The 143307-nt window shown below is 46.6% G+C and overlaps 5 protein-coding genes across 5 annotated transcripts; 2 read left to right on the forward strand and 3 right to left on the reverse strand.

Moving 5' to 3' along the window:
- Positions 1 to 6241: 6241 nt before the first annotated feature.
- LOC8041237 (ubiquitin carboxyl-terminal hydrolase isozyme L3) lies at positions 6242 to 27208 on the reverse strand. Its single transcript, XM_040214177.3, has 8 exons — positions 27041 to 27208; positions 26949 to 26960; positions 25109 to 25237; positions 23568 to 23724; positions 22888 to 22970; positions 7231 to 7278; positions 7071 to 7146; positions 6242 to 6327 (listed from the first exon to the last, which is right to left on the reverse strand). Exons 1-8 carry the CDS (start codon positions 27083 to 27085, stop codon positions 6242 to 6244), a joined length of 636 nt encoding a protein of 211 aa, XP_040070111.2. The 5' UTR covers positions 27086 to 27208.
- A 2104-nt stretch (positions 27209 to 29312) lies between these two features.
- LOC8041236 (SWI/SNF-related matrix-associated actin-dependent regulator of chromatin subfamily A member 5) lies at positions 29313 to 60237 on the forward strand. The gene is made up of 19 exons (XM_029986528.4): positions 29313 to 29563; positions 31463 to 31525; positions 31634 to 31806; positions 33322 to 33523; positions 35970 to 36149; positions 38844 to 38999; positions 39138 to 39269; positions 41267 to 41582; positions 46001 to 46212; positions 48889 to 49035; positions 49569 to 49707; positions 51821 to 52089; positions 53391 to 53501; positions 53590 to 53703; positions 54430 to 54555; positions 54652 to 54768; positions 55451 to 55798; positions 57246 to 57365; positions 59831 to 60237. Exons 1-19 carry the CDS (start codon positions 29486 to 29488, stop codon positions 59888 to 59890), a joined length of 3063 nt encoding a protein of 1020 aa, XP_029842388.1. The 5' UTR covers positions 29313 to 29485; the 3' UTR covers positions 59891 to 60237.
- LOC8041238 (juvenile hormone acid O-methyltransferase-like) lies at positions 60120 to 63431 on the reverse strand. Its single transcript, XM_002414511.5, has 3 exons — positions 62465 to 63431; positions 61588 to 61762; positions 60120 to 61087 (listed from the first exon to the last, which is right to left on the reverse strand). The coding sequence occupies exons 1-3, from the start codon at positions 63044 to 63046 to the stop codon at positions 60912 to 60914; spliced, it is 933 nt and encodes a 310-aa protein (XP_002414556.3). The 5' UTR covers positions 63047 to 63431; the 3' UTR covers positions 60120 to 60911.
- Positions 63432 to 63667: 236 nt separating this feature from the next.
- Positions 63668 to 78532, forward strand: LOC8041239 (RING finger protein 121). Its single transcript, XM_040214168.3, has 8 exons — positions 63668 to 63757; positions 64274 to 64314; positions 65857 to 65998; positions 68567 to 68760; positions 71048 to 71237; positions 71449 to 71582; positions 74645 to 74746; positions 78283 to 78532. The coding sequence occupies exons 1-8, from the start codon at positions 63710 to 63712 to the stop codon at positions 78401 to 78403; spliced, it is 972 nt and encodes a 323-aa protein (XP_040070102.1). The 5' UTR covers positions 63668 to 63709; the 3' UTR covers positions 78404 to 78532.
- A 23035-nt stretch (positions 78533 to 101567) lies between these two features.
- LOC120842947 (papilin-like) lies at positions 101568 to 117729 on the reverse strand. Its single transcript, XM_040214185.1, has 5 exons — positions 117654 to 117729; positions 108032 to 108208; positions 104124 to 104288; positions 102260 to 102485; positions 101568 to 101589 (listed from the first exon to the last, which is right to left on the reverse strand). The coding sequence occupies exons 1-5, from the start codon at positions 117727 to 117729 to the stop codon at positions 101568 to 101570; spliced, it is 666 nt and encodes a 221-aa protein (XP_040070119.1).
- Between the last annotated feature and the right edge of the window lie 25578 nt (positions 117730 to 143307).

Consider the following 143307-nt stretch of genomic DNA (forward strand, 5'->3'; position numbering starts at 1 on the left):
CAGTTTTTAAACCGATGTACTTTCGGTGGTCATAAAAGTTGGGACTTGTTGACCATATTGTTCTTCCGGATAAAGATAAGCCTCGGACGGTTTATTACTTTTGATAATCCGGGTTCAGCGTCGGCATCGCACCATGATGAGGAGGGAGAGTGGGGAATTTTCCGTGCCGCCGGTAAGTTCCATCGGCCATTTTCTTGAGGACAGGGGCCGGAATCTTGAGTCGCAAATATCTTCCCCCCATTGAAAAGACAAAACTTACACGCATGATTTGTCCGATAAACGTACCAAAACTTGCGGAAAAATTATACGTTCTTATACCACACGAACCTTTTTTTTTTTTTTTTTTTTTGCTCTAGGGTTTTTGAATTCTGGGTTCTTCTGGGTCGTCTTCTCGTTAAAACGTAGACAACGCAAACAAACCATTGAAATAAATTTCTTTTTTTTTTCTCTCCTCGAACTAAAAAAGTTTCGGCTGTATGCCATATCTGAAACACGATTTTTCAAATTCCAAAAAGAAAAAAAAGAAGTGATATTCGAAAGGTGACCAGTGTCGCCGAGCGACTCCAAAGGCAGCCAAGAGTGGGTAACATTCTAGAATAGCCCCTAAACTGCGACAAACAACCCGACGTGAAAGAACTAAACAGCGAACAGAAAATGCCGCATTAGCAGCTATTTGTCCGGTAGTAGGCGACAGCACCGGCGATCCCAAAGCCGATACACACCGCCGCCCACGTATTGAGTGGGCGTAATTTTCTCGCGCTGGCTCGAGAGCGCCCCATTACCAAGTTCGTGATGGAACGATCACCCGATCCTAGCGATGAGCAACCCGGAAAATCTAAGGTCCCACCCAGCGGTCGACATTTTCCGACGACTGACCAGTTCGTTTACGTGCTGCCTGAATGGCTACCAGCGTAGCGCTGGTAGCCATTGAGGCATACATTAATGCATTTACATTATCACGTAAATGCATTACCGTAGTTCACCTACGTAGAAAGAGATGGCACGGAGGTACCTTTAACTGGTGCGTGCGGCTATCCGCTTTCACCTCTAATAGGAATATGATTTTCTTCTTTTAATATTAATAATATATTTAAGGGGGGGGGGGGGAGGGGGACGCTACCTGGGCATGCCTACATTTGAAACGCGCACTCGATCGGTGTGAAATTTGCAGGTGGTGTTTGTAGCCATACGAAGTTTCAGCCCTGTGAACCAATTTTATGAGGTTCTATACCCCCCAAACGAAGTAAAGCATAGATTTGCATGTAATCTGCTCAATGAATCTATCGTTGAGAAATGGTGTTGATCACCAGATATTTTTCTGTTGGAATGCCATACTGGAATATTCGTTGCCAGTTACTATGGAAAGAAATTTCAGAAAATATGCATTTTTCAGGTAAAAAAAAGTTTATGCATTTTTTTTTCCATATGCCAAGTTTTGCAAATTACAAATCTTCATAATAAAGGAAAATGAAAATGCAAAATCTAAGCTCATAGTAATCGGCTCTATAAAACTTCGGCATACAATCCGCAAATATAAAGTCTCTCGGTAGTTTCATACTGAAAACTATGGTTTTATTAGGTGGGATTTGCGGCCAAAAAGTGAAGCTGGCATAAATGCACTTGAAGTTTCAAGATGACGTTTTAAAAATTTTATTTTTGCGTCTTAAATGCCAGAAATTCTTTCCAGCAGTGTAGGTGATGTCTTCCTCAAACGTCTTGTGATATACTGTCCTTGCTTTCAGCTATTTACACTCGTGGATGACGATTGCTACGCAGTGCAGCACTCCTCACCATCATATAAAGAATAATTATTTTTGACATTGTCAGTGCACATTGACAAGACTTTGTGAGAGTGTTCCTTGTTATCCATACATGCCAAAACTCTGCAGTTCTGAATATGCATGTTTTGGAAAAAAGGGGCCATTCAAGGTAGTGTCCCCCCCCCCCCCCCCCCCCCCCCCCCAAGGGTGTTTTTTTCTAAACTTTACAGAAAAAAGAAAAGCCATTCTACGATCAGGGCTTGTATGGTTCCGTATAGTATGTGGAACATACGGTTCCAATTATGCTCTCTTTCATCTCACGATGAACTGCAGAGGACGGCTCTCGGCGCGCCGCTGCGTTTTTCCTACAGGACACACGACACGAGTAGTCGCACGTCATTGGACTGGTCTCGAAGGCTTATAGCGTCTTCCGCGGTCCATCGTGAGGCCAAACAAAGCGTAGGAAGTTGCTGAGCGTCATCGAAAGTCATCAAATCATCAAATTCTAGAAAGATCCGGAGCGCGTGGGAAGCGCGGTGCTGCGCTAAAGTTATCACTCGTGCAACAGGTTCTCATCAAGGCTGGCGGTGAAAACGCTCGTATAAGAGCGCTCGTCCTGTGTACTCCTTTTCCTCCCGTCCTTGTCGTTTGCGCGCTGTTTCCATTATTTCTAAGGTGAAAACGCGCGTATAAGAGCACGATGGATGTTAACGCATGGCGCGGCGTTTGGAGACTACCCGGGACAAGTTATTCCTAATATCATCGAGTCGGATTGACAGCCTGTACTGAACAAAAAGGTTGAAAAATTATAAGGAAAAACACGTGCGTTGCAGGAGAGCCAGAGTGACATGTTCCCAAGTTAACCAATGCCATCTATGAACTGGAAGAAACGCAGGGGTGGAACTCATGAAATGTACTTGGGAGCAGCCACGGGAGCAGCTGAAACCGCTGTTTTGGAGCAGGTTGGGAGCAGCTAAAACTACATTCTGGAGCCGGCTAGGAGCAGCTCAGATCAGTTTTCATTGCACTTCAGCTTGTGTCTTAGACGAGCACGGGAGCAATTTCAATTGTGCTTAGCAGCACAGATGAACATGAGTGGTTAGGGACCTAGGTAATGGGATAACAGTGTAACAGATGTGAAAACTTGAAACTTTGTGAGCCTTAATGCTAACCAAAAAGCAAGTATCATATGTTTCTGAAGATAGTGTCCTTGATATTTTCTGAGTGGCTTCCAGCTGCTCAAAATGTAAATCAACACTGCTTATCGCACAACCCACACATGCTCGACATAGTAATTATATGTGCGAACCTCTTGATGTGTATAAGCAACGGACGTGCAGTTGCGTGGGGGAACAGGGCAACACATTTCGAGTTTATCCTATTGTGCAACTCAATATCGAAGCAGCAGACTACAATTAACGGAGTTATCGTATTCAAAGCGATTAGCGGGAGCAAGGTTAAACTACGCCGAGCAGATCTACCGCTCGCGTGACAGCAGCTGGCAGGCAAGGTTTCGGATCGGACCGAGTTTCAGTTCTATCAAATCGCAATTATCTTGCGGGAATGCGGTTTCAACTTCTAACGATGAAGTACTAAAAGGAGTATTTTGCTCATTTGTTTTCAATTGGCTGACGTCCGGATCCCGGGCTGCAGAGCCTCAGGCAATCTGACGCTTAACGACTCGACCTCACCTCGGCCGACTTGCTTAACAGCTTATGGTTGAAGAATAACAGACCAGTCGCAGGTGTAGCGATTCGAATCCGATCCCCGAGTTTTTTCGCGCGCTTCCGACTCGGGATACACAGGAAGAATAAACAGAACAAAGGATTGCAAGGCCGAACAAGCTAAACGGGCTAATTGTTGCCAATCGAGTCGATAGGAACCGAAACCAAGACAAAATACTTTTTCTTTTTTTTTTGGCGCACGTTGTGCGATTTGGTGCATAATGGCGCAAGGTATTGGCTGTGGCGCAGTTTCCGTGAAATGGCGCAGGATGGCGCAGACAAATGCGTCTGGCGCAAAATGGCGCAAATGGCGCAGCCGTTCCACCCCTGAAACGGAACGCGACTCCGAACAGTAGTGGTAGAATACGGTTTAGAGAAAAAAAATAAGAAAAAAAAGCAAGCCCAGACAGCTCGACGAGAGTCATTAGAGCCATCTAATCTGGCGGGGGATGAGGAAGAAATATTTGTATAGTATGTTTATTCCTATAAAATGCATGATGTATTTCTTTAGATTTCTTCAACTCAGTTAGCGCTCATTTCGCAACTATGCGCTCATTTCGCAACTATGCGCGCATGTTCCCACAAAAACAACACGTAAAGCTTCATTAGCCGCCTCGGTGGCTCCGAGGCGAGAGCGCTGGCCTACGGAACCCCATGTGGCGGGTTCGAATCCCGGCCGACGTGCCCGCAATCTGACGGAGGCCGTGTAACCGAGGTTTTGGTTGCACGTCAAAAGATCCCCAGGTGGTCCAAATTAATCCTCAGTCCCCAGCTGGGGCGTGCCAGATGCCCCTCGTTGGCTTGGCACGTAAAACCCCCAAATTTGACGTAAAGCTTCATTGAGAGAAAAAAAAAAAATGACGGGACCGCTAAAGCGGGACGTCTGATCACCCTAATAATTGAATAAGCTTTTATTCACGTGAAACCGAAAGGACCTCGGAGCTCTAGAGAGCCTGCATTAAAGAGAGTTTCCAACTGCTCGATCGCGTTGTCACGTGATTTATGGGTCGCGTTTGCAATACGACCTGCCAGGAGGTGTCGAAAGCGTCGACCGTCTGCAAGCCGTCTCCGCCTGCCTTCCTCCTCGCCACGCGAAAACGCAGTGCATGCGCATTTGTGACCGATATCCGCAGGAGGCGTCCGCCATTAAAATACAAACGCTCCCCACGGTCTAAAGACTCTTCAATCTAGGCTCCCTGAGAGCCCTCCAGACGACTAGCGACATCTGGTGGCCATTCTAGAAACTACGACGAGGCAGCTTTGAAAATCACACGGTAGATGGCGCCAGCAGACGTGGCAACAAGCAGAATTACAAGGTAGATGGCACCACTGTACACTGGCGCCATCACCGTCGTCTTGTAATCTATCGTTTCCTATCATTTCCGAACTGTGCGCTTTGCGCGTGCCCCAACATCGGGGAGAAGATTGAGGAGAGTCTACGGAATCTTCCCGTACCTTTGGCCTTCTTTCAATCTCTTTATCACTGACTATTCATTGAACAACTCATGTTTACAAACAAACCAGAGAGCCCCTAGCAGACGCCACTAGCGCCGCGCATGCGCGAGGGAGTGTGGGCAAGAAGCTCGCAGTCGCCCATAAACAAACCATTAGAATGCGATGTTGACGACGTCAGTGTATGTCCCCGTGGTCTTTTTCGCATTTTTGTTGATTCTACGTCTTCCTGGCAATAACCCACTACTTTAGTGGCCTCAGCAAAATTACTGAGGCTTGTTACACCACAAAACTTTGCGTGAATAATGTGACATGCGGCGATTCATTCTGCATGGTCGCCGCAGAATGGACGCTGAAGTGTGAATCGCATGTTGAGATTCTGTTAGCAATTTTCTGCCGCGACGTTGGTCAGGCTGCAGAAGCGTGAACCACAGCTGAGATGGTCGACGTCAATATTGAAAATTGCAAGCAGAATCGGACCAAGTGAATCAGGCATAACAAGTCGGTGATGGCCACTGGTAACAATGATCAACATCTCCTTGTATCTACTGTTTACACCGAGCTTGCTTACCCCAACCAACCTTCAAACTTAAAAGTCTTTTGAGGCCTGCACTTACTTCTTATAGCAATTACCGGGCCAACGTTTGGTCTATGGGCTGCTGTCGTCTGAAAGAGCCGACGACAAGCAGAAACATTTGAAAGAGCAGACGGCAGTTCGAATGATCAGCCAGCCGCTTGAACTTGAAGACGCACTGAACGCAGTCCGCAGGTCTTCCATATAACTTGATGGTCTCCCGTGTTCATGTTGTAACAAAAATAAATCTGACAACCACAAGTATCCGTGAATTCAACTCAAAGTGCTTCCCGCACAACCAATCGTGGTCTGACGGCGTCCGGTTGTTTTTTTTTCACCGCCCCTGTTCGCATTCTCAGACAAACCGAGCAGGCAAAAAACACACGAAAACTGACCTTCAAATCTTTCCGGACTCTTATGGTACAGCCCCAGCCATAGCGTTTTGACGAGAAGGTAAGTTTTTGTCTGGTTCCTTCCAAAACAACACAGGAAAGCATGTCCCACATGGTGATTTCCGCCCACAGCCCCATACCGAAGTGCGCCCGACGCGCCACCACCGGGCCGTGACGTAACAGAGCTGAGTTTGTGTATAATGCCCTCTTCTGTCATGTCTGCTTCGCAGCAACATACACTTGGCACAGAAAACATGCAAGACGGCGTCTTCTAGCTGGTGGAATGGAAGGGAACCAGACTGGCCACCACGAAGTCCTTAGAAGGCTGGAATGGTGCACTCAAGAAACAAGGCAGTCTCGACTCACCAGCAGGAAGGTCTCGTCGGACGTGGGGCCACAGTTGATGGGGAACGGTTTGCGTCCGTCTGCCAGACAAAGAAAATGGCTAAAACGACCAGTCAAAGACGAGCGTGCGTCATATTTATTTATGAAATGCTTTATCAATCATTCTTTCACTGTGGGCTTCAAATAATTATGACAATGTCATAAGTGACGAGTTAATACATAGTGCATAGATAGATTCCATCCCACAAGTACTTTGAAACCTTCCGTCTAGTTAATCTAGCAGATTGGACTTGTTCCAGGGCTATCTGGTAGATGGCGGCAGAGCACTGTCTCATCGCAAGCGGTTACAAGCCGCCAAATGCAGTCGGTCAAAGTCAAACACAAATGATCCGACCAGTCTTTAGGAGTCGTGCTTTACTCGCACAAGTTGCCACATTTAAAGGACGCCATCACAAAGGACGCAATCAACACAACTAAGAAACCATCAAGACTGAGAAGACGGCCAGAGGACAGCAACTGCAACTTTGGGCACTGTGCACGCGACGGTGCAGTGCAATGAAAGGAGGCCAAGAAGCCCGATTCACCTTCTAGGTATGGTGGAAAGGGTCTGTCGATACCAAGAGCCCCCGAAGACATAGAAAGCCTTTACCTGGCAAGAATGCTAAGCAGATTTTAATTGTTGCAAACATTTGGAGATTGCTATGGGTGTTTATCACTTTAAAGCGATCCCTGCTTTAACTGACAGCAACCAAGTTCTGAAGAAGTCATCCTTCAGCAGCCCCTAGAGCTGTTCTGACGCAGTGGGAAGGGCAAGGACACTCACCCAGGTCGTAAATGCAGCCGTCCACTTTGGCGAGGCAAATGAAGTGCAGGTTCACCTTTTGATCTGCGCTCGGTGCCTGGCAACAAAAAGAAGCAGGTTACAAGCGTGCGTGCACCTTTTAACCCTATAATGTTGAAAGAAAATCTGACGGAAATCGTACTTCAGTCTGGCCTTCCTGGGCAAATTCCTCGTGGACGGTTGCAATGGCCTGGAACGTATAACAAAGAAGCAGGTGGTAAAAACAACTACTTCGAAGCACAGTATATTTTCCATGCTCTCCTGGGAACACACTCTGCTTAGTATATCCGAGTGCTAACTTGACAAAATAAATATCTGATTTCCGCTTTTTAAAAAAAAATTAAAAAATGTCCACAGAAACACCGATTACACCCTGTTGGTACTAGTGATGGGCCGACCTTTTGCCGAATCGAAAGTTCGGTGCCGAATCCTGGGATTCGGCAAAGCCAAACTTTTGCCAACCTTTTCTAAAGATTCTGCAAAGATTCGGCAAAAATATGTTGTTACCAAACTCGTTGATATTATGTTTTTTCCTGGCGAAAAAAGGTTTTATGTTTCGTTTTTTCTTAACTTAAATGCAACATGTTTACTAAATAAGGTGATATTCTGCAAGATAATTTTATCAGTGTCGTGTGTTCACTGGCAATTTTAGTGACTCCTTGCAGAAGTGGCATGACAACGAGGTTGGGCAGAAGCGAGCGTGGCGCAGTTACGAATCACGCTACGAGAGTGTCGGTTTTGAGGCATCATCAGCGCAAGCCTTCATAAGCGTGTACATTGTTAAAATGAAGGCAATAACGCTGCGTTCTTGCTTTCTCTGGGAGTCACCGTTTTGTGCGCGAAAACTAATGCAACGGTTGCTGAGCCTCCACCAGAAAAGAGAATAATAATATTGTAAATATGCATGTTCTTCGATTTGAGTCACTTGACGTCAGCTTTGCATGAAAGTGTGCGTCCCATATTCGCAACGTCTCGTTTTTAACCTTTAAAATGCCTGTTTCTGGTGTTATACACACACAAACCTTTCGGAAGATAGGGAGAGTGAATGTCGGATGTGCAACGTCGAGCATTATAGTCCTGTGTTTAGTTTTCTGCAGATACATGAAAATCGCGAAATAACGCTAATTGAAAGAGCAATATTATTTTGTTTTGGAACACACTACTCCTGAGCCGAAAACAGAATTGTTATAATTGCCAGGAGTGCTTTAATGTAATTGTTGGCCAATGTCTCAATGTCTCAGAATGCACCGCATCATTTGTCACTTGCGCAGTGGACTGCGTAAGTTACTGGTCAATCTTCTAATCTTGAGGCAGAAAATAATGAAAAGAACCACACTCGCTCACAAATGCACAGTTACCGTGTTGCCTACCTTACACCACGCCGTAACCGCTGGTTGTACTACACTGCACGATGGTAACCGCACGACTGCACGGCGCCCTTCTGCAATCCAAGGCTCCGTCGCGTTCTCGCGCATGCGCAGACATTTGCCGAATTTTTGCCGAATTTTCCTGCAAAAGTTCGGAATTTGCCAAACTTTGCCGAATCTGAAGTTGGGCAGATTCGGTCCATCACTAGTTGGTACTCAAAATTTTCAAGTAAACGCAATCCTTCACTTAGAAAGCTCAACATGCATAGTTTATGTATTTGATACTGCTACATATTGATAAAAAGAAGAAAAAAAAAAGCCGTACAAGAGAGAATTTAGACTGCAATGTTTTCAGAAAGACCAGGGACTCAAACCGTAACCGTAACCGAAACCGAAAACCATTAAAGGAGGACCAGCAGAAATATTCTTCCGCCTGGCGGAAAGTCCTTCTCGCCCTCTTTCTTCTTTTATTGTAGCACGGCGAGGCGAGGGGAAAGGTCTCCTTTTGCGCCGGCTTCTTCTGAGAGGATAAGCCGAGAAAATCCCCATTCTGAGCGACGGGCGATCGGTGCGGCAGCAGCGACCTCGTGACTTAGAGGTAGCTTCAGCTCCTATCGCGTAATCTGCCCCATTTTTTGGCGCTCACCAAGCCTAGCCCCTCGGGTGTAGGTTTTACGGAGCTGCAAGGCTGCGCCCGCGCAGTCACCGAATTTCCGCTGTCGAAGGTCTTTAGTTTAGCCCGTGGCAAAGTAAACGCATACTTGAGAGCTGCGATGCATCCCCGCACCCATTGAAGGAACGTTTCATAGATATTTTCGGTTGATCAAGGAGCTCAAAACACATGCGCGAGAAGTGGTGACTTGAATATGTAAGGATGACTCACATCTTCACAAAACGTTCCATCTTGAAAAAAACGGCTTATCACGCTCAAACCTGCCTCAAATTGGGATCGATGGAGAAGAGAACGATGTACCAGGCGCGGGCATCTTCTAGAAGGTCTCTGTTTCCTAGCAGCGAGTACAAACATTGTGTGCGTAACTCACACTATATTGCCGCGCGCAGACTTGCAGAAGCTTCTCGTTTATTCTTGCTACAAACATAACTTCTATCGTTTATGCCTGCTTTTATTGTTCTAGAAAGTGCGTGCTCATTCTCGCCCCAAGCGCACTACGCTCGAACCTTCCCCGCCGAATCTTCGAGATAGTGACTCACTCTAGATAAGAGGCCGCCCGCGACCTTGTCGAGTCAGTTTTCGCCCAGCGTTCGACTCTGCTGCTACGCCGACCCCGACGCCCGCGACGCTCCGTTATTATCTTTTGTACCCTTTTATTTTTGGCACAAGTTCGCGACATTAAACGTTTATTTCTTTCTGTTTATTATTGTTTATTGGCCACCACCCGTGACATTTTGGTGGAGGTGCGGGGTACCGCATGCCCGTGCAGCGTTCCCCTCCCAGGACCCGCAGTGCAAGCCCGACTCCAAGCTCGCTGAGAAGACCACTCAGCGCGGAACCTGAAACTCGGACCAGCCGCCGCACCAAGGGAGAGGATCCGGAGTATGGTTTGCTGCTGGACAAACCCAAGCCGAAGAAGACGACAATGGACAACCAGTCGCAGGCCCGCACCGCTCCTGCCGTCGTCTACCTACCCGTCGCTCCTCGGACACCGGCTCCCTTCCACGGCGAAAGCCACGAAGACATCGACGACTGGGTCCAACAGTACGAACGAGTGGCCCGTCATAACGGATGGACACCGGAACAGTGTCTGCAAAACGCTTACTTCGCCTTGGAAGCCACCGCCCGGAACTGGTTCGAGAACCACGAAGCTTCGATCACTTCCTGGGAGCAACTCAAGGCTGAGTTGCGAAGAACGTTCATGAGCCAACACCGAAGAGAACGCGCGGAAGTCCTTCAAGCGAGGATTCAAGGCCCTAACGAGAGCATCGTTAGCTTCGTGGAAGATGTCCTGCGACTGAGCAACCGCGCCGATCCCGAAGCATCCGAAGCAAAGAAGCTCAGAGTCTTGATGCGTGGCGTCAAGGAAAGCATTTTCGGTGGTCTTGTGCGGAGCCCGCCTACCACCGTCGAAGGCTTCATGACGGAGGCCACCAACATCAAACGTGCCCTTCTAGCACGAGCCACCCACTATCACCGAGTTCCCGGCGTCGGTTCCTTTTCGCCTTCCGGCTGCAACACCACGGACATCCGCGAGATGATCCGAGACGTCGTCCGGGAAGAGATCAAGAAACTTCTACCTGCCGCCGCAAGCCCAGCTTCGCCCTCAATCGCCGAGATTGTCAGGGAAGAAGTCCAGCAAGCGCTGCAGCCTGAGGTTCTCGTCAGCACCGCTCCGGAACCACCGACGTTGAGTTACGCCGCAGTGGCCCGACGGCCACCGCCTCCTCGTCGCACCTATGTCACGCCGCCCCGACGTCAGTCTCCTGCGCCGCAGCACGACCGACGCCACAATGACCAGGTCCAGTACGCCTGCCCGGAGCCTCACGCACCCCGCAAGACCGACGTGTGGCGAACGCCCGACCGACGCCCTCTGTGCTTTCATTGCGGGGAAGCGGACCACACCTACCGCCGATGCCCATACCGACGACTCGGGCTACGAGGGTTCCACCCGAACGACCCGCGCCCCCGTCATTGTGAACGCCCTATCGAGATCGACGAGTACCTGCGACGACCTCAGTCCCCCGAGCCTGCGTCCCGCCGAGAGTTCCGGTCGCCGTCACCGCGACGTCCAGCTTCGCCGATGCACCGACCACGACGTGAAAGCCTGTCCCCCCTTGCTCCTCGCCGGGGAAACTAGGCGCGGCAACCCCTGGAGGTGGAGTTGCCGAAGACGACCGACGCCAAGATCCTCCACGAACGTCGGGGGACCCCCACTCGAACGCTACCAGAGACCAAAACGACGCCGCTGCAGTGGTGTCCAATAACCTAAACGTCGTCATCGACGGCCACGACGCATCTGCACTCGTGGACACCGGAGCAGACTACTCAGTCTTGAGTGGGAGGCTCTCCCGCCGCCTTCGAAAAGTCACGACGCCGTGGGACGGACCTCAAATACGAACCGCCGGAGGGCACCTCATCACACCCATCGGGAGATGCACTGCTCGCGTCGAAATCCGCGGTGAAACGTGCCCTGAGAAGTTCATTGTTCTACAAGACTGTTCCAGAGACGTTATTCTCGGCATGGACTTTCTGTGTGAATACGGCGCCGTCATCGACCTTGGTGAGAACAGATTGACGCTGCGCAAGCCTGTTCCGTCTTCAGAGAAACCTCAAACAGCGTCAGCCGCCGTCCGAGTCGCTGCCAACCACGTGAACCTGCCGCCGCGATCAAAAATTGTCGTACCCGTAGTGGCCGATGTAGCTACCTGCGGCGAAGTTGTTCTTGAAGGCAAGCTTCAATTACTCCTAGAAAGAGGAATAGGCGTCGCAAGAGGAGTGGCTGAACTTCAAAATGGGCGGACTGTGGCCCTCGTGACGAACTTCCGAAACGAAACACAACACCTCACGAAAGGTGCAGCCGTGGGCCACGTCAAGGAACTCCGAAACCCCGCCGAAATCACCGCGATTACTGACGAATCCTCGCCGCCTCAGCAACACATTACGGCGCCAGCGCAGCTCGACATTGACCCCAAGCTTCCAGGCCCGAAACGACGGCAGCTAAGTGACCTTCTCGCCGAATACAGTGACTGCTTCGCGACGTCGTCGAGGGTGCGCCAAACCACCATTGCGAAACACCGCATCGTTACCGAGGACGACGCGCGCCCTGTGCATCGATCGCCGTACAGAGTCTCCGTTAAAGAAAGGGAGGTGATCCAGGAGCAAGTGCAAGAGATGCTGAATGACGACATAATCCAACCCTCAAGCAGTCCGTGGGCCTCTCCAGTTGTACTGGTTAAGAAGAAGGACGGAACGCTTAGATTCTGCGTGGACTACCGGCAGCTGAACGCAGTGACGAAGAAAGACGTCTATCCACTCCCCCGCATCGACGACACGTTAGACCGGCTGCGCCACTCCCGATACTTTTCATCCATGGACCTGAAGAGCGGCTACTGGCAGATCGAAGTCGACGAACGGGACCGAGAGAAAACAGCTTTCGTCACGCCAGATGGGCTGTACGAGTTCAAGGTGATGCCCTTCGGACTGTGCACGGCTCCAGCAACTTTCCAGCGTGTCATGGACACCGTACTGGCAGGACTGAAGTGGCAGAGCTGTCTCGTCTACCTCGATGACGTCGTAGTGTTTCCAGCGACTTCGACGAGCACTTGCGACGACTCCGAGCAGTTCTCCAAGCCATACGGACCGCCGGACTCACCCTGAAGCCGTCAAAGTGTCGGTTCGCCTATGACGAAATGAAGTTCCTAGGTCACGTGGTTAGTAACAAAGGCGTTCGCCCCGACCCAGAGAAGACTCTCGCCGTCGCAGCATTTCCAGTACCGACAGACAAGAAGGCCGTGCAAAGGTTTCTTGGACTATGTGCCTACTATCGGCGCTTCATCCGGGATTTTGCAAGGATTTCCGCACCACTCACAAACCTCACAAAGGACGCCGAGAAGTTCGAATGGGCCGAGAAGCAGCAGCAGGCATTCGACGAGCTGAAGCGACGACTGCAAACTCCTCCTGTTCTAGGACATTTCGATCAAGATGCGGAAACCGAAATTCACACGGACGCAAGTAACGCTGGACTTGGCGCGGTACTGGTTCAAGTGCAAGACGGCACCGAGCGAGTTATCGCCTACGCAAGTCGGACATTGTCAAAGGCGGAGAAAAATTACTCCACGACTGAGAAAGAATGCCTTGCTGTCGTCTGGGCAATCACGAAGTTTCGTCCGTATTTGTACGGGAGCCCGTTCCGTGTAGTCACGGACCACCACTCGCTCTGCTGGCTTGCGAACCTCAAGGACCCGTCAGGACGCCTCGCTCGATGGAGTCTACGACTACAAGAGTTCAACATGACTGTGGTCTACAAGTCAGGCCGCAAGCACAGCGACGCCGACTGCCTGTCCAGAGCCCCCATCGAAACACCTTCCGGCAGTAGCAACGACGAAGACGACGAGTGCTTCCTGGGTGCAGTGAACACCGACGACATGTCACGACGTCAAAGAGACGATCCCGAGTTGCGCGCACTAATCGAGCACCTCGAAGGACGAGGGGGTACTGTCCCCCGTGTCTTCTCGAGAGCACTGCCGACTTTCGTCCTCCGACAAGGTGTACTTTACAAGGAGAACTTCGGAGACAACAGCACACCATGGCTGCTGGTAATCCCCACCGACCTTAGAGCGGAGATCTTTCAAGCCTGTCACGACGACCCGACGTCCGGACACCTTGGTTACAGCCGTACGCTGGCCCGAATTCGTGGAAGGTATTACTGGCCCAAGCTGCCGAAGACCGTTCACTTCTACACACGGTCCTGCCACGAGTGCCAGCGACGCAAGAAACCACCGACGAAGCCGGCAGGTCTCCTGCATCCGATCGCTCCCCCGACCGTACCGTTCCAGCAGATCGGAATGGATCTACTTGGTCCTTTCCCACCATCGACGCAAGGAAACAGATGGATTATTGTCGCCACAGATTATCTCACACGGTACGCCGAAACGAAAGCCCTTCCTGTAGGGACTGCTGTGGAAGTCGCCAAGTTCTTTATCGAATCCATCGTCCTCCGGCACAACGCTCCCGAAGTTTTGATCTCAGACCGTGGATCATCGTTCATGGCCCAGCTGACGCAAGAAATCCTTCGTCTCAGCCACACCAGCCATCGGCGCACAACGGCGTACCACCCGCAGACCAACGGGCTGACGGAGAGACTCAACAAGACCGTCGCCGACATGATCTCCATGTACGTCGACGTGGAGCACAAGACCTGGGACGAGGTGTTGCCATACGTCACATTTGCCTACAACACGGCCGTGCAAGAGACCACCGGGGTGACACCCTTCCAACTGGTTCATGGTCGTAAAGTAACGACAATGCTGGACGCGATGTTACCCCACGAACCGGCTGTCGACGGAAGCGACGACGCCCAGGTGGTTGCCCAACGGGCAGAAGAAGTCCGCCAGCTCGCCAGACACCGCATTCAAGCCCAACAACGTGTCGACACTGGCCGCTACAACCTTCGTCGTCGGGACGTCCACTTCCAGCCCGGAGACAGGGTGTGGGTGTGGACACCGATCCGCCGCCGTGGTCTCAGTGAGAAACTCCTGAAGCGCTACTTCGGACCCTGCAAAGTACTTCGTCGACTCGGGGATCTGAACTACGAGGTGATGCCCGACGGAATACGGACTTCATCACGCCGCGCTCCAAGACCAGAAGTCGTCCACGTCGTGCGCATGAAGCCGTACTACGCTCGATAGGACTGTGGACCTTATGTGTTCCAAATGACTCTTTAGTTTACCGTTATTTCTGTTCGCTTTGTTTTCGGTTTGTGCTGCATCGGGACGATGCGCTTTTAAAGGGGGGGATAATGCCGCGCGCAGACTTGCAGAAGCTTCTCGTTTATTCTTGCTACAAACATAACTTCTATCGTTTATGCCTGCTTTTGTTGTTCTAGAAAGTGCGTGCTCATTCTCGCCCCAAGCGCACTACGCTCGAACCTTCCCCGCCGAATCTTCGAGATAGTGACTCACTCTAGATAAGAGGCCGCCCGCGACCTTGTCGAGTCAGTTTTCGCCCAGCGTTCGACTCTGCTGCTACGCCGACCCCGACGCCCGCGACGCTCCGTTATTATCTTTTGTACCCTTTTATTTTCGGCACAAGTTCGCCACATTAAACGTTTATTTCTTTCTGTTTATTATTGTTTATTGGTCACCACCCGTGACAATATGATGGCCAACGAATGTATGTGACATTTATATTTACGCATCCCAGCAACCACATGAGGTGAGAAGGCAGCTATGGTGTGTGTCGATACTAAAAAGTTCTAGTGGATCGTCTTTAGCTCTTGGATAACCGCACCCTACAACAATTTATAAGCTATAACCTTTCTGTGAGCATTCTTGATCGAGTGCGGCTATCGAAGCGTCTGATGTTATAGTTCAACGTTGCTTAAATCGGCGCTATAGCACGTGCTGCCACTTTAAAGTATTTCTGAGGCATTAAAAATAAAAAATAAAAAAATCAACTGTAGCCTTTTTTTAACATAATACGCGTTTGTAATTTGTCTGTGCAAACACATTTTAGTTAGCACGGACAAACTATTGCCGGTCTTTCTGATTTTGTTTTTTTAGAAATAAATGATATTTAGAAAACTGCCAATGCAACTATCCAACCTAAGTGGCAGAGCTCAGTGCTAGACAATACATGTTGCTGGGCAGAAATAGTAAAAAGCGCCGATGTCGCGTTCGGGCTAAAACTGCCACGTAATGCACGCGTACCGCTACAAGTGCGTCCGGACATTTCACCGAACTCCGTTTCATCGAATGCCGTTTCATTGAATGCCGTTTCATCGAAGCCGTTTCATCGAACGCCGTTTCATAGAAGCCGTTTCATCGAACGCCTTTTCATCGAACAATGTTACAGTCTGTAATACTTTGGAATTTACTTTAATTTTTATACACAACTTCATCTCATTCTCTCTTTTTTTTTCTTCTTTTGTTTCTTTTTTTATATCACTGGGTGCAGTGGCGAGATAAGTTCCATCGTGGACATATCCTGCTTCGAGAAGAAAGCCTCCATGAAACAATGACCCCTCTCCATGTCACATGAAACAATTAAAAATGAGGCAAAAACAGAAAGCACAGACGCTTAAAAGTGTTTTAAGTGTCTGTCCTTTATTTGCAGCGTCGTGGTTTCAGCCATGTATGTACATGAGTAAGGCTTTTCAGTAAGTCGCATACCCAATTGTTTTTATTTCTTTTTATGCCAATTGCTTTTATTTTTAGTAATTTGACACCACCTTCAAAACAATTTCTCAAGTGACTACCTTAGTCTTAACAAATGCAAGGTGAAACATCTATAAAGCACTGTTATGCCCCAAAACTCGGTACAGAGCCATAACTGAGAAATTCGATGAAACGGCCCTTGGCGATTCGATAAAACGGCGTTCGATGAAACGGCGTTCGATGAAGTGTCCGTTCATTCGGTGAAACGGCTTTCAATGAAATGGCGAAAAAGTGAGGTTCAGGCTTGGTCGGAGATTGCTACGGTTACACACGTACGCTTTTTCAGTTCTATCTCGCATAATAAGCTTCTTGCTCAAATAAACAGGGGCATCTGACTTTTCGCTCATCTTGGCCTTTTGCGCGACTGTTAACAAGTTCTAAAACAGACAAAGCAAAAGTGATTTAATTAGCTCAGGATTATAGGTTGAGCGAAATATTTACAAAGTTCAAGGTTCCCTGAGTCGTCTCTTGTATTCAATTCCCCTCCCCTCACCACCACTTCCTTCCTCTAAATAAACAACGTAGATTATTTTATGAACCACCAGTAATAGAGCGTACTCACAAAACGTCTATTTGGTGTAAGAAAGCGTAAGAAAGGCCTTGTTTAAATGTTCGAGCAATGAACTTGTTTTCTTACCGTGCGTGACACAGCTAGCACGAAACACAATATTGACATTTTTAAGCAAGGGCCATGCAGAATTTAGTGTGTAAGAACAAATTGATGCCTCGTAGGTTGGTGCCCAACGGAAGCACTTTTTACCGAATTGCTTGTTTAAAAATAACAACTTTTCAAACATAAAAATAAAACAAAATAACACCACTTTTTTGGGGGCCACTAAATTTACTGATTTACTATGTTAGCGTTGATTGTGTAGCAGTATGCGTACATTACGCGACACTGTTAGCGCAAACACGACATCGCGCTTTTTGCCATTTTCCCCAGCAATGTATCGACTCGCACTAAAATCTACCGCTTAGGTTGGATACTCGCATTAACAGTTTCCTAAACATCGTTCTCTTCTAACAAAAAAAAAGTGGGAAACACCGGTGATAGTTTGTGCTAACTGCGTAGCGTAGGGTACCTAAAAGTTTTTTTACAATGTTAAATACAATTCTGTGTCACGTTAAAAAAATATTGTCTGCTTTTGCCTTAGTTTCTTTGAGACACCGCAAATACTTCGAAGTGGCGGTCCGTGCTATGGTACCGATACAAGCAACGTTGAACCATAACACGACACGCTAGACTCGTCAAAAAGGGTTTTAATATTGTCTTTTCGCTCCATAGGCGCACTCGATGAAGAATGTAAACAGCGAGTCTAGCTTACATTTCGTTGTGGGGTACGGACCGTATACGGTTATCTAAGTGGCTAAAAGCGACCCATTAAAACTTTCTAAAATTGACATCCACCCTTGATGCCCTCTCACCTCGGGTGCTTGTTAAGAATGTGTAAATATGAATTTCATACATTTTGCTGGCCATCATGTTCTGCGAGTTAGGCACACAACAGGGCATTTTAGTAAATCGCAGACTTGGACGTAGTTCAACTACTCTACTCAAACTACTGTAGTTTAACTACTCTTTCGAGTAACTTGGTAACTTTCAATTACAACTTGATTTGGGTAATTAGTAGTTTAATTTAACTACTTTTTTCAGCTAACTTCTACTCAAATTACTAACTACTTTCGAAATTATATAGTGCTAAATTTGCCCATCACAAAAGTTTGAGCGCAGAAATGAATAAGACGCCGGCAAATAAGGTGGCATTCCCGAACAAGGGGCCCCCTTGTTCTGGAAGGCGTCCTTGGGCCAAGGTGGCGACGAGCAGCCAAAGTATAACACCGGCACGCACGAACGCAGGAAGAGATGCTTAACAAGCCTTGGTTGGGTATTGACCTAATCGGTAATGCACGCAGGCGCCGCGTTTCCAGCTGCAACCGTGAAAGACGGGGACACTCCGAGAGTTGTTGTTTTCGTGTTGTCTCTCTGACTCAAGCAGTAGGTTCCACGGGAGGCGCCACTGGAATGACCTCGCAGCTGAACGCCTGTTCCTAAGGTCGCCTTGTCGTCAGCGCATACGCCTTTGCAAAGCCGGACTCCCCCGCGCACAAACCCTGGCACGGATAATCCGTTCATGGGATTACGTTCCCGCTTCCATGCTTGTTCACGTAATCCTTCGCGTCCTTCCGACCATCCATGCCTGGGAGACCTCTTTGTTAAAAACGATTTACTTGTCAGGTGTGTCAGGCGCATCAGAATATTGTAGTCGCCGGCGAGGATTGCGAGTTACCCTTGGGAGATCATTTTGTTGGACCCGGCGTCAGCGGCGAAGTATACTACTTTTCATCTTCTGTTAAACCAAAATATTTTTTTTTTTTTTCAGTAGCGTAGCACTAGCATTACAACAGGACGCGCAGTCGTCCGGATGATCTCGTCGTCGTGGCGCGAGACTTGAACCATTGACGGTCTGGTGCACTCGCTCGGCGTACTCTCAGAATGACGTCGGGATAAAGAGGGGCCAGTCATAACAATCTCGACTTGACGAAGAAAAAAGAAAAAAAAGGAGGAAAGTTTGTTATAAAAGACCCTCCGAGGCAAACCTCACGTGTTTAGTCATGGGCACCTAAGATGCCGACACTCGCTTACCCGACCCTGCACAGCCTGTTTCTCAAATTCAACGCTGGCGTTCCATCCAGCCCGTCGGTGGAACGTCTATTTAGCTTGGCTGGGGACGTCCTTAGAAGGAAAAGGGGAAAACTCTCCTATCAAGAACTTTGAAAGTCAATTGCTTCTGCGAGCGAATAAACTATTTTGGCGAAAACGCAAGCCATAAATCGACTGCATTCATCTTAGGCTCGCAGGGTTTTTCATTGATCAAAACTGCTGTTCATTTTGCTACCACAAAAATACAAAAAAGTAACTTCGAAAGTAACTTCAAAGTAACTCGCTACTTTTTTACAGTAGTTAGTAGTTTACTCAATTACTATTACAAATGCGTAATTTCTACTCTACTCCAATTACTTTTGGCGTCGATACTCAGTAACTTAACTTAACTACCTTTTTTGAGTAATTTGTACATGTCTGGTAAATCGTTTTCAAAGGCCCGCTGCCACTTCAGGCGCGCGCTTCAGAGAATGCATCGAAGTGGCAGCGCGAGCTCCCGCTAAATATAGCGTGGCCTGAAAACATAGTCTGCTAGAGTTCTTCAATAATTTGTGCTCGCTCCTAGAAAACAGAGACGTTCTAGAAGATGCCCGCGCCTGATACATCGTTTTCTTTTCCATCGATCCCAATTTTGAGGCAGGTTTGAGCGTGATAAGCCGTTTTTTCTTGAAGATGGAATGTTTTGTGAAGATGTGAGTCATCCTTACATATTCAAGTCACCACTTCTCGCGCATGTCTTTTGAGCTCCTTGATCAACCGAAAATATCTATGAAACGTTCCTTCAATGGGTGCGGGGATGCATCGCAGCTCTCAAGTATGCGTTTACTTTGCCACGGGCTAAACTAAAGACCTTCGAAAGCGGCAATTCGGTGACTGCGCGGGCGCAGCCTTGCAGCTCCGTAAAACCGACACCCGAGGAGCTAGGCTTGGTGAGCGCCAAAAAATGGGGCAGATTACGCGATAGAAGCTGAAGCTACCTCTAACTCACGAGGTCGCTGCTGCCCGTCGCTGCTGCCCATCGCCCGTCGCTCAGAATGGGGATTTTCTCGGCTTATCCTCTCAGAAGAATCCGCCGCAAAAGGGGACCTTTCCCCTCGCCTCGCCGTGCTACAATACAAGAAGAAAGAGGGCGAGGAGGACTTTCCGCCAGGCGGAAGAATATTTCTGCTGGTCCTCCTTTAAGGAACGAAATTCTTTCAGTAACCGGAACCGGAAAGAAACCGTTATTTGAAATTTGTTAAAACTTTAACTGTAACCGTAAATTATTTACCGGTAACCGATATTAACTGACATTAACCGAAAAATCTAAATATTACTTCTGAAAAATAACCTCGAGGAGAGATCATGAAATGTCGTGGCCATTTGAGAGAGTTACCGCCAGCGAACGGTACATATTGTATGTAATACATTTCCGTTCAATCTAAATTTAGGATTAAGAATACTTAGTTGGAATCAGTGGTCAACCTAATAACAAAAAGTTTATTTCTAAATCTGCCACTCCTAAACTCGTCACATGTATTAGCAAGTGTGCCCTTCAGGGTATTAACTAATATTTCTGAGATGTCCATCCAACTCGGTTCCTTCAAAACCACCGATATTCCAGACCTGCAGTAGCCAGTATGAAGAAACAAGGTAAATTGAATATCATGCAGAGCTGGCAGAAAACAAACCATGCTATTCATTTCGTCTGTGACATACTGTCGTTCGTTCTTTTAACATTTGTCGGTTTGTAGCTCTGAACTCCACCACCGACGTATGGCCTCGGTTCTCTACAGGAAAGATAATCATCTTGCGCGTACGCGAGTAGGGAAAGGTAGAGGGATTTCTCATTGCTGCCAGTCGCCTCCTGGAACTCTCGTGGCCAGCGTAACTTAAAAATTCGATAACTTTAAGGAAAAATTTGTCTTTATAAAATATTTTGGCTATCAGTTGAGAAAGGGTTACTGATGCGGTCTGCCGTTTTCCAGCCATATATTAGAATATAAAATAATCGGCAGAGTTCCCATTTAATGCCGTATGTGCGCTTCAACTAGGGATGTCGCGAACCAGTTGAGGTTGGAGTTCGACCAAGTTCGACTGTTTCAAACTTTTATTGGAAAGGTCGAGAAAGTTTGACTAGGGCTCGACTGTTATTCACATGCGTGAAGGGCTGTTCAGTTGACTTGATTGGACGGTGATGACTAAATGATCAAGTCAGACATCTATTTTTAGTAAGGGCAGAACCATTTAGCTGTTTCGGTAATATAGCAAGAATAAATTATATTATTAACTTTTAGGTTATTAGAAATATTTTCCATTGATTGTAACTATTTATAAAATAAAAGAAGCAATTCCGTGAAAACTTTTTCTCTCAACCTAGACATGCTTATATCAGAGTCTAACCACATTGTCCACAAAGTCAAACCTTGTAGAATCTAGTTTAAAGTTTGTCGAACCATTCGAACCTTGAGGTTCGACGTAAAAATTCGGTTCGACAAAAGTTTGTGAGATCCCTCGTTGCAACATATCTGTAGGAGAAGCCCCACCTCCAAACCCCGGAGAAAAATGGCGCTACTATATAAATGCACAGTTTTTCTAGCGTCGCAGAATCGGACAGCGAGAAACGTGCTCTCCTATAACCACATGCATCAGCCTGGAAATAGCAAACATGACGTAGGTGTGACAACGCACAACGGAGACTAGGGAAAGGAACGAACAATACAGGGTATATTTTTGCAGCTTTCTGTGTTGTTCGTTCCTCTCCAAGCCTTCCTCGTTTCGTGCTACAGCGTTTACATTATGCTTGACTTTTACTAACTAGCCCAGCTCACAATTTTATCACTTCATTTTGCTTAGCAGTATTTTACTAAGGGCGGGCTATAGTTCTGCGCCTTCCTTCAGTGTGGACGAAGCCTCTTCTGCATATCTTAGGTTGCAACAAGGTGCGAATGGTCCTTCCAGCAGTGGGAACTTTCTCAGGGTTGTTTGCAAACGTGGCCGAACAACAAAGTAGCAATGTTTATTTTTATTTTTATAATATAAAATGCGATGGATCCCCGAGTAGGGGGGGTAACATCTGCGGGTGGTTATCAAACTAAGATGTAGTGAGCAAGTGTTCAAGCTAGAAACGTGTGCAACTCTTGACCAATAAGAAGTACTAAGATGTTTTTGAGCTTTTGTTATTGTGAATGTCCCGTTGTTGGATATCTGGGACAACTCTAAACCATTTATTATAAAACGGCTATCTAGCGTTTCAATAAAACAAATTACTGGAGAAACTGAAAAAAAAAAGACGGTTTTTAGGAACGTGTAATTGGTAACCAAAACCGTAGAAATTAAAACTGTAAAAAAACGAAACAGATATCAACAAGAAATGGTAACCATAACCGAAATGTTATATTTTTCGGTTTGTGTCCTTCAGAAAGGCTGATCTGTTTAAGACAGATGTCATATAGTAATAATTTCTCTCGTTTGTTCTTGTGTTTGAGAATGTGTTCTGGAGGTACATGACTCAGCAATGCACTTGCATTTCCTGTTCTCAAGAGACCGGTTCCTAATTCTATAGTTACAATGAAGTAACAGATGACAAGTGACTGCACTGGTTCCGATTGCTAATTTCAGGCTTCATTTCATTTATTCAGTCGATTGGCAGGTCTGTTAAGAATTCTTTCCGGTCAAGGAGCCTAAGTGCTGGTAAATGGGAGTGATAGGGGCTAAACCTAATAACTTTTCTACCAAATAAACAGTTGGCAGTCCTCTTGTTACGATAAAAAAAACATGCCTGGAGGAATTGGACTGTCTGATTGTTGGTCCTGGAACTTGGAAATATCTAAGAGACAACGAGCTGTGGGCCTAGACTTGATATCTGCTTTAATTTCTAAACAAGAAAGCAAATACTCACAGCACATTCTTCCAGGTAGGTTCCCCTTTCTCCCGGGTTCATAGGCAGTGTGGTATCAAGAAAGTTCTTGAGGGGCGAATCCGCTGCACAAAGATGACGCACGTAGATTATCACAAGTGACCACCAACTTCACGCATCCAACCAACACCAATATTGAAAAGTGCAATAAAAAACGTCGGGCAGCACAGTGATGCATGTGCAGCTGTCGAAAGCATTAGTCAAGGAGCTGGTTGTTCCGTGAACATTTGGAGTTGCGCAGCATAAGCTTTCGTGACCCGTGCACAAGCACATAGAATATTTTAGCTGGGTGCTCCAACATGGAAACGCACCCTCACAAAGCATTAGAAACATGTCAGATCTGTTGGCTGCAACAGCATGCCCAGCCTTCCGAATCCACCGCGTGACACAGCCGAGATCAACAAGCAGCAAAAAGCGCGACAAAGAGAATCATCTTTTTCAAAGGGACAAGCCTTTCCTTGTTTGGTTTTCTAGGTGCGGAGCATCCTGAAATGCTTCTTTCCTTTTTGCAGAAACCATAACGTGCAAAAGAAATCCAATTCCTGTTCCATACGAACATAAAGAGTGCATTCTGAATGAGTGGTTAGCCAAACTGAAAGTATCACTTCGCGAACCCTCGTAGAGGAGCTGTGCCGTTCCTCCAACGCAGCAGACTCACTCACGCAGTTGGATGAGGTCGCGGCAGTTTGCGAGCGAGTGGATGAGGGCCACGGCACCGCAGGCGTTCATGATCGTCTGCTTCATGAAGTAGACACGGTCGCTCACCACCTGACCAGACTCCTCAATCTCCTTGCTCTTCTCCTCGACGTAGTCCACGTACTGGACGAACAGGTACAAAGCCTCGGGTCAGCGGAACACCCCTTCAAAGAGACTATGGTGCCCGGGACACGTCTCCAACGGGTCTGTTTAACGTCCCACCGCACCCACGCATCAAAAGCAGACTTGAAGCGTCTACAAATTATGGCGCGGGAGACGACGCGTCGTGTCATTGGATGCCGCGATCTTGGAGTTTGGCCATAGAAATCGGGAACCTCGGCTACCGATTCCAGGGTTTTGTCTCCGACGAGATTCGGCGAGAGGAGTCGACATACGCGTCGAACGGATGGCGTCGGCTTCTATCACTGGCTATTCCAAATTTGCGGCCTTTTTCGGTCACCGACGGAACAAGCGGAGAGCATATCTTTTGGGCGCCGACCTCCAGCACGCGTTCGTCGCCTTCCGGCGGGCCTCAACTGTGCATGCATGCTCGAAGCGCACAAGATGTCAAAGTGTCATCGAAGGTAGGACCACTCAAAGAGCTTTCTGCTATTCTCATCATCCTGTCGGTGGCCATGGCGTGCAAAGAAGTGAATGGAGGTAGGTAAAAGCTAGCTAGAGCGCTGAGGTATCTGAGACTTTAGTCCCATCCTTGCATGACCTCCTTTAGCAGCTTCATGTTTTTCACCACCGTACTCCATCTCACAAGTTGCGCGCAGTCCTGCCGAGGCCATGGGGGGGAGAGGGAGGGGAAGGCAGCTTTTGTGCGAATTTTGAGACTGGCTAATCTTCTAGAGGAGAACGGCGACGTAGCTGCACATAAAGAAAGGCTGACGGGTATAAAGGGAGTTCCTCCTTGCGTGCCTCTTCTCAGACTGCTAGCATTACACTCTTGCCCCTGTACCTTTGGCAATGCTGCGTGCAACTACACTTAGCTTTCGCCTCAACAAAAAAGGAAGTTATGTGCATTGTTGATACGCCGCGCAAAGTAGTTCTTACAAGATTTGTTTGTTGGAGGAAGAAGCAATGTTTTTGGTGTTTGAAACATTGCGTCTTGATGAGATGACATGTGTTTAACCTCAAATGCACCGACATATATTTTAATTCTCTACATAAAAAGGGGACATTAATAATGTTCCACGAGTAGCGGGACCTTTTTTTACTACGGTTTGTGAGGTGAAAACGAGTATAGTGAGATAGAGTATAGATGCTGCAGAACTTTTGTGTCTTCACAAATAAATAGCTGCAGCTATTTTTCTAGGTTTTCATGCTTTGGCATTCGGTGTATATGTGACTGAGAAAATACAGCCAAAGACAAGCAAATGTTTTCACATTTCTTTTTTTTTTCTCGCATTACTTATTGAATTTTTTATTATCTCATTGTTACAAGCGGTCCAATCTTGCCAGAAACAAAAAGAAACTTTGGAGAAAACAAACTGAATTTTACCGACTGGTTGTAGGGGAACAGCAGGAGCACGGCTGCGACCGGAGTCGGCACCATGCTCAGGAGTTCGGGTTCAAGGCCAAAGACATCCACGAAGGACCACTCCGGGGGCATACCTAGAGCTCGCACAAACTGAAGACAACAGTCAGCAAAGGTGGTAACTGCAACCGGCAATTAAATTCGCAAGGAGTGCCACAACAAAACTGTCGCAGGTTTGTTTGCCACTGGCTTAAAGGCGCACTAAAGACGTTTCTGAGATTGTCTGTTCTTGGTGATAAGTCCTTCTATGAGATCTTAGAAACGAGAATTTAAACAATTATGCTTGTGGGACGTATATTTCTCTACTAAAAAGGTGATAAAAGTTTGTGCCATGCCCCTTTCCGAGCGAAAAAATCTGGAGCACAGAAACCAGAGGAGGCGCCGGCGGCATGACGACGCAAGCCGCCAGCGCCTCTCTCGGAAAGGCGGCTTTCGACTGAATGATGCGCGCCCGTCGTCACGCCGCTGAATTCTGTGCTCCAGATATTTCCGTGCAGAAAAGGGCGTGGCACAAACTTCGATCACATTTTTAGTAGAGAAATATACGCCGCACGAGCATAATCTTTTGATTCCTGGGATGCTAGGATCCCATAGAAGGAGTTATCACCAAGAACAGACAATCTCAGAAACGTCTTTAGTGCACAGTTAACCAAGGAAAGCGAAGTTCGGAGGCTGCAAAAGAAAAGCTGGGCAGTCGGCACCCGACTCTGATGCTCACGTTTTCTAGCTGCCCCTGAGCAGAGGTACAATGAACACACTTTTTGAACAAAACTATAAGAGGTAGGTGCCTCCACTTATTTCTTTTCCCTTGCATTAAAAGAACACTCAATGTTTGTACATCAGTGTATCAGAGTTTTTGACGACTCATGGAACAGTTGCTAACCATGTGTGGCTCCTTGGGCCACAATGTCGTCACAGCTTCCATAAATCATGTTGCATACACGGAAAGAGCACAAACCCCAATTAAATATGCTTTCTCAACATGTTGAGACGTCGTCCTGTCTATTTTCTGTCCCTTTTACGTTTTGATGCTTCTTCTCAACCCCAGGCTCAGGTTAAGTCAACATGGATAATACCTCCGTCAATAAAAGGTTACCTTAAGTAGAACAATCTCGATTTAATGCGAACCAACGTTTTGCCTCAAATCTAGATCTGTTTTACTTTCCCAGCAACCCCTTCGAAGTAGCGGACATGTCCAGATGAACAAAATTAACCACATGATGCAAGAAATGAGTATAAATTATCAGGTGCATAGTCTGGTTTGTGTGCGTGCATTGCATGAATAACTCTACTCAGTTAAGGTTACCAGTGCAGCTTCCTCAATTTCAGAGCACATCTCAGCTGCCTGACGGTGTGTTCAAATAGGCAAGTAGCATGAGCACCTGCACTGTGCCACTGCTGTTGAAGTTGTTCGTTATCAGAATTTGTTTATCTTAATTCAATATTACCGACAGATGCATGGATGACAGTAGTGCACTACCCCCTACACTGTTACTATAAATAACGCAAGTCAACTACTAGCTGCATCTGTTTTTGCAAGCCCTCTCTCTCAGTTGCATCTGTAGCCCTTTTTCTTTTCTTCTTCTACCACTCCCCTTAACGGGGCTCTCACAAACGTTTGGGAGCTCACTTCGACGAATGTAATTATTTTGGTGCCTTTTCCCCGAGATCTCAACTCGACAGAGCACTGTCTTCTCGGGAACAGGCACTAGAGTGTGCTTCTAACCTACGAGATCAACCTAACATTCGTCGAAACGAGCTGACAACATCACCGAGGACCGATCAGCAAATTCAGGGTTCGTACCTTGGTCATAACCTGAAAAACAAATGGAAAACCAGTCAATCGCCGAATCGTTGATAGCTCGAACCACTCGACGTAGAAAAATTACGTCTTACCTCTGGGTTGCATTCTAGGGGCACCCATTTAGAATCGCCAGACATGTTTACAGAATATGAAAGGTCGTTCTTCCACAGAACAAAACGCAAACCTTAATCAAGAGCGACTGTCAACGACACGGTGAGTCAACGAACACCGGACTTTCGCAAGCACACGCAACCGGCGAAAAAACAGATGGATAGATGGATGGATAACCAGAGCCCAGGCCCAGCCAGAGCCGTGAGCCGTGATGTTAACGGCTCTGATTAACCCTTTGTAACTGGCGGTAGCTTGCGCCACCTAGCCTAAGTCTAAAAAGACATTGCTTGTGAATGTCTTTTTGATGAACCAACTTGCTCAGCTTAACCCAATAACTAAAAAGACAAAAACGTTATTCCTTCTGCCCTTTTAGGACCAATTTTTCTCCCCCTAACGATCACCAGGTAGTGTGGGATATCACCAGGGTGACCTACAGGGGATCGGGCAAAAAATACTAAAAGCATCACCCGCCTGCCTCTTCCATCTGGCGAAAGAGTCGCCAATTTTCCTCTGGTCAAACCTAGGGAGCCCTCATGTGCGCTTTGCTAGGGTGATGCCACCCTTTGTAATACCACTCGTAGACAAACCAGCAGCCATTTTGGCCCTCGGCGATAATCCGTGGGCTTATAAGCCTCCCGGAAACAAGCACCTTATCTCACAAGTTCGGAGCAGCGTTGTGGAACCCACGGAGGAAGGATTAGCATTTCCCCCCTCGGATAGGAGGACCGATGGACACAAAGGCCACTTTCCGGCGCACGGGGAAACAATGAGGAACAAAATGGCGGTGGACGAGGGTGTGGGAAAGGGAAACAGGCAGTTGGCATCACCCTATGCGAAGCGCACATGGAGGCACCGTAGTCAAACCATGTCTTTATGTATATAACTCTTTCTAAACTTATAGTCAAACCTTTTCCGCGCTACCCCAGCACTGGACCCACTGGGAGACGGTTGAGACTTTGGGACGGAGCCACGCGGGAGGGAGTTCCAACTTTCCTCTGTTCCGCTGTTCCCAGCTGTGCTAGTTAGTTGTCCACCATTTAATTTTTTCCAGATAATTTCCACCAATCTTCTAATCGTCTCTTCACTGTAACCCTTTTCTCTACCGTCCTTCCATCGTCGCCAGCGAAGGGCCCCGGCCAAATCCATTACCCCTTAGTTCAAAGAGGGCAGGGCGAAGCCCCGTGCACTTCAAAACCAAGTGCTCTATATATAGTGTCTCGCTATCATTATGGCAGGCGGCACATAATGTGTCTGTCTCCTGAAATTTAGCCGATACGTCCTCGTCCTCAAAACTCCTGTTCTTGCCTGGAACAGCAAAGCACTGCAGTGAATTGTTAAAAAATTTTCCTTTCTTATGTCCTGCTTTCGTGACCTGTACACTGTCAAAGCTGATTTCTCCTGCATTCTCCCCTCCCACATTTTCCTCTCTGTCTCTTTCACCCCCTTTTTCACTGAATTAGTCCGTTCAGCCCCATCACCAGCAGTGTGTAGATATTTAAATGTAATTGCTTTCGGGTTCGGTTTGTCCATTTTGTGTTTCAACTTTTCATGTATAAATACTTGAATAACTTCCGTGTCCACCGCATATCATCCATTTCGGTCAACCTTTGTTCGAATTTCAACTTACTAATTGCTTCCCTGCTCTCAAAAGACGACAATATCCCATATGTGCCCCTGTACTCCCTCATTTGGTGTTTTTCCATGTGCTCCCAGCGCCAATCTGCCTACGCTTCTTTGTCGAATTTCTAACCCTGATTGAACCTCAGATTTCATGCACAGTACTGCATTGCCAAAAGAAAGTCCTGGTACCATCACTCCCTTCCATATACCTCTGAACACTTCATATCTGTTGTAGTTCCATAGTAACTTGAGCTTCTTTTCCCTTTTCTAATTTTATTCTCCTCGTGTTCCTCTAGATATTTCCTTCCCTCATTGAGCCAGACTCCTAGATATTTGTACTTTTCTACCTGTCCTCCCCTGCTGCAAATTCTAATCAGTTCCTGCATTGTCTCACGACTTTCTGATACGAGTACAGTGTCGTTTGCACACATTAACCCTGGCAATACTTGATTTACTTTATGTCCTTCCTAGGTTGCACTGCTCAAATATTTTTTCCCTTTTTTCCATCTCACTGAGGTGCCCACAGGCGCCCAGTGTTACCAGTGTTACCAAAAAACCTTGTAAACCCGCAAAGTATGGTGCAAAAATACCCAAGCCAAGATACCCCAGTCGCTCAAGCTATGGTTCGAGAATACAAACGAAAATTAGCGCGCGCCACGCGCCGTCTACCGGAATAATCTGTAGAAAAAAAACCGAGATTAGCGGGCAGTTTTTGCCGGGAACCATTGCACATGCTTTGTGCTGCCCTGCAACCCTTTAATTTGCCATTAAAAGTCGCCTAGGAGCGACTAATAACACTTTTAATCATGTTGGAACAGAACCCGGAGTTAGGCGATCCCGTCGAAGAAGAGGACGAGGAAAGCCCGGAGAGCACCAAAGAGTCGGTAAGGGCAATCGGTGCGCGCTATGAACATCCTTGAGCTTGTCAGGAAGGCGGCCTTTGATTTCATATTGCCGGATCATCTTGCCGGCGTACGTCCCGATTTAGTTTCTCTTTACCTTATTTTTTTGTTTGTTTCACTTGATTCCCTTTTGCTTTGATTACCCAGAGCTTACTTTCGGTAGTAATTAGGCGCGATCCGTGTGAGCAGCGATAGGCGGTATCCCGCGAAAAACACGGGACAAGTAAAAATATGAACGATAGTAGACGTTCTAGCGTGCTCCAAGAACCAGAATGTTTCTTTCTGAAGCATTACTAAACGGTGCGAACCTAACCTGCCTAGTATCGTTAAAGGTTATCGAGGCTGTGTGGCAAGTATCTTTATTCACTTCCGAGTGGCATCCGTAGGACCGGCAAATCTTTTGTTTTACATGAAAGTGCTGCAACTACGTTTCGGTGTTGGGTGTATGGGGTCCGCGCACTTTCATGAAGCCGATTTTACGTGAATTCCGTAGCGATCGTTTTCTTGGTAGGAGTGAGGGTCGGGGTCCGCGCTCGCGAAAGCGACCGTCATACGTAAGACTAATGGCAAAGGGATTCATGCATTAGACGTAGGTCGGTCCTTCGTCACACACACACACATGAAATCGGAGGTTAAAATTCGGTCGCTTTGTTCCAAGTTGGTAATAGGGGAGAAATCCGACTGTTCAAGAAATGGTTTTGTAATTTGTCATTAAATAAGTACACAACTAAAAAAAGTGTGCAGGCGAGTTGTTCTACGTGGTAACCCACAAGGGGGGGAACACGGGGCAACACAGAACTTTCTGTTGTTTTTACCCCGTCTTTGGGTTACCATGTAAGCACACAAGACAGCATTCTTACCTGATATAAGAACTCACTTGGTCTTTTCGATTTTTTTTAAATAAAAACTTGTTGCTTACATAGACATTTGCATGCGTTGCATGTCTGTCTCCATCCTAGACCTGTCCGCTTTTTGGACATGCCTGAAATGAGAGACCATTCCTTCTACATTGCAGCTTTTACAATGCACAACAGTGTTGCTGGTGTCTGTTGCTCCTGTCAAATTAAAGTTGCTCATCTTTATTTTTATTTTTTTCGCTTTCAAAATGGAAAGGAAAATCTATAATTTGCAATGAGCGTAAAAACTACAATTAGGGGCTAAGCCTGTCACTGCTGTTCAATGGAGTCAACGGGATTTGGCATCTTTTCCGAGGTTGGCGCTGCCAGTGCCCCTATCAGCTTTAATATTTTCGGAGCAAAGTAATTTGGAAAATAGTGGAGTTCATTTCCTATATTCGGGTAAAGATCGGGTTTAACCCGATTTTTAAGAGACGAGTCATCGGCATATTTAATCGGTTCCGCATTGATTTCAACATTGTGAAACCTACCTCGAAGCAATTTTAAAGCTTCAGAGGGAAGCCCTCTCTTTCTAGTCTTCACGGAAGTACCATTGAAAAACCAGTAGCTTTGCGCCATAAAGCCAGTAATCAACATTGGAAACAGCCGCATTGCTTGTGTTACTGTCATTGCAATAGTCCAGTTATTACCATTTTACATTTGTCTTGTACGGTGCCTTACAAACGGTCTTTTCTCATTACATTTGAAGCATCCTGGTACCAACTCTACGACGCAACACAGAAAATCCCGCTCATGCGTTTTGGTTCCGAGCTGTGCAGACAATACTAGCATGTCTTTTTCTCATTATTTGTCTGCCCGAAATGCTCTTTTCGAACCAGAGTATGTTTAGATCAATGGTTCGACAGAGGTCACAGCTCGCTCCTTTGCATAGGGGATTTGTGAAGCTCGCTATGCCTAAAGTTTTTCAAGCATGAAACCTTAGAAGTTATCCTTCTCTCCTAATCTGTTTTTGGTACGGTTTCAGACACCAGATGAGGAGGACACGCTTACGGGAAAGAGGGACGAGGCGGACTATGATAGCAAACTGGTAAGTTCGCTACCGGCATTGCAGGTGCCTTGCTTGGCGCAGCCTGGATCACAGTGTGTCTTCGCCATTGTGGGCTTGAGGTCTCCAGAGTCTCCCCTCTCGTTTCAGGATTTGGACAGAGGCAACAGATTCGACTACCTCCTGCAACAGACCGAGATCTTCGCACATTTTATGACCACAAGCAGCGCCGCCAAGGGCGTCACGTCGCCACTCAAACTGAAGCCTGGGCGGCCCAAACTGAAGAAGAATGACGAAAAGGCGAAACTGGCCGCCATTGGAGAGTTAGTTTCGTTTGTTTGCTTGTTTTGTGTCTGTATCTAGAACGAGACAGTTGTGACATACTGTAAACTACTTTTGTTTTCGCGAGCTCAATTTGGCACGAATTTTCGAAGCGCGGGTTTTGGGAATGTTTTGTAAGCACAAATTTTTGCGGTTTAAAGGGATAATCAATTTATTCGGTACCTTGGGCGTATCTGATCGTGTGATAAGTTATGCAGTATCTTCAAATCCGCAAAAATTTAGTAATTTACGGTATGTCGATCATGTGTTGTACAGTGATACCTCTCGGGTCATGTTTTTATAATGCGGATGTGTGTAAATGTGAAAAGCCTATAAGTAAGGAAGGTTTTACATTACTTGGACCTTTACAAATGGGTGTTCTAAAATTCAAATCAACTTGTTTCACGCCGTGTTTCGAGAGTTGATTATGTTGGGGGTTTCTGAGGAACCTTTGCATGACAGGGATGCGCAGACAGGACCTGGAAGAAGCTCAAGTCCCACTGACCCTCTTTTGTGGAAACAAAGGGGCTACGAGTGGGACAGTACACTTTGCTTCTGGGGTGGTTAACTGCAGTGGAATTTCAACACCGTTTTTGGGGCTCAGTTTACGTACAACCATTTTTTCCTGAAAGTCTCAAGGAAAATTAATGGCCCCTGAGCTTCTGGTATAACAGTTGTCTTGGTAAAAACGAAAACGAAAATCATTTTTGATATTTTGACATAATGCGCAGTTAGCTGAAGATCTGTTGCTATTAATGCTACATTATTGTTCAGGCTGCCATACATTCTGGTTAAACCTTTATTGTTTAGGTGGAGAGTGCACAAATGCAGTTCCCAAATGTCGATTTCAACACTTCAATCCATTTTAGCGTAACTTGAAAAAGACTGAATATTTCGGCCCTTGTGCAACAGTCGGAGGAGCGAAGTAACGCACATGACAGCTCTCTCCGAGAGGGAGTGTTTGCCGGCTGCACATTGTCGCACGCCTTGCTCCGACTAGCTTGCTAGAGTTGTACATTTTGCTGTTTGCAAAGTTGTACCGAAATTGAGTAGAGACGGCTAATAGCAAAACGCAAACCCTCCCCGATCCTCAAATATTTTGTACTTTCTTTTGTTGTTCTGGGACATCTTGGGGCCTTAAGCGCCGTTCACACTCTTGCGATTGAGTAAGATCGAGAGAGACTAGACCGGTTTTTAAGCCTTTTGCGACTTATTAGGACCTGATCCGCTGCAGCGGAGCTGGTCCTAAGAGATCGCAAGAGGCTTAAAAACCGGTCTGGTCCCTCTCGGTCTTACTCGGTCGTAAGACTGTGAACGGGCCTTTGCTGCACGGGGGGACCAAGCGGAACCAAGGGACTGGGACAATGTCTTCTGCTGCGATTTGCTACCGCCGCGCTGCTGTTCAATCAGTGCAGACGGCATTGTCCCAGTCCCTTGGTCCCGCTGTGTAGCATAAGGCCCTTGGTCTTTGATAATGTGTTTCCAACTCTCATGTTTTATGAATGCTTGCTTTCCAGCCTGCGTCACCGCATGACAGAGCAAGAGGAAGACGAAGAGCTTCTGTCGGACAGCCGCCGCAAGGAGATTGTGGTTACCCGCTTTGAGGAGTCTCCCTCGTACATCAAGGGGGGAGAGCTGAGGGACTACCAGGTGCGCGGCCTCAACTGGATGATCTCGCTCTACGAGCACGGGATCAACGGCATCCTCGCCGACGAGATGGTGAGTTTGTGGGCGGCTTAAAAAAAAACACTACCCAGAAAAAAAAAAAGAAAAAAAAATGCAGAAAAGAGTTGAATTTAAAAGAATTCATGATTAGATCTACCAACATCTAGAGAGTATTCCTAGGAAGTTTAATTTGTTTACAGTGCATAGTCGTTTTACAAGATATTTTTGGTCCGCCGATGCTAAAGAAAAGGTATAGGTTCCAGCACTTTGAACGCGTCTTTCTTTGTTCCACTTTTTGGCATAAATTTCACTTTAGGAAAGCTATCATTTGGTAACGGGACAAAAGGAAAAGCTTGCTCATTCGTTTTCCTAACTGGAATTTCATGAGCAATGCAACTGTGGCATTTTTTTTTTTTCTTTGTGGATGTCTTTTATAAAAGATGTTAGGATTTGTCCGACGTAAGGGCAAAAAATTTATTTGATTGTTCCGCACTATGTTAGCATAAAATAAATTACTTTTTGGAAATTTTGTTTCCACAGTTGCTCTCTCCAGGCATTCTGCTACATATCTAATGAAAAAATGAAATGTTGGGTGTTACATTAGTTTTCTAATGATAGTTATCCTAAACAATGTCTATGTGTTCCTGATGAAAATGAATATAATTTTTTTTTTTTCACAATTCATGTACACAGATGAAACTTTGCAACTACCAGTTAAATTTCATTCATATTAAGCCACAAGTTCAAAAGTTAACCTTTTTGGGCAGTGTCCTCCCTTAAGGGACACCAACAGGGTATTCATGCTTGCCAGGTTTTTGTTTGTACATGACATATAAGAGCCCAACTACCTAGAACACAATTTGCGGCTCGAAATTCGTTTTCTGTCCGCCCGAGAACCGACGATCGAGCACTGGCCGGTTGGTGTCGCGCTCACTCTCTTTTTTATGGTTACGTGCCGTTTTCTATAGTTTAGGCACAACCACCAAAGGTAATCAGAGTCGTGGGTCGTCGAAGGCACGCACTCAATGTTAAGAATGGAAGAAAAATATGATACCCATTTTTTGTGGCTCCTAAAAAGTGCAATTATGTTGAATAAAAAAAAAAAGAAGAAAAAGGAAGTTGCACAGCCACGTGATTTCTGGCAACACACTCCTCCTCTATGTTTCTTCTTCCTCCCTAGTCGAGTTTCGGTTCCGAACAGTTGCGTCCTTTGACTTCATTAAAAGTATATGTGACGCTGTAGCAAAATATTGATTGGGTAGTCTTCTGACAACCATAATAAATTGCCTAACAAAAAATAAAAAAATAAATATTGGGGGGTGTCAGTGTCTAACATCAGGAAAAGCACCATTTAAGACGAGATGTGGTATTTGCTTTGAGCTGTTCCGTCTGCCTTTGAGTTACTTAATGGCAATTGGCAGATTTTTAAAGGGCCTAACCAGAAAGGGTGAGAAAAGCGGGAAAAAAAATATATGTGAAATTGCCCTCGCACGTATGTAATCTTTCTGTTTATTACTACTGTAGCCGTAGTTCTCTCTGTCTCAGCAGTTATCAAGGATGTGATTGGATTAAGTCTTGGCTACTCCCTTTGTATAGGGTGCAGTCTATGCTCTCCTCCAGCCAAAAGTAACTACGTAGCGATTACATCGCTACTTGTCGCTCTGACGCCACCAGTCCTCAAGTCTTCTCTTGGTGCGCTCTGTAATGCTCTCGGTTCTTTGCACTGCATCAGCCGAGTCCATGTTGGCTTCTGCCTCTCCCAACTGTCCTAAAGCCCAGAGGGCACCGTCAGTAGGTCAGAGGGACTGTTTGTAATAGACATTGTAATAAAACATTGACATTGTAGTAAACAAAAAAGGTTTATAGATATAAGGCTAGTTTTATTCTTTCCTAATTGTTATGTGCATGGACAGGTCAACAGGGGCTGCCATGCGACAACTTAAACACCTGGTAACCATTATTAAACAAGTAAATATTTGGAATGATTTTATAAGTTTCTATTTTTATGGGCATGCGCAGTCTTTGAGCTGCTGCTTGCGCTGTTAGCCTAAGAGTCCTGCTGACCAGTGTACCGTAAAATACCGGGCAAGCGCCCACTCGAAATATAGAGAGAATCACAGAAAAATGGGGATCGGCGCTTGTCCGGTCATCAGTTTTACATATAAATGTAGTGTGCATATTTTCTCAGATCCTAGAAATTTGGATATGGGCGCTTAATGTGGAATGGGCAGATGCGCGGTATTCTACAGTAGATGTGTCTGAGTCGAAGATAAAGTTGCCTTTGTTCTCAAAATATTATTACTAAACAAAATATTTATTTAGCTGTGGTTGGTTGTTTTTACGCTCCAACATGGGTATGCTTGGCTGACTAATGTGCAGAACTAAGGAGACCTGACGAGATGCGAATTATCTGCATTGATTTAAATTGAATTTGAGTTCGCCTTCTGCCAGGTCCCTTCTGTGCCTCGTGTGTGTTTCACGTGCCGCCATTTCTGCGCAGGGTCTGGGCAAGACCCTGCAGACCATCTCCCTGCTGGGCTACATGAAGCACCACCGCAACATCAACGGCCCCCACATGGTCATTGTGCCCAAGTCGACCCTGGCCAACTGGATGAGCGAGTTCGAGCGATGGTGCCCCTCCCTCCGCGCCGTCTGCCTCATTGGAGATCAAGAGACCAGGGTATGCGTCCCTTCACCACCACTCGCAGGTGTTCATGGCCGAAGCAAGCCATGCGAAATGGTCCACAAATGGCAGGAATTCATAGTTTCTTATTTTGCACTGAAGTAAAGGAATAAAGTAAAGCAACTGTTTTAGGGAAGGGGGGAAGGGAGGGAGGAAGGAAGGAGAGCCCCCCACCCCTCAAATAAAATTTATTACCCAGGCGAAAAATGCAAGGTCATTGGACATTGGATGTATGTGCAGTATCTAATATTTCGTGAAAGAGAGTCATTCACAAGGCGAGAAGGGTGGGGAGGAGCTTTGGTTGTCCTGTCTCCAACGCAAGCTTCCTACTGTCTAAAACACTCTGGCGTCTTGTGCACCTCGGGCGCATGTGTACAGCCGAAGCATGGCGGAAGGCGTGGGGCGGGTGCTGGAGGCCGGGCCTTCCAAAGAGCTTCCCTGCCATTCGCACTCACTCTGTTGGCATGCCCTGAACCCATTGCACGGCCCGGTACACAAGGATAACAGTGTGCAGAAGCCAATTACTATTGGAGTGGTCCATAACCCACATGTGCTTGAAAGAACTGCCAGGCGGAGGTTGGACAAGAAGACGAGAGCGAAGTTCTGCTCCGTTTATAGACCCTTTTTTGTTTACAAACACAAGCCGTCTCTTGGCTACCAGGAGACGGTTTCAGTCGCTCCGTTTCAGCGGGCCTTTCGAGCCACCTGATGTCAAAATTCCTGGGACGACGAAGTTTTACGGAAATCACCAAGTCTGAGGTTTAGCAAGGTTCTTACGTTGCACTATTCAATGTGTAGGAGGAGGTCGGTTGTCTTACGGGAGAAACGAAAAATCTCCGACAAATCTTTCGCTAACCACCTGGAAAACTGGTCACAAAATATTTCATGAACATTACAAGTAGCGGTGCTATGGTGGGGGGGATTATTTTTCAACTAGTTTGACTGGAAGTTCGCGGGGACATAAATTGCCAACAGCGCCTCCCATCGGCGCTTTTTGAAAAGGGGTCTATGCGTGGTAGACAAGAAGACATCGGAAAGAAATTGAAATGCGAGAGGTATGTGTATACCAGCTATAAATAACCATGCTAACCAAAGTCGCTCTGCTAGCACATGAAATAGGGAATCCCATTCCTGCACGAGAGATCAGTGGTCAGATTCCTGCGGGAGGACAGATTCTTTTTATGTTATATTTTCGTTAACAACTTTTCAGCATGCTCAAGGCTTGAACTTTAGCCCTTAAGCTCATTTTGCGTTAATAAGTCCTGGTCCGAAGCTCTAAGTAATCTTGCCAGGTGGCATTTTTGAGTGGACATCTTGGCTTCCTCCGTTCCTCAATAGACAGGTGGTCAAAGGATAGTTTGTCACAATGATTTTTTAAGGTAAAGCAAAGTTGTGGTAAGTTTGTTATCTTGGCATAGGCATCTGTCATACTAACATTGCAGGTATTGATGTACCGTAAAATTACGTAAGGCCATCCTCCCCCGAGAGATCGCCCACCCTATTTGTTTGGCTGAATATCCGCGGTGTAAAAATTCCGAAACATCACCCAACCCCCCAATTCCATTGGACATCACTCGACATCCGACGGGAACCACATCAACCGCACGATCTGCGGTACCGGTACGTGCAACAAGCGAGTTTTCAGTGGGTTTACACGTTCCTGTCCGCGATCTCTGCACGCGACGTCAGTTCCTGTGGCACACAAGTTTAGCCGGATTCCGCATGTTTATCGCATCGTGAAACCAGAATCCGCTGCATCTGCAGTTTGCAGCATCCCTTCCCATGACACAAGAGTTCCCGGTGAATTCCTGCGCATTCATTGCGTCGCGAAACGCAAATTTGCTTCGTCCGCAACCTGCCGCAATATCAGTTCCTGTGCCACGTGGTTTGTGGCGGGTGCCCCTGATGTTTACCGTTATTTTGTTATTTTGCTGTGTCATCCCCAAAGAAGCCCCTCATGTTTTTCGCACTTCATCTCTTCGTTTTGGGTTGGCGCCCTCACGGGATTTCACTGTAGTCGGGACCTTTTTACAGTGGAGCTGTTAAAGGCTAGTTTCCCCAGGATCGTGTCCCCCGGAAAGAAATGTCAACACAAAACTCTGGACAGCTACCGCCATCTATGAGTGACGGCAGCAACCAGATAATCGGCTTGCCGGCCTTGCTCAGAGATTGCGACAACCTTTCCAGCCTTTCCATTCTGGTTTTCGCCAGAGTGAAAAGGCTGAATTTTTCTAGGCGCCATCCTAGATGTCGTCCTCGAGGTCGTCCTAAGTGTCGTCCTTGAGGTTGTCCTAGATCGTCCTAGAGGTTGTCCTTGAAATTGTCATAGACGTCGTCCTTGAGGTCGTCCAAGAGGTTGTCCTTGAGGTCGTCCTAGTCTTTGTTTTTGAAATCATCCTAGAAGTTGTCCCTGAGGTCATCCTAGGCATCATCCTTGAGGTTGTCTTAGAAGTTGCCCTTGAGGTCGTCCTAGACATTGTCCTTGAGGTCGTCCTAGACGTCTTCCTTAGGCGTCGTCTTTGAGGTCGTCCAAGAAGTCGTCCTTGAGGTCGTCTGACCATAGCACGGCTTCGCTGGTCTTCCTTCTTCACCAGAGTGAAAAGGCTGAAAGTTTTTTTTTTTCTTTTTGTAGGCTGATTCTGCTTTACAGGCGTTCTGCCATATGAAATTTTTTTTTTTTTTGTTCCCCAGGCGGCGCTCATCCGCGACACCCTGATGCCTGGCGAGTGGGACGTCTGCGTCACCTCGTACGAGATGGTCATCCGGGAGAAGGCGGTGCTCAAGAAGTTCAACTGGCGCTACCTGGTCATTGACGAGGCCCACCGCATCAAGAACGAGAAGTCCAAGGTCGGTGGTGCCTGAATGGCTCGTCGTTGCTCTCCCTTTCAATGCACCGCGCTACTCATTTTTGGTGCGGTCTGTCGAGCATGCACTGCGGTATGCAGCTGCTCGTTTTACGCGTGTACATTGTGGTTTTTCTATCAGCTTTCAGAGATCGTGCGGGAGTTCAAGACCACGAACCGTCTGCTCCTGACGGGTACTCCGCTGCAGAACAACCTCCACGAGTTGTGGGCACTCCTCAACTTCCTGCTGCCCGACGTCTTCAACTCGTCCGAGGTAGGACGCTCATTTGTGCACCATACACTGCGATGCATTAGGCGGAGTTTTTGGACATCTCACGACACTGGAACAGTTGGAAGTTTGGAGCTTGGGGCGGGATTATTAATTGTTGTGTAAACTTTGTGATAACGCTCTTCTATTCTCAAATTGCACTGTTTTTTCAGTTCTATTTATTCTACTTACTGAGGAAATAAGCCTCGTAATGTAAGCCAAGATACAGTGAAGAAAATGCTACCAATATAAGAAAGAGCTACAGATACAAATATTCTCCTAGCGTTTTCTGGAAATGAAGTGGGATATTAAATATACCATAAAATACCGCGGAAGTGCCCACTTCTTTCACGCACTCACTATTAATGTGTTCCGAACTTGGGGATTCTGCAAATTATACATTAAGCGGCCGATTTGACCGGACAAGCGATCATGTCTAGGTTAACCCAGTTTTCAGTGAAAGTGCTTTGGGCTCTTCCCCAGTATTTTATGCTATACTATAAGTGTTGAGAATAGGAGGACTTTGTGCCAATTCTAAATGCACGAGGCCGGAAACTGTATGCTGGATAGAAGTCTCAGCTGAACGCCGACGCCACAGTAGTGTCCACTCTGCAAACTACAACAGCCTCTTTTAGTGACTCGGGAAAATTTTTGCACTTTGGCTTTCCTATTTAGGTGGTATTGGTGATGGCTATTGCTAGCCTTGGCAATAGACCCCTTGAAATTCATTGGTTACTGATGGCTCAAGACCCAGTTTCACTTTCAACAACCTAGTGGTGGTCATAAAACCGTTTTTCGTCGGGCACCTTCGCTTTCGCACGCGAATGGTAGATCAGAGTCAGTTCTTCGATCATCTCATAATTCTTTCTTGTTTTGCTTCTATTGCGATGTTGTGAGCCATAAGAACAGACCAGCACGAAGCGGCTACCCGTAAGCCCCTTGATGAAATTTCTGCTATCGAAGGACTTTTCAGCCGAGCTCGTGCCAAGAGGTTGATTAGACCACACTTCGAAATAAACGCTCACCAGCCGTTGCGTGTAATTCGTGTGTCGTGCTGTACTGACCTCTCGAACATGCAGGCCTCAGATATTCTCCTCTTGGTAGTATTTCCAACTTCTTCCCTCAGCAGCCACAAGAAGGCCGCCATTAGTTTGGCGCAGGTGCCATAGTACACTGGGATGATGACAGTGACATAGCCTCCTATATGGGGGGAAAGTCTGCGGCATCTGTGCCTCATCTGGCTGCCAAAAATGGGAGGCACGAATCCACAGAATGTAAGAACAAAATATGCCATTGGGACGAGCATGTCACATCACCCCTTTCAACCTAGGACTCGTCCTACTCCCTCAGTCCCTCTGCGGATCCTCTTTTTTCCCCCAAGGATGTTTCCTGTTGTGTCCTTTGCACCTTTCATCTCGGAGAGCACTAAACTTGGCATCGACTTTTTGGTGCTAAACTATCAAGGCTAGCGTAGCCTCTACAGTGCTGCAGCCGTGCACTGCTGACGAGTGGCTTCGTGTTTTGTCTCATTCGCATGCGCTCGTGCACTTTGACGGAGTTGGAGCACTGCAGAAGCTATGCTAGCCTTGACAATGTAGCACAAAATTGTTGACACCTAGTGTAGGAAGGGAGAATAAGTTGTAAACAAAAAAAAAAAATATAGAAAAGCCAGTCTTTTTTTTTATTTTGTGTGTTGCAGGATGCAAAAAGAAAGAAAAGAGGGGTAGTTTGGCTTACGACATCTGCATGGCACTTATAACAAACTGGTTCCTCCTTGCCTGGCCCTTCACGCTTTCCCTCCCTTTTACGGCAACCTGACGGCCTATGTTCGAGCGTGGAGAGCGCAGGCTTTCCGCCTATGTGTGAGGCTACAATAGTGATCAAAGCTGCCAAACTGAATTTCAAAAAAGGGTGTATGTAGCACAAAATGGTTCATGCAATGTAAGGTGGGTGACGTCGAAGATTGAGCCCCGGTCTGGGAACGTCCCTCTCTGCGCCTTTAGGACTTTGACTCGTGGTTCAACACCAGCAACTGCCTGGGTGACAACCACCTGGTGGAGCGGCTGCATGCGGTGCTGCGGCCCTTCCTGCTGCGTCGCCTCAAGTCTGAGGTGGAGAAGAAGCTGCTCCCCAAGAAGGAGGTGAAGGTGTACGTGGGGCTCTCCAAGATGCAGCGGGAGTGGTACACCAAGTGCCTCCTCAAGGACATTGACGTGGTCAACGGTGCGGGCAAGGTGGACAAGATGCGCCTGCTCAACATCCTCATGCAGCTGAGAAAGTGCTGCAACCACCCGTACCTCTTCGATGGAGCCGAGCCAGGTGGGGATGCGTTTCTTTTAAATAGATAACTTTACATCACAACCCTTCATGCACTTTGTAATGAGAAAAAGTTTAAAGAAAAAAGAAAATAAATTTATATCTACCTTAGGCAAGCAAAACCCCTGGCGTGGCGTCTTTCAGTCTTTTTTCGCAACCTGTCTTTGCGCTACCGATCGCTTTCTACATTGTTTTTTTAATCTACGTATCTTCACACACTCTGGTTTTTGTCTGCCGCCAAACGTCAATAGCGCTTTGTAAAAAAAAGTGCAACAAACCTTGCTTGCTCGTGTTGGTCGTATGGTAGGAAAGTCGTGGGGGAGGGTGTCAACAACAGAGCGAAGTTGTTGGTTTAATGTCGTAGGCCTTGCCACGAGAAGCAAAGTGTCACACGAAATCATGGTGTCAGCATGACCAAATGGTTGACATCACAATGTCACATTATAGTTCAGGTGACACATGGTGTCGCATCACGTAGTGTCACGTGGCGTGGTGTCGCAATTTAATAATAATAAATCATAATAATAATGTCTTTATATTTTCATCACATGATGAAGGGTAGGCCGGGGAAAAAAGCTGTGAAAACAGCTTGACGGGTCCCCGACCTCCTACAGTGGCAGAAACATAACAGCTCAAACAAACAAACAAAAGCAAAGACAAAAAAAAAAAAATAAAAATAAAATAGCTGTTACAAAAACAGCCCCGGCATGACAGATTGTCAGAAAAACCGTTACACTGTGCGGTTATTGTATATAGTAATTTCGGATCTCATTCATAGAGAGCGAGTCCAGTTGAAAGTCACGACTAATAAAACGAAAAGGGCATTCATAGCCATCCGGCGGCTGGTTTACTTCTTCCCGGAACACGGGCATAAAGCAGGGATCTCAGGGACCCGACCGCGGGGAACGCCTATCTTCCTCAATGATTGGCCGAGGAACAGCCTCGTCATTGGTGCTATAAACAATAAAGTGGCAAACAATCCTGCAGACCGTGCGAACAATAATGCGAGCATTACGCTCATAGCTGTACATGAATGTAGGGTTCAGATCTGCTAAAAAGCAGGGTGTCGAACCGGAACCGAACCGAACCGAAAACCGGAACCGAACCGGTATTTTTTCCGGAACTGAACCCGAACCCGAACCGTTATATTGTTATCGCGATAAACCCGAACCGGAACTGAACCGGAAAAAAAATAACGGTTACCGGCTCATGTCAAAACGGTTCGGCCACGCGCTGTTGACAATGAATGTGCTATCAATGCCATTTGTTTTTTAAGTGCCGTCAACTGACACACACCTCGCTTACATATTTTTCTTCTCCACTCAGTCTTAGGAATATAAACGCTGCATCCATGAATCTTGACATAGGAACCAGTATTGCGCTGGTCGCGGCTTGCACGGAAGAAAGAGAATTGAAAAACTGCAAAAAAAAAAAAAAAAATCGCGTCACGGGATTTCATTTTTCTACAGTCTCGTAAATCCTAAATGCTGCTGTGTGCTCATTTCATAACACGTTTCTAGAACGCACGAGTTCTTGAAGCTTGCTTCCATCGGAATGAGAAAAGAAAAGGCTGTGGAGTTTGATAATAATGCATCCGGTTTCGTATAGGCACTTAGAAGCTAACATATTTGTGAGACAGCGAACTCTTCTATTTTAATATTTATCCTATTACGTCCTTCTGGCATTGCGGTCGGTGAAGTGTTTTTCATATTCCGTATCTTGTTTAATGAAAACTTCTTTAAGGGTCTAATTTAAAGGGGCACTGACACCCCAAAGGTCGTATTTATTTTTATTGTCTAAAACGATGCAAGTTGCAGTCATAGACACGCAAAAAAAACCGCATCGCGAAAAAAAATTTTCCCGCGCGCGCGCGCGCCTTTTTATTTTTGGCGTTTGATTTTCCCGCCTCTCGCCTCCTCGCTTCTTTTGATCGGTGACGTCAAAAATCAGGAAATTTAGAAGCTTTGTAGGCGACATCTCTATAACATTTAATTACGGCAATCCTAAAACATGTTTTTTAACGCAATTGCGAACGCACTACGGCCCTTCTTTTTGAAATACCAAAAATCGGGAGTTCGTTGTGGTGCCGTCTCCTGGATTTGTATCCTTCAACGGAAAAGAGGCGACACCGCTCAAAACCGGTCCGCCGCAACGCCGGGCGCTCGCTCCTTTCCTCCTCGCTTTGGGTCGCCATGGCAACAGCAGGGAGTGGTGAAAGGAAGGGGACTGTCAGGTCTCCGCAATTTTTGACGTCAAGGCACCGGCGCCGATCGCGCGGGAACTTTGAATTCGGCATTTGGAAATTGTTTTTTTACTTCACGAATACTGAATTCCCAAATCTCAAATTTTGAGGGTAATGTCCCGGCATCGTTTTCAATCGTTTCGGATAATAAAAAAAAATATGATTTTGATGTGTCAGTGCCCCTTTAAATACCGAAGGCTAGTTCAAATAAAGAAAGCTGTATTTTCTCCCCACTGTTCCATCAATTGCTTACGCGCCGAGGTGGCGGTATAGTTAGCGAGTTCCACTTGTAAGTGGGTTTGTAAGGAGGTCGCACATTTTACAGCTACTGCGTCGGACCCAATCAGATGAAGTCCGAATACGTAAACGTCGGTAAGGTAACCTTTGAGTGCACATAAAGGAGCCATTCCTGGTAGAAATCCCTGAGCCTTACACTACGATGTATCCCGTTTCGTATGTGCTGATTTCAGGTGTTTTATTTGTAATTTATTTTGATGTTGCAATTTGTCATTTATAATTTCCGAACCGGTTCGCAAACCGGTTCAGCACCCCGAACCGGTTCGCGAACCGGTTCGCGGATCGAATTAATCGAACCGGAACTGAACCGGAACAAAATAAATTTACCTGAACCTGAACCGTAACCGAACCGGTATTTTTTTCGGTTCGACACACTGCTAAAAAGGTTCTCTGTAGAGACGCTTTACTTAAGGGTAGCGACTGCCAAGGAAATTTGGGGGCTCAGGGCTTCCCCAGCATACCCACGTATGTCCCCCAAGCTCCCAAATTTCCTTGACCGCCCCTGGCCCCAAGTGAATTGCTTTTGCATATCCAGCGCCATACTACTTCAGCAAAGCTGAGCCATGCACTGATGCATAACTACGAGTCAGAAACACCCTTGTGTGCTCTTTAAGAGGCCGTAAAATAAATTTCCGGCTGGGTAACTGATTTTAGATTGGGGTTTTACTAATTGCACATCATTTACTGGGCGATAGGAAAACTAGTACACGAAAATAGAAAGCCGAAAGCCTGTTTTTTGCTGCAAAGATTTCAGAAATATGACGGACTGTTTTGTACCGCCTTTTCTTCAAAAGCTCTCCGCCTTTTCACTGTGGTCATGTCAGTTAAACCCAGCACTGCGTCATTCGGAAGTATGCGCTCGTCAACAGTCAGTTTGTACACAAATATTTGAATTCTCCTTCGCGGCCAATGGTTTTCGTGACGGCACTTATCGTCACTCGCTAATGGTAACTTCCGTGGTGTGCTTAGAAAGCGCGGTGGAAGCTTGGAGTCATCGGTTCCGATGAAATACTGAGTCACGACCACGTGATTTCGCTTTTGAGTTTGAGGGGAAAGCTAAGGAGGAAGAAATAGAAAAATCATGTCATTGTCCCTCAAAGGGATCCTGGCAAGGTATTTATGCCCGCCAAGGTTTTTATTTGTACATGATATACGAGAGCCCAACTACCCAAAACACAACTTGTGGCTCAAAATTTTTTTTTTTTTTTTTCGTTTGAAAATTGTTGATTGGGAACTGGCCGGTTTGAGTCGCGCTCACTTTCTTCTCTGTGGTCATGTGCCGTTTTTTTATGATTTAGACACAACCACCAAGTATAATCAAAGTCGTGGATCATTGAAGACCCACATTCAATATTATAAATAGAAAAAAAATATGATGCCCATTTTTTGTGGCTTGTAAAAACATACAAATACGCTGATTGAAGAAAAAAAAAAGTTGTGCAGCCACATTACTTCTGCCAACTCTCTCTTCCTCTATATTTCTTCTTCCTCCCCAGTTCAGTTTCGATTGCAAGCAGTTGCATTTTTTTTACTTCATTAAAAACATATGCGACACTGTAGCTAAACATTGATAGCGTAGTCGTCTGACACCATAATAAATTGCCTGGCAAAAAATGAAAAAAAAAAAAAATATTTTGAGGGATGACAGTGTTTTTTTTAATAGTTGCAAGGCCGTTAGGCTTCTGCACTGTTTTGTTTTATCGGTGCAAAAACCAAGTGGGGCTCCTTGAGATGGAAAAGTATGGGAACGTCTTGTCTAAAGTATCAAGCAGCCCATTCATTGGCTCTCATTGGAGCATCGGGAAGTGGCTGCTTCGTGTGAAGCCAGCTGAAGGGTTGTGCCGGTAGGACCCCGTGTGAGCCGCGGCCGTTCACCTTGCAGGGCCGCCTTACACGACGGACGAGCACATTGTGTACAACTGCGGCAAGATGGTGATCCTGGACAAGCTGCTGCCCAAGCTCAAGGCCCAGGGTTCCCGGGTGCTCGTGTTCTCACAGATGACGCGCATGCTGGACATCCTCGAGGACTACTGCCTGTGGCGGCGCTACGGCTACTGCCGCCTCGACGGGCAGACGCCCCACGAAGAACGAACGGTGCGTGTAGCGACTCACGCGTTCAAACTTTGCACCGGGGTTCTTCCGAAAAAGGGGACAATAGCTGCAACTTTCTGCATTCTTAACACTCTCTCTGCCGCACGGCAGTTATATTAATGCTCTAGCCTTAAGGAGCTCGTGTCGCAAAATGTCCGGCGTCCGTGTCGGTGGGACGTGGAATTCCTGATTGGTCGATAGGGTCACGATGTCACAGCCATAATACCTCGCGTGAAACTTTCAAACAACCCGCAACGTTCACGTGCAACATGACGTTACGTGGGGAATGAAAATGATTAAAACATGACGTGTAATGTGAATTAAAGGCTGCCGCATGTCTCAAGTGATTTCCCTTTATAAAGTAATTTCTTCAAGAAAAAATTTGAAGAATTTTAGGCGGGATTTAAACCCACCACCCTTCGGTTGCTAGCCAGACACATTACCGACTAGGCCACGCAGACATGCTTGCATGGGTTGGGAACGAGCGGGGGTTTATATGTTTAGCTATTGCAGGCACGTAGTCGGGGGAGACCCATGGGGGCCCCCCCCCCCCCCCAAAATCCTTCATTTTGCTGGGAACTCCTCTTCCCCTCCCCCTCATACAGCATTTTGTCATTTGCGTTCCACTCTTAAAAGGGCCCTGCAATGACTTTTTTGCTAATTTTTAGTTTGCACTGAACCTGAGTGCACTGAACGTAGTAACTTAGTGAAACTAGAGAAGTAGTGAGCTCATCGAGTGCTCACGGCTGCCATACTCTGTGTCGACGGCGCGAGAGGGCGCCATTGAACCGTGTTCTGGGTAGGCTGTATGCAGCGGGCAGCCAGAGCGGCTCTCATTGCATTTGCTGCGCGATTAAATATTAATTCGGCTTGACACTTCATTGTCCACAAACGACAGCAGACACGGGGTAAAGATCAGTTCAGAATGGGAGCTACTTTGCGCTGCCATACCGCAAAACGTCCAAACCGCAAGACAAAGCTTCTTGCCTAAGGCCTTCGGAACGCTCGGAGCTGGTCGGATCCTCCTGCCCATACAACCGCAGTGCCGCCACGTACATCCGGGACCTTTCCGTGTCGGCGCCTGATCCCATTACTCCTTTCTAGTATGCGCCGCATTTTTCACCGTTTGGTGGCGGGTATGTCGACGGGTCATTTCTTGTTTCCATACTTTATGAACTGCATTTGTTTCTTTTTTTTATCTAAAATACTGAACAAAAACTACTTATATAAATAATTGAAACGGTTCGCGCCACTTATATTTTGTATTTCGACAAAAAAGAAGCTTTTAGCGGCTCTGACCAGTAGTAAGCCCAGGACCAAAGACGTCACATTTTGCGCGTTTTCGGTACCGCGGGTCGCCCTCGTTGGTGGAGGAGGTTTCCGCGTCGTCCGGTTAAAATATGACGCACTGATATTTAGTTACTCTCTCCGTGCCCGCTGGCTTGCCCGAACCCCAAGAGACGCGGAAGCTGCAAAAAAGGTAGACTCCTAAATATCATTGCAGGACCCCTTTAAAGGCGAAGCTTGAGCATTCTCCTGTAATTTTCTTTTCAGGAATCGTGCGGTTCAGTTGCATAGTGCCACACAAATCTGCCAACCTTGACAATCTGGGGTATCATGTATTTTCGAAATCTGCATCATATTTTCCAGTGAAGGCAAAATGTAGAGGTGGTTTGGATGCAGTAGAGATGGGCAGTCAGCCAGACTGGTTTGGCGGCTAAACCACTGCCACCCACCATGGAAAGAACCCGGCTTTGCACTGAAACTTCTCATGCCATCACTTGCGCGTCACATTCTCTTCTGGTGTAAAAAAAGACATGGGAGCTTGTCACCAGAAACTCGGCATTGTGTCGAGTTATAGGTGGTGACTTTGGTAATCTGGGGGGTCATGAGTGCACTTGTGTATTCCGAGTTTTTGAAACATCCTTTTCGGGGAAAGGATGTTTATGTTTGCCACAGCCTCAGACCAGGGAGAAAAAAAAACAGTACAGGTTTTAGGAACGAAAAAGAACATGTCATGGGGCTGTTTCTTTTTCACATTTCACATATTGAAGTACTTGTGGAGGCTAGATGACAGCTAAATGACAGGTAAAACTACTGGTGTTATGAACTGTCCTCTTCTGCTATTGGGGATATCTGTCACTATTAATCTGAGCTTTTATATTATGCCCTGATTTTTTTCGTTGCTCATCATGCAGCATTCTTTGGGCTTTTTAGGGAAAGTTTTCTTTTCTCTTTTTCTGTTTCTTTTTTCTAGTTATTGCATCTTTTTACACCACCAGCTTATGCAGCATTTTCAAGATAATAATAAATAAGTAGCCCGCCTTGTACAGTAGCCACTAAATGAGAGGCTTGAGAGAAGTATACTCTGCTCTACTCAAGCCCGAGTGTCAAGAACCAGTGCAATATCTGTAACCTGCATTGACAGGAAGTCACATGTTATTCTTTGGGGCAAATCTAGTTTTATGGGGAGAACAGGCAGTTGCATTTTATTACAGATGGTTACTTTGTTTCTAATTGTATCAATCTGCATCACTGTGCCTCATGTATAGGCACAGTGATGTGCCTATACATGAGGCTTATACATGAGGCATGTGCCTATACATTATCTATGTGCACAGAGCTAAGTGATGGTGATGACAATATTAATGACAATTTGGTGTTCTCTCCTGTGGACAGCTTTCCATCAATGAGTTCAACCGACCCGGAAGTGAGAAGTTCCTGTTCATGCTGTCGACGCGTGCGGGAGGTCTTGGCATCAACCTGGCCACCGCCGACGTTGTTATCCTCTTCGACTCTGACTGGAATCCCCAAGTGGACCTGCAGGTAACCCCCCTCGTTCTAGGGATATCTCTTGCCTTTCCAACTACCCCTTTGCTCTTTTCCACGAGGAAAAAGTGGTTTATGTTTGTTTTGTCGTCTTCAATTTCTTCTAATTTTATTTGATATAAGTTTACTCTTGCTGTATCATCCATGTGGTGCTACCTTTATTTTATAAACTTTGGCAGCCCCCAGAAAAGAAAAAAAACGTATCAACTTCAGAATTTGCATTTTGATAGGTTTCGAGATATGCAAAATGATGACATCGAGCTTCCTTTATATTTTTCCAGCTTTAAGGAGTAGTACCCGAATGCTCTGGCCCTGTTTGTCAAAGCAACCAAACACACCGTGTGTATGCTTTGAAGTAGTATGTACCATACCTTGAAATCGAAGGTGCATGCTCGTTTCTGTTGATTCGCTTATCTATATGTTAAACTATGTGAAACTTTAACATGCATTAACATTTTTTTTTTACTTGCTTGAGCTGACGTGCAATGTCTTGTGCTCGTTGTAACTGGGAAGCCCTGTGATTGGTGCAGGCAATGGACAGGGCTCATCGGATTGGACAGACCAAGGCAGTGCGGGTGTTCCGTCTCATAACGGAGAACACCGTCGAGGAACGCATTGTGGAGAGGGCAGAAGTCAAGCTACGGCTGGACACCGTTGTCATCCAGCAAGGTTTGTTTCGATTCCGCCTTCTGTTTGGTGTGCTACCCACATTCTAGGTTTTCTTGGATGGTCTTTGCTTGAGCGTTTGTGTGCATGAATGATTGTTTAATCAAACTTTTGCATTGGAGATTCTGTTTTATATTGATGTCGAGGGACGATGAAAGGTTTCCGTTTGATTGAAAGAAGCTACCCTGTTTTCCTGCATGTAAACTAGGGTAGTTGTAAGTGAGTGACCTACAGTAAATCTTATAGTGTCCATATTGCTAGAGACTTATAACTGCTTAAGGACCGCCTGTATAACTAATCACAGTTAAATTTGAATTGTGTTGGTTTTAGGCATGTCGAACTTGCAGTAGAAATTGTGACACAGTGCCATTCTAATTTGAATGTCCTCTCATTCTAATTGAGCTTGTAGTGACTTAGCTTTTAAAACTGAGCCAATAGGATAGTAAGCTAAGCGAGTTGGTAGACTGTAGACATAATGAAAAAATCTGAGCGCAAGGACGAAAACAGAAGAGAAACACGGAAGACACAGAAATGCTGAGTCGCAAGTAAAGTGTTAATGAAATGGAAGAGGAAAATCTTTCCATAGCAAGCACACTGATGACTCAAGGGCCCGACAGATAGTCAAGCGTATGTAATTGGTAGTTTGGGAGAGCAATGTGTCGGCCAGCTTTTTGCCGATTTTGTTGGATAAGGAGACGTCTGTTATGGTCAACACATTCAACAGGGTACACACAGGTCCTTGAAAACACTAAAATTAAAAAAAATTGGGTGTTCAAGGCCCTTGAAAGCCCTGAATTTTTTGCTAGACCTTGAAAACTCTTGAATTTGAAAATTTGGCTTGCAGGTCCTTTGAAAGCCCTGGCTTTTTTGGCTAGACCTTGAAAATTCGTGAATGGCTATTTTTAATAGCAAATGCGAGTATACATTGTACATTTTTTTACGTGCTTATCAATTTCTTTTTCTCGCTTCGGTCCAAATTTTTACTATTTGTTTAGGTTTAGCTGATGCTCATTGGATGGTTGGCCACATTGAAGCAGATCCGAATCCAATCTGATCCGGGAATGCTTTACGCACTGTTTCCGCCATTGGCCTCGTGTTTTGTCATCGGTCGTAGGAAAATGTCCGGCAAAAGCAGGTTTGAAGGTGCGTGGCTCTGCAGTGATGAATATAAGGACTGGGTGGCACCAGATACGACAAATCAGCATCGCGCAAGATGCAAGCCGTGTGAAAAAACCTTCGATGTCGCCGCCATGGGCCACTCTGTGTTGAAAAGTCATATGAAGAGCGCAAAACATTCCAGCATCATGAAGATCGCAGCCAAGAGTTTGGTGCAAAATTACCTGGCTAAACTTCAAAAAAGCAAGGCCGAGGAGCTGCTTAGCATCAGCTAGCAAATACAGGAAAAGCTGTAGGAGCTCCCCTGAAGTTACCGCAAGCAGTTTTAAAACCAATTTTTACTTCGACTTAGTTCAATGCAAACAAATTAAAAAATATATATATATTTTTTTTTGTAGTGCAATAAATTTGATATCTGCAATCTTTTGACAACAATGTTTTATGGAAATTTGCTACGTGTGGCATCAAGTTGGGTCGTTGAAAATTCTCCCACAAGGCCTTGAAATTCCTTGAATATCCTTGAATTTCTTTCTTTGAATCCTGTACGAACCCTGTTCAAGGGGCTGTTCTCTAATATCTCATGTACCCTGACCCCTGGTGCCACCTGAACCACTGATGCACTTGCTGTAGGGGAATTCACTCTTTTTCCATTTCATGTAATGTGTTAGTTGCGAGCCAGGGGACGAATACAGAGCCTTTTCTCTGTCCTCGCCCTTGTGTGCTGTGTTCTTTTTTTTCTTTTTTTTTAATTGAGCTGATAGGCGAGGAAGGACAACTGGTGAGCACAGTTGTGCTTAAAACCCTGAGACGAGTGAAGAAAAGGATAACAGGATATTGTCAGCCACAAAACCATCATTTGGATCCCCCCCTCCATTTAATGTAGGATGGTTGTCACAGCGTATTGATTTTAGTAAAAGGCTAACCCAATGTTGCATTAGGGGTTTTCGCTTTTGTCTTGTAATCAAGTTCCAACACGTCTGATGCCTGTCGGTTCTCGCAGGGCGCCTGGTGGACGCCCAGGCGAAGCTGGGCAAGGAGGAGATGCTGGGTATGATCCGGCACGGGGCGGACCACATCTTCGCCTCCAAGGACAGCGAGATCACGGACGAGGACATAGACGCCATCCTGGAGAAAGGGGAGCGCAAGACGGAGGAACTCAAGACCAAGCTCGAGTCTCTCGGGGAGGGCTCCCTGCGCAACTTCACCCTCGACACCCCGCAGGAGTCCGTCTACAAGTTTGAGGGCCAGGACTACCGAGAGAAGCAGAAGGTACCGCCGTTCACGCAGCCGTCCTTAGCGGTAGCTGCACGCGTTGTACTGGAGTTTGTCATGAAAGTCTGATCCCATTAGCAACTGTTCTTTTTACACCAGGATCTAGATTGCATCGGCCAGCGAACCTTTCAGACCTATCCTGAAAGGGTGGTTCACAGATTTGTGCTCGACTTTGATTGACTATGCGCAGACTACTTATGGTGTATTCATGCAACGGAGTTTCTCTTTGAGGAGAGAATTCAGTGTTGTCAAGTTTTAAGGTCACATGCACCACGTCACCTATGTTTTGCAAATCACCCGAATCCGCGAGTAAGTTGCGGAGGATCCATGGACCGAACTATACAATGTCCACCATCCCATCAGAGTTGCCGGACCCTTTCCTTTTGGTAAAAGGTTATAGTCAGCTGCACTGAGGTGCAGGGTGACCTTCTTTCTTTCTTTTTTTCCTGCTTTTTTTTTTATTTTGACTAGTTTGCAAAGAAAATCTTTATTGACCACATTAGATGCAACTTGCTGATGCGATCCTCGCTTTGATTCTGTGAACGGCTTCCTGCTTCTCTCTGCTTTTTCTCCTTGCTTCTGCATGATGTATTTAGTTTTCTCCGGAGATAAAGGTCTGTCGTGTGAATAAAACATACAGTGTCTGTCAGATAGCTTTAGTACCCTCTTGATCATAAGTGTAAAACGAGGGGAGGGCTAATTTCCAAACTGTGCTTTTGTGGTCTCGCAGCTAATGCATGTGAACGCCCAATTTATTTCACAATATGTCATATTTATTTCCTCATCAGCTTTCTCAGTTGAGTTTTTATGAATACAGAGCAGGTCCTTCTACAGCGGAGCTGGTAAGGGCTAGTTTCCCCGGTATTGTGTCCGCAAGCAAATAAATGTCGCAACATAACTCTGGACAGCTACTGCCATCTATGAGCGACGGCGGCAACCAGACAACGGGGCTTGCTGGTTGTCTGGTTGCCGCCATCGCTCATAGATGGCGGCAACCTTTCCAGTCTTTCCACTCTGGTTTTCACAAGACTAGAAAGGCTGAATTCCTCGAGGCGTCATCCTTGAGGTCGTCCTAGACGTCATCCCTGAGGTCGTCCTAGGCATCGTCCTAAAAGTCGTCCTTGAAATCGTCCTAGACGTCGTCCTTGAAGTCGTCCTAGATGTCGTCCTCTAGGCATCGTCCTTGAGGTCGTAAAGATAACAGCTTCGCTGGTCCTCCTTATTCACGTAAAGTGAAAGGGCTCTACATTTTTTTATGTTTATTTTATTTTTATGACGACTCTTGTCTGTCCTTGCAGAGTGGCGGGCTGAATTGGATCGAACCGCCCAAGCGGGAGCGCAAGGCCAACTATGCGGTTGACGCGTATTTCAGGGAGGCCCTGCGTGTCAGCGAACCAAAAGCCCCCAAGGTGAGAGTGACAGAGCAGTTCTTAACGTGCCTCCTCACGTCCACAGTCCCTTCGCACCAAACCGACATCCGCTTTCATTTACGCACAGGCACCCAGACCGCCCAAGCAGCCGAACATCCAGGACTTCCAGTTCTTTCCACCGAGGCTGTTTGAACTGCTCGACAAGGAGATCTACTACTACCGCAAGACCATTGGCTACAAGGTGAGGGGTGAAAGCCCTTAGACGACGTCTGCCTTGTGCCTCGAGATTGCAAATGTTGGTTCCAAGGAGCCCAGTTTGAAAGGTCAATTAAGACGTTTATTGAAGACCTCCGCCTTTGGCTTGATTGACCAAGTGAACATCACATGTTGAATTTTTGTTGTTAAATTTATAGTCTTGTTGCTTATTAAAGGGAAGGTCAATAGGTTCGTAAAAAAACTGATTAGAGGTGAACACTGGCATATTTTTATCCCGTGAATCTAACTATCATATTCGTTTTCCCAGGCGTTGTAACTAAATGCGAAAAAACGCTAAAATCTCCAACCAGTTGTGATGTCATGCCAGTATCTTTGGGCCGCCAAGCGCGTGTTGCTTGTGTGGGCAGCATGTGCAATTGCAAGCTTGCCAGGTATATTCCCCCGCACTGACACCAGTCGTGATATCTTTTTTTGACCTTTTTGCAAATAGCTAGAGTGCGCATGCACAGCCCTGATGAGCGCCGAAGATGCGCGAGAGCGGAGATTCCGAAAAACTTTTGATGTGACGTTACGCTCCTGAAAGGAGGGTTTTTGGCGGTACTTTGAATATGATTTTCTGCAGCCTCCATTCACCAAATTGAAAAATAATCTCAATATTCGTGATCCTGGAGGTCAAATGAAGACGATTTAAGTGTTCTTTCTCAAATGCAGAACCGCTTCAGTTTTCCTTGTCTTCTCGTTACGTTGTCAGGTCCCGAAGAATCCCGACCTTGGCTCGGATGCCAGCCGCATTCAGCGAGAAGAGCAGGCGAAGATAGACGAGTCGGAGCCACTCACCGAGGAGGAGCTCTCGGAGAAGGAGAAACTGCTGACCGAGGTGGGACGCTTTCATGAATTCCTATCAACTTGTGTCTGTGTGTGTCACGAAAATGCGATGCTGACTTCGGATTCCCTGCATGTCTTGTAACGACAGGGTTTCACAAACTGGGCTCGCCGAGACTTCAACCAGTTCATCAAGGCCAACGAGAAGTACGGCCGCGACGACATCGAGAGCATTGCACGGGACGTTGAGGGAAAGACGCCAGAAGAGGTGCGTGCATCGGTGTCCATTCTTTCTTGTTTCTGAGGCTGCCTAAAAATGCAATAGTGTTACTTTGGCGGTGGTTTTCGAATATTGCTCTTGCGCTGTGCGACACTATTTGCGTAAAAACGACATTGGTGTTGCTTCGGATTTTACTTACAAAGGGTAGTGCAAGCATCAAATTTCTTAGAAACATCAAAAGATGGCCCACTTCCAGTAGTTGCAGGGCCGTGGCCAATGGTGACCTCTGTAAAGACGCTGTTACTTAACCACGGCGAAAGATAAGCAAACATTGCTGACTGAGAAGAACAGTCGTCTTTGGTTCATCGCCCCTTCCTGCGGTCACATGTTTTGAGGGCCACAAAATCTAAAACTAGCAATCTTTCAACTTTTTCTTACGGGACACCAAAAGCTAGCTTACCTCTTATTTTCATCAAATTTGCTATCGATTTTAGATGGGCCATCTCTCGGGATACTACGGTAATCATGTTGCACAGTGTACACTAGAAACAAAATCTTTTGCTTATCCAGTTTAAGTTTTTAAGAATGAGTCATTCGCATAATTAACAGCAAGTTCATTGAATATTTTTCGGGAAACGAGACGCAGGTTTAACAAGGCACATCCATGCACAAAGGCATACCTCGTACACAGCGAATTTTGTAACGACTTCTTGTGCCGTCTCCTCTTCAGGTGATGGAATACTCGGCGGTGTTCTGGGAACGCTGCCACGAGCTGCAGGACATCGAGCGGCTGATGGCGCAGATTGAGAAGGGGGAGGCACGCATCCAGCGCCGGGCGTCCATCAAGCGCGCCCTGGACGCCAAGATGGCGCGCTACCGGGCCCCGTTCCACCAGCTGCGCATTGCCTACGGCACCAACAAGGGCAAGAACTACACGGAGGAGGAGGACCGCTTCCTCGTCTGCATGCTGCACAAGCTGGGCTTTGACCGGGAGAATGTGTACGACGAGCTGCGGGCCGCCATCCGCCAGGCGCCCCAGTTCCGCTTCGACTGGTTCATCAAATCGCGCACTGCCGCTGTGAGTGGTTTTTTCTTCCTCTCGCATTGTTTTGCCCCATGTTGTTTTTGTCGGTGTGTGTGCGGTGTTTGGAGCACGTCTCGGACCAGTGTGACCGGCCTATACACCTGGCGGGTGTATGCGTAGAGTCTTTAGGAAAACTGCGCCGCGGTCAATGAGCCATTGATTTTACAAGGAACCCGTGCACCTCACAAGTGTCGCCGGACAAAACCCTCACAATGGCTCCCTTTGTCGACGAATGTTGCCCATGGGCAACAAACCATGTAATAATTTTTGTGTTTGTTTAGTAGTTTCCATTTGATCACATTTTTTAAAAATCTAGTAGTCTGGCAACTGTCTTCAAGATAGAAAGTACAGTGCCATCTAGCAAAAAGATGCGCAAATAGTTGACGAGAAAAAAAGGAGTTTGTTGTGCAAATATGGGTGTTTTTCTCTTGTCACTAATATTTTTTGATAGGTGGCTGTTTTATTTGAGGTTGTCATATGCGGAGACATTATGGACATTTTATAGTGATCTGCAGAGGTTGCGCAAGGGAGCCACTTTCGGAAGTTTGTCTGATGTTGCAGAACAAAGCTATAACTTGCAACCTTAACGCTTATTTCTTTAAATTTCACCTCTGTTCTTATATCTTAAAAAAAATAGATGTTTTAAGGGGGACACTACCCAGAGAAAAAATTTTCTGCAAAAAAGTTGATTTTGAAAAATGTCATATTTATATCCACCAGCACCTGGAGAGTATTTCCAGAAAGCTTCATTAGTTTACACCGCATAGTTAATTTTTTATAAATTATTTTCGGTCCATTGAAGCTAAAGAAAAGGTAGGGGTTAGAACACTTTGAACACATTTTTCTCCGTTCCACATTTTGGCATAAATTTCATTTTAGAAAAACTATTGTTTGTTAATGGGACAAGAGGAAAGACTCGCTTATTGTTTTTCCTAAGTGGAATTTTATGGGCAGTGCAACTATGGAATTGTTTTTTGACTTTGTGGATGTCTTTTATAAAAGATGTTAAGATTTTGTGCTTGACATAAAAGGCAAAAAAAATTATTTGATTTTTCACTGCGATGTTAGCATGAAGTAAATTCCTTTTTGGAAATTTTCTTTTCACAGCTGCACTCTCTAGGCATTCTGCTGCAGATCTAGAGTAGAAAAATGTTTGGTATTCGTTAGTTTCCTGACAATAGTTTTCCTGAGCAAAGTCGGTGTGTTCCTGATAAAAATGACTACATGTACACTGATAAAACTTGGCACTGCATTCTGCCTTGCAACTTCCAGTATATACTCTAAATTTCATTCATATTAAGCCTTAGGTTAAAAAGTTAACACTATTGGGTAGTGTCCCCCTTAAGCAATTTTTGTATACTATCTTGTCAATAAAGCGTTTATGCAAGGTGCTCTATTTGTGGAGGAGTTGGAATGAAATGCCAAAATGTTTGACATGCAGGAGCTCCAACGTCGCTGCAACACGCTCATCACTCTCATAGAGCGGGAGAACCAGGAACTTGAGGAGAAGGAGAAGGCGGAGCGCAAGCGCAGGGGCGGTGGACGTCCAAGCACTCCCAAGGTCGGTGGCAAGGATTCCCTAAAGCTTCGTGCCCTTGTGGCACTCTTACAAAACCGACATACAGGGTTTGGCTGAAAAACTTGTGCCATTTTTGAGGGAGAGGATTCCTTGTAAGAGGGAGCAACAATCTCGGAGGGCGTAATATGAGCTGCCACAATGGAGTAGGTGAGAGCATTAAAGGAGCTGTGCAACGATTTCAACGTTGAAAGAATTTGCATCTTCTGCTTTTGATATTGTTCACCTTGTCACGAATGACAGAAAACACACCTCCTTTCATCGAAATGTTGGGGTTCCGACGTGTAATAGCGAGGCCAAACTTAGAATATTCCCCGACCTGCAGCCGCGAGCGGTCGCCATGAGAAACGCGCGGCGTGACGTTAATGGGGAATCTTGTAGAAAGATAGCAAGTTGTGCGCATACCTCCTCGATAAAAGGTAACTTTTCTATAAATCTTGTCATTCCAACATATATATAAATGCGTCTAAAACCTGGTATCGTCGATAAAATCGATAAAACTTTTATTATACGGAGTTTTAGTGGCGCCATCTATCCTAGGTCCACAAAACCGTCAGCTCTCTCTGCTACCGCGAACAGCCGCCAGAAGCCAAAAGGGGGAGAGGGACAGGGCCAGAAGGGTATGGCTGGACCCGGATGAGACTTTCCTCCTTTCACCATATTGTTTGCGTGGTGCCCGCCAGCACGTGGTCACGTGGTCGCGAGTGGATGAGTTCTCACTGCTCACTGATGGCTCTAAAGAGAGAACGTTTCCGGAACGTCGCGCCTACCCCGTCAACGTCACTGCGTATGTGACCCTGAAGACGACGTACAAGTTGAGAGGCGGCAAAAACCTGGATCTTTTTCAGGATCTTTTTCATTTTTTTAAATAAAAATTGGGGGATCCAGCAAAATCTGTTTTCTGTAGTTCACTTCAGAAGTGTCAGGCATTAACTTCCACAATAATTTAAGCAAAGCCCTGAAATTGTTGCACAGCTCCTTTAAAGAAGCTATGCGAGAAGCCTTGGGTGCATTCAGGCTGATACGAGAGGTACATGAGAGTGAACAGCCACAGCCACCATTTTTAGGCCCATATCCACCCCGAGACTGCAGGAAGCAGAACGATGCACGTGCACAAAGTCTCTAACACAGCAGAGACTGTGAGCTGTGGTAGAGACTGTGTGTGTATATGTATTGTTTTTGCTTCCTGCTGTCTCAGTGTGAAGTTAAGAATAGTGATCTCCTCCAGCTTTGTCTGTGCTCTGATTTTTTGTTCACTTTTCTAATATTCTTATTGGGGCATTCAATTCCATGGCTTCATACACCGAAGGCATCACCCCATTCAATGTATTACCCCATCGGCTATTGCTTAGTTGTGCCTGCTCATATACCGCCCACTATACAATGGACCAGTGCCAGTAGCTGTGTCAGCGGCGCCAGTCGGCTGTTGGACAGAACAGCATTTTCTGAATATCCTCCGATGCCGATTAGACACCAGGTAGAGATTAAATTGATGCTTCGAACTTGTTGCCCTCTACACAATTTTAGATGCATAAAAACTGTTGACTCGAAATCACTTTCTTGAAAGAAATGCTTCTCTGGTCCCAAGCCCTTGATCCCAGGTTTTGTTTAGTGGAATATTGTACATAATCTCTTATTTTTTGTCATAGTTGCCATTTGTGGTGGGTGCTGGAACCGTTTGTTTTTAGACTTTGGTTCGTCGTAAACTTCTAAACCTAGCGGTTTGAGTGTCTGTGAACAGGTGGAAAGCAAAAGTTGCCCCTTTGACGTGCTGGCATGGCAAAGGTAACAGAGAATGTGATGCGTTAGTGTGGAGAAATTGTGTACTCGTGTGGAAACTGGATGGTGCGAAGAGGCCCCGTGTCATGCAAGGTAAGCGCGTGAGCTCTCCATGGATGTCTTACTTGTGGGTGCCGTCTTCTGTGGTTGCAGTGTAAATGTGATTTTCTCAGAGCCTTCTAGAGTGTGAAACGCAGTAGGTGGGGCGTGCTGAAAACGAAACAATTCGAAAGCACCAAGCAGAGCCCTGGTGCCAACTCCCAGTAAAAGAGAGCCAAATACTCGAATTAGAGTCTATATCTCGACCCATTTTGACAAAGGAGTCTGCTTTCTTTTATCCGATTTTCGGTGGCACTTTATCTAGAGAAGCCCGTTACGTGCGCTCGTTTTAAGGAGCAGAGTGCCACTACATGTCTGAACACGGGGTGTTTTACTAGTGCCGGTAGTAATATGGAGGCACTCATGGAAGAGGCCCTGCTGGCACTGGTATCCAACCAGTGAGGTGACGAGCGCTGCACCAGTGCTTGTCTGGCAGTCGACCCGTTGACTTATGTTGCTGGCACTTAACTAAAATGGTTAGGTGCCAGCTATATAGCACACTTTGTTAAAAGAAACTGACAGTTTTTTTTTCACTCAAATCATTTTTCTTTCCTGTTTCATTTTATCCACAGGGGAAGCGCAAGATGGACGGAATGCCCGAAGGCCGCAAGAAGAAGCGGAAAACTCAGTGAGCGAAACGAAGGCTTTGAGACGTGCGTCTGCTTTCGTGGCGGCGAAAACGGCGACGTGCACACGACTCCAAGACAAGATTGAGAGGGCATGCGCACGCGCGCGTGCAAGTCGAAGAAGAGGTTTTGTCTGCACTCTGTTCACTACTTCCATTTTGTCATCGTAGCCCGCATACCGTGGTCCCCGATATCGAGATACATAACTCCTCCGGTTTTTGTTTTAGTGCAACTATTTATTTTTCATTTGTTTTCCAACGAGACTTACGACGAGATGAGACAAGGCAACAACGCAAAACGATCCATTCCTATTTGCCAGTGCTGTCACAATAAATGTGTATGTGTTAAAGGAACAAACTGTGGTTTGAGAGTTTCTGGTGCAGGGTTCTTGACTTCATTGAGAATTATCTGGACACCTGGTAGACCATGCATGTTTTTCAGGAAAGGTCTTCTATATATTGGTACCTCTAATGCATCTACAAGTAGTACAAGTACACTTCAACTTTGTTTCACTATACCCATACCTTTGCTATGGAGAAGTACTTTGAGGAACTTAATTGTATGAAATCACTTGGTAATTCTTTTGGCTTTATTCAATTTCATAGGTTTGCCTTCCACATGTTTTATTTATGCGTCAAGATTGCTTCATTTGCGGCAGCATCAACGTGCGTATCTATAGCCGGTGACGAGAGCTGCGGGCTTCTTGGCATGTCACTGACCATAGGTGTGATAAGGATGTGTATTATGCAACTATAAAAAAAAGACGTTTGCAAGGCATGTTGCACGAGATGTGCCTCCGTTAGCCATTTTATGTCGTATAAACCTTATTAAACCTTTGAAACCAAGATATAAACACAAGAAGAGTACAGGAGAGAACTAGGCCTTTTTGCAAGCCAGCGGAAAACACTGGCATATCTTCTGTAAATATTGAACAAGTTATAGAATCCAATGTAGGAGAGACTTCCTGGCAGCCTCGGGAGCGTCTTGTTTAAACTTAACACATGAAACAAACAATTGTGTCGCTGTACTAAAGCTCTGGTCTCCTGGCTAGTACGAGAACATAGTTGACGGCCCAAGTGTAGCTGCCATCTTTGTTTTTCTTCATCTTCTTGAGCGCCACTTTTGTGAGCTCGCGGACGAACGTCGGCTTGTGGTATTCAGGCACCAGCTGGATTGGCTTCGCAAACATGTTTTCCAGAAATTCTGTGCAGAAAAATGTAAGATGCTTGTTACTCTAAGACAGCAAATTATTAAAAGTAACAATCTAGTTGCAGTTAATCCTGACTCTTTTGCTGGAGCATGCCATATTCTGTGGTGATTTTGAGCATGATCCAATATCTTTGTTCTTTTTTTTATTTAGTCACTGGCTGTCGACCAGCTTATCTTTCTACCTTAATATGCTTTTGATTTCTGCATTTTGTATTGACCGATATGGGCCTATTTAATAAGAAGCTCTATAGTCAAAGATGGATGGCTGAAGACGTTCATCATGGCTCTACTCCTACGTAGACCTGTCGGCCATGTGTAGGGAGCCGTTGATAGAGGAATTGCATCTTCTTTGTTGTTTCTACATGCAAGATCAAATTCAGCACAATGCCTGATTTCTGGTCCACTCAAATTCATTATTTGAACAAACAAAGTTTGCTGTTAAAATTTTCAGTTGAGTTTTGTTCTTGTCTGGTCAGCAAAACTGTTCACCATACCTTTGTATTCTGCCTTAGAGGCAAACTTGTACTTGAATTCCAGCTGCTTTGTCTTGAGTACCTGGTAGCCCACTTGTTCAAGGAGTGCCGAGTAAATTCGGTCAGCTTGAGGGTGGTGGAACCACAAGCGGTTGAAGTTCTTGTCAACCATGTCTGCAATCAGCTCTTGGATTGTCTGCGGTTAGTATCGTAAGCAACCGTTATATGACTTGTAAAGCATTACTTATGCCACATCTATACCAGTTCTCACCTAAAAAAAAAGCAAGTTTTGAACATTTTTTTATGTGCGTTGCAGAGTAGTTTTTAGGAGATTTGATTGTCGGAGGAAAAAGCAATGCTTTTGAGGTTTGGAACTTGTACGTCTTCATAAGATAACATGTATATCTAAAATTCACCTATCTTATTTATGAACATAAAGGAGGAAATTTTTAATGCTCCGCGAGGAGCCAGACTTTTTTTACTACAATTCTTAAGATAAAAACTTTTTTTTTTTCAAAATATATATATTTTTTATTTTACCTGGAGGAATGCCTAGTTACCTTGAGTGACATCTGATTGCCCCCTCCCTTCACTCAACCCAAATATTGAAAACATTTTTACGGTACATTCTCTTTATATCCAAGCAACACATGGTTCAGCTATGCCTGATGAACTTCAAGTTGTAAATATCCTATGTGATTGAGATAAGTTTTGTAGTTGAGGAAACCGCAACAATCCGAGAAAGCCCAAAAAACGAGTTCAAGAGGGTCACGTCTCACGTGCTACGTTTTAAAATGAAGGCGCGACTTGCAGTGTACTTTACTGAACTAGTGTCGAGACAAATATTCAACAGTACTTAAACACAATAAAAGGCCAAGTATCGGGAGCTGAGGTCTACCTCAAAGTACTTCTTCCAAGAGGATGACTGCAGCACTTTCACGGCGACATGGTGGAGATCGGCAGGCTTGGCAGCTGGCACGGCTATGAAGCACCTGCCTCCTGGCCTCAGGCACCACATCAAGTTCCTCAGGGCCTTAGGCTGATCCTTGACGAAGAGAAGAGCGTGGGACGAGAACACCCAATCGAAGCGGCCGCCCCACTTGAGCTCGAACGTGTTGAGGTCTTCCACGTTGGCGACTGCGAAGTCAGTCTTCTCGTCAGCGTGGATGCTGAACGCATAGTCGATCGCCGCCTGATCGGTGTCGATGCCCAGGACACCGCTAATGAGTAAGGGAGACAGGCGTTCGACGAGTTGGTGGGTGGAATCTCCGCAACCACAGCCGATCTCCAGGACTAGGGCTTGTTCCCAGTCGCGGTCCTTCGTCAATCCCGCACATTCCGCCAGGAGCCTCTCTTGGAGACCGGACAGGTAGCCGTTTTCGACGCTGTTCTCGGTGCATATGCTGCTCACGGAGCTGTTCTTGCTCACACTTCTCGACTTTGACTGTTGCGGAGATTCCACGGTGAGCGTAGACGTCATGGCTGCGAAACCACGATGCTTCTTGCACTTCCGGGCAGTCGAGGATTTGAGAACGCCAAGGTGCTTCTGTGTTTTGAGGATGAATAAGATGGGGTGGGAGGAGGAAGTGGGTGGAGGGAGAAACGCCCGTGCCTTCTATTTTAGGGACTAGTCGGTGTTTGAGCCGGAGCGCACTATTTCGGGACATTTGCCAGAGCGGCCGGCAGGCCAAGCAGAGGCGGCTCTTATAAGTCTGTTTATTTCTCTGTCCTCCTTTCTCACGCGGTGGAACTAGGCTCTCGTTTATGCTGACTGCCCTAGAGTTGGCGCGTAAACTGTAGAACGCTGACACCTTGCAGGAGCGTTTCGAAATCGTGCTGATGTAAGCGAACCAGAGACACGCTGACGGCTGCGACGTATCAAACTGAAACCGAAACAAGAGAAAACTTGTCCACTAGCTAACCTGTATTTCACTTCTACTACTTTTACTTTTAATGCGTATACACTCTAAAATATTTATAGTTTATTTTATAATTATATTTTTTGTTTTTTGTAATTATATTTAGCGCGTTGTGCTATAATAACTTAAGTTTTTGCTTCTAGCGATGCTAGCGGCGCCACACTGAATATGGAAGTAAAGTTGAGAGGGGCCAAGCCGTGCAAGATAAATGGTACACACGCAAGATGGCACATCACCACGGAGAAGTCAACCTAGAGTTATTACTAAACGATGTAAGCTATTCGTTTCCATTTGCACGACTGTCTCTCTGAGGCGATTCAATGTATAGCGAGCTGTCGTTGGATACCACTTATCTTAGAACGATCGCAGTCGCTTGCCTGTGAAACTCGCGCTGACTCAGTTTTCTTTGCCGGTAAATTACTTGACAAGATTAGTGTTTTATAGATGGTCGCGAAATCTTCGTAATGATTTTGGATTCACGCGGATTTTCCTTTATTTGCTGCAAACCCATTCGTTGATTGTCACTACTATTATTCACAACATAAAGTTTCGTATACAATCTCCACTTTGCAGAAACAGCAAGTTCCGCTGCGGTTTTCCGCATGCTAAACATATCATTTCGGCTAGGAAAGAGAAAACACATTCATTTTTATGTTTCGCTTAGATCTTCTATTACTCATGCTATCACGGATCTCTATGTTTAGTTTTTGCCATGTCAGCTTACTCGAATAATTTTGATAAGAGCGTTTTTATTCCTTTACATTAATCATTTCGTGTCTCGCTTCCAGAGCATAGACCTTTCGAAATTATCCGATGAAGAAAGGTTTAGGTAAGTATGCATCATTGACACCTGATATCTCAGAATATTCTTCTCTTTTCAATAGCCTAACGCAGAATATTCTTCTTCTCTTTTCAATAGCCTAACGCATTAGTGACTTGTGTATTTTGTTTCCCCTTTTTACTACGTCGGGCGCACCCGTCATGATTAAATAACGTACACAGGATCGAGATGTGGGCGTGGTTTCGCCTCCGTATCTTCTTTATTAGATGACAGCACACCCGATAAGTAATAATAGCACAATTGAAGTCACTGTCTTCTCTTTGTTATTAAAAAAAAAGTAATTTTGAAAGTAGTAAATTATTGTACCAACAAGCCCAAAAAGTGAATAGATCACCAATGCTTCCAAATTTCTGGTCTTCTGCGTTAGAATTGTCTAACGACTCTCCTGTCTTGGCACTCGCATGCTGTCTTGAGCACAAATAACATGGTGAATTCCACTGGTCCTTTTGGAGCACGCCGGGATCAGTAGATGAGAGCCTAGATGGAGCATGCAATACAAACAGAGTCGCCACGCCTCCGGATCTTCAGTGCTACATGGCTACTGCTTTGGGATCGGCGGATTTCTTTCCGTCATTCACCTTCCCGGAAATCCCCATTCCGCGATCCCAGATCTGGAAGCATATGGTTTTACAATCACGGCGGTAACAACACATGTTGAACGCACGAGCAAAGTTAATCATGGTGTGTAAGGTGCGTGTTAATAAGCGATGTCGATATGCATCAGCGTAGCCACGTAGCCACGGTTTCCAGGTACGTCTCGATTTTCAGCGGTCTGAAAAACATTTGAATTTATGCGGGATGTACAAGCAATCCTCGTTGTCGCTGCTACTGGAGGTGCTGCTCAAGCAACTTGACAACGACCTGTCACCAAGCAGCAGCAGCAGCAGTAAAGCGGGCGGCACTTCGCGAGCGGCCATTACGAATTCTTCCGAGTCGAAATGCCCGGCGAGAAAGGAAGTCACGTGTGTGCGCTAAGGGCTGACCAGGCTGGCTCCCGGTCGAATCCGCCGAAAGTGGCGGAGCAACTTTTCTCGGATCCGGATCGGAGATCTGGAGTGGGAGCTGATCCAAAACGACGAGTGGATCACGTCCGTCTCGATCCCGATCGCCCAGTAAAATATGCATTTTCCAGAGAAGTCGATCCCAATGTGCTCCAAAATGACCAGTGAAGTTCGCTATTAGTCACTGACAAGGTGGGAACTGTGGGGCGCCCCTTAAAAAGGCAGATCCTTCAGCACAAACTTGTTGACCTTCGCAGTGCTTCGGCTGCGTGTGCATGCTTTGGGCTCGCAAAACGCTGAAGCACTATCGAAGCCAGGAAGCTTGTGCTGGAGGCTGGACGACTAAAACTACTCCCCCTGCTGTTCCCATTCTGTCTGTGACTACAGTAGAGCTGCCTTTTGCCTTTCCTTTTTGGAGTTGTTTTAAAAAGTGTGTGCCACGCCTCTGACAAGGTTGCCGTGGAATCATTCTCGCGTCGAGAATGATTGCGTCGACATGCTTGGGTCCCGAACGTGTGTCTGTTTTCAGGGTCGAACATGCGAGGATGCACGAAAAGCACAGAGGGCACGAGAAAATGCACGCCTACATGATTCTCATCCTGCTGGCCTCGGTCGTCGTAGCTCAAATAGTCCTGGTGCAGTGGAAGAAGCGACACTTCAAATCTTACCAGGTGCGGTTCCCTTTTGTTCGTGCATGGTGTTTCTGCTAGTCCCGTCTTTGGTTTTTATAGTGCAGCATACCCCAAAAAATAAGTTGAGGGAAACATTCAGAATTTCATATGCAGCTGCAATAAATTTGAGAGCAATTCTTGTATGTGCTGTGAACATGGAAGGGCATGTCCCTTCCCACGTCCTTGTTTTTTTTTTTTTAATGAAAAATTAAGTGAACTTGTGGAGTGTTGCATTTACAGTTGTTTTAAACAAGGGCTGGGCGGCACAGTAAGATGAACACATGTTGCGTGCTCTCTTGGCGGCATCTTTATTTCTCGTCTGACAATAAGGGGAGATTCTCAAGTCTTCTGGGACCGCAAGTATGCAAGTATCTGGATCAACAATGCCCATACCATAATGACACGCTTGTGTGGAGCCCTTGGAAGTTCCATCATGCCCCTCAGATTAGGATGTGTGGTCCCTTTTTATTTTTAAGGGGACTCGTTGGAAGCAAACATTTTGCCTAAAAGCTGCTGGTTTCATATTGTCTCATCGCATTCTCAAAATGTTTCATGAACTCTTGAGTTAATGAGCATGAACAAAACTACAGCAGGATAAAGACAGTTGTTCCTTCAGCACCAGGTGTTCGAAGTTTCGACAGGAACCTGCGGAAGACTTATTATAATATTCTGAGAGATAGCCCACCTAAAATCGAGAACAAATTGGGAGAAAATAAGGTGTGGGCTAACTTTCAATGTGCAATCAAAAAAAGTTGCGAAAATTCTATTTTTGGATTATGTGTCCGTGCCAAACATGTTATAGCGGCAAGTGGCAATGAAGCAAAGGTCACTGTACTTCTCAGTCAGCAATGTTCGCTTATATCCTGCCATAGCTAACTAGACGCATTTACGCCGAGGTTATCATTGATCCGAACACTATGATTGCTATAGATCTTTCGGTATTCAAAAGAAAATAGCAAATCAAGCCAAAAATAGGGATGGGTTACCTTTCGGGAGTGGGGAATCTCTCGGGATTTCACGGTAAGTTGAAAAGCATTTCTGTGGAAGGGATTTTACTTTCTAACTAGTTTCTCCACCTACTTGTTATTTATTAGTTCATCAGCAGGTTTCGGTCACCTATGTTCTGAGCTCGTCACGATCCTTGATGCAAAGAGGGTTTTTCACGACAAAACTTTCTGCCATAAAGTGCTAATTTGCTGCAGATAACTACTCTATCTTTTACGCTAAAAAAAGGAAGCTTCTGTACAATAACGACAAAAACTCGAATACTGTTTTAGATTTAATATTTTTCCGGAAGACTGCTCTGTTTATTCAAGCTAGGGGTCCTGTCCTAGGGATTAGTACTGTTACCCAGCCAAAGATGCTAAGAGAAGAGTTGCAAACAGCCCAAAATACCAGACTTTCGATTGTAAACTCGACTATCAAAAATCAACTCAACTGCATGATGTTTGCTTGATTTAGCTGTTTTATTTATTGTACATTTTGCTACCCATAATTGCATTTCTTTTTCTTCAGAGTTATTAATCTGACTGGCAGTGCTCTTCTCGGCCATTTCTCATGTGAATTTTTTGTTTTATGTACTTTTTTCTTTTCCCAACAATAACTAAGCATATGGCGTTTTTATTTTTTTCTCGTGAAGACAACAGCAAGACGTCACACCGTGTTTAGTAAATATAGGGGAGGCTAAGAAACTGGGCGTCAAAAAAATGACCCACATTTAATGTGGTAACCGAACTAAGCGAGAGGTTAAAAATATCCAAAGCGTCTTTTATTTGGATGGCTTTTAGCACTTTCAATACAAGTGAATGCATGATTGATTTTATGGAGCACATAGAAATGCAGTGCAGTAGGTAAGAAAGTTAATTATTAGCTAATAAAATTAACTATGGGTGCCCAAATGAAGTACAAAGGTAGCGGAATCTGGTAGAAAGGAACTTTTTCGAAGCCTCATGGTAGAAGCTAGCGTTTTGCTTGCAAATTACGGCCTGAATTGAGAAGCACATTCTTTGGAGGCTTTTGAAGTCAAAGCAAGTGCCCATCATAGAGTTTCATGTTTTCTGACAAGAACGACCGAAGTCAAATGTATGCCAGAGGACCAACATGGGGGACTGCGACGTCAAAGTGTGCCAGATTTGGGGAGGGGTGGCTCCCCACTGCAACGCATTCAAACTTTGGTTAGATCAGCAAGCTTCTTGCGTTTCAGCTGGCATAAAATTTTTGTTTTATGAATTGTATCACTTTAGTTCTCATCATGTTCCTTTGGTGACCTGCAAATCAGAAAATGTTTCCGGTCATGGTCGCCACACCTGACCAAGGAAAACGGTGAAAGAGCATCTCTAAACCAGAGATCTTCGACCGGCAGTTCTCCTGTAGAAAAAAAAAAAAAGCCAGATTTTGTTTCATAAATACCTTTTATGGGTTAGTTGACCTCCATTGATAGTGTTTCAGTAAAACCTTGGCAGGCATGTCTCATTTAGGGCAGCTAGTTGCACACCCTTACCAAATACTGAAGGAAACTGAGTGGTAGTTCTAACCCTGGATGTCTTCGCTTCTCCTTTCCACTTCCAGAGGGCATCCATGCTAGGGATGTGGCTCATCCCCCTGTGCGTGTCGGTGCACTCACATTGGTGGCGCTTTGTGTTCATCTGGTCCATCTTCACGCTCTTCACCTGCATCGTGGTCAGCTGGGCCCTACAGAAGCCCATTGCGGGGACCACGCCCCGCTGGGTATACAAGTGGTTTTACGTGGTGCACATGCAGAGGTGACTGCCTTCATCAGCTTTTAGGGTACAGAGTGGCATTGCTGGTATTTAGAGTTTGGTGGAGGCTTGTTGTGGAGGAGGCATCATGCTACTCAGATTTCAGTTGCATGTCGAATGTACTACTGTGGCCTAATTAATCCTCAGTCCTCTGCTGGGCATACCAGATACCCTTTGTCTCTTTTTTGCATCTAGAGCACTTGCTAGAGAAATTATCTGTTAGGTACATTATTCACAACACAACCACATCTTTTGAAAGATGTGGTTGTGTTGTCCCTGTTTTAATTGTTTTATTTTTTCTTCTTCCATGACTTAAACCAACACGCTCTTCTCCCAAGCGTACATTACTCATTAATTTATTATTGTGACCTTTCATTATTGAGCATAAGTGTGGCACTGTGAAAAGAGCATGTTAGTAATAATGGAAATGAAGAATTAAACATTGGAGCATTAGAGAGGACGAAACATCAGATCCGTTTTCCTGTTTGCAGTTTCTACCCTTAATTATTTTTCCTAGTGTATTTTAGTAAGCACCCAATTGTTACTTTTACTGTGATCTGTCACTGAGACTTCATTTTAAGGTCAAGTCACTTGTCTTCTTGACTGCTTGTTTCTTCAGATATTCTTATTTCCCTGGATTGGTTTTAACCTTGTCATAAAGCAAGGAGGCCAGACATTCATAGCTATAAACATTGTAATCTGTGCTTTGATCTTAAAGTAATGCAGTTAGCCATTGAAACCTTTTTTTTTGTGCATCTTGTTTGCTGGATATAACATTTCTTTCCCTCAATGCCGAGGAAGACTGGCCATCCCTAACAAAACATTTGCCAGGCATTCCATTCCACCCATGGATATGAGGAGGGCCTCTTCGGTCCATTTCGGAGCCACTTATATGGTATATAAAAATTGTGGTAAATCTGATAACTTTACTTCAACTTGGTCTAAGAACATGGGGTTGGGGCATACATTCTTAGCAGACTCGAGGGTTGTTCCTTACCTCAGGCACAGCATTTTCTTTTGACCTTGAGATGTTTCCTGATCCCATGGTGACAGGAATTTGTGACAGGACATGATATTTTTGTAAGATAATACAGGTTTGAGCTACAGCCTTCGTCTACTAACTACAACAGTAAATAAACTCATTATTAACCTACCGTAATATCCCGAGTCATCGCCCATCCCCGAGCCATCGCCCACCCCATTTTTTGGGCCAATATCGATTTCCGAAAAAACACCCAGTCATCGCCCACCCCTTCAAATACCCCAGCGCAGACTCTGCGATCCGCGAACACTCATCCTACCCGAATGACGCGGCCGCGGACCTTACAGTTGAAGGACGTCCGTGACAAAGTAAAACGAAGGAGGGAAAGACACTTCTTTTTGTTTACGCATTTCCTCCGTGAGCGACCCCAAAGTGGTCGTGTATCCGCGCGAAAAGAAAACGATGGAGATAACAAAATAAGAGTTTGTTAATGTAACCGCGGAGTGTTAGGTCAAAGTCTGTCTCCGCCAAAGGTCACCGCGAACCCGCTCCTTCTTCCCGCCCGTCGCGACCGCGGTTGTGCAATATTTTAGGCAAAGCCAACGCGTAAATAAAGCTTGGCTGGAACGCCCTACGCAGACGTTTGCAGAGCGTCCCAACCGTGCATTGATAGCCCGCCGTGCACGGACGCGCGTATGTACGCACCAAACAAGAAAGTTGCGCAAGAGCTTGCAATTGACAAGGCGCCCGACTTGGCCCGACGCCAAAGTATTTGCCAACGCGACCGCCGGCTTTCCCGCTTTCCCAGCATTGCTCTTGGTCGCTTCTTTGGTCCGCTCGCTCGCTCGTTGCGCCTGGTGGGTTTTTCTATTTTCTTGTAGACTTTTCTTTTTTTTTTTTTACTAACTAGGAGAACATAGTGGTGACATTCTTTCACGGAACAAACGTTCGCGCTATATGCAGATCGGCGGTGTTTCTAGCGCGTATGCAAGCAACGGACTTCGCTATAGTAAAATATTCTTTCGTGAGCATTTTTTTCTATAAAACAATGAAACTAAATCGAGTTTTGAGTTTGATGTATCTCTTGTGCATCAGCGCTAAATACGCAGAGAAAAATAGGCGTTTTGTTCCGCTTTTTTTCAAGTGTTTGTGCTCACCCACCGAGACATGGCCCACCCCACTTTTTTTAATGAATTTCAGACGGTAGGGGGGTGGGCGATGACTCGGGATATTACGGTAGTGTTATTATTATCCTCCCAGTAAAAGTAGCATAAGTGAAATTTTGCTTCCTGTTTTTGATGTTTGCAGCTATGCACTGGGTGTTGCGGGCTACCTGGTGGTGATGCTGACACTTCTGGGGGTCAACTTGATGTTCCGAGCCAAGCCGCAGACATGGATGGACATTGGCCTGTTGTTGCTCTTCTATGGGCTTTACTACGGCCTGCTGGGGCGTGACATCTCCGAGATCATCACAGACCGCATGGCGTGCACCATTGGGGTACCAATCTATCTTGGTTATCGAAGCGTAGAAGGCTTTTTACGGAACCCACTAACCCGAGACGTTTGTTCGCCCATGTAACCAGTGTTTTTCAGCTTGACTGGCCATGTATCTGGAATGCTTGGAAGTTGTGTTGTTCTGTATGTGAACCAACCTCTGTTGAATTACAGTGACTGATTTTGTTTTCTTTCTCTGTTTCTGCGGTTAACAGTATTACACGCCGACAGGTGTCCCAGTGAGACATTTGGAGCCCAACGTGTGTGCGGTTTGTGGCAACAAGATCCTTGTCATGGACAATGCAGAAGCCATTGTAGAGGAGACCTACAAGCTCCCCTGTGGGCATCTGTATCCCTTACTCTGCCAGCTTCTTTGGTGTTAAAGAAACAGCAAAGGGATTTCCAAAGCTTACAGCATCCCAAAGAAAACTGCGAAGATCAGTGACTTTACATATCAGCTATACTCCATTCACCTGTAAGCTGTTAGTGTGGTGGGAGCCATGCGCTTGCTGGACCAATCAACCACCTGCCTTTCATCACGTGACTCTGCTTTTTGCACATAGGTATTGGCGGGAACATGATCATGTGTTGAAAGATAGATGTGTGACTGTTCCAACAGGCACATAGTCTCCATCACACTCTCAACTTGGGGGTGAAAGGAGCATAGTAGCTTAGATTGATTATGTCTGTTACTGCTTAGGTTTCCACGGGTCGTTTCATTGGAATTCGACCAAAATTGTCGGGGGAACCTTCAGGATTTTCATAAAAAAAATAAATGTGATGGCTCAAATCCTTTGATGAATGAAACTATGCTTTAAAACAACCAGAACTCAACTGTTTATAGAAAAAATTATAAAGTGCCCCCTTGCAAAATGCATCAATGACTCTGATCAGACCTTTTTCCAAATTTGCTTGTTGTTTACCAACTGTTGAGTTCTTTCACACTGCTAATATTTTTTCACCGTTTAAAAAAAGATCATGGGCTATTTTTATAGACAGCTTATTTTCAACTTTTGTCAATATTTGTTTATGGGTGGACACTGGCAAGAGATTTAACTTACATACTCAAGTGATTGGAATGAAATTTGCAGAGTGGATTTAACATCAGATGTATGTGTATTGTGCAAACTCTCAGCGCTGTAGTACAATTTTACATACTTGCATAAGATGATGTGTCACTCTTTGTTAAGAAATCTATGATATGCAAATGAAGCTGTTAAGCACCATTTTTACTGCTTGAATATAAAGGGGGGGGGGATGTGGGACTTTGGGCTATATAGTTTTTATAACTCAGATGTAAATATTTCAGGAAGAGTTCTTATCTCAAAATATGAGATTCACATCTGTCCTATGTCAATTTTTTTAAACATGGTTTTTTCTCAATGAGGAATTCAACTTAAAGCAAAATAAAGTAGATAACCCGATTCCGCAGTAAATTTCAGTTCAGAAACATCTTGATTGGGTTATCAGAATACTTTTACCTTCAAACAAAAGATTCCTTCGTATGAAATTTGCAGCAAAAAGTCGAACTGAGAAAAGTGCATTCAAACATTAAACTCCTTTATTTTGTTACTGCCTCACAATGTGTTGAAAATATTTTATATCAATGTAACTATTTGGTGTTTGGTTACTAAATGTAGTGTAAGGGTGTATAATTAGTTTCTAAAACCGAAAACTTTAAATTTAAAAAATGAATTTAAAAGAAAAATTTGTAATTCAGCCTTGTGTCTTCCCTTAAAAAATTACAAACTTGCCACCTTGAGCAAGGTCCTGTCCTCTCCCTTCGAGCACTCTTTTTCATCGTTGCTACCTTGAGCAATTTTGCCTCGAATTCAGATTGTTGTGGAAATTGAACCGTTAGGAACTATGATGTGAAACATGAAATAACAATCAGTGTGTAGCTTTAAACATAAGCTATCTGATGATATATTGTTTGTGTAGGTGAGTTTTATGAAAGTAATTATATCTTGTTCCAAGCTTGTTAAAAATCTAGAATTTGAGATTTTTGAAGAGTCATTTTTTTATTTTATTTTGAATTTTTATTTTGATTGCATGTGACATTAATATTCATCGGGTATAAATATTGGAACGGTGGTTTGATGTTTTATTTTTGGGACCAGTTAAATAAGCCTCTTTTTTGCTCTAAACTTGTAAAAAGCCTAAAATTTAGTTATTTAAGGTCTATCTAAAAAAAAAAAAAATTACTAACTTTTGTTTAGTGAGGACACTTTCGTCCTCATTAGTCATGCTGAGTTGAACTGTGGTATCTTACTGAACAAAAGGGTTAAAAAGCATGAACAAACGAGGACAATAAAGAAACACGGACGACAGGACAGGCGCTTTACTCTCAACTGGTTTTTATTAACACCATTGTCACCTATATATACACATTGCTCAAACCACATCGGATTCAATCGCCACAATCGGAGCCAACCTTTTAGAAACACCATCTCACTCTGAAGCAAATACAAAGATGGAGCGCTGACGCAATTGTTTTCTTTTTTCTTTTTTTTTTTATTATGTAGAATGCTTCTATAATCTCTCTCCATTTTTTCCTTTGCCTTTCTTAAAAACTTTGTGCCAGTCAACTTTGTGCCACATGCCTACAATGGTCAGCGAGATGGCCTCCCGCGTTGTTGCACACACACAAATTATGTTCACGTGCTCTATCATTGAAGCAGCGCGCAGTCTGCCCAATGTAGACTCTGCCACAACTAAACGGAATCTCGTACACCGCATTAGTGACGCATGCAGTATACTGCACCGCATGTTTCTTGGAGCACGGTGCCTTTTTCTGCCTTGTCAACATCGGACATATCCTGGCAAGTTTACACGGTGCCGAAAAAACCACGTTAATGTTGTATCTACCAGCTACCTTTTTAGGTTATGAGACAGTATGCATGAACGGAATGACTTGCACTCGTTTCCTTTCCTTTCTTTACTTGCCTCGCTGCCTTTTTTACTTCTTTTTAGCTTGTGAAGAAGGCTCTCACAACAACTAGAGATCAGATTAAGGGGGTACCCCGCGTCTGTTAACCTTTTTGATTGTCGTTCAAAACTGATTTTCATCTGGTGATTGCAACTTTTTTCCAGAGCCGCACTTAGACATGTCAAGGCTATACCCCTCTTTGCCAGTTTAGAGTGAGCACTTTCAAACAAAACCAGGCTTTCCTTAATGTGTGGACAATACTGCCAACAGACATGTTCTTCAGAAAAAAAGGATCAAAATGTCTAAAAACTGAATGCAGTTATTCACAGGCAATTCCCAGGTAAAATTAAGTGGTATCTTGTTTGAGGTGTAGATGAAATGAGAAAAACTGTCAATCACACTTTCGTGCTAACAGTGTCACGCTGTGTATGCCAGTGTTCAATTATGTGCTTGCCCTTGACCCTTCTCGATCTGACGGCAAGATTCCACGAATTCTGCATCCGAGGGTGGTGCATTGTGGGCAAGAAGCAGACGTGCCCTTACTGCAAAGAGAAGGTGGATCTCAAAAGGATCTTCTGCAATCCGTATCCTTTTCCTTTCGGCATGTTCAGTGTTATAGATCTCAAATTGACTTAAACAATCCATTGTGACAGCTGTACATAACCAGTGGTTTTGGCAACCTGGGATATCACTAGGGTTCCAGGTTTTCGGAGTTTATTTTTCATCATATTCGGATTGTGTTTTTCTGAGTATATTTTTTGACAAAAATGCGGAGCTTCTCGCAGTTTATTTTTGTTTGATTCCGAATTCTTTTAAATTCGAACTTTAATTTTGTAGTGTTTCTTATTAAAAATAAATAAATTACATCCAAGTGTAAAAACATATGCTGGACAACAAAAAAGGCGATTGTATCAGTTAATATTTTCTTCAGAATTGTATTTGACGTTAGTGGCATTACTACTGGCAATACTAAATTGTCCTGCGACAAATGTTGCACACAAGTGTTGCGTCGATAAATGTTGATACCTTAACATCAATAAACTCCTGGGCCTGTTTTCTCGAAGCGATGGTAAACCCATTTTGGTAAACCACGGTGCCTAGGAAGGAAAAAGTACCTAGGTACTGTAATAAAGGGCTGGATATAGAACAACAATAATTATTTTTGATTGGGCAGTAAGATGCGCCATTTATCGGTGAAACAAAACGGTCATTTTGTTTATCCTCTTTTTCCCCTGGTTGTTATCGATCTAGTATGGTATTTTAAGTAAAAAGATAGTAATGTTGTACTTGAAGACCAATTTATTTGCTTCATATGGTACGAAGACATTTTAGCTACTATGCGAGAGTTTGCCGGCGAATATTCGAAAATCTAAGAAACATTTCCTTCAATATGTTTCGCCATAAACAACGCATAACTTTCCCGTGGGCCTTCCAGTCTGCCAAAGCTGGTGCTGTAGTCTCGTTTTTGTTCCTTGCGACGCACGTTTCTGCAATTCCTGCTGATCTCAACTGTTTGCCCCCTTTTCCTTTTGCCCAACCGATCCACCTGTGACGAGGAGGTAAGCTTCTCGTCACCGTTGAATTGGTGGCCACCGGGGATATGTAGAAACCTCGATGCTGTCGGCATACTGTCGGCGCACTGCGAACAAAAAAACAGTACAATGTCCCAGCTGTTCACCCGGAATGAAGACTATTGAGGATAACCCCCTTCCTTAACAAAGTAATCGCTGCTCACGAGTTGGCGTGCATAGTGTAACAAACAAACTACTCGTTCGCAAAACATTTTTTTACTCACCGTAAAAACACTTGCAAGGCTTATGTACCATCATATGTCTTGGATCCCGGACTGCTGAAGAGTGATGTGTTCGCGGAATGTGCCGTCAGTTAGTTTAGCAGTCCCTCTGAACTACCGCTTTGCTTGACGTGCTAATAGGTTGATGGTGCGTCATTAATATAACAGCCGGATCGAAATTAATGTTCAGCAGAACCAAGAAGAACCTTTAGCCCTCATTAAGCGACGTTGCGGCCATTTTGCTTGTAGGTACTGCTCCTTCCTCGGCGCCCCTGCTCTCCCAGTCACGTGACCTAGAATTCCCTCTTCTAGGGACAATAGTTAACTTTAACCCACGGTTCGCGTTCGAGAAAACGGGCCCTGGAGGTAGTCGCTGGGAAGCTTGTATTCATTCCATAATATTCCATCAACCTACCGCACGGCTGCACAAGGTGGAGTGGTTAAGGATGTAATAGAGAAGTTTCAACTGTCCCTCTTCCCCACTTTATGCAATCTTTATGGTACATAGCTTTCACTGTTACAAAAACACGACCTCTCCTTTCTCTAAAGTACAAATAGTATGAACCAAACTGGAAACATGAACAGTGACTTTTGTCATGACCCGAAAGTCCAGTGACCTGTTGACCTGAGCGAAATTTGAAACAAAAGTGTGGTGGCAATTTCCCAGGACCATTGACTCTACGCGCTGATCAAACCATTAATTTAAAATACTTTTGTGTGTGTGTGCGGAAGGGGGGTGGGGGGGAGGAATGGGCACATCGAAATTTGGGGTTTATCGGATAAATCCAAATTTACCAAATATTTACCGGCGGGTGTTTTTCGTATTTATCCGAAAACATGGAACCCTAGATATCACAGATATGGTTGATATGATGCGAGCACCCACTGTCTGAGATACGTTTATCACATATCTGTTGCCATGCGAGTAAATGTACGTACAGAATGTTCTAAGGTCCTTTCATTTTCAAAGCATCAACAAATAGTGTAGCGGGTGCTGTTGTTTCAGTTTTGCGAATCTTAGCTGTCGGACCAACTGCACCGCTTTCGCTTCAGAGGTACGGGCATACGAGAAACCAGCTTCTGGCAGTTGTGGTTTGCCAATACTGACTTGGCGCTATTACTGCAGTTCGCTGCTCTTTCGACAAGACAAAAGCACCCACAAGCCACCATAGTAAGCATTCTGTGTGTATGCTTACTATGGTGGCAGTATTGTCATGAATGTCCACAGAGTGTTGCATGTGTTTCAGATGATTGGCAACGCATTCATATTGTTCGTATCTGCAATGACAGCCTATTTATTTAAATGGTACAGAGAAAGGCAAAGGCATGCCTTGAGGAATTTTAGAAAGTGTTTTTGATTGCGGAGGGAATTATCACTAACGTAGTTGCTTATTGTTTGCTTCCAAACCTAGTAAGTTATATTGTGTATGATTATGTGTTGGACATGTTTCTTGCAGGCGAAAGTTCTAAGCTGCATAGGTTTTATCCTTTTTAGATTTATACAGGCTGTTTTATTTTTTTTTTTTCAACTGCAACTAAATTTTTGATAAAGGAGGGAAGCGTTATATGAATGCGGTTTTCACTGCGTGTTTGTATGGCTTGGAGGACATTAGACGGGAATATAACCATCCTTATTATCAGACTAATTAACTAGCATTAATTAATTAACTTTTTAATTACTGTAATTAGGATATATGTTCATATTACAAACTTTGAGGCAGTAGAATTCGCTTAACTAGCCCGTGTTCCAAGATCTCTGCCCCTGAATTGTCTACTTAATCCAACTTTTTGTCCACTCAATTCGGCAAACCTGTGAAAGTGGGTACTATAGTTGAACTTAGCTACATTAGCCAGATAAAAGTGCAAGATTCGGGGGCTAAGCTTGCGCAACACAAGCTGGGTACACAAATTCTACAAAATGGGATATTCTTGGCGTACGGCTGCCCCGAAGTTTGTAATATAAGCATATATTCTTATTACAATAATTAAAAAGCTAATTAGCGGATTTTAGTTAATTCATCTGATAGCAGTGAAGGTTATATTTTCATTTTATGTCTGCCGAGCCATATAAACGCGCAGTGAAAACCGCATTCATATCAATTTTCTCCCTTTATTTAAAACTTTGGTGCAGCTAAAAAAAACACCTGATAGATACTAATTTTGAGATTTCAAGATCTTTCCTTTTATTTGGCCGCTGTTTTGCAGTGTAATGAATGGTTAAGAATTCAGTGTGCCTGCTCCCAACGAATAACGGTATTTGGTTAGTGTTTCACAAACAACTGCCAGACTCCTTAACTGCTCTCTTTTTCACTTCCCCACAATCTCCAGCTGGGAAAAGCCCCACATCCTGTACGGAAACTTCCTGGACTTTATCCGTTACCTGGTGGTGTGGCAGCCTATGATCATCATGTGTGTGCAGTTTGTGAATCACATGCTGGGTTTGGAGTGATGCTGGATGCTTTGCATACCAACTGTTTTAAACTCATCCTTCCTGTGCAGGACAGTTGCTTTTTGTATAGAGAGAGATGTTGCAAGTTTGTTGGGGACCAGCGTTTTATTAAAGTGGGCCGTCAGACGAGTTGTTTGGTTTTGCCTGTGCGTAGTCGCCGATGGATTAAGAAACGCAGTGAGTCTCGAGTCCCGGGCATCTTATCGCTCTGCAACCAGTAAAATTGCAGCATTAATCAATAAGAATACCGGAGAACCAATCGCGAAGAATGAAGCGCATAGAGAGGGTGTCTAGCGACCGGGAAAATCGGGAAAATTAGGAATTGTCAGGGAAATTTTAATTACCGGGAAAAATCGGGGAATTGTCAAAAAGCCAGCCCTGTCAGGGAAAATGAGCCGGAAACGCCATCAAGTGCCCTGAGCAAAGACCTGACGACTTGGGGGCAGAGAAATAGGCAATCAATTCTGCTTAGAGCGGAGCGTGGGCTCTGCTCACCCGACGTAGTGTATGCTACCCGATGCAAAGGGTAGAGCCGACAAATCAAGCCCAAGCCTCAGATTGGATTGAATTTGATTGAGGGCGCGACACTAGGCTAGATTCAGTTAGAGCTACTAGATATAGTAACAAATGGGAAAGTCGCACACCCCAATTTAATCCAAGCCTTAAGCTGAAGGTGTGCATGTGGCGGCCATGCTACAATTCGGTTATTGACGTGTGTGGTTGAGTGTCGTGTTTTCATAGTGTTTCCGGGATTGGCCTCTTCGCTGATGATGTCGGCGGCAAGAAAGTGCTCTCCTAATCCAGACTGGACAAACCAGAATATTTCGGAATATGAGAGTTGGATTAAGCCTGTGCAAAATGATCCTCACAGTGCTCAATGCTCAATGCCTCTTGTGTTGGAATGATACACCCACTCATGTTTACAAACAAACCGGAGCGCCCCTAGCGGACGCCACCGGCGCCGCGCATGCGCGATGGGGGTGTGGGCAAGAAGCTCGCCGTCGCCCATAAACAAGCCATTGGAATGCGATGTTCGCGTCGGTGCGAGTCCCCCTGCCCTTTTTCGCGTTCGAATTGTTGATTCTACGTCTTCCTGGCGATGTCTATCTTGAGCGGCGTCAGCGAAATTACCGAGGCTCGTTACGCCGCAAAACTTCTCGTGAATAATGTGACATGTGGCTATTCATTCCGTGTGGACGCTATGAGCGCTAAAGCCTGATTCGCATGATGCGATTTCGCTCGCAATTTTCATTCGCTACGCCGCTCGGGCTGCAAAAGCGTGAACCGTAGCTGAGATAGTCGACTTCGATACTGAAAATCGCAAGCAGAATTGGACCAAGTGAATTAGGGAAAACAAGTCGGTGATGGTCACTGGTAACAATGATCAACATCTTTTTGTATCTACTGTTTACATCGAGCCTGCTTACCAATTTTCAAATTTAAAGGGATACTTCAACGAAATTTGAAATATTCCCGTCGTGTTAAAAAATAGGTTGAATATAATCCACAATATCCGTAAATGACAATCGCACGTTTGTATTTTGAGCCTAGTGGCTGTATTCTTTGTTATAAACGGCCCACTCTGGCGAGCGCTCGGAGAAGGCCCAGCGGAGACCACGTGACATCCAACGCAATCGTGACGTAGGTCGTCTCAGGACGAGCAAAGCTATGGCGAGGCTGACGTCGAGAGGATGGCCTAGTCGTTCCAGCCACCGAAGCGGCTGCTTTTGTACGAATTTTGAGTGACGGGTTAATCTTCTGTAATCTTGTAGGGGGACAATAGCGACTTCTGCGACACACCAAAGGCATTCTTGGGAAGAGGGGAGTTCCTCCTGCCCCCCTTCTCTCGTCGTGGCCGGAGGCGAGACAACCTCCGTCACTAGCTGTCCTAGACGGGCATACAAGCGAGGCGTTAGCGACATCCAACAGGTGCTCTTTGCTAATCGTTTAATTCGTTTAAAATTCCTTTTCGTGACTTTTTTAACAAGATATTGGTATGTTCGATGTGATGCTGCTCCTTTGAACACATATAGATAAAAAAATGATGAGGCCTGCATTTACTTCTTACCGCAAGTACCGGGCCAACATTTGATCTAAGGGCCAAACAGGACACTACAAAACGCACGACTCCGACAAATCGTGAAAATTGAAGCGGACGTTTCTATTTTCACGTTTTGTCGGAGTCGTGAAAATTTTTGGAGGAGTCGTGAAAATTTTCACGATCACGGCTTCCCTCCTCGCCTCCACTTTTCTCTGATGTCACACGCCACCTGCATCTGGCTCACCTCGCCAACGCCCTCGCGTACTGCCGTCACCTCGGCTCGAAGGCCAATGAGGTCCGGTTTCAGGTGGATTTGGGACATGCCTGCGTCGAGGGGTGCGTTTCGCCCGCCTCGGATCAGCTTTCTTTGTCGAGATTCACTTTCGTCGTGATGGCGTCCGACGCGGTTCCGTATTGTGAGCGGAGGCCTTGAGCGATTGACCGACAGCCAACAAAGCGTGTGAGTAGAGCTCCGGACCCACGTGATGAGCAGAGCAAGGCCGCCGTGGAGGAAGCGAGGGGGACATTTGTCGGAGGGAAGTTTCCCCCCGGGAGGCTTTGACGGAGGGGGGGGCGCTGCAATCGCCTATGAAGGAAGCCGCATCTACGTCGAGCTCTGTGTTTTTGGATCGAAAACTCCGGCGTAGTCACCCTTACGACACCGAAGACGTCAGGAAGAACGGTAAAGACCCTCCGGACTCACGTAAGCTCAAGTCGTGCTCCGGCGGATCGGCCTTTTCTACCTCCGAGGGGGGTTCTGAATCCGGTCTGGAGAGTAGGCCTAGCGTGGCCGATGTGAATGTTGCGGCGGCAGGACCCGGTGCCGCCGGGAACTTTAGCGCCAACGACACCGTCTATCCCGCCATGGAGGTATCGCAAGCCGATGCGGATGAGTCAGCTGCAGCTGGCTCTACGTTAACGCCAAATGGTTATGCCGCGCCGACGGGCACCGGGTCCCCAGCACAGCGACACTCGCCGCCGCTGCAGGTCTACCGCACACCGTCGCCGGCCTTATCCTACCGAGTCAACGTCCGACCACAAGAGCCGTTCGACATGACACAGGTGCCGGGTAAGGTGCTGCAAACGGTTGCTAATCAAGGCTTACAAACAACGGGATATCGGGGCTACGAAGTGCACCGACCGTCGAACTCCATCACGCTGCATGTCGCAACGCTGGAGGACGCTGTACGGATGTGCCAACTCTCGGCGCTGCCACTGTCCGAGAAAAAGCAGCTCCCGGTACAAGCATATCTGGCATCGGGCCCTGATATTACAAGATGTGTGGTCTATCGCCTACACCCAGAAGACCCAAGTGAGAACATCTTATCGGATCTTCACTGCTCGTCCCACAAAGTCATAGCTGCGCGCCGTCTGGGCAAGCGAGACACGTACCTGCTCATGCTACAGGGCCCCCAGGACATTCCGGACATTGTTTACTACTGTGGGGGTATTTTCCACCCCCGGCCCTATCGGCCGAAGGCGATCGTATGCTACAAGTGCTGCCAATTAGGGCATATGCAGACTTACTGCCCACAGGCCAAACCCAACACAGACCTAGTCACACAGGACGGTCAACCCCGTTATCAATGTGGTCTATGTAAAACAGATGACCATCATATCACGTCTCCCAACTGCCCCCGCAAGCGACAAGCGACACTGCGCTCCCGCCAACAAAACCGGCTGCTGGATAGGCAGTTGCCGACGAAGAATAGGTTTCTGCCCTTACTGGATGTTGATCCGGGAGATGCCGACGAAGGGGGGGACTTCCCAACGCTGTCCTACGCAAATGCGGTCGTGAAATCCAAACGGCAGTCACAACGCCGGATGCAGAGAGCCCCCGCTCAGGAAACGTCGGCTACGGAGATTGATCAACAAATTGAGCGCCTTACACGGGACATCGCCAGAAGTCAGGAGCTCCTACAACAACTACAGGCCAGGCGACAACAACTACGGATAGCCCCAGCTCGACCTCGGGAGAGCCAGGAACACGACTTCAGTGCTGACGACGACACTCAGGATGTCCAAATGACAACCCACCAGCTTCTCATGGCCATATACCAACACCTGAAAGGCTCCCCACGACGTTGTGGAGTAAAATCGCCATAGGTACTGTGCTGCAGTGGAACTGCAGAGGCCTCGCTGCCAGGCGCAACGAGCTTCTCTTTCGTATGCAGTAGGGCATCATCAAGCCCTGGGCATTCCTCCTCCAAGAAACACACGGTCTGCCCAACCTCTATCAATTCACGGGGTATCACTGTCCCTCCATTATTGACAGGCGCTTTGGAATAGACGACACTGCTCCTGGCAAGGCGGCGATTTACGTCCGTACTGATATTCCACAAGAGCAGATTGATACGTCACAGTGGTGCACACAACGACAGGAGGTGGTAGCCGTCCTTGTCCGACGCAAACAAACTAAGGTGATCTTGGTGTCAGTGTACGGAAAACCCGGGAGTGCACGGCTTAACTTCGGCTGGATCCAGCATCTCTGTCGGCGATACCTACATGTGCCAGTTCTGGTGGGTGGCGACTTCAATGCCCCGCACACAAGCTGGGGTTACGCCAACGACTCTGGTCGAGGCCGACAGGTGTACAGCCGCTTCAGGGACTCGTCTTACGTCCTGCTGAACGAGGCCCACGTCTCCACTCGTCCGCTCACGGCTCCTAATACACCGGATCTTACATGGTGGCAGGGACATGGCCTTCCCAGATGGACAGCGGAACCGGACTGTTGGGGCAGTGATCACACGCCTATTCACATTCACCTATCCCATCATCTAGTCAAGAAACAGCGCCGTATGACTAAAGTGATTAACTGGACGGAGCTTCGAACCTCTACCACCTTAGAAGGTGCCACGGCGGACTCCATTATGTTGGAACTTAAACAGGTTGTGCATAAGCATACCACCGAACAAACAGTGAATCAAGATCAGCCAAATCCGGATCTTCACCTCATTCGTCTCTGGGACCAACGTAAGCAGGCGGAACTCCAAGCCCGCTCATTTCCTCACAACGAGCAGCTTCAGTGGGAGGTGAATCGCTTAGCTGCTGAAGCAAAAAAGTATGAGACGCAACTGAGCGGACAACGATGGAGAGACTGGTGTGAATCCTTTGGCTCTTCCACTTCCTCTAAGAAACTCTGGCGCACATATCATGCCATGGAAACCAACAAGGTTGCCACTCCTCGGCCGTGCAACATACAACTGGCCATGGGATTATCCAACGAGGATTTCGCCAGGCATGCGGCCATGGCCTTTTTCCCACAACATGATAGCCCCGCAACCACATGCCCGGCTTCCTACGCTGTGGATGACTGCGGCATAACATCACCAATTACCAAGGCCGAGCTCATCGCTGCAATCGAGGCAACTAAGAAGAAATCCGCACCGGGACATGATGGTATCACTTATGAAGTGTTCAAGAACCTTGAGGGGCCGGCGGTGGACAACCTCTTAGGGGTCCTAAATGAAGTATGGACGGATGGGGAAATCCCACAGGAGTGGAAGCATGCTATCATTGTTCCGATCCCTAAATCCGGGAAAGCAGCTAAAGACCTCACAGCTTTACGCCCCATATCGCTCACGCCTACCATATGTAAAATATACGAGCGCATCCTAGCCTCACGCATCAATTGGTGGCTTGAAACGAAAGGACTCTACCATGAATCTCAAATTGGCTTCCGACAGCTGGTGGGTGCAGAGGACGGCCTACATCGACTGGCCCAAGACATCACAAAGGTGCCGGGACGCATCCAATGGATCCGCAGCATTGTGGCAACCGACATCTCGAAGGCGTACGATAATATTCATCATGCCGCCATCTTAGATGCTATGGTCAACTTACAGTTCCCACATGGGATTATTAAGGCCACCCACAACTTCCTGACCAACCGCACCTTCTCGGTGCGAGTGGCAGGGGAAAATTCTGCTCCCTTTACCGCTAACTGTGGGGTGCCCCAAGGCTCTGCCCTCGCGCCCATTCTCTTTAATATTGCATTCATCCAACTCGCATGGAAATTGGCACAACACAAGCACCTCAAGTTTCTAATCTACGCTGACGATGTGACGCTCTGGGCCACCCATCTGGACCACACTCAACATCAAGATATACTTCAACGAGGGCTGAACACTCTCCACGAGTACACCCAAGCCATTGGCCTGGAATTATCCCCATCTAAATCTTGCTACATGCGCGTCTGCAATAATGCTGCCCGCAAGAAGCTAGGGACAGACGACCTCGATCTGAAGGTGGGTCAACAAACACTCCCCAAAGTTGAAACTATGAAAATTCTCGGCCTCCAAATCCACAAGACCGGCAGTGCCAAAGAGTGGCTCGTATCCATAAAGAAATCAGCCCACTCTATGCTCCACCTTATCAACCGCATCTCCCAGAGACGTGGAGGTGCTTGTTCTGCGATTGCCACGTGCCTCGTGAAGGCCATTTTACAGCCTAGGATAATCTACCAAGCACAATTTCAGAACCTGACAGAGACGCAATGGAACTCGCTGGAAACTGTCAACCGGGCAGCGATGCGCAGCATTACCGGCCTCCCGATGCATACGCCTATTAAGCTGTTACAGGAGCATGCTCACCTGAATACACTACGACAATTATGTGATCAACGCACACAAGCCCGGGTTGCCAAACATCAACTGTACGCTTCAGAATGTTATAAGGAAACGTCATACATTGAGAAGATACAGCAGCTTCCCCCCTGGAGTTTCTCCTGCCTTACCACCAATAAGACCTCCCGCCGTAAGGCACGTCAAAATCCCAAGGCCCATAATCCAAACCCTTCTTCTCCGGATCACTGTATCCTGTACACGGACGCTGCATGTACGCAAAACGGAGGAGCTACTGCATTCGTCAGTCGCACTCATCCCCACCTTGACGACCAGAAGAAGTTTGCTACATCGGACGCATCTCCTTTGCTGCTTGAGCTACAAGCCATCTATGAAGCCCTTCTCGCAGCCTCCAAAGATCACTCCATTAATCAAGTGACCATCTTCACTGACTCCGCTCAGGCCATTAGGCACCTGAAACAGACCAAACAAGCCATGAACATTGTTCAAAAGATCCATCGTTTACGACACCATTTCGCGGGCATGGTCGTCATCGACTGGGTGCAGGGCCACGGCCCTGCAGAGGGCAACATAGCGGCTCATGAGGCGGCCAAACGGGCAGCCCAATCAGAGGACCTGCAGAGCCACACACTCAGCATGGACACCGTGGCGACACTTCTGGCCACTAAGACCAGGATCCGGGCAAGCACGCGAGCTCTCATACCACCGTGCACCGCCCGGGTTCCCCCTGGTCTGTCCCGGCTCCAGGAGGTGTTGCTCCGGCGCATCCGCACTGGATGCGCTATCACACCGGCAGTCCTCTCATCCTGGCGAGGGGACCACAGCCGCATCCCTCCCGGCTGCCCCCACTGCCCCGCTCCGGCGGACCAGGTGGATGTTCGCCATCTCATCTGGACCTGCTCGGGGATACGGGCGGATCGGGAGCACTACGTCCTCCAGGCGGGGATACGGTGGGACGATCCGGAGGCCTACAAGACCTGGACGACCAACAACGCCTGCGCTCGAAGCCTTCTAGACTTCGTCCATACCGCCGGCCTCTCCGCTTTCCTTTAATCCCTTCCCACTTAGGCCTGCGGGCCTTTCCTCTGGGCAATAAACAACAACAACAACAACAGCTTTGACGGAGGGAAATTTTCCCCCGACGGCCGGAAGCGGAGCGCGGCACGATTTGCCGGAGTCGTGAGTTTTGTAATATCCTGTTTGGACAGGCCAGAGCAGACGACAAGCAGAAACGTTTGAAAGAGCAGACGACAGTTCGAACGATCGGGCGGCCGTTGGAACTTGAAGACGCACTGAACTTAGTCCGCAGGTGGTCCGCACAACTTGACGGTTTTCTGTCGTTCATGTTAGAGCAAAAATAAATCTGATGACCATAAGTATCCGTGAATTCAACCCAAAGTGCTTCCCGCCCAGGCAATCGTTCTCCGACGGCGTCTGCTTTTCCCTTTTCACGGCACATATCCAGATTCTCGGACGAACCGAGCACGTGAAAACTGACCTTCAAACCTTTTTCGACACTTTTGGTACGGCCCCAGTCGCGGCGTTTTGACGAGAAGGCAGGTTTTTGTCTGGTTCCTTTCAAAACAACGCAGGAATACACGTCTGGCATGGGGACTTCTGCCCACAGCCCCAGACCGGAAGTGCGACCGACGTGCCACCACCGCGCCGTGACGTCACAGAGTTAAGTTCGTGTATACTAAACCGCCTCTACAGTGGTCAGGGAATTTCACCTGAAGTTGTCAGGGAAAACCTGGAAAAGTCAGAAAATTTCAAACTAACAATTTTCTAAACACCCTGATAGAAACGTGCCATGCCTTTCGTTTCTTAAAGGGACACTGACAGGGTATTTATGCTCGCCAATGTTTTATTTGTATGTGATATATGAGAGCCCAATTACCCAGGACACAATTTGCGGCTCGAAATTCGTATTCTTTCCGCCTAAAAATTGCCGATCGAGAACTGGGCGGTTTGAATCGCGCTCGCTTTCTTCTCCGTGGTCACGTGCCGTTTTCTATGGTTTAGACACAACCACCAAATATTATCAAAGTCGTGGATCATCAAAAGCACACACTCAATATTAAAAATAAAAAAGAAATATGATACTAATTTTTGGGGTATCATATTTCATTATATCATATATCATATAGTAAAAAGCTGCAAATATGTTGATTAAAGAAAAAAAAATTGCACAGCCACGTGACTTCCGTCAACTCTCTCCTCTATATTTCTTCTTCCTCCCCCGTCCAGTTTCGGTTCAGAGCAGTTGCGTTTTTTTACTTTACTAAAAATATATGTGAGGATATTGATTGGGTAGTCTTCTCACACCATAAGGAATCGCTTGACAAAAAAAAAATGAAACAAGTATTTTGAGGGTTGTCAGTGTCCCTTTAAGCTGCCAGCAACTGTAGCAGCTGTGGTCATCTGCTGGGCAACCATTCATTTAGAGTTTTGCAAGGCAGTGAATTTGGCTTCCCCCTTTGAAGGCAGCAAAAGATGATAGGGTTCTTGAACGAATAGACCGGATGGATGGATGGATGGATCTGGCTAAACCCTGTGAATCGGGCGGTGGCTTGCGCCACCTAGCCAACATTATAAATCTAATATGTTTTGAATTCCAAGATTAAATCTCACCCCTGCCTCGATTTTAGCCACCAGTCTGATAACCTCCGCTTGGTTATTTCTACCCGTGTAAAGTCTATTTTTCCTTCACTGTCTTTAAAACCCAATGCTTTGATTAAATCCGCCCGGTCACTGTTAACTGTTGGGTGAAGCCCTTTACAGAAAAGTATTAAGTGTTCAGCCGTTTCCTCCTGCTCCCCACACACACTACATAAAGTGTCCATCTCCTGGTACTTAACCCGGTACGTCTTAGTCCGCAATACTCCTGTCCTGGCCTCAAACAACAAAGAGCTTCCCCTAGAATTATCGTAGATATTTTCTTTGCAAATTTCCTGTTTGAACATTCTGTACGTCTCCAGTGCTGGTTTTGTCTGCATACCCGTTTCCCACAGACCCTTCTCTGTTTCCTTTATCCTTTTCTTAACCCGTAATTCCTGGTTGGCGCCCCCACTGCCGCCCAAATATTTGCTTGATAATTTTCTAGTTCGCTTTCTCCATTTGGTATCTACATTCCTCATGTACAAATAACTGAAAACTTTCCTAGCCCACTGCTCTTCCTCCATTTCCCTCAAACGCTCCTCAAATTCTATCCTGCTGCTAGCTTCCCTGCCCTCGAATGACGTCCATCCCATGTCGCCTTGTACCCCCTGATTCGGCGTATTTCCATGAGCTCCCAAAGCAAGCCTACCTACGCCCCGCTGTTTAATTTCTAACTTTGCTTGAATATCTGGTCTCATGCACAGGACCGCATTGCCGAAGGTCAGGCCGGGAACCATGACCCCTTTCCAAATCCCCCTCACCACTTCATACCTACTGTAATTCCACAGAGCCCTATGTTTCATGACGGCTGCATTCCTGCTACCTTTCATCGCTACATGTTTTTCATGCTCCGTTAGATACTCAACACCATTATTTATCCATACCCCAAGATACCTGTACTTATCCACTGCCTCCAACATGACCTCTTGTATCCTATGCTCGCCACCATCTTTATCATTAAAAATCATCACTGCCGATTTTTCTTGACTAAATTTAAGACCTAGTTTATCTCCCTCTGTACCACAGATATCCATTAATTTCTGCAAATCTTCTTTGTTGTCGGCCATTAGCACTATATCATCTGCATACATCAGCCCCGGTAGTGATTGTTTAATCCATTCACCTTCCTTGATGAAAGAAAGGTTGAAGCCAAACCCGCTCCGCTCTAGTTTGTTCTCCAATCCCTGTAAGTATAACATGAACAACAAAGGCGACAAAGGGCAGCCTTGCCTAAGCCCCCGCTCTATCTCTATAGGCTCCGATACATTTGTTTCCCATTTTATAAGCACCTTGTTGCTATTATATATATCTTTTAAAAGATTAGTTACTCCAGCTTCTACCCCTAATGTACCCAGTATGCCCCACAAATTCTCTTGAATTACACTGTCGTAGGCTCCTTTGATATCCAGAAACGCTAGCCATAGGGGCCTTTGTTCCTTTTCTGCTATTTCGATACACTGCGTTAAAGAGAACAGATTGTCCTCTAACCTCCTTTGCTTCCGGAACCCATTCTGCAGCTCCCCCAGCACCCCCTCGCTCTCCACCCATGCCTGCAGTCTATCCTTTATAATCTGCATCACCACCCTGTAAATCACTGACGTCACCGTTATAGGACGATAGTTGTTTATGTCCGCTTTGTCCCCCTTTCGTTTATATATCATGCTCATCCTGCTTAGTCTCCATTCATCGGGGGCTTTCCCATCCGTTACCATTTTATTCACTGCCTCTCTTAATGCTTGCTTAGATTTTGGGCCCAAGTTCTTGATTAACATAATGGGAATACCGTCAGGGCCTGTCGAGGTGCTACTAGGAACTCTTTTCTCTGCCCTTTCCCATTCTCTTTGTCCGAACGAATCCATAGCACTTACCGGTCTGTTCTCCTGCGATAAAGCATGTGCCTCATTCCTTCGGTCTTTAAATTTTTCCGCCATCATTGTCCCTATATGCTGCATTGCCTTATCCCCTTCCAGTCGAGTACCTTGAGCTGTAACTATAAACCTCTGTTCTAAACTTGTCTTATTACTCATGGAGTTCAGATGTTTCCAAAATTTCTTGGCTGCGTTTTTATCCTTTTTGTGCACTTTTGACAACCATTGGGACCCCCTTGTTCTCATTTTCTCACTGATTAAACAGGATGCTTTCCTTCTATAAATTATGAAATTATCCCATTTTCTGTCTACTTCGGCTTTTGGTTCCCCCCTTTGCTTGGAATGTCTGTGTTCCCTGGATGCTTCCTGGCGTCTCTTTATGGCGTTCTTAACCTCCCCATCCCACCAGCTCTTGGGTTTATGCCTTCCTTTTCCTTTTTCTCTAGGTCGGACCTTGGATAGCTCTAGCTCAAATAATCTCATTAAATTTGTGTAAGTCCATTCTGCTGTGGTATCGCCAGAAATTAATTCCTCAATTTGTTTGGTTGCTATCTCCAGTTGCTTCTCCGAGTAAAAGATCCTATCTGGTTGTTCATCTTGCATCTTTCCTTTCCCGGTTTCTCTCGTAAAGCTCAGCTTGATCCGTTTGTGATCACTACCCAGGCTTCTGACCCCAAGTTCATCTATGTTCATTACCTTTAGCCTATCATACATCCTATGCGACATTAGTGAATAATCTATCGTCGAATGCAAACTCCCTACCTCCCAAGTTATGAGCCCTTCACACTTCTCGGTACTGTTGCATAAAACCAAGTCATGTCTTTCACACATATCTAGCAGCACGTTACCTGTCGAATCCGTGTACCCGTCCATATCTTCAATGTGTGCATTCATGTCTCCTAGTATAATAATCTCACATCCCCTCCCTAGTTCATTAATGTCACTTGCTATACATTCTATAATTCTTTTGTTTTCCTCTTTGGCATCTGCTCCTGTCCACAAATACACAAAGCCAAGTAGTGTTTGCTCCCCCGCCACTTTTCCTTTTAACCATAAATGTTCCACACAATCCTGTTTGACCCTTTGCCAATCCGTACTTTTATGAATGAATGCCCCAATTCCACCTCCTTTTCTGTAGCCTGCTGTTCTATTGCAATATTCCCACGCATAGTCTGGGTTACAGGGTGGTTGCTCTGTGTCCCTAAGATGCGTCTCCACAAACCCATATACCATTAAATTCTCCTGTCTCAGCTGCTCTTCTATTTCCTCCCATTTCAGCCTATTCCTGCCACCTTGCATGTTAATATACCCTATGTCTGAAAAAACTTTCCGCTGGCATTTATGTCTATTACTTCTACGGCCTCTACGCTTCTTTGCCATTGGTTCCTCTTCCGGTTCACCTTCGCCTACTCCGGAGCCCTCAGGGCCCTGGGTCCCCCTAAAAAAGCTGTTGCCTGGCAACCTATCCTACTGCCTACCCTCCTGCCCGTGGCACCACTGTAGTGGATGCCATCCTGTGCAAAAGGGTGGGAGCCAGCCTCGTACACGTCCCTGTTCACCTCCATTACGCCGTACCCAAGTCGTCGGCTCATACCCCTAATGACCCGGTTAGCTTCAACTACTCTCCTTTCCATCCCGCTAGACTGTCCCTGGACCTCTGGGATTGTGCATATGGTCACATGCACTTTCTCAGAGGCCTCCCTAAGCTTACGCAACCCCACCTCCAGCTGTCTCTCAAGGTTCTGGCTTCTTCCCTTCAGCACATCGTTGAGACCAGCATGGATAACGACTAGGTTCTCGTTTTCCATGTTGTCCCATACTACCTCCCGGGCTTTGGCCATTGCATCTACTATGCACTTACCTGACTGGGCCTCCACCTTCACCCGCCTGTCTGCCCTCACCTTTGCCAACACGCCCTCCTCGACCCTCGCTATGTTGGAATCTCCCACAACCAGCACCCTCCTGCGCTCGAACCGTTCGTCCCCAGCCCGCGACTGCTGCCCTCCGGATTGCGGCACCTGGCCCGCCTGCCGCTGCGGTGCTCCTGCCCGCCGTACGGGACTGCCGCTTGTCACCCGGTCCGTCGCCGCCTCTGCCTCATCCGGAACCTGCTGTGCTACAGCGCTGTAGGTTCGTGGTGCCTCCGTGCTATCGCTAGCTCCCGCCGCCTCTTCCCGAGCACCCACGCCAGCCTCGCCCTCCACATGACGCTGGCCCGACACGGGTTCACCCTCCGCCCGCGCCAAGAGCTCCACCCGCTCTTCCAGCCTGGCCCGCTTTTCCCGCTCCTCCTGAAGCTCGCCGGCCGACCGCTCCACCAGGCCTGCGCTGCCCGCCTCCCTCCTCAGCAGCTCGCCGACCTGGGTCTCCAGCTCCGCACGCTTCTGACGCTCCAACTGCAGCTCCCGCCTGAGCTCCTCAACGCCAGCTGCCCGTTCCCCCTCCATCCTCCGAACGGCCTCGTCCAGAATTGCGCACATCCGGCACGTGAAGCTCCGGGCCTCCTCGGCGTCTGCCAGGCTCTCGAAGTCCGTTTCATCTAAAAAACACCAGCGAAAGCACCTTTCGCATTGTACATGTTCGGCGTCGCCCTTCGGTTTCCTTGCCTGTCGACCCATCTAGCTCCTAGCTAAAAAGCCCGCCAAAACCACCGCCAAAAATCCGGAAACAATGACCACTCTAGCCTAACTTACTGGTGGCTGCCTGCGGCACAAGCCGCTTAAACTAGCCTAACTACTTACCCTAGCGTTAACTAACTTTACGGTAACTATCCCATACAGACACTACTCCATGCACTTTAGGTCCAACTCACAAAAAACCCGTATCAACCGAAAAGAAAAAGCCCGCCAAAAATCCGGAAACAATGACCACTCTAGCCTAACTTACTGGTGGCTGCCTGCGGCACAAGCCGCTTAAACTAGCCTGACTACTTACCCTAGCGTTAAGTATACTTTACGGTAACTATCCCATACAGACACTACTCCGCGCACTTTAGGACCAACTCACAAAAAACCCGTATCAACCGAAAAGAAAAAGCCCGCCAAAAATCCGGAAAAAATGACCACTCTAGCCTAACTTACTGGTGGCTGCCCGCGGCACAAGCCGCTTAAACTAGCCTAACTACTTACCCTAGCGTTAACTAACTTTACGGTAACTATCCCATGCACTCTAAAACTAATTTACGGAAAAAAAACACCAAATGGCACTTAGCTCAAAGCCGTCGAAGAGACCCGTGGAAGAGAGGTTCAGGAACACGTCCGTACCGTTCAGCTGTGGCGTTCAGCTGTGGCGCCAGTGGCGCTCCGAACAGAAACGAGCGCCACCCACTGCATCACACAGCGCAGACCCCTTTCGGAGTAGAGCGCCACCTGTTGCACGCAACTGCAACTACTTCCGCCGCCATCACGCAGGGGTCCCGCCAGAACCGCCCGCATTTTACCGCCTACAACGGTGCTGCCTACATTTTGAGTCCCACTCTGCGCGCGCCGCATCAATATGCTATCGCATTGCTGCGTACCTTTGTGTACGCAGGATTGATACGTTGACGGAGACGGAGAAAAGTACGTGTCAGACAAGTTCTAAAGTGTTCAAAAAGAAAAACCGAGTCCTCGTGTTGTTTACAAAACTTTCACGGGTTAGACAAGAAAACGCTCTTATCATCCGTAAGCGGAAGCATCGCAAACGATTATATGTTGTAGTAGTGTGGCGGCGGCCGTGTGTCGAGCCGCGTCTTTTGACTAGAAAGGTACGGCCGCGGTTCAGTGCGCGGCTCGCATGCGCGAGCGGCTCCCTCCTTCAGTGCTTCTTCACTGCAACCGAGGCCATTTTAGGTACTTTTTCGGCGTGTAGATGCATGATTACTTCTTCCGCAAGTTCGTTTCCTTTACTCACGCCGGTAAAGAGTTTTCCAGAAAACAGACGTCGGGTGGAGGGGGTGTACAGACTAAATGCAGTGTACACCGAATCTGAAGATCACTCGAACCCGCCTTGCGATCGTGGGAACTTTTGGGGTGGTGGCCTGAACAGAGTGCCAAGGCCGTACCGCTAGACGTTTAGGGACGTTACGCTACTAATCAGTTTGGAAATTTGTGAGAATGCAGCCAAAGAGTTGGTGTTTAGAGCATGTTCAACAATTGTTATTCTGTTCAACGGTTTTTATTCCTGAACACATTGTATGTTGTTCTTGGGTCTTCTTCTTGCTTCGGTAGCAGGAACCCTTGATGAAGAAACTTCCTGCACTGAATGGGATAAAAAAAAAAAAAAAATTATACACCGGTTTGACACTCAAACAGCTATGCATATTTTCTGTGCAAATAAAGATCAGTTCCAACACACATTTGTTTTTTTGTTTTTTTTGCAATGTCGCATTTCGGGTGGGTTCAAACAAACGTGGTACGTTTACAAACGTCGTGAAATAAACCCAATACATCAGTGGTTCTGGAAAGTCTACTCTGTAGCTTTGTGAGCAGTGCCATAAACCGCTTAATTTCTTAGTCTTTAAAAGGTGACCGGGGAAGGAATTTAAAATGCTGCTCCACCCACCCGTACAACCTTTTCTGCTGTTCTGTACTATTTTCGATTGCGATTTCTTGAACACTCAAGGTTGTGACTCGTGAGGCACCTTTGCAGTTACTGGTACGCGGTCGTAAGTTTATTGGAGGGGTACGAAAAACGAAACGAGCGAGTTCTCGGCTGTCACCGAACGACAAGCCACGACGGGGGCAGCGTACCGGGTCGTTCGGAGTGGGCACGCTAAAAGCGCGATCACTATGATTAACTGTATTAAAATTATGGAATGTTACTAAAAAAATCACTACAAAACAAAAAAGAACTTGCCTGTTCCGTGAGTAGTTAGCCCTCATCGATGCGGGGACCGCGTATGCTTCGACGAAGAAGTTGTAGCAGTGTAGCTTCTTTCCATGCACCGGTTTGTGCCTGACCGGCTCCTGTAGAACTGCTCCACCTCTATGTCACTTATATGTGGCAGTATCGATAGATCATTAAGCCAACAGGTGATCGGGAAAACACCCACAAAAGCCATAGCTCAAAACGCTACGGCGGCTACGCTGCACGCCGACCGGTCGAACCCTGCGTAATGGCGGCGATCACCCAATGTGGCTAGATGTTTTACTATTCCCGCTAAATTTTTTTCAGTGTTGCCAAAATTCCGAAAGGGGTCTATAAACGCGTTGCGAGGGTAGAGATTTTAATCTGCTCATAGTATCATGGTCGTTGCCACGAATCAGCACCACCACTGTTACATGTTGAAAGGGCTATGGAAAATAAGTTTGTGGTGTTGAACAGCATAATTTTTTTTTTTCACCACTCGCAATTATTTTGTTTGGATGTTATGGGCACTTTTAGATGATGTGATCGGATCGTATGTGCTATTGGTTGCAGCATTTTGTTTACTTGTTTTGCTCTCTTTGAGGCTTATCACCTCATTTGAAGCAAGCTACATCCATGGAGAAACAACTACTTACCGTAAAATACCCAGGGAGCGCCCACCTCAATTTCACTAAAAACTGGGCTTGTCTAGATAGGGGCGCTTGTCCGGTCGAATGGGGCACTTATAATATTAAGAGCACATGGGAACACACCAAACGAAAAAGTACTGGGGGCCGTGGGCTGGTAACCTTCTGAGAGTATAGTGTTGGGTAAAGTACATCTGAAAGCAGTGTTGGGTAACGGACATCTAAAAAGTACTTTAAGTAAAGTACAAAGTAAATTAGAGGTTATGTACTTCGAGTAAAGTGGTAAGTACACTGGGCACAATGTACTTGGGTAAAGTACAGCCTTTCAATCCCCTACACATTTTTTTTACTAATGCATCGCTTAATGGGTAATCGGGGCTATTTCGGGAATTGCGAATATTGGATAAAGCCAAGAGTAGTTGCTTTACTCTCGCTGACAAACTAATTCACACGAACAACTTTTAAGGCACTTGTACGTTATTTGTGTCAGTCTTATAACCGTCATTGCTTCACTCGGAGAGACGATGGTATGACGTCTTGAAAGACGATAGCGCGTTTATATAAGAAGACATGCCATTTTTTTCTTGTTAGAAATTGGTGAACTTTTATAATCGACCTCACAAATTGTGTATAGTTCTGGGAAACCCATGGACGTGAGCGCGTGGTGCTTGAAAGAGCTTAATTTCACCGAACCAAATTCGGGTAATGTACTTTAAAATCGGAAGTATTACTTTCCTCGGAAAGTACCAGAAAAAAACGAAAAAAAAAAAAACGAAAAGAAACTAAGTACAAGTACATACTCTGAAAATGTACTTCACGTAAAGTACAAGTTTTCTAAACTATCCTTGAGTATAGTACTTTAAGTACAACGTACTTAAAGTACTTTTCAACACTGGCAATAAGTAATTAAAAAGTTGAACAAAGGTTAACTGAAGTGGAGGAAACACGGTGGCGAGCAGAGAAAGTGTACAACTATTTATACTTAAAGGGGCACTGACACCCCAAAGGTCGTATTTATTTTTATTGTCTAAAACGATGCAAGTTGCAGTCATAGACACGCAAAAAAAACCGCATCGCGAAAAAAAATTTTCCCGCGCGCGCGCGCGCCTTTTTATTTTTGGCGTTTGATTTTCCCGCCTCTCGCCTCCTCGCTTCTTTTGATCGGTGACGTCAAAAATCAGGAAATTTAGAAGCTTTGTAGGCGACATCTCTATAACATTTAATTACGGCAATCCTAAAACATGTTTTTCAACGCAATTGCGAACGCACTACGGCCCTTCTTTTTGAAATACCAAAAATCGGGAGTTCGTTGTGGTGCCGTCTCCTGGATTTGTATCCTCCAACGGAAAACAGGCGACACCGCTCAAAACCGGTCCGCCGCAACGCCGCCGCGCACTCCTTTCCTCCTCGCTTTGGGTCGCCATGGCAACAGCAGGGAGTGGTGAAAGGAAGTCGACTCTCAGGTCTCCGCAATTTTTGACGTCAAGGCACCGGCGCCGATCGCGCGGGAACTTCGAATTCGGCATTTGGAGATTGTTTTTTTACTTCACAAATACTGAATTCCCAAATTTCAAATTTTGAGGGTAATGTCCCGGCATTGTTTTCAATCGTTTCGGATAATAAAAAAAAAATATGATTTTGATGTGTCAGTGCCCCTTTAAGGAGTATGAACAAACCGGATCGGTTCATTAGAAAGATCACTCACAAAACGTTATACGTGTTTCGTTATTAAATAAATCGTTTTTAATCGGGAAGATGGAAACTAACATAGCCACTCCGTGCTTTGACATAGCGCGTCGTCTACTCGCATCCTACCAGCTGCGTCACAGGAGGGCGCCCCTAGGTGGCGCCAACAAAACATCTCGTCGCCAATAGCCTCAGGGCAATCAAGTTTGGCGTGACACGTTGCGCCATCTAGCTCATAATATTTGCAACACTGAGAAGTCTATTTCGCCAGCCTGCTTGCTCTTGGGGCTGTTCACGTATCACTTTGAAGCTTGATTCGTGCGCTTTTGGTATTTTATTGTTAGCATTGCTATCGGATATCGTAGAAAAGCAAAAATCGAAGCTGTAGGCATTGTTGCGTACCCGACTGTCGCAACCCCGGAAGCTTAGCAGGCGTGAAGCTCCGCAGGTTCCCGTCGAGGCCGTAGGAAATATAACGCCGCCGGAGATGAATAAATGCCATAAAACGTGTAAAATAAGCATTCCGTTGACATTGCCTGACTTGAGATGAATTTCTAAACGTACCATTTGACTCGATATTTGAAATTAATGCGCTCGAAGCCCGGCGTTGTCTTTGGGTTCGGTGCAATGCATCTCTACTATCAGTCCTTTGACATTCTCACTGCTCTCTGCTCCGCAGACACATTTTGATCGAACGACGTTTTGTGGACATGTAAGCGTTAGTTACCGTAGCGAGGGTTTTCTCCTCTTCGCCGGTTGCAGAGTGGACTGACGTTTGCGCCTTTAGCGATATCGCGTAGCTGTCCAAGATGGTTGCGCTATTTCGACCCGCGTCTATACGGTTCTAACTTGGTCTCCGCTGCGAGAAAACAGTCTACCCAAGAAATGAAAAAAAAAAAAAAAAGTACCTATCCCACAAGAAAAGGTTATCCACGTGGGGTTTATTCAACTCAATCGTCAAGAACGAGCATCAGCTTGCGACGAACAACTGCGTACGGCACCGTCCAAACTACAGTCAGTTTGCGCGAAAGAAACATTCCTCGGACACCACAGTCGTCCTCAACACGACGACGAGGGGGTGAGAAACAAGCTGATCGCTAAAACAAACTCAGCTATTCATGCAAAAAAAAAAAAAAAAAAAAAAAAAGTGAGGGTGAGGGAGATTTGGGGGGGGGGGGGGTGATTTGAGTTTCGCTTTTGTAGAGGAGGGAAGCTCGCCGGAAGTCTTCGCTTTTGTAATTTCGAGGCGCGTGCAAACAACGTAAAAATATATAACTACCCGTAATATCAGGACGTTTAAGCTCCCGTTTTGGGTCGTCTCAACTATCCAGGGACTTTAGTCGGAACTAGAGCCACTAAATGAGCTACGCCTAGAGCAGTGGTCTCAAGCCCACACCGAAAAGCTCGAGGGCCAACATGGGAAGGGGGGGGGGGGGGGGGGGGATGTAAGAAGATCTTAAAGTGAAGAGACCTTGTGCTTTATGGTTTTTGTAAACTCAGTATTGCCAGTGACATCTTTTTATTTGATTTGTTTATATGAATACTGACTTGATGTGGTAACAAGAACTATACAGACACCGTCCGGCCAACGTGCTGGCATTTTTAATGGAACAGGAGAGCTAGCTAGTACACTGTCGTTCCACTTGCTCAGTTCACTCGGAAATTAATCGAGCTCTACATGTCTCAAAGCAATCAGTTAATTTGACAGTTCTCGCTTTCATGACAAGATTTATTACTTCACTCTGAAAAAACACTTGTCTTTTAATGTGGCGTGCTTTTTTGTCTTTTTTTAAGCGAGAGTTCCGAACTCGTAGCTTTATCTTTGGAACTTGCATGCCATTTCTTGCGCTCGAGACATATTAACTGGGGCTCGTAGCTGGTCGCCTGCGGGCCGCATGTTAGAGACCCTTGGCTTAGAGTATTGGCACTCTGTTCCCGATGTTGTTGTGGGCGCCAGCACTTCGGTGCTTGTAAAGAGCAGACGGAACTGCCGATCGTCATGATTCAGAAGTGCGACTTCCTCACCATTAGTTTCGGTGTTAGGAAACTCATGCAAAATAGCAAATTTGCTCCGTCTCGAACTGTTTAAACATTTCTGGAGAACGGAAAAGCGTTTCTTGCGATTTCAGATAAAGCTTAAGATAACTGGCAACCATGATTTTAAGCCACAAGATGGGCAAGTGTCGTTACTCTTAAGCGAAGCTTATTTAGTGGCACTAGTCTCAAGCTATCGAGGAAGGCACCTACTAAAACTCCTTAGAACCACACAACCAAACACGCATGCAGATTAATATATTTAACGTTTGATGGGTTTTTAAAACAGTCGGTAGTGTAGTGAGCCGATTTTAGCCTTCCCAGTGTTGCCTCATTTGGCCACGGGGCGCTGATAATCAGCCGACGATGGCGCGCTCTGGAACCCCGTCGCGCCCCAAGCAACAAACACGCTGAAGCTCGACGCAAGACACCGCAAACCGGCAGACGCACCCGTCTTGGTGTGCTAGCGCCGCGCTGGAAGACGCGCGGCAAAGCGATGCTGACGCGAGCTATGCGACTCTGCGTGGATCCACTAGTGGTGACGTTTGTGAGAGAATGGCACAGATCTTGCAGACATTGTCGTCCAAGGAGTATTGCTTCTGCGCACATTTTCGCCATAGGTGCGAGCGCGCTGGCACTACACTTCCTCTATAACAGCTTTCCTCCGTCTTCTACCGAAGGGCAGCGAGGGGGCGCACATTGGACACGAGCTTTGCGCCGGCATTCGGCCGGGACTCGTGTTCAATCAGCGAGGACTCGAGTTACAGCCGAACGCTAAAGCAACGAATGTGACGATCTTTTGTTACTGGGGACTCATAGGACCCAGCCATATATCACATTCCGTTTCTAGACAGGAAAATTGAATATAGCTGGTAATTTGCGTGCCATGCTCAATCCTCCGTCCTCAATACAAATAGGAAGCGGGATACGAAATGCGGGTGACGATTCGCCCCAGACATTAGAAAAGAAAAAGAAACAAGCGCTTGCCAATGCGTTCTTTGTAAGGAAGTGGTAAAATGGATTTGTATCACGGCGTTCAAATTACTTAAAAAAGACGCTGTGTTTCTGGTCTTAGCATTAGCGTGCGACACTGTTTGCGTGAACAGAACTTCTGCTCTTTCTCGCGCTTTGTTGAGAATTACTATTGGTGAAGATAAAATTTTACCGCCTATAAGTTATTGACATTTATTGTCCCAGATAAGCACATTCCACGATGCTAGAAACTTAATGTTACCTCTGAATTCAAATTTTGAACTCACAAAACAAGGCTGGACGGATAGGCGGGACGCTGCAAAACTAAAAAAAAACGTAACTCATACAACGATATCTTTAACGGATCGCCGTATTTTTGGAAAATAAGTGCACGATTGAATACGGCTGACGAGGCCGACGAGACAAGTCACGTCACGATTCTCATTCCCTCTCCTCCTCGCTACGTCCCGCCGAGCTGGTGAACCGAAGCAAGGAGGAGAGTAGCAAGGTGGTTTCCCCTCATTCTCAAGTTATCCAGGAGGACAATGACGTCATAGCCCTCGCTTGATCGCGCCCTTCTTTTTCAGAAGTACGGCCATCCGTTTGAGATATCGATGTATGAGTGATGTTTTGGAGTTTGTAGCGTCCCGTTCAACGCTTCTGTGACCTTATTTTACGAAACCTAATTTTCGATTCAGTATCACTTTAAAATTGTGAGATGTGAAAAAAAAAACAAAAAAAACAGCAACAACGACCGGTGACCGCTTTTTTTTTTTTTGCGCTGATAGTGTGGTGCTGTGTTAATTTCGTTATAAAGCAAGAACCACGCAGGTCCAACCCACTTTAAATAAATACCAAAAAATAATTGTGCGTGCTCTAACATCGTAGTTTAGCATGAAGGTGCGGCTCTGTGATAGATTCCTTTTAAAATACGAAACCACTAACTTGCTTCAGTGAAAAATTATAACTGAAAAAAGAGCACATCATTGTTTTTATGGGCCAACAAAAGTTAATTTGTTTTCGTGCTGTTAAAAAGAACATCAACAAGAAACCTTGTTTGGGATGTTTGGAATAAAAATAAACAGATCTGAGCGAAAATATCGTTCTAGATTCGCTTTCGTTCCCTGTTTTATCCAAAAGATTGCCCAATGGATCAAAAGAACGCTTTTCCCCCTTTAATCTAAAAAGGTTTAACTTTGTACTGAGTCATAGGAACCGTTTTGCGCGTTACCTGTTAGTTTTGATGAAGGTGAGTGGTTCCTTTGGTATTTTTGCAAAACAATTATATCACCTAAACTCCCGTTTCTGGCAAATTACAATCTGGAAGCATGCAAAGCTGAGTTTTGCGATGGACGAAATTCATCTGGCCGACGCAGTAGAATAACATCTCAGGAGCAAAAACGGTGTCTTAGGCTGTGTTCCAAATCTTACCCAAATGGATCCGAGTTACTCCGGCGGATCCTGTCACGTGACAGAACAGATTGAAAAACGCTGGACGCGGGTAAGGTTTTAGAACGCCAAGGGTACAAAACCCTTACCCTGGAGTAAAATCGAGGAAATTTTGGAACACGGCCTTAGTAAGTTAATTCGCCAAGAGATTGAGGGAGAGGAGGAGACCAGAGCGTACGTCATAACTCCGAACTCTGGTTCGAACGAATAGTGGGTAGACAGACCTAGTAGCCGAACTATCACAATAATATATATAACCCAGTAAAACAGCATTTAGTATAACATATAGAAATAATTTTATTTACAAAAAAAAAAAAAGATTCCATCGAATAGGGGCAGTCAATATTCTTACGCCGTTTGTGCAGGAATTTGCGTTCGGGGGATCAGCTTTTCTTGGAACTACAATGTTGTTTTCTGGGAACTGAAATTACAAATGTATACAACGTAAACTATGGGAATATTCAAGATACGAAACACACAGGTGGGTAGAAAACATAAGAGCAGATATGCCGCATGCAAACTTGAAAGAATCAGAAACTTTTTTTTTTTTTTTTTTTTCATTTTTTAGTCTAACCATTTCGTGTTTAGGCTAGCTTCCGTTTAAAACAAGTAAGCGCGATCCAAACCAACGCGTTTTTGTGCGCGCGAAAGTCGTGCGCTTCGCGGAAATTGTATATTTCGTGACGTTCTTGCTGTTTCTGGTGCGCTTTCTGAGTCACAAGCGTGCGCGTTGGTTGGGACGATGAACTTTCGGGCGAGCGAAGAGCACCTGCGCCCAACGGCGGAAAAAACGCGTAGCCGGAACTGCTGCCGTCCACCGATTGGCCGGGAGAGGATATGGGAGAGGAGAGCCCTACTACGTCACAGCGCGTTCTTGTTCGCGTTCATAAAAAAGTTGAAATCATCCAACCTTCTTATGCGCCCCCGGAAGGCGCAAGGAATCAGCGCGACGTCACGAAATACGCAATTTCCGGGAAGCGTACGACTTACGGGCGCACAAAAACGCGTTGGTTTTGACCAAGCTTTAGACTATCGTGATTGGATTTCATGCAACTAGCAGTAACGTGTCGAGATTTTGCCATGTTTCTTACCTAATACAAGCAGCATCGCATTCATGTTTTGATAAGAAGTTGTTTCCGTTGTCAGAGTTCTCTGGGTCGTCAGGTGTGCCATTCTCGTCACAGGTATCATAGACGAACCATCTACACATTTTTCTATTTCTGTTGAAGTAGTATCTCTGTTCGTAGTTATTCGGACATTTGCTGGTAACTTCGAACTCACGTTTAAGTTCGTCAGTGCAATCAGTCTTATATTGTTCTGCGGGTAAAAATGTTCCGTATTGAATACTACAAACGATCCCACAGCGTAAATCTCTGAAGTTAATTTTTTATGAGAATACGAAGTAAATATGAGCGTAACGATGTTCATTACGTAAGCTGCTTAAAACGGTACTGAAAGGAAATTCTTGCGCCTAAGTGTCTAAATGCCAAATATGTTGTGGCAACACCAGAAAGAAACCAACTTTTTGTTTGAAAAGACACCAAAACCTTGTTTAAGACGAATATAAAACGATTAACAAATTGCACCGGGTGCATGTTCCCAAAGCGACTTAGAATGTCGTTCCCAAAAAAGCATGGTCCCAAAAAGCAGCGCTTCTCAGCGAAAGTACTGCGCCGATCTCAGAACGCGCGCATAGCTGTCAAACATGATCGAACCGGATTTCTCTTCACTGTCGCAGCTATTCAACTTGCAAACCTGTGATTGCATTTAGCAGATTAAGTTGATAATGTCGAAATTAGTTATGAACTTGAGTTATATATTAAAATTACTGCGCCGATCTCAGAACGCGCGTATAGCTGTCAAACATGATCGAACCGGATTTCTCTTCACTGTCGCAGCTATTCAACTTGCAAACCTGTGATTGCATTTAGCAGATTAAGTTGATAATGTCGAAATTAGTTATGAACTTGAGTTATATATTAAAATTACTGCGCCGATCTCAGAACGCGCGTATAGCTGTCAAACATGATCGAACCGGATTTCTCTTCACTGTCGCAGCTATTCAACTTGCAAACCTGTGATTGCATTTAGCAGATTAAGTTGATAATGTCGAAATTAGTTATGAACTTGAGTTATATATTAAAATTACTGCGCCGATCTCAGAACGCGCGTATAGCTGTCAAACATGATCGAACCGGATTTCTCTTCACTGTCGCAGCTATTCAACTTGCAAACCTGTGATTGCATTTAGCAGATTAAGTTGATAATGTCGAAATTAGTTGAGTTATATATTAAAATTACTGCGCCGATCTCAGAACGCGCGTATAGCTGTCAAACATGATCGAACCGGATTTCTCTTCACTGTCGCAGCTATTCAACTTGCAAACCTGTGATTGCATTTAGCAGATTAAGTTGATAATGTCGAAATTAGTTATGAACTTGAGTTATATATTAAAATTACTGCGCCGATCTCAGAACGCGCGTATAGCTGTCAAACATGATCGAACCGGATTTCTCTTCACTGTCGCAGCTATTCAACTTGCAAACCTGTGATTGCATTTAGCAGATTAAGTTGATAATGTCGAAATTAGTTAGGAACTTGAGTTATACATTAAAATTTTTAATTTCAGTATCTCTTTAAAACTAATTCTTATTCAAAATTATCGCCTATGAAAAATAAGACAGTAAGGTGGATAGTTTAGTATAGTTGGTGTTCCAGGGTGTTCCACACTCCACACCAATTACTGGTTCTCATGGTGAACTAACACAATGCAGCCTATGTGACATGCAGTCCCACGAAAACAACTTCTTATTAAAAGTTTTTTTTTTTTATCTTTTTTTTTGGGGGGGGGGGGTGGATTGGTTTTCTACCCATGATAATCTGCCCATAATTTGTAAATATTGAGCTGTCTCTCTTGCTTCGGAGAATATATTTGGTTCAGCGTCCGCACTTACCCTTCATGCAAAGTGCCCTGCATTGTTTCTCATTGGTAAAGTCGAATATGGTACGTACACAGTGCTGATTTCTCGTACAGTTTACGCCGTTATAATTCCATGCCCAGAATAACGTTGAATCACTTTTGCACTGTTCTTGTGGCCGTATACAACTGCACATTTCTTCTGTAAAAAAGATAATTACATTACAATGCATTCGTCTTGTCTTTTGTAGCCAATAATTAAATTAGGGCTGTGCGTCGACGAAATTATAAACCGATTAATAGTTACCCTTTGATCAATGAATTAATCGGTCGTGTTCGTATTCGGGCGCAATATTTAGAACAGTGTCAAGTCTATACATTTCTCTTTTTAATATTTTATGTTATCTCATTCATGATTAACCTTTGTTTTAAACTTGTCGCTAATACGCCCCCCCCCCCAAAAAAAAGGAAAAAATCACTGGTAAACCTTTAAAAATAAATAAATGAACACTAAGTTCAAAATAAGGTATTTTCACTTCATCCCTTAATTTTAAAACTCAAAGATCAAACAATTTACCGGAAAAATAAAATATTGTGACGAACCATTAATCGATTAATCGGAATGTTAATAGATTAATTGCTCCGCACTAATAAAAATTGCTAAGTAGGTTTTGGTATATGTATTTTTATTATTAAAAGGAGATCGAATCGTTAGTATTAGTTTGTTGACTTTCCTGTTAAAAACGATATATACAATATGTACATGCTAAAAAGTTAAAAAGCCGGCGCCATCTGAAGGCTGCCGAATTCTCCATAACAAAGCTCAAAATACGACTGAATTAAAAAAAAAAAAAAAAGAAAAAAAGTGACGTTTGCAGGTACAATGAGCAAGTCATGCTTACTGTCTTAGCGTAGATCGCGTTTTCGGGTATCGCGTTTGATTTTGCTTAAGCCGTGGAATTTTGTTTTCCCGAATTTCCCTGAAGGTAAAGAATTTGTGAACACAATTTTTGACGCCTGAAGACGATCTGTAGTGGTGTTACCACATCGAGAAAACTTGGATTTGCGGAGGAAAAAGAAAGAGGGTGTCAGCGACTTGAGCAAGATTGTTTGTGTTTGGTTGTCTTGGTCGTCGCTGGTGTTTATTCCCTAGCACCCATAAATAAGTGATTGCTTGAACTGGCGTTTTTTTCTTTATAGTTTTTCAACGTATACTATCAGTGCACTCGATGAACGAGGAAACAACTTAATGATTTCTTATATTTTATATATCATAAAGCCATATCCTTTTTCTTACTGTCATATGTTAGAATCTCGTCTAATGGTAAATATTATTTACCATTATTTACAATGGTAAATAATATAGGGTACGACTTTACCAACTAATTTCAACGTACACGGCGGTATCCACGGCGTCTCCGTCGATGCCACGAGGCACATCACTTGATTTTGTTAAAGTCTAGTCATTCATTTACGTTGATCGTATACGGATAATGTCGGTCTACATATAATGTACGGTTTTATTGCATTTAGTGCAGTTCACGGTGCAGTTTTGACTTGTTTCTTTCCTATATAGTCCCCATTCGGTGGCCTATAGCTTCCTCACTCTCACACAGCTCTTCTAAATTTATTCGTGGCGTCTAATTACGTGGTATGATCATATAATATAGCCACGTGGTTACTCTCACGCTTCCCGCCATGTATAAAAATTACTTCTCGGTTCCAAAGTTTTGGAGTAATACATATATAGGGTGGTTCAAGTCACCAGGCTCGATCTAAAATGTACCGTAAAAATCGACGCCTGCACGTCGCAATCTAAACTTTTCGTCAAAGGTGTACTTCGCAGGTCGGTTTTTTCTTGTAAAATTACAGAGCGTTGTTCTCTTTTAGTAAAAAATAGGGCCAAGAAACTTACCAGGGTCTACGGCGGGCGGCGATCCAGACGACCAAGTCCAGTAGCGGGCTGTGTTTGCCGTTCGTATTCATAGATGGCGTCGGGAGCAGCGTCTGAGGGTGCAGCCGACCAGCGGAAGATAGCAGACGACACGCAGACGAAATCCGTTGGCAGCGAAAGCGCCGCCGTTATGCAGACGCGTTTTTTTTTTACTTTAATTTTTGCTTTTATTGTTCGCATTCATTTTTTAATCGAATGTACATTTAAAAAAAGATTGCATTCATTTTAATAAACCACGATGGTCGCGAGCCGTCGCGATTAGGAGGTAGCGCCATCTATCAATACGAACGCCAAACACACCCCGCTACTGGACCCCTGTCGTCTGCGTTGCTGCCCGCCGTAGACCCTGGCAAGTTTCTTGGCCTTATTTCTTACAGAAACGGAGCTACGCTTTGTAATTTTACAAGGAAAAACCGACCTGTGAAATACACCTTTGACGAAAAGTTTAGATGGCTACGTGCATGCGTCGATTTTTACGGTCCATTTAATATCGAGCCCGGTGACCTGAACGACCCTATATATATAAAAGAGTTCCTGGCATTAATATATTTCGTTTTACATCAAAGGGATACTGCAACACAATTCAAGCCCCTATTTTATTTTCTAAATGCCAACCACGTTCTGGTTGACATTCGTGGAGGCTTCGCGGAGGTATTAGAGCGCAAGTTCGTCTGCTTCTTGCAGAGGGGTTGCGATGATGTCAGAATGGCGAGTTCTTATTGGCTGATTGAAAAAAAAAATATGTAATGGGTAAATCTCAAGGCATCTAGCATTGAGGTCTGCCCATTATCTTTTCACTCAGAGCCAATCAGAGCTCGGCGTCGTTCTGACGTCACCGCAACTCTTGTGTATGAAGCAGACGACTTGCTCTGCGCATGGCGACAAGCTGCGTGTGCGAGCGCCATGTCGAACCGGGCATCTCGAACGGCCAGGTTGTATTGCGTGGACACGCCAAGTGGCGAAGCTCACAACCACGCCAGCCTTGGTCGTGATACGTAAACGAATACGGGAAATCCGGCGCCTCCAGCGTGTTCGTGACGTCATGTTTTCTGTTATCGCGTGATACGAACCGCGAGAGCAACTCGGATCTATTCGAGTAATATTTTGAACATAGCCAAGTCAAACGCTACTGCTTGGACGGGCTTTACTAAGGCTACGGTGCCTGAAACGCAACTCCGACTGGTGTGTTTACCGCGCCCCTGAGAAGTGTTCCATCGATTTCCGCCCGATGACGTCATAGAAGTGCATGCTGTCGCTGGCCGCGATCCTGGCGGCGTCACAACAGCGGTGGTGGATATGGCAGATGCCTGTTCACCTGCAGGTCGCTCTCGAGGTTGACAGTCCACGGAAGATTCGGCAAGCAGAAGTTGGGACGCCATAACAACGGCGACACTCGCGTTCGCTCGCACTTTTCGCCAGCACTTCTTCGACCAACCGCCAGGATCGCGACATCCGGCAGCATGACACTTCGGCTTTTGTGACGTCGTTTGTTGCCACTGCCGGACCACTTTCGATGCGTCGGCGGAATAGGACGCTAAACACACCAGTCGGAGACACGCCCACACCCCAGGCCAGCGCGGGCACAGATTAGACATCAGTGCTGTGTGAGCATCCCGCTGGAAACTGTATTGAGTCAGTGAAGGCACGTGGGCTGCCTCAGTGTTCGGCTGGGACTCGTGCTCACTCAGCAAGGACGAGAGTTTCAGCCGTACTTGGTCGCAACACTCTCGTGGCCATCTTCTGTTACAAGTGTGGCAAACCAGAAACTGCTTGATGGTAGCCATGTTACACATTCTGCGTTAATAATATTATTCTATAGCAATTTTTTTCCCTCTTCTTAGCGTTTTCACCAAAGCCAAATTCAGCCTAAAAAAAAGGAGTACCCAATATATGTATATATATATATATATATATATAGATACAAAACGGTGCATGAAATGAGATGTTTAAAAGGCCTTCTCTTCTGAGAATTGGTTGCAATTAATACGTACCCACTTTTAGGCATGCTTTCTTGCATTCTGTCGAGGATGTGAAATAATTGATACTCGTTGGACAGACGGGACCCGGGTCACAATCTTTTTTTAAGTTGTTGAAGTGCCATGTCAGATTAACTTCGGGAAATGTACAATTACCGATGTCGGCCAGGCAGCGAACGGTCCACGGGACGTCTAACCTCGGTGGGAAAAAAACAAACAAACAAGACGGAAACATTTGGCGCGGTTTCATACTTGCACTACGATCGTCAAATGCGCCAATACGTATGCGGGGAGCAAGTCGTCTGCTTCTCGCACAAGGAAATTCTACAATTTTACCGACAAGGCAAAGAGCATTACCCCGCGGCTCACAAAAACTTAGATGAAGAGCAAGCAGTTTCCTGGCGTTTTTACAAACGCACACTTTCCCAAACCCAGTGACGCACATGCAGTCACCTGTGTCCCGGTCTGTACATTATATTGTAAACTATGCGCAGGTAGGGCGGATTTTCACAACATCTTGTGGTCGTGCCCCCTGATAAGTACCCCAAAACGTACCAGCTCATTACCTTCTTTGCTATTACCACCCTATAGAGCAATGGGAGACTGCACTGCTTAGCTCAGACCCGGATCTCCAACTTCGGGTCGTCCAGATGGCCGAAGACGCCGCCAAAGCCCAGGGCCTAGCCACCGCTTGAGGAAGAAAAAGACGGGCCCCCTCGCTCCCCTCCTCCCTAAAGTCCATCTCGGACAAAATAAAGTTTACTACTACTAGTACTACTGCTAAAGTACTTTGGTAGCAATGCCAAGATAATCCCACCGCTTGCGACCCTGCTTCACTATTTCCGCCAGCGTATCGAGGTACTTAATGCCTACTACGCAACGGTGCAATTTAAAACCCGGTCATCCAAGATTTTACTTTACATCGCTAATACTGGAACATTGTGGTTGGGAATAGATGATGGTAAAGCTCTGAGCCTGCAGATCCAAGTGTCAACAATGAGCTGCTATTACACTGAGGCTGCAACCCAGCAGATGCATACGCACCAGGTTCTGACAAAGCCATGCATCTCGACTCACCAGTTACGTATCAGAGCTATACAAGCACGTCTCAGCACCACCTGGAGTCGAAGACATCGCCTATAACGGCACCCGCACATGTTTCAGAACGAGACTAGTCGTCGGAGGGCATCGAGACTGCATTGGGGTCCTGCATAGGGCTCCAGAAGACCTCTCCGTCTGCTGGTTCTTTGACACCAGTGAATGGGTTTGACTCTGACGTGAAAAGTCTTACACCAGTTCTACGAAGCCTAACTACGTCTTTGACTAATTTCAGACATCTCTTCACTCCCGAACTGGGTCTCGTCAAGAGCTTTATTCACAAAGTGAAGATTCGGAAATCAGTGCGGCCTGTGCAACACATACGTCGCATACCTCTGATGGCACAAAAACCTGTCCCCAAAGAGATGAAGCGCCTTGTGACAGCGGACGTGATCGAACGCATAAGTGCCTCGGGTAGGGTTTTACCAACTGTGGTAGTCCAAAAGAAGATGGATCAATACGAATGTGTGTTGACATCCGAGAAGCCAATAAGGCTGTCGTCATTGACAGTTATCCCTTGCCTCATGTTGAGGAACTTTTCAATGCCCTACACGATGCAAAGCGCTTTTCTAAATTGAAGTTTGCGTCAGCCTACCATCAAGTAACACTGCACCCTGACTGTCGAGACCTAACCGCGTTCATGACGCATGAAGGCCTATTCTGCTTCAAGCGAGTTTGTTTCAGCCTCGCACATGCACCGGAAGCATTTCAACAGATGGTGGCTACAGTCCTAGAAGGGTGCAAGTGGGTCCTCTTTTACCTAGCTGACGCCACCGTATTTTGAAAGTCGAGAGAGGAACATCTAGAGCGATTGAGTCATGTTCTGCAGCGTATCGCTGACGCTGGACTAAAATTGAACAACAAATGCACTTTTGACGTTGCCGAACTCTCCTTCCTGGGTCATCACGTCAGCGGAATGGGACTCCTCCGCTTAAACAAAAAGTGGACGTCATTAACGCGGTTCCCATCCCAATGAACATCTCACAACTTCGTTCATTCTTCGGAATGGTAAAGTATCTACAGTCGTTTTGTCCCTCGTCTTGCAGCAGAAGCCGACCCACCGCGCAAGTTTTTGCGAAAAGACATCCCTTTATTCTGAGATACTGAAGCTGACACCAGCATCTAGAGGATAAAAACACTGCTGGCTTCAGCAAGCGTGCTGAAAATGTTTGATCCAAGCTTTCCCATAATCGTGTCTACAGATGCGTCGGCGTACGGCCTTGGTTTCGTTCTCCAACAAAGCAATGGGAAAGAGGCAGAGACTGCCGCATTTGCTTCCAACACACTAACAACTGTAGAGAGAAAATACTTTGTGAGTGAAAGGAAAGCACTCCCATGCCCGTGGGCGTGCGAACGATGGCACAACTACCTGTGGGGCCGACGTTTCACTCTTAAAACCGACCATCAATGTTTGGTGAGTCTGTTGGCAGCGCGTAGTACAGACCATCGACCACTTCGAATAACAAGATAGTCAACACGTCTTCTCCGCTACACCTTTCAAGTTGAATTTCAAGGCGGAGCTGAAAATCAAGTGGCTGACGCACTATCTCGCCTTCCACAGCCGGAAGATGAAACGGAATCGTATTTGATAAAGAAATAGTTTATTTTATTGCATTGCACAACGAATGCATCACCAAAGCGCTACTACAAGAAGCCACAGCTAACGACGCAGTTCTGACTGCGGTCATGTCGTACGTTATATCAGTGTGGCCTCCTAGACGCAACTTGTCCTCCAATGTCTCACCATTTTACGACGTGAGGGACGACTTTGCCGTGGACGACGGCATCCTCTTGCACGACGAGCGGTTCATCATACCACAGGAACTGCAAGCTCGTCTCATCGCAAAGGCGCATGAGGGACATCCTGGCATAGTAAATACGCGCACATGACTCTGGGAGCTCTACTCATGACCAAAATAAACAACTAAGTGGAACAGGACATCCATGCCTGAAATCTGCCAAGCGGCTGACGAAAGAGCTAAGACGTACACTACGGCACTCCAACCGGTGCCCTTCCCAGGTCGGCCATGCTCGAAGGTTGGGATTCACATTCAGGGGCCATTCGAGCGTGCGGACCCGTGATGCGGCTACGCCGTGTCCTCAGTAGATTCTTTTTCGAAATGGCCGGAGGCGCTTTTTTGGGTCGAAGTTAAAACAGTTAGAGTCACATAGTTTTTGCATCTGATCTTTTCCAGAGAAGGGTTTCCAGAATACATCGTCTCGGACAATGGCCTACAATTCATATGAAAGGAATTTAAACACTTCTTTGAATCCCGCGGAATAAAGCACCATAAAGCACCACCAACTGGCCCGCAAGCCGACGGGCAAGTTGAAAGATTGAATAGAACTCTCAAGGGCTTCATTCAATGTGCATCGGGAGAAAAGTGGAAACTAAAATCAGCTTTTGTTGATTACTTGGGAATCTACAGATGTACACCACACACCACAACAGGCCTCTCTCCCGCTTTACTACTTCATGGATTCAAATCACGAACTAGACTGGCATCATGGGCCTGTAGTGGTCGCAGTTTCTGCGCAAACCATTCGAAGAAGTGCAAAGACTTCGACGTTGCGTGAAGCAACTGCAAGAAAAGCCAACGAATACATCGACAGGAGACGCGGGGCTAGAGCGCCGAATTTCAATGTTTAACAGCTTGATGATAATGCAATTAAATGCAAAGATGCAAGCGAGCTGGACCAATTGGTAGAGTGCTCCACTGGAAATGGAGAGGTCCCTGGTTGGATATTAGGACCAGGCGGAGTTTTTCGGTCGCACACCAGTCACCTAGCAGTGCTTGGTGGAGATTTATGTTTGTCCTTTGTCCCCTTTGTTTCCCTTCTCCAGGGATTGTTTTTGTCATCGTTGGACAGCTTTGTTCGTATAAGGAACCCGGGCTTTATTCCAAAAGGATCTGCTGCGTTCAGCAGTCCACTTCGAATAGTGGAACGCGAGGGACGTTGAACATTTTAATCGGAAAACAATGAAGCCTGGAATGCTTCAAAGTTTACGGCAGTTCCAGAGTGTTGGACATGATTGTAAACCTGAGACTGGGGCAGGAAGAGAACACAACAGAAGGTAGTAAAAGAGGAGGCAACGTCTCAACACAACAGAAGGTAGTAAAAGAGGAGGCAACGTCTCAAGTTTACAGTCTCAGGTTTACAATCTCAGGTTTACAATCTCAGTCTCAGGTTTACAATCATGTCCAACTTACACAGTCTCAGGTTTACAATCATGTCTAACTTACACAGTCTCAGGTTTACAATCATGTCCAACTTACACAGTCTCAGGTTTACAATCATGTCCAAATTACACCAGCTCGCCTGCACTCTGACTATTTTTTCGTCCAGAGTGTTCTTTGTTCAGAACAGCCCCCAAGAGTCGACCTTCGGACGCCAGCATAAAGAAAGCACCACATAACTCAAAATCAGCGTTTCACCACAGCTGGCAATCGACTACATCATAATTCTGGCAGGGCCAACACGGGTCACGGATTTCCCCGGATCGTTTACGTCTCTCTTATGAACAACTGGCAGGGCCACCTCCGCAGAACGCATTTCCTGCTGGAGATGAGCTGCCCTCAGCAGCATTTCCACCCCTTTCAACGGGACTGGCGCCTGCATCCAGACCGGACGGACGTGGTGACAGATCAGAGCGACCACGACGAGAGCGGCAACTACCAGTGCGATTCCGTGACTACGTCACAAAATGAACCGCCTTGACAAACTTAAGGTTTAAGACGTGAACTATTTATTTTAGAGCGCAGCTCTTAGGGGCCCGTTCCTGGCTTGAGCGGCGTCGGCGTCGCCGTTGGCGTCGGCGTCGGCGTAACCAAGGTCATCCCAAGGTCACGTGACCCCCAAGGTCACGTGACCCCTCCCAAGGTCATTTCAAGGTCACATGACCCCAAGATGACCCCACGTGACCCCCTGAAGGTCACGTGACCCATCTAAGGTCACGTGACCCCCGAGGTCACGTGGTCTCCTCCCCAAGGTCACGTGACCCCTCCAGGTGACGTGACCCCCACGGTCACGTGAACCCCTGAGGTCACGTGACCCCTCCCAAGGTCATCTCAAGGTCACGTGACCCCAAGGTGACCCCCACGTGACCCCTCTGAGGTCACGTGACCCCCGAGGTCACGTGGTCTCCTCCCCAAGGTCACGTGACCTCTCCAGGTCACGTGACCCCCAAAGTCACGTAACCCCCTGAGGTCACGTGGGGGTCACCTTGGGGGTCACGTGACCTTGAGGTGACCCCCACGTGACACCCAAGGTCACGTGACCTCCAGGTCACGCCTCCCCGAGGTCACGTGACCCCCTCCCCGAAGTCACGTGACATCCCCCCCCCCGAGGTCACGTGACCCTCCCCAGAGCATATTAAAGAATGAGGGGAGGAGGAGGAGAAGGAGGAGGGGTCTACCCTCTCCTCAGTACCCTTCCCTCCTCCTCCTCAAGAGCTGCGCTCCAATTCGGCGTTACAGGGAGTTGTAAACGGCTTTCACTTTTTTTAGTAATTATTTTTATTAGCTTTTGTAGGTGAACTATTTTCCTTGATTTTTTGGATTGATCCTTTTCTTCTTTTAAATTTTCTACATGTATTGACTGTCTCAAAAAGGGATTGGGGGGATGTTGTGTCTTCAGACTTCATTGTTATATTTTTATATATTCGGATAACTTAGTCTTCTTTTATGCTATGAGTCCCTTCACTTACTTCTATATCATCATCATGTTTTGAATAAAGTCTCGTAAGAGCAGCGCAGGTGATTGGACGTTCCTATCCGACCCGCCGGGTCCACCGAGGACTCCACAAGTTGGCGTACTCTTAGGCGTGGAACCCGAAGGGCTAAAAGAAAGTAGAGAGCGGACAAGGTACATACAGCCATGGTGGCCTTGGTTTTGTGCATGGGGGAGTTAGTAGCATTGATAAGCCTCACGTAAGCCCCTGCTAGAGTGCACTAGAAGGGACGAGTGGGGCCACCGGAGTGCTATTTAGGTACCTCAGGATGTGGAAAAAACCGGCTAATCCAAGCCACTTCGCTCGTAGCGCCCTCTGGGGCGCTACGACCGAGGTGGTTTGGATTAGCCATTTTTTATGAAAAACGCGTTTCGTTCCAAATCCAAGCTCGGCCGGCACACTGGTCAATGTCATAGAAACAATAGAACGCCGGAATATATTTTTCATACAACCTAGACGTCAGTAATCACGTACATAAAGTCACCGCGACCTGACTTGTTGTCATAACGCCATGCGACATCAGGACGACGCCTTGATGTCAACGTCGTCATCGACGTTGACAAAGTGCGTTACACGATATTAAGACTGCATTCTGACGTCATATTGCGTTGACAACGACGACAATGTCAACGTTGACGTTGATGACGACGACGGCAGTGTCACGGGACGACAAGATGACGACGTCCTTGCCAATGCGACGTCATAAGGACGCTTGGTGTCAGTTCGTCGACATCGTTGTCGACATGATGCAACTCGACGTCACAAAGACGTCCAAACAACTTCACGACGTCAACGTCGACGTCATTGTCGGCGACGTTACAAGACTTCGTCGTGACTGCGCGTCGACGTTGATGCTGGCGAAAGCGACGACATTACACGGCGTCAAGGCTTTGTTGTGACGTTGACGTTAACGATGACGTCAGGACGACGTTAACGTGACGTAATAGCGATGTTTGACGTTGCGTGGGGCGTCGACGTGAACGTCGGCATCGACGACCACGTCCACGTGGTCCTCGACGCGGCGGGCGACGTCATGACCGCGTTGCAACGGCGACTTGATGTTGCGTGACGGCGCCGTCCTCAACGCGACGCGATGTCACGGCCGCGTCACTACGGCGACTTGATGTCGCATAACGGCGTTGTCCTCAACGCGATGTCACGACTGCGTTACAACGGCGACTTGATGTCGCAAAACGGCGTCGTCCTCGACGCGACGGGATGTCACGACGGTCTTACGACAGCATCTTGGCGTCGCGTAACGTCGTAGTCGACGATGACGTCGTGGCGTCGTCGTAACGTCACGTCGTCGTGTCGTGGTGCTTTGACTTTACCTCTGACGTCAAAATGATAAAAAAATACAATATAGCCGCTAAGGGGCTATATTGCTCCTAATGACCTTGATCTGTGTCTTCGCTCGGTTCGATCGGAGGGAAGGTGGCGCTCTGATCGAAGTGGCTTGGTTTCACCTGATCGCTTTCAACATTTTGAGGTGCAACTGAAAGCATTAGCGGAGCCTGTAGCTCGTCCCACTCGTAGTTTCTAGTGCACTCTACCCCTGCATCGCTCTTTATGATGGGCATGTAAAGCTAGTTCTGTACTATTAGTGAAGTCTGGTATTTATTTATTTAAAATACTATCGGTTCTACACAGGACCAAGATAAGGGTGGATTTGCACAACACAAAAAACACAAAAAATACACGCGCTAAAAATGCACAAATTAATAACACGTATTCAACACAACGGTGAAATGACAACTCTAGGTACTGCTGTCAGAAATCTCTGAAACAAGGAAATTAAAGGGACCATGAAATGACTTTTTTACTTTTTCCACATAACTTTTACAATAAACCGTCAATGTTCACTGAATGCCGAACAGGCATCCGTTTTCGTCTCGGTTTATTAACTTCTACACAAAAAATTAATGAAATATCGACTTTTTCTTGACCGCAAAACAAGCCGTGACGTACGATGTTTCCGGAACCGGAAGTTCTCTCTGCAGTAGGAGATGGGAGCGTTAGCGAGTTGGGGTGCGCCGGTGGGTTTTACTGCGCCGATGTCACCGACGTATTTTCTGAATCGGCGCCTCTCATCGCCGCATCGCAGCTGAACGAAATTCAATGAGATACGTTGCGCTACAGCGACAGCATGGGACTAGTCCCATACGCCGGTATGCCTGTTGGGAAGTGCAGATGGGAACAATTTGCCGCGGCGTTTTTCGCGGCCTCGGATATGCAGGAGCGAGCCGACGTTAAAAAAGATACGTTTGAACTACGAGTGTCAGCAAGAGCCACGTAAATACCTGTTTACAATCGGAGCGGACGCGCGCTTGATGGAAGTGCTGTATTCGCGCTGTTGGTAAGCGCTTCGGGACCGTTCTTTTACGATTGCAACTCGATACTGACGCGACACTCGGCAAAGAAAGGTTGGACCGTGGTTGTACGTATACCTCCCACGAACTGTTACAGCTCGACAGTGACGTGCAGTCTGTCAGAATAAAAATGGCATACCAATAACAAAGTGTACATACCGTGCTACGAAGGTAATCCATACAGCGTTTATTTCAGCTCTATATCACACAAAACAAGGAGAGGATCGACGAGGGTCCCTTTTCGACGAGCGTCAACACTGCCTCGGAAAACAAGGGGAAGAGATTGACCTCACCTCTTAACCTAAAATTGAGGTCAGCGATCAAACTATAATACGGAAGGGTCCACAAGGGTAGCGCGGGCATATTCCATTCAGTACGCCAGCCGGTCGTAGGCAGACGGTCTTGCGACGAAGCAACGCTGCGCCGAGTCGGAGTGCCTGCTAGGCCTATATTCTGAGAGTTTCGTCGGAGTGGGATTCGCGGCTGTTGTCGCTCTTCTCGGGTGTTTGTGGATCCAGCGTTCTTGTTCGTCGTGGTTTGTTTTAAGTACATTTCTTTCTTGCTGCTTGAAGTCGGCACGCGCGAGATGAACACGTAGAAAAATAAACGTTCAGTCAGTCAGAGTTTTGAGAGGAAGGAAACCAAAGGAAATAACCGTTCTGAACTTGGCTGACTTGGCCCTGCCCAACTGCGCACGCGCAGTAGTTGCTTCGTTTACCACACGATAGATGGCGCTTGGCTCTCAGCATTATCAAATTTGGCAATTTTCGCCACACATCTCTAATTATGCTACAAAATGTGGATCTGAATATTATTTAACAAAACTTTTAGGAAACATTCGCCGGCTATTTATTGCTTACGATCGCGGTGCTGGTGAGGTAGGCTCTTACCCAATAGGCGATGTGGATTCGGCTGACGTGCACCGATTCTGCGTATGCATCGTAGTGAAAAGGCAGAGCTTTCGAAGGAAAGAAGTCGCAAAAGAGTCCAGTTTTCTTTTAAAAGTTCTATAGCAAATAATTTTTTTTGGCTCCCTAGTCTTGTGTTTTTGTGTTCCTTTTCACACCTTTTACGACGTGCGGTGGATGAAATTCGATTTTAAAATCATTTCATGGTCCCTTTAAGCTCTTCTCGAGTTCCAGCGGTCACGACATGTGCCGGTAGCTTGCTCCATTCTCGCGCTGTTTGCAAAAAGAGCGAGTACGTTAAACAGTCCTTGGAAAACTTCCAACAAATAGTATACTGATTGAAAGCTTTATTTAGTTCGCGCCCCATGAAATATTTTGAACGGGTATTTTAACCATAATCTAATGTAAATGTACCTTAATATGTAATAAATCATTCGTTATAAATGGAAGCCGTGGCACAGGACTTTCGTGAAAAGAAACACAGTAGCTTTATTGTGACATGCATGCCCAAAAAGAAAGTAGATAATTACCGTCTTTTCGAGTAACGTCATCGGAGCTGAAAACACTTCCTACGGCGAAGCACATGGCCAACACTATGATCTTCATGTCCAGTTTGCTTCAGAAGAGAGCAGCTAGACCGATGTATCTAGGAGAACTTGATCCCTCATGTCACTACTTGCGGAGCTGGTCGTCCGGTACCCTGTTTTTTGGGTTGTAAAATTAGTGTCAGGCACTCAAATTTATGTGTTGATTTATTTCTCTATTTTAAAGTCCCGGCACTAAGTAAACGTTTATTTCAGTCAACAACCTGCCAGGGCTGCTTGAGCCTATTTTGGTCGTGATCTCTAACCAAAGAAAATAATTGACTGCATGTTTGGTGATTCTGCCAAACGCGCTTAAATGCGGTAGCTTTATAGGGTGGGTGGTGCTCTTAGTTCGGGTGATGCCTACACTCTTAGAAAAAAGGGTATCGATAGTCCTCCCTTAGGGGAGGAACGGTCTTGTAACCTATGTTCCTTTAGAAAGGGAGAAACTTTTGTCCCTAAAGCAGGGGAGCAACTAGTTCATCCGTTGCCTGCATCTCATTATGGCGGCCCTGAATCGAGCAAATCGAGCTCAATAAGGCTTAACGAGGACGCTACGTCTCTTTGTACGGGACGAGAGGAGCAGCAAATAAATGCGTAACACGCGCTTTCCACGAACTGTGTTTATTTCCGAAGCCAGATTCCCCCCACAGGTACAGAAACTTGCGTTTCGAAAGCAGTTACTCAGTCTTCTCGTCGACAGCACTGCGATGTTAAACGGAGACAACGAATACCCAGTTACTTCGCGCACTTTACGTCTAACCTTTGGTGTTCCTTGAGTCACAATTCCTTCGTCAACCGCACATCACGGAGAAGGGCAAACTCAATCCCCGAAACCAAAAGCCGCTCTCAAAAGGACAAACTCGAAGCCGCTGTTTATCGCGTAGCGTGAAAGAAGGTTAAATCGCTTGCCAGCAGATGGCAGGGTCAAGCAGAGTAATTGCAAGTAGCTAGACTAGGTGGCGGTAGGTACTGCCCAATTCATGTTCTACAAAAAATAATTTGATTTCCTTAGGCAGGCCACTATTGCACTTGGGGATCCTCTACTGTACACACATTACGCACACTACGAGCATCAGGTGAACATATATTGAGCGCATACACAGGCATCGCACATACCGTACATCAATACAACAGCACACTACCCCGATCACTGCTCCCGAGCCCTGCGTTTCCGTCTTTTATACTGGTCGTTTTGAACGTACGGAATTTCTCGGTGGCTGAATGAGCAATAAAAAATATTCCCAGCATGTTGATTTTTTTCCAGCAATGTCATACCTCTGAGAGTATTTTGAATGGCTCAGGGGATGAATCTCTTATTAAAAAGCAAACGCTCGATCATGCCGTAATTCTTTGAAAGCCAATAAATCAAGCCGCTCCAGTGCGGTTCGAAGTCATGAGTTTGTTTCCCCGCACGCCACGTCGTAGCATGTATTTCTATTGTAATGTTTGTTTTTCTATTTGTGCTGTTCGCGCAAGGCTGCAATTGCCGTCTTAATTTAATTTACGTGGAGCGGAAATTCACTCAGCTGGAAGTGATGCTTCACGGGCTGAGAAATCGCTTTTCGATTAACTTGAATGCAGTCAAAGCCGCGACTTGCGGCAGGTGTTAAGTGTACGGAGCTACGCCGTGGCGAGCTCGAAAACTCGCTCATCCCAGCGCGCCACTTGGAGGGCAAAAGTCAAATTTGGGGGTTTTACGTGCCAAACCTACGACGGGCATCTGGCACGCCCCAGTGGAGGACTGAGGATTAATTTCGACCACCTGGGGATCTTTTGACGTGCAACCAAAAGCTCGGTTACGCGGCGCCTTCTCCGCAATAAGCCTCCGTCATATTGCGGGCACCTCGGTCGGGATTCGAACCCGCCACCTGGGGATCCGTAGGCAGGCGCTCTCGCCTCGGAGCCACCGAGGCGGCTCCACTTGGAGGGCAGTTTCTCCAGAAACCGTAGTATATTTAAACAACGAAATCAAGTGTAGTTTTTTTCTCGATTTTACCTACTATTCTTTTTTTTTTTAATGCTAAAATTCCACACTGTAAATATACGTACTTTCCGTCACGATTTCGTACTGTTCAGTCCTTTCCCCAGAGCGCAATCGCTCTCGGGGACGAGACAACCGACAGCCATATTGGCCACTGTACGATAGGAGCTTACTGTTCAGACCAGCGTTCCAACATGACTATCCGCGCGTCGATCGATTGCAACTAATCCCTCAAGTGGTATTAAACGTTTTAATGTAAAGCGGAATGTCAACCTGCGACACTCCGCCCCCTCCGACCACGGCCCGACCAGCGGCATCAATGCCCGACAGTTTACGTCATCTTGTTGTTACACCACTAATACGCGGACACACGGTCACATCGGCGGTAATTCCAGTTTTCTGTTCACAACCCACAACACTGCCATCACGATGTTGCTGCTATGTTGCTGACACGCACAGATACAGAACTACGTTGAACGCCGGTTGCACTCGGCATCGGAAAACAGAACCGAACTCAGCACGGAAGGCATCCAGGCAGCCGGCAGCAAAACCTGCCTGTCTTGGACACACTATCCTGCGATTTCCATAACGTCGAAAACGTCGACACAGTTCCAAGTGGTTTCGCTACTGTAGGACTGTAGTTCCGCGTGAGTCCCGCAATCCGGAGACGGCCATCTTACCCAGTGTACCTTGGCGCTGCTGGCACTGCTCCGGAACCTCGCTGTTTCTAGCAGCTTCGTTTGCTCGTTTGATAAAATTAGTGGTAAGAACGCCAATGCAACCGAAATGTTCTGCACGTTTTGACTAGAAGGCGGAATTACAGGCGGCTCTCGCTGCCACTGAAGCTCAATCAACTCAAAAGCATTTATTAAACAACGTGCGCAATCTGTTCGAAAAACGAAACGGACCGAAAATGAGTCAGGAGGGCGAAAGCTTTCTCCCGTCTGCCTGGAGAAAAAGAAAAACGTTTCGTTCCTCCCTTTTTCTCGTGTCCGCTTGGGGCGCGTCAGTAGAAGGGAGGAAGACGCGCCGTTGCTACTTTTTTCCTCCATTTTTTCTTAGAGTATAGGACAAAATGACCCTTTGTCTTTCAGTGCCTGAGGTGGGTGGTACTTTTAGTTCAGGTGGTTCCTATATACGGCAGGATTTTGTATGAAAATATATTAGGTTACACCATTATCCCCTTGCGACGAAGCGCGCGCTTTTCTTCAATAACATCAGAATACAAAGCCTTTGAACTGAATTTTTTGTGTCATCGAGGGAGGGAAAGCGCGATTTCCAGCCCTTTCCACTCGTTCTCGTTCCGCGCACTTTTTCTGCGCCACCTGTTTCTGCTCCTCCCCTTGTTGCCCTTTTCACCCTTCTCCGCACCTCGCGCTTTCTCCAACCACTTGCTTCTGCTCCTCCCGTTCCTGCGTGCTGGGTCTGTATACCCGAGTCAGCAGCGCACCCGGCTTCCACGGTGGTGACCGGGGTTCGATCCCTGGCACTGTTTGCAGTTTTTTTCGAGATCGTTTATTGGTTGCGGACTGACTGACTTGCACATTTTGTGCTTACGCAGGTCGTGAGGTTGGTTGGCCCAATATAGCTACGGATTTAAAATCTACAGCTTTAATATTACAACGAAGCTGTATGTGGCTAGGGTTACGTGGATTTTTCGTGTGCGTCAACAAAAACTCAGGTCCTAAATTTGATTAAAAATCGCTTGATTCTATGCAAAAGATTCTACGTCTCATCACTTGGATCTGCATTTTCAGTAGAATAGTTATCAATACGCACCATTTTCAAGATCTGTATACTCTCAGGTAGATAATAAAGGTTTCTCAAAGATTTGCCGCGTTGCGACCCGCATCGGCCGTGTCTATGCTCGCACCGCCCCCTCTTTGTCGTCGCTCTGAGCGCTTGCGTGCATAGTTTCCTTTCCTTCCGCTTTTCCCGGGGTGACGGTCCAGTCGCGCGTGTCTTCTTTCCGCCGGGTGGCGATCCCGTCGCGCGTGTCTAGCTTCCTCCGGCTCCTCGAGGCGGGTCTGTGTAATTTGCTAAACAGCTTCGCTGGTCATCCACCTTCACAGAGTGGAATGGCTCATGATTTGTTGTATTCCTGCAATCTCTGTAACGCTGCATTCCAAGGGACAGTAAAGTAAACCTGTTATTTTACATACACAGTAGGTTCCAATGCACCCGGATATCGACATGAAGGCAAATGTCGAGGCTTGCAGTGTGTCTGCAAGGTGTTTTACTAACTACTGAGAATAATTAAAATAAAATGTCACTTGAAAACCTCAGGTTACAATAGACCATTTGCAGTATTCCCAAGCACCCCGGCCCGCTCTCAAGGAATCATGGGAGCGGTGTTCCTTCAGCTTGGAAAGAGAAATTTATTTACAAGTTGGGACAGCGGTACACAAACAAAACGAGGAAACGTAAGGCACAAAGAGGACGCATCCGAACGTAAATAACGACTAGAAATTGCCCCCCCGGGAGCGATACAAATATGTACATTCCTTATCTGGACATGGGCGGCAAAAAAGGATCACAGACACATAAAAAATAAATAACAAGTAGACTAGAACGGCTCCAGCCGCTACACTACGGAAAGATGCGTGAAAACAGAATTAATCAAGGCACCACCGAACTTGTAGCACCACTCTGCGACCTGCAACGCCAATGAAGTCCGCATGCCACCTCCGGAGAAACTCCTCCTCCCCAAGGGCAAAAAGTGCGTCCTCGAGGTGGGAGAGGAGCAGTGTCCGGAGCCGTCACAGCAACGGGAACATCAGACCGAGACGGCGCTGGCGGCCCACAGCAATGTTCCTCTGTTGCCACAAGACGTAGCAGGTGGCGGCAAACACCACACCCGCGCTCCGGTGTCTAGCGTAGAAATGTCTGCTCGGTGGCAGCGCAAAAATGCGATTCACAAGAGTCCAAAACGTTTTAACTGCAACGTACTCAAACACCGCGTGGGTGTTGGTTTCGACCTGCCCACAGTGGACACAAAAATTCGAGTTAGCGACACCCCATCGTGCTAGACGGTCACGGGTAGGTAGAACGCCCCACCTAAGCCGCCCATGAAAGTCTGCAAGGCCGGGAGGGATGTCTGGGGAGAAAGCGCTGGTCCAGTTTGCGGTCCGACTTTGAACCCGCAGTAGAAGGGCACCTCTGGCTCGCAGAGGGCCTCACAAAGACGTGAGATAGGTACATCACGGACGTCACAGTCAGGCGTGGCCGTTTGTAACTGCTGGTGGACCTGAACTATCGTCGCGAAGAAAGACAAAGGGGACTCCGCCGTCGGGCACGAGTTCCCTAGCCCCCGAGGCACCAGGACGCGACGATGGGTGCTGAGCCAGTACAGCGTCAGGCTCCGGCCGGGATAGTCAGGGGCGTCTAGGATGTCCAGGACGTTCCGAAGGGCAAGTAAGTGGCTGAAGGTGACAAGGCAGGGGATGACCAGGCCCCCATCAGAACGCGACATTCGAAGGGCCGAGCGAGCGACCAGCTCAGGGCGCCTTCCTCTGCCTTCCTCTGGGAGGGCCAGAGGAAGGCAAAAATCACGGAGGTTATGCGCCGGACGACAGACGGAGGGGGGAGAGCGACCCGTGAGGCGTACCACAGCCGGGCACACAGCACCGACTTCACGATATAGGCTCTATCGCGCTGGGGCTGGGAGAAACGCGAAGCCATAGCGGCCTTGTGCAGGACGTCTGTCGCAATGCTCTTCCATGTTTCTGCCGACACACCAGAACAGTCAAAGAGAACACCTAGGACCCTGACAACCCTTGTTATCATGATGCCACCCGGAAGTGGGTCGACAAAACCACCAAAGAGACGGCTCTACGTTTGGACATGTTGAGCCGGGCCCCTGAAAGGACGGCGTACTCTTCATACAGCCGTGGGGCTGATATAAGACTCCCGCAGTCCCGTACGAAAAGAGCGACGTCATCCGCATATGCGGATACTTTGATGGATCCCGAGCCAGGAAGAGGGAAGCCACGTACCGAGGGTGTGTCGTGGATTCGTCGGAGAAACGGGTCCAGGCAAAGGACGAAAAGCAAGGGTGACAGGGGACAGCCCTGGCGTACCCGTCGCTCAACGACAAAGCACGGGGTAATCTGGCCATTGACAACGAAGTCACTGACCAGATTTACATACAAAACCTCAAAGAGGCGCACGAAGTCTGGAGAAAATCCATACGTCCGAAAGACCGAAAACAAAAAGCGGTGGTCCAGGCGGTCGAATGCCTTCTTCTGGTCTAAGGAAATAAAAGCGCCGGAAAGGCCACGGGACTCTGTGAAGTGAAACATGTCACGCGTTAGCGTGAGGGACGAAAATATGCTCCGTCCAGGAACAGAGCAGGTCTGAAAAGGGCTTATAAGTCCCGGTAACACGTCGCGAAGTCGGTGAGCAAGAATGGTGGCCAACAGTTTGTAGTCTGCGTTGAGGAGAGTGACTGGCCGCCAGGCCTGCGGCGTGGAGGGGTCGCCAGTCTCCTCCGGTACGAGGACGATGCGGTCACGCCGGAAGGAGTTGGGAATGTTGCCGCCTCGAAGGAAAGCATTGAAAACGTCGGCTAGTGCCGTGCCAACCTGGGGCCAAAACTCTTTGTAAAACTCTGCAGGCAGGCCGCCGACACCTGGCGCAGAACCCATCTTCATGCCTCTGAGAGCCTCGTAAGCCTCGAGGCTTACGAGTATCACGCAGGTCGGGCGAGACTTGAGGTAAGGAACCACACAACTGTTGGACGAGGACATCGGATGCGTTCCGGGGGGAGTAATCTTCCATCCGGAACAAGGCTGCAAAGTATTCGAAATAAACTTTCACGATATCAGGCGGATGGGACGACTGGAAGCTATCTGGTGTGGCGACAGACGGAACCCAGCCCGGTCGATCCCCGCGGCCCCGAGAGACGTGAAGGTAGCGGAGGACCTCATGGTCTGATACGGGACGGCTGTCCCAGGACTGCAATGCCGCGGTTCCTGAACTTTCCCGCAGAAGGCGAGAGCACCTCGCCCGAAACAGGTTCATGTATTCAGACATGAGGGGCGTGAAGGTACCACCGCGTTTAATGATCCGGATACGCCGCAGGACCTCATTGAGCTTGTGAGTAAGTTGACGCCGACTCCACTTGCCCTCGCAGACGCAAAGAGAACGCCAGAACACCTTCGGGCTGTCCCAACGCGCAGGATCCGGGCCCATGACACGTTGTGCCTCAGTGAGCGCTTCGCGGAATGACTGAAGGACGATGATCCGAGATGTACCCCACCGCAGAGGGACAAAAAAAAAATGTCTCACATCGAGTGAGACATGTAGCAAGCCAGGTTGGGAGATACACCCGGTCTAAACGACTCCTCGAGCCTGCACGAGACCACGTGGGCGCAAAAGAGGAGTCGTGTAACTCGCACCAAGCGTCTCGTAAGTCGAACTGTTCAAAGAGGCAACGAAGCTCACGAGCATTCCAGTTGGCCCTACCCTGACCTGGACCGCGAACATCGCGGTGAGCGTCTAAAACACAGTTAAAATCCCCCAAAGGAAAGAAGGGGTGTGGCTCCAACAAATATGCGTCCAACTTTCGAAAGAAGTCAGTCGATAAGGACATATGTGCGGGTGCATACACATTCACCGCGCGCAAGCGATGCTGACCAAAAAAGAAATAAAATGCAATGACACGACCAGCAGGATCAAAAATGCTTCGACATCCTCGACTGAGCGCTCGACGCAATATAAGAACGCCGACGCCCCGACAACGCGTGTCTCTAAAAAAAAAAAAACAAAAAAAAAAACAAAAAAAAAAAAACAGTCAAGGCCGAATCGATTACGAAAAGCAGTGCTGTCGCGTGCAGAAAAAAAAGTTGGTTTCTTGTAAAAAGACAAGGTCTGCAACAACCGAGCGGGCGAAGTGGACGACCTAACGCCGCTTATCGGGGTTTCTAAAGCCCTAGACATTCAGCGTGAGGACATGCAAGAGCATGGCCATAAAAATAAAATTCATTAAAAAAACAACCTAAGCGAGCATACCGCACTAGAAGACCAGAGAGTCGGAAAAGTCCTCCTAGTCAGTTGGCTTTGCGCGATCCAGGCGTTTCTTCTTGGTCGAGGTTCCGGGGGCGTCAGACCCGCTGCTGGTGCTTGTGAGGCCGCGCTTCGTTTCAGGACGGTTGCAGCACATGGCGTCATCGTCGTCAGACCTTGGGTCCACAGACGCGTCGCACTCCGGTAGCGGCATCAACGTGCCGGGGGATGCCGAAGCCGAAGGCCACGTAGGTGACGGGGGAGGGTTCCCTTGGCCCGGGGTGACGTCAGCGATCTCAGCTGTGTTGGGGCAGGTGATGAGGCGACTCGGGGTGGCGCCCTCGGCAATGAGGAGGTCTTGTCTGGCGTCACCAGCCTGCAGAAAACGCGGTGCCGACTTTTCCGCGTGAGCAGGAAGCACATCGGTGGTTGAGGGCTCTGCCTCCGGTGGGGAGACTCCGGGGGCTGTGGGCAAGCGGGTGGTTGCGGAAGGCGGCTTAGCCTGCTCAGGGGGGCCGGGAGCTTGGGTCGCAGGCGGCTCGGGGGTGCTGACCGGTGGCGGAGATCCACGGCGGGAATCTCTAGCAGCTGCCGAGTACGTCTTGCGCGGAACGCAGTCTGTGGTGGCGTGGGCGTGGGCGTGGCCGCAGCGTTGGCAGGGCGCAGCACACCCTTCTGTCGGGTGCCCAAAGACGCCGCACCTGTCACAGCGGGGAGTCTTGCAGGCGGGCCCGAAATGGCCCTCCTGACCACAGCGGCTACAAACCCGGCGCATGCCGGGATAGTCCACCATGACTCTGTGACCCTGTATGTGTATGAAGTTGGGCACAGGCTTGGCCATCTCCAGCTTGACCACCCGCGTGCCCGTACGGATGTCCGGTCGGTCACGGTAGGTAACGTGGCTCGAGCCCTTTACCTTACCGTACTGCACGAGGACCTGGACGAGGGCGTCCTCAGACACGTACGGCGGGAGTCGGTAAACCGACACGTGGACAACGTGGGCCCCGATCGGTTCGAGTGGGACCTGGACGTCACCGAGCAACAGGTGTCCCTGTGCAACAAAACGTTCGGCAGTGGCCATGGAGTTGACCGCTGCCATAAAGCTTGCACCACCATGGTGCTGAAGGTACAGAAGGCGGCGTCGCCGACCACGCGTTGGAACGTGTCCATGACGGCGTCCACTGGCGTGCCCACCGGCACGTTGATGACGAAGCACTGCGCCTTGGACGGCGCCGCTGACGACGTCTAAGCCGCCATGTCGAAGGCCGAAGCCCCGGGGACCGCGATGTGATCAGGGTCCCAGGGAACGCTGAAAAACTTGAAGGCACGACGGTAGTGATCGCGAATTTTCGACCAACCCCATGGTTACACAGTTTTTGAGCGTAATTGGAGGTCACCCTGAACAAGCACCTGATATACCTCCAAGGACCTGTCATATCACTTCTAAAATTGCTCTTCAACGTGAGCATTTTTGATACTGCGCTTGCGGTCCACCTTTCAACCTGGCTGAGCTGTTGAAATCTCTTACAATATTATCATTCTCGTGATTGTTGTTTGAGCAGGAATTGCTTAAACAGCCAATAATTCACAACAACAAAAACCAGGATTTAGGTGAATTATTGGCTGTTTTAAAGCAATTACCTGCTCAAACTTAATATCGAGCATGATAATAATTGTAAGAGATTTCAAGAGCTCAGCCAGGTTGAAGGGTGGACAGCAAGAGCAGTATCAAAAACTGCTCCATTGAGGAGAAAATTTAGAAGCGATATGACAGGTCATTGGGGTATATCAGGCGCTTTTTCAGGGTGACTCCGAATTACGCTCAAAACCTCTGTAACCAAGAATAGGGTGGAAATTTACCGATGACTAAGGGGCTGAAGGAACACCGTTCCCATGATTCTTTTAGCGCGGGCCGGGCCACTTGGGGGATATAGGAAATGGTCTATTCACAAAGTTATAATTAGCAAATGAATTACCTAATTGAATTAACTTGTGAAATATTCATGCACGTTCCAATTAGAAGACCCCATGTTGGCTGCCTCCAAAATATGGCTTGGGTGTTAGAATTTAGACTACTAAATTTGCTCCGCGCTTTTCTCTGACAAATTAAAGCCGCGAGGAGTCTGAGATAACGAAAGTAGATACAAAAGAAGAGCGGAAGCCCCACTTGGAAGCGACGTCAGCTTCCATAGAGAGCACGGGTGGCCAACACCTGTATTACTCCAACACCCTCAGGTGTTGAGTACCGAGTCATCGGAAGCGGAAAAAGGCTCGAGGTACACCTAAGCACTTTTTATGAGTTGTGAATGCGAAAGCACGAATATCGTTCTTCTGCTCCCTTAGTTCGTGAGCGGCATACTGGCGTGGATGGCCACGTTTCGCTACTGCCGAGCTTGCCACCGAAGGCCCAGCGCGGGCTCTCGTGAAGTGACCACGCCGCACTGACATCGGCCGCTCAGCCGCTCCCGATTCTGCCCGAGCGGGCACTGGGAGACCCCGCAGCCAGCTGCTTCCTTTTACTGGCGCGGTGCGGCGCGGGCCCGCAGCGCCATAGAGTGGCGCTCTTTGAAACTGACGCGTGCCGGCCAATGGGAGCCTCGTTCCTTGAAACTATGACGCGCACCAACCAATGGGAGTCTATCCATCAGATTTCGGCTTCTCTTCGTTCCTTTTGGAGAGGTGAACTTCGCTGCTGTTTTCCGTGGCTTCTTGCGTGGCTTCAAAGCTGGGAGCCTTCAGATTGCGGCTTAACCTCGCTCCGTTGGGAGAGGGAAGTTTAGCTGCCGTTTGGCGCGGCTTCAAAGCTGATGACATCGGCTCGCTCCATGGGACAGTTAAAACTTTCGCATTATTAACGTCGCGTAATGTAAGCGTCACGAGTCTGTATAAAGGCGTACCACCCTGTTTTTTCCTTGGCCGCACTTTCGGCACTTTTTACAGCGGGAGCTGTTAGTGCTCCTTCCCGGCAAAAAAATGTGAATGTACGCACGCAAATCTCCCGCTTTGTCTTCCCGTTGTTCCTCACATAAGGCAAGGCGCTCTCTTGCTCCCCCCCTCCCAACCCGCTACTGACCGCCGCTTTCTTGCTCCGGCGACGCTCTCCCGCCCTCCGGCAGCTGCCTTTGAGAAATACCCACGTGGTCGCGCTGTGCTAACAGTCTACCTCTCCTCCCCACTGCCGCCGCTGAGGTTCCATTCTCGTACTCTCCGCACACGTACGCAACAGCTCGCGTACGTACTTTCCCTTCTTTTAGCGCAAGCACGGTCACGAGCGCACCCCCTTCTAGAAACGTATTTCAGCAAAAAACAACAACAACACGTTTTTGTGTGTGTTTTTTTTAACACATGCAACATATCGGACAATCGTTTCACCAAAGCACGCATTTCTTCAAAAACGTCTCCTCACCAGATCCACTGAAATCAAATAGCCCGTTGCAAACACTGTACAACACACTGGCTGAAGGCAAATGCCCTTCAACATGCCCTTACACAATGCAGGAACTACCGCTGTCAATCGCAGCCCACTTTGTGTGGTCAATATAAACTGACGAACGTGTTGGTTGAGTTGAGGAAGACAGAGTTTCACCTGTGTTCCTCAACTCAAAAAGCACGCTCGTCAGTTTACGCTGCGATTGACAGCGGTAGTTCCTGCATTGTGGAAGGGCATGTTGAAGGGCATTTGCCTTCAACCAGTGTGTTGTACAATGTTTGCAACGTGCTATTTGATTTCAGTGGATCTGATGAGGAGGTGCGGGCTTTAGTCCGCACCTCCTCATTTTTTGTTTTGTTTTGTTTTTTGGGGGTTCTTTTTGTTGCTGAAACGCGTCTTTAGAAGTGGGGCACTCGTGACTGCGCCTGCGTTGGAAGAAGAGGGTTCGTTTGCATACTTACCTTTGTTTCGGCTACTCTGAACACCCCAACTTTACCAAAGAATAGCGTAGAGCAGAGTTTAGTTGTTTTAATTCTGACAGCAGTTAGGACATACGTTTACGACGGACAACACATTTCTTACTGGAATTTTCAAAAAAATATTAGTAAATTTTAAGCTATTAATCTGGCAATTATTACTTTAAACTCTCTACGTGACTTGCATCGAGGTAGATAACGTTATACCGAAGAAATAGTTTCTTTATTTTCAGTTACCTTTAAAAAAAAAATTAAACTATTCTGAATCGCTGGTGAAACAGCCTGGGCATATACTGCATTAATCACTTTGAAAATCGACGTTTTCCAGTTTTCAAAAGTGGCACTTTTTGGTTGTTTTCTTGATCGAGTGATGAGACTGTGCTATATATATTTTTTTATTGGAGCTGCCTTTTTAAGTCTGCACTATAATTCAGTTTGTATTGAAAATTCTGATATTTGCTGAAGAACTGATATAGAAATTTTCCTCCAACGTGTAATCGAGTCGATTTGGTTTAGTTACAGTGTCATTGTAACTAGAGACAATAATTACTTCAGTATTTTTTTTGTTTACTTCGAGAACTTTGCTTGATGTTTCGAATTTTGCCCCCTCTCAGCTTGGCACTTTCGTCGGCTGGGCGAGCTATCTGTGGGAGATTATCGTAGATAAAAACACATTAGCCGCATGGGGGGAGCAAATCAGGCCCCGCTCTCAACCAGCAGAACATAAAATCTTCTAAACGCGACTTAAATAAATTCTTTGGAAAAGAAGCAGAAACCTCCAGGTTGTATTGTCCTCACGTGCTCAGCATTCGAAAGCGACTCACCCTTCAACATGTGTTGCAAAACCACTATGCTTTTAAAGATGGTGGGACTTCCATTTAAACTGGAATGCAGTTGTACTTCTGCACTTTGAGAGGAGAAATATTTTAACTAGCGTAGACCAGATCTAGAGTTATATCTCACCCTATGAAAGAAACAAAAGCAGAATACCTTCGATCATTTTTTTGACGGTTTCTTTTTGTGTTTTCGCTACATCTGGTAAGACAGGCTCATCGAAAAATGTACAGAGTCTAAAGTACTCAAATTTGGAATGCTACGATGGGTTGGGGGACTACATCTAGCCTGCAAACATTGGAACAAATTTCGGAAGGCAGTAAACAAACTCGGCAGTTAATAGACTATCTGTAACCACCCTATTATGACCTCAAAAACATTAAAAAAAAACTGAGTTTATTGAAACAGGACTGTGTCTCAACGGTAGAATTGCTTGCCTTTTATGAATACTCTACCCTGCTGATTAAATTGCGGAACCTTATAGCGGGTAACTAGGCATGATCTTTGGTCGGCTTCTCGGTTCTTCACAAGACATCAGACATGCACAAATTACTCGAAAAAGGTAGTTAAGTTAAGTTACTGAGTATCGACGGCAAAAGTAATTGGAGTAGAGTAGAAATTACGCATTTGTAATAGTAATTGAGTAAACTACTAACTACTCTAAAAAAGTAGCGAGTTACTTTGAAGTTACTTTCAAAGTTACTTTTTTATATTTTGGTGGTAGCAAAATGAACAGCAGTTTTGATCAATGAAAAACTCCGCGAGCCTAAAATAAATGCAGTCTATTTATGGATTGCGTTTTCGCCAAAATAGTTTATTCGCTCGCAGAAGCAATTGACTCTTAAAGTTCTTAATAGGAGAGTTTTCCCCTTTTCCTTCTTAAGACGTCCCCAGCCAAGCTAAATAGACGTTCCACCGACGGGCTGGATGGAACGGCAGCGTTGAATTTGAGAAACAGGCTGTGCAGGATCAGGTAAGCGAGTGTCGGCATCTTAGGTGTCCATGACGAAACATGTGAGGTTTGCCTCGGGTAGAGGGTCTTTTATAACAAACTTTCCTCCTTTTTTCTTTTTTCTTCGTCAAGTTGAGATTGTTATGACTGGCCTCTCTTTATTCCGACGTCGTTCTGAGAGTACGCTGAGCGAGTGCACCAGACCGTCAAGGGTTCAAGTCTCGCGCCACGACGATGAGATCATCCGGACGACTGCGCGTCCGTTGTAGAGCTAGTGCTACGCTACTGAAGAAAAAAATTGTTTTGGTTTAACAGAAGATGGAACCGAAGTATACTTCGGCGCTGACGCCGGGTCCAACAAAAGGATCTCCCAAGGGTAACTCGCAATCCTCGCCGGCGACTACAATATTCTGACGCGCCTGGCACGCCTGACAAGTAAATAGTTTTTAGCAAAGAGGAGGTCTCCCAGGCATGGATGGTCGGAAGGACGCGAAGGATTACAGTTGCAGTTGGAAGGGGGAACGTGCTCCCATGAACGGATTATCCGTGCCACGGTTTGTGCGCGGGGGAGTACGGCTTTGCAAAGGCGTATGCGCTGACGACAAGGCGACCATGGGAACAGGCGCCCAGCTGCGAGGTCATTCCAGTGGCGCCTCCCGTGGAACTTACCGCTCGAGTCAGAACTCACTAAAGACAGACAACACGAAAACAACAACTCTCCGAGTGTCCCCGTATTTCACGGTTGCAGCTGGAAACGCGGCGCCTTCGTGCATTACCGGATTAGGTCAATACCCGACAAAGGCTTGTTAAGCATCTCTTCCTGCTTTCGTGCGTGCCGGTGTTATGTTTTGGCTGCTCGTCGCTACCTTGGCCCAAGGACGCCTTCCTGAACAAGGGGCCCCCTTGTTCGGGAATGCCACTTCATCTGCCGGCGTCTTATTCAGAGTCTGCGCTCAAATTTTCGTGATGGGCAAAATTAGCACTATATAATTTCGAAAGTAGTTAGTAATTTGAGTAGAAGTTACCTGAAAAAAGTAGTTCAATTAAACTACTAATTACCCAAATCAAGTTGTAATTGAAAGTTACCAAGTTACTCGAAAAAGTAGTTAAACTACAGTAGTTTGAGTAGAGTAGTTGAACTACGTCCAAGTCTGCAAGACATTTCGTGGCAAAACGAGCCCGCTTGCTTCTCTATTCATAGCCGAATGCCGCTGTCTCCCCTCTGGCACGTCGAGCAAAAGTTAGATCCGGCACGTCGCCGCTTCTGTTCAGCTACTCATTTACCCTTCAGTCCGCGACTTCCTCTCGCAAAGCATTGCGAAGACTGCGGAACATCCAGTCTCGCGACCCGCGCGCGTGCCTAGAGTAAGGAGAGGAGAACGGTCCTGCAAGTCGCCGTCCCTTTGCTCGTCCATTCTACAAGAGACACGGTGTTCATAACAGACACGATGACGGAAATATCCGCGTACACGTCTCAAGGATATTAGAAGCATATCTGCTTAATACTTAATACGTACGTACTATGTACGCATCGAACATGTTTGCAAACAGTTTGTGTGTGACCGATGTGAAAAGACCATCATACATGCAAGAGACACGCCTCAGACAGCGTCCGCAGACCGTCTTGATGTAGTTGCCGGAGAGCATCGCCCAACACTTTTTACGTGCGAGCTGAAGCAGCTTGCCGCTTGTGGGCGGGTTGCAAAACAGTTGTCTTGCCGCTTTCAGTCAAGATTTAGATGCTTCAACCGCGCCGCCGCTAAAATGGAAGTTTGAGCATCTTCGTGCCTTTACGATCGCGAAAGGGCATGACTTGCTTACACAGTTCACCGCTATGCTTCAAGGTGAGGCGGTCTGTGTCGGAGACCGACGGGGGCGCTGATGTCGACCGCTCCTGAAGCGTCCTGCGTCCCGGATTTTGTGTTTGCCTTCGGCTTCGGTGTTGGCGTTGAGTGAGTGACTGCATGCAGTTCACGTGTGCTCGCCTGCGTGCCTTTTTCGTGGGGTCATTGTGATTATTGTTGAGTTGCGGTTTTTGTTCTTCGACTCAAATGTAAGAATGTCTAAATGTCTAATCGCGGGGGAAAACTGCTGTTTCGCGCCTGGCTGTAGAAACATTACAGAAGTACGCTTAAGACTGCTTACTGTAGTAATGCGAAAGCCAGTCAATGATGTCGTCGAGGACGACGTCGAAAACGACGCCTAGAGAACGACCTCTAGGACGACGCTAAGAACGACTTCTAGGACGACGTTTATGAATTCAAATTTGATTCCTCTTCATTTGCTTTGTCATCCTTATTAATTTTATTGCCTCCGATTCGCCTGAGTGGTCACGTAAACGTTTTGGTGCCTTTCGTGCCGCCGACATGTTTTCACGCAACGGCTTTGATGGTCAACTGAACGATGAGACATATAAGGCCTTCGCCTTGATCGGATACGCTAGCGTGAAGGATGCGCCAAAGGTGTCTTTATTTGGTGGTACCCGAAGACGAAAAACGGCGAAAACTGTAGTGTAAGAACTTGCATCGAGCGGACGAGACGTTTGATGAGACCACTGGTGTGTGCGAACTACATTTTGAACGACAGTACGTAGAGATTATGTGCATGTCATCAACGATGAAGAGGTACGCGCTAAGCGTGGGAAACAAATGCTTTCGGCCGACGCAGTTCCTACGATTCTTCCGAATCTCCGCAGCTATTTGACAACGAAAACAACGACGCACACACGCGCTGATACACACGCGATCGCAGAAGCGCGCGGGAAAGCTTTAGGAGGGGTCGACCGGAGATCCATTTCACAATTTAGACATGAACCGCCTCAGCAAGCGGACGCCGTGAGCCATTACCCCATTCTAGGCCACTGTACCTATCCTCCATCTCATGAGTTTCGTGCAGGACAGGCAAAAGCACAGGCGCGAGCGCGTGGCTTTCAAATTTGCTTTCCTTTCACGTTCACTCGCGAAAGGAATGCAAATCTGAAAGTCATGTGCCCGCGCCTATATATTTGCCTTTGCTGCGCACAATAGAGGGAGTTTAAAAACTAATATGTTTCATTTGGCCCATGTCATTGTCTCACTGTCGTGCAATTTGTTTGAATAAATGGCCAAATGCTTTCCACCGTGAGCATTAGGTGGATCTAATCGACGCTGAATAGTTTTAGAAAAATATCTTTGAATGCTTCGACACTCTAATTCATGAGAGTGAGGCTAGCGGGAGGATTTGTTTTTGTACACATAGCGAATGAAACACTTGCTTTAATCAGAAGTTATAAATACGAAGCGGGATCAAAAAGTTCCGGGACTAATTTTGTAGCGTAAAAAGAGAGGGCTGCAAAGTGATGCGCGCACAGCAGTCGAGGGCAGAGATTTTCCTGCGTCATTATGCGTATACGGGCGTCGCTCTGTGAACATTTGGAACTGCGTTACACAAGTGAACATGCACGAGCATAGCGACGATCTCTCCATAGACTGCAAACCAAACCGGGCGCGAACATCAATTTTACGTCAAACTCAGAAAATTTAAAACAGAGGCATCTAATGTGATTTGGAAGGCTTACGGTAAAAAAAAACAGTGACGTGTGCGAGATGTTTTAAGTGCTACTCGCGCCTCAAAAACAGCAGAACGTCACTGAAATAAAAGAGAGGTCGCATAAGGTCGTCCTCCTGCTTGCTCTACGTCTTCCAGCGATGTTCTGCCGTTACTGAAGCGCTAGTGCCACTTAAAACACTTCGCAAAATTCACTTCTGTTTGACACAAGCCTGCTGAACCATTTCGAACGTGTGTCTTTTATATTTGCCGAGTTTGACATAGAATTGATGTTCGCTCTCGCTCTAGTTTGCAGTTTATGTTGAAATCGCCATTGAGTCCGTGCACGTGGTCACAAATTCTGTGTAGCGCAGCTGCAAATGTTCACAGACCACGTCCTTTGGTATAACGAGGCACGAAGGTCCCTTCTTTCGACTGCTGCGCGCGCATCACTCTGCTGACCTCTCTTTTTACGCTACAAAATCAGACCCTGAACTTTTTGGTCACACCTCGTATGTATCAAACAACTCTAGTGGCTCAATGGATCCCGTGAGTGATGACGTCACAACATGGCGCTTTGCTCCACGTCAAAACATGGCGCTTTACTCCGAACAAACCGTTGCTAGGGTCGTTGTTATGGGCAACTGCATGGGGGCTCGACGTGAGGTTAGAAATTGTCTGATAAAATAGTGATTTTTCTTTTTGCAAACGTATTGTCTCAATACTTAATCAATAATACTCTAATGATCTATAAACCTACAACACTCTAAGACATCTGGAGCTTCTACTTTCCCGAAAAGCACTTGGGAGAGGCCATGCCCCGTGCAGCAGCGCAGACAAATTTTTGTAAGGTTAAATATATTATCAGTCCCGTAATTCGCCGTGCACACTCCGTAGATTCAGCGATTGGCCCTCACAAGTGCTTTTAGGGTAAAAAGGTGCTCTAGAGTTCTTAGACTGTACGCTTTCTTTTCTAGACGAAGAAACAACATCTCTCAATCGTACTGTGTAATAAAACTGGGAGAAAAAAAAAATAGCGAAGAGGATTGAAATTGGATAATTACTCTAAGTGTCCAAAAGCGCCCCGGTCGGGAAGACAGTGGGAACGGCAGGCTTGTCCTCAGAAACCGAAGCACCGACGTAATACTATATGAGCATTTATTGCCCCTTATATACGTACTATTGCTCCGAGATATGTGTGAGGCGTGGTCCCCTTGCGCCCATTGTGAGGTGCACATGTGCGCTGATGATGGGCCGTCATATTGGGAATGCGTCGAGACCACTGAGGGAGAGGAAGGGAAGAGAGCTCTCCGGGACGTCAGGACGCGGAACTCTGATTGGAATGATTCGTGGGTATACCTAAAGCCTTTGTCTCCACCTCACTCATCGAACGTGTTCGAATGCGAGAGCCAAACATCGTACGCGGGGGTTTTGCGTGTTCGACGAGTGCAGTGGAGACAGAGGAAGTTAGCTTTAGGTCTACCCACTATTCATTCCAATCAGGGCTCGGCATTCTGACGTCCCCACTTGTCTCCTCTTCTGCTTCCTTTTCTCGGCGCATTAATTTTCGCGTATCCACCCCTATCTTAGTTTTATGGATGATGTGAATAAAACTATTTTGAATTCTCGGGTGCCGGAACCAGTGGGAAGAATACAAATCAAGATAATCTAAATATCACGAGATCACAGTACTTTTTTTTTTTATTCAGGTGCAGGAGGTTAGGACACGCCAAAATATAAAAGTTGAGATAACTATACTCATAGGACAAATTGAATGTTGCTATATTTTGTTAAATTTGCTTTGCAAATGACGTACTAATTTCGTGGATCAATTAACTTATTGGCGGGACCCTCGGATCCATTCCATTCGGAAATGCCACCATGTTTGGTGGGTCAGTGACGTTCTTCACTTACCGTACCTGGGAGCGCGGCGTCTCCTTGCACGTCTTCACAGATTTGGTTCTCTGGGCATCCCGCGCTTCAGCTTCCTTGCTTACCTTCCGCGTCTCGAACGCGCGGTTTTGAGGTGATGATGTCTACAGCGTCGCTCACTTCGTCAGAGTCTTCTAGTTCCGACGTGTCTGATGCTGATTTCAGTGCGATGAAGGTGACTGTTATGAAGAGATGTTGGAAGCTCCAGTGACAATGACGAGAACGTCATCGACGAGCTCGCCGTCGTCCGTGACGATCTCGCAAATAAGAGGACTCGGTCGTGAAATGGCCCGCGCCCGAAACCAGCGCGTCCGACAGGGCCCAGCCATCGCGCGTGACATTGCATTTCCATGTCTTCCGTCGCGTGGATCCCTCGGAACTGAAACAGGGTGTACTTTCCGACACCCCACTGCACAACAGACTTTGCTTGACATTTAAAACGGCTTTCGAGTTGGGAGCTATGCAATACCAGTGCCAAACGGGCAACTCGAATTCCATTTACAACGAATGACATTTGTCTGATCGGCGAATCAGCTCGCAATCTGTCGCACGTCGAACGCGCGACGCCCGAAGTGTCGCGCGCTGATTGGCCGTCCGCTCAAATGCCATTCGTTGTAAATGGCATTGGAGTTGCGCGTGAGGCACGGGTATAAGAGTTCTTTTGACACCTAGGGCATTGTGATCGGAGAGGAAATCGGCGAGCCAAGGCAGAGAAGAGAAGGTATGTTTATTTACATGAAAGCAAAGAGGTCAACCTGCTTGTGAGGGCTGGTTTGCTACTTTGCGTGAAAAGGAAGAGAGTAGACAGGCAGCAGACAGAATAGAGAAGTAAAGAAAAAGTGAGATCACACATATACACGTATTTATCATCCAATCGTAATCGGCTGCGCCCTCGTTTACTTCGAACCGTTCTATATAGAAACAATTTTTGACACGTTGCGTTGCCTTTTGATTTGTATATACTTGTTACTCATGGTTTTGTAGTGTGTTTGTGGTTTTACTCTTATTTCAAGTTTAAAACTACAATGAGTACCACAAGTTCGCCTACTTTACCTTCCTTTTTAGAAACGTAAACAAATTAAATCACATCTTCAAAATCGTAGAGTCGCACAATGCCGGTAAGTTTGTTGTATTTTAGTCAAATGGGCACAGATTTCACGCGATTGCGGCTCAAATATGGTACATACGACCAAAATAATGTATAGTTTTTTTTTCTTGTAGTCAATTACTATACCTAAAAGAATTAAAAAAAAATTCCAATTTACAAAAATAAAAATTAAAAAAAAAAATCGATTTCAGACTTTCAACATTTGTTATTTTTTACAACGTTTACGTGACGGTAGCGGGGCGGCTATTCAGCAGATAATAACGATAGTATGATATCTGTAATGGGCTTGCGTTGGGCTTTCTATAGAGCTAAAGAAAGAAAATTTACCTTAAGTACAGACAAGGTAATGACCGGTATATTTGACCAAAAATCGACTTGAGTGACGAGTTTGATATTTTGTTTAGAAAACAATAAAAATCCTAAAAATATTTGAATACATCAAGATATCTTTATAATACCCATTAAATGAGGGAAAAAATTAAAAATATGGAGAAAAAAAAAAAAAAAAAACTGGCGCCAGCAGAGGGTGTTAAACACGCGACCTGCGACGGCAAACAAAAATACTAGTTTCCGTCACTGCGGCTTCAAAGCTTCGTAACTCGAGAACAAAAATCTGGGGAACGTGCGGTTCGCGCCCTCCTTCATTTGAGAAATTACCTCAAAACATATATATTTTTTTTTTGCGAAAATTAAAAATGAGTTCCTTTTAGCCTTCCCGATTTGACATGAAACCACCCAGTTATAAGTTATAACCTACGTCTAAAGGTGGAGCGTGACGTGGTAGTCGAGCGTTTTAGCCAAATTTTCCAGTCCTAATCAACTATGAACACTGTTTGTGATAAAATACAACACGGCTTGGGGTTTTGAAGAGAAGAAATTAAAAAAAAAATAAAAAGCTGGAATAGTCTCTAAAGGTTTTCGTACATTAAATTTCTAAGGTTGCTGAGGTCTTGACTTGTGTATCGTGAGATAGTACAATGCAGAAGTCATCCAAATAACCGCCCAGGGAGATGACGAAGATGGTGTAAAAAGGTTCGGTAACCTTCGCCATGAACACGTGGCGAGTTCGTTGGACAAAAAGAATGTTCACCTAACATTGTGCAAGCGTAGACAATGTTTATTTTTATTTTAATTTTTGAATTCCTTTCTGCATTCTAGAGTTATATCACATGTAGCAATACCAAATACGATATAGCTTCGCCAATACGGGAAACTTCGAAAACCCATGGGAGCGGCGGCGAACGCGACAGTGGCGCCTCTAGCGGACTCGGAGTCTACGGAAGAAGACGACGCAATGGAAATGTGTAGGCTCCGCGACAGAGAATTAGCGTTCGGGGATGTGTTATTTATATTTGCAGTAAGAAAAAAGAAAAGTGAATTGAGTGGGACATTTTTTATACACAAGGGTGATCAGAAAGTTAAAAAAATAAAAAAAAGCAAATTCCAGGGCACTGCATTTTTTTTCAACATATTATTTTTTTACATTAATGCAGTTCCCCCAATTGCAGGAAAACCTTTTGATAACTCGCAAGAAACAAAACAAAAAAATTCTTCCCGATCGTCAAGGCACTGCTTTGTGGTACCTGGCAGTGCGTTCAAGTCATCGAACCTTGTTAGCTTAAGGTGTTTCTTGAGATTCAGGAATAAATAAATGTCACGTCCAGATCGGGACTGTAGTGTGGGTGTTCAAGCTCCTCGAAAGCGCTCTCTCGAATGGCAGCCTAGGCAACACGAGACTTGAGAACGGGGGCACTGTCGTACAGGAGGACGCCTTTTGTCACTAGTCATCGTCGTTTTTTCCTGATGGCATCACGCAGTTGGCGGAGAACGTTGGAACAATATTCGCTTGCTATTGTCCTGTTATTTTCTAAATCATCAGTAAGCGCAATTCGCATAACGTCCCCACCCAAAAAAAAAAAAGAAAAAAAAACTGTCGCCATCATTTTCCTTTTTGAGCATTACGTCTTGAATTGTTTCGAAGGGGCTACCTCGAATGTCTTCATTGCATAGATTGTTTTGTTTCTAGGTCCCACTGTTAAAGCCACGTCTGGTCCCCTGTCACAAGGCGGTCGAGATAATCGTCTGGCTCACTTTCATAAAGGCTCGAACGCTCCCTTGATGAATGCAAGCGGTGGTGTCAATCTTGCATAGATAGGTTCTGTGGCCCCCGTCGGGCCAAAACCTTCAACATACCCAAAACGTCATGAAGGATTGTGAAATAATGGACTTTTTTTCCAGCAAGCATCATCGCATGCCCACACCTCCTCTCCTGGTCTTGCTTCCAACTGTCTCCATTTTCGCAGGGCATCATCCCGCACGGTCAGCATCCTCAGTGCTTATCTTTACGTGTATTTCGTCTTCATTTACGATTTTTCTTTTCTGGGCATCAATATCACGGGGCATAAAAAAGCAATAAAAACCGATACAACGGCATGATGTCAATCTATTTTGACGAGCGCAGTCCCGTTGGGAGGCTCTTCTTTCGTAGTTCGCGGACAAACGGCCTCACGGCGCTCGTTACTTGAAAACGGTCCATTGCTACACGAAATGTTAAATTCTGTGTCAAATTCGAAGACCTCAATCCGGTGATTCTTCATGATGAGGCTATCAGTTCGGGCCATGGGTTCGGGCTAAATTATCCAAATCGGTCTAAGTGCTGGGCCGCCGTGACCTCACCAGTTGGAGCGCGCAGATTCCGCTCGCAGATCTGGCTCGAGCTGGTCATCTTCAACTCGCAGATCTCCAGCAGCGCCCGCTCCACGGAGCGCCTCAAACCCTGCTGAACTTGCTCTGCGGGATTTCACAGATCTTTTCGGAAGTACACAGCGCTCTATGTCATTTCCTCGGCAGTGCGGATGCGCGGCGAGGTTGGCGGGGTCGGCGGGCCGGTGCCGGTGGCGCCACGGCCGGGTCGTCGAACTGGATCTATTCGGGTGCGTCGGTTATTTACGCGGGATTGTGACGGCTCGAACGCTTCGACCTCGCGTAATCAGGGATACAAAGCCGGGACTGTGGAGCGTGGTAAATCGTAAGCGCTAAAATCTGTGATTGTGAGAGGAAGAACGACAGAAAAGCCGGAGGCAGACGCAAAGTTAGGCCTGTTCATTCTGCAGCCAATGATTGTTTACCTTTCTTCACTGCATTCCGCCGGCATTTTCCCGTGCAATAAAGCAAGAAGAGATTAGGCAACGACCGTGCAAGAGATGGTTTGTTACCTCTGTGTTTATTAAAGTCGTACCACAAATCTGAACTCCACCGCTGGCAATCGCTGTCCGTGCCCCGCCGCTTCGAAGCGGCCGAAAGGTATGTGACGGTGCCGAACGCGGACTTCTTCGTTATTTGCGACACGGGCGCCGTGGTACTTATAATTTCGCCCGGCCTGTGTCGCGTGCTATTTCTGCGTTGGGAAGAAAAGTCGGCTGAGGCGTTGGTGGGCTCGTCAAGTTCCAGCAGCGGCCATTTTGAACGGCGGAGGGGGAAGCTGTGGGGAGGGGTGTAAGGGAGGTCGCTCAAAAAATGCCAGTTTATCTTCCCCTCGTCGATTCGGAACGGGTCCCACGAACCGGAATTTCGCCTCCCTCGCGGATTTAGGAAAGCGCTCCGGATCTACGAGTGGGATTCACCAATTGAGATCATTGATTTTTACCAACGTGCAGGCTCTCGGCTCTACGAGTGGGATTCACCAATTGAGATCATTGATTTTTGCCAACGTGCAGGCTCCCGGCTCTACGAGTGGGATTCACCAATTGAGATAATTGATTTCTGCCAACGTGCAGGCTCTCGGCTCTACGAGTGGGATTCACCAATTGAGATCATTGATTTCTGCCAACGTGCAGGCTCCCGGCTCTACGAGTGGGATTCACCAATTGAGATCATTGATTTTTGCCAACGTGCAGGCTCCCGGCTCTCATTGGTTGGAGAGATGATTGTCGTGTGGACTGTTCGCTGTAAAATTGTTTTTCCGTGCTGTAATAGTATTGTTTATACATTATAGTTTCATGTATCAGGAACAAATAATCTAGAAAAAAGTTATTATTTTTTTGCAAAAGAATCCGAAGACCGCCTTTTCCGCATTGGTGCGATACAACGACAAACATGGCTGCCGGCGTCTTGACGAGCTCAACGAACGCAGCTCCAACTGCGCTCGTTGAGCTCGTCGACCCCGGCGAGTGCAAATCCGTTTTGCGTTCGCCGATCTCCTGAACCGACGTAGTTTGCAAGAACCTCTCGCAAGTACGCCCCTTCGGGAGTGCTGTGCGGGTGCTTGCTTTCGTAGCGGGACTGGCCTCAGCCTGGCGTCCCAAGTCAACAATGTCGCTCGATCTTGCTCGATTTGTTTGGTTGCGCGTGTTGATGCTGAATAAAACTGTTGGTTCACGTAAAAGCGGCCCCGCTGCTCTGTGAATTGTGCAACAGCCGTGATTGCAACCATGGTTTCAATGCCGAAAAGACACCTAGACAGGTAAGAATTTGCGAGCCACTGGCCTGGGGACAGTCGCCTCCCATCAAGTTCGTCCAGGTATGTTCCCGTCATTTCGCTCTGAAAGTCAAGTAGCTCATGTTTTGCAGTGCACATGGCCTGCCAAAGCGAATGTTTTTAGGCCGCGTTTTGATTGTGCATCATGACGCTCACTCGCCATTCTCGCAGACGTCATACAAACGAAAAAAAAAAAGAAATGCAAGAACAGAAAAGTTGGAATGACGTACTGCATGTTCATTTTTTTGCCTTTTCTTAGTGCTCTCTGTCGCTTTTTACCGAAAATCGACAGACGCTTGTATGTATTAGACCGTGGCTCGTGCATGATGGAATTCTAAAACGCCGGTTTCATGATCGCGACTTGCTAGCCTTACAGAAGATTTTAGACGGGGCAGGAATAGCAGACGGACGAAGCCGAAAACAGACGCCGGAGGTTGCCGCTCGTCTGCTCGTACGACTAGCAGGCGGCGTGAGTATGGCGCTAGAACGCGTCTCCGACTGATCTGTTTACAGCGTACAAAAAAAGTGGTCCCTCGATTTCCTCCTGGTGACGTCATAAAAGTGTCATGCTGTCCTCGGTCGCGATCCTGGCGGTGTTCCAGCAGCGGTGGTGAATGTAGCAGACGCCTGTTGTTCTGCAGGTCGCTCTGCCGTGTGACAGACCACGAAACCTTCAGCAGTCAGAAGTTGGGACGCCATGACGACAGCGACACTCGCGTTCGCTCGTGCATTTCGACAGCATTTCTACGACCAACCGCCAGGATCGTGACATCCGACAGCATGACTCTCCGGCTTCTGTGACGCCATTTGTTGAAACTTCAGGACCACTTTTAATGTATGGGCAGGATAGGACGTTAAACCATTCGGAGACGCGTT

This window comes from Ixodes scapularis, unplaced genomic scaffold (genome assembly GCF_016920785.2).
Source record: "Ixodes scapularis isolate PalLabHiFi unplaced genomic scaffold, ASM1692078v2 PGA_scaffold13__105_contigs__length_92229423, whole genome shotgun sequence".
Classification (NCBI taxonomy): domain Eukaryota; kingdom Metazoa; phylum Arthropoda; class Arachnida; order Ixodida; family Ixodidae; genus Ixodes; species Ixodes scapularis.

What these genes read in the sequence shown, in the direction of transcription:
- LOC8041237 (XM_040214177.3), bottom strand. Translation starts at nt 27,085, where the DNA reads ATGTCTGGCGATTCTAAATGGGTGCCCCTAGAATGCAACCCAGAG. An exon ending in CCTACCTGGAAGAATGTGCT is followed by an intron (nt 7,279 to 22,887) that starts GTGAGTATTTGC and finishes TATACGTTCCAG; the next exon opens with GCCATTGCAACCGTCCACGA. An exon ending in CCCAGGAAGGCCAGACTGAA is followed by an intron (nt 7,147 to 7,230) that starts GTACGATTTCCG and finishes TTTTGTTGCCAG; the next exon opens with GCACCGAGCGCAGATCAAAA.
- LOC8041236 (XM_029986528.4), top strand. Translation starts at nt 29,486, where the DNA reads ATGTTGGAACAGAACCCGGAGTTAGGCGATCCCGTCGAAGAAGAGGAC. An exon ending in GCATCCTCGCCGACGAGATG is followed by an intron (nt 33,524 to 35,969) that starts GTGAGTTTGTGG and finishes ATTTCTGCGCAG; the next exon opens with GGTCTGGGCAAGACCCTGCA. An exon ending in ACTACCGAGAGAAGCAGAAG is followed by an intron (nt 52,090 to 53,390) that starts GTACCGCCGTTC and finishes CTGTCCTTGCAG; the next exon opens with AGTGGCGGGCTGAATTGGAT.
- LOC8041238 (XM_002414511.5), bottom strand. Translation starts at nt 63,046, where the DNA reads ATGACGTCTACGCTCACCGTGGAATCTCCGCAACAGTCAAAGTCGAGA. An exon ending in CTTGGAAGAAGTACTTTGAG is followed by an intron (nt 61,763 to 62,464) that starts GTAGACCTCAGC and finishes TACTAACCGCAG; the next exon opens with ACAATCCAAGAGCTGATTGC. An exon ending in CTCTAAGGCAGAATACAAAG is followed by an intron (nt 61,088 to 61,587) that starts GTATGGTGAACA and finishes TTTTCTGCACAG; the next exon opens with AATTTCTGGAAAACATGTTT.
- LOC8041239 (XM_040214168.3), top strand. Translation starts at nt 63,710, where the DNA reads ATGGCACATCACCACGGAGAAGTCAACCTAGAGTTATTACTAAACGAT. An exon ending in TACGTGGTGCACATGCAGAG is followed by an intron (nt 68,761 to 71,047) that starts GTGACTGCCTTC and finishes TGATGTTTGCAG; the next exon opens with CTATGCACTGGGTGTTGCGG. An exon ending in AAGCTCCCCTGTGGGCATCT is followed by an intron (nt 71,583 to 74,644) that starts GTATCCCTTACT and finishes TCTGACGGCAAG; the next exon opens with ATTCCACGAATTCTGCATCC.
- LOC120842947 (XM_040214185.1), bottom strand. Translation starts at nt 117,729, where the DNA reads ATGAAGATCATAGTGTTGGCCATGTGCTTCGCCGTAGGAAGTGTTTTC. An exon ending in TGACGTTACTCGAAAAGACG is followed by an intron (nt 108,209 to 117,653) that starts GTAATTATCTAC and finishes CACCGAGGTTAG; the next exon opens with ACGTCCCGTGGACCGTTCGC. An exon ending in TGCGATGCTGCTTGTATTAG is followed by an intron (nt 101,590 to 102,259) that starts GTAAGAAACATG and finishes TTGTAATTTCAG; the next exon opens with TTCCCAGAAAACAACATTGT.